The following is a 144,179-nucleotide window of genomic DNA, read 5'->3' as shown; positions in this document are numbered from 1 at the left end:
AGTACACCCTTGAAACGATGATTATTGAAATTTATTAATTCTTTGAATGAACTCTAATAAAAATATAGCATGTTATAATTTTTTCTTAATTAGGTAATTACACAACGAAGGCTCATTGTTTATTTGAATGCATGTTGAAAATGGTCAATGGCATGTGGTTACATGAGGAGACAAAGCTAGCATACATGACACTCATTATGTTTTTCACTCGTGTCAAGCTAGGGAAACCACATCATGCTCTCTTACCCTATATTAGAAACAAAAAAAAATAAGATTCTATACATTGTCGTGGAGTACACTATTCATAAAAAGCGGTTCATTGTCATGGAGCACACTATTCATCTACACTAATGGCATTGCAAGTCTCTAGTAGAAATTCCCTGGATTTGGAGAAGGAATCCGTCCACCGGTCAAGTACATTACCAAACAAGCAACAATGCTATTCCCATAGGCGGAGTTTACCTGAAATTCCTTGTTCACACCTGTGATTGATGCAAACACGATCTTGGGTGTAGAAGGGTTTATGACTGGGATGATAACTTTTTGTGGATCACAAAGACATTATCGAAATCAATCATCATCCATGGGGAACCTAAGAGCGCTTTGCAATCTATCATCTCTAGTGTGCAATCTAATAGTCCTAACACTATGATTCTTGTTGATATGGATGATATACTTGGGACTAGCCATGTGAATGAGATTTCTTAGGAACATACACAGATAGTATCATGATGCAAAACTTGAAGAATAAACTAGAAGACCCATTGATGAAAGAGGCTTGGAGACATTCAAACACACTCACCAAGGTTGCTTTTTGACAGGCATCGTGCCTGTTCTTGGGCATTTTGACCATAAAATACAGCCTTTTGAACGACCATCAAAAAATAAGGTAAATTGTATTATTTCTACTAAACCTGTCATTCTGAAGGATGACCTAGCTCGTGCATACCAAAGCACAAGACCATTGTACCTCTAGACATTCTGAGGAAGTACCACAATCCGACATCATCATTTGGTACATGGGACCCTAAAGAAGAATGCACCCTATCACATGAATCTAAGCAATAGGGGATGTCACGTGTATCACTGGACTTGGAGCCACCTGGACATTCTTTACCAACAAGTGCACACCCCTAAGGCCAGATACAAAGCATATTCACTGTGAGCCCTTGTCCAAGGATTAGTCGTGGATGTACCGCCAAGGGATAGTTAGTGTCATGCACATCCCACACGTTGTCAGTGTGATGCCCATCATGCACACTTGTTGTAACTCTCATGTAAACATGTCACGGCATCTGGGCGGTTATTGGGCATTTGGAAGGGTGCCCACCATCAGCAAGTCTGAGTCAAATGTGCCACCTTGATGTGTGTGAAGAATCGTTGGGAAAGTTATTGGCAACACCAAGATTTGGGGACACTTGGGGGTCATGTCTATTTATACATGCACATCTAGCCATACCAGCGATCTCACCATCGCTTGCATGCTAGAGACTGAAACCAATGTCTGTTGCTTGAAAACTTATGGCAGCATAGGACCCTTGTTTTTTTCTCTATGGCTATTGAGGGCACTTAGATATCCAACACTCAGTGCATTTGTACTATATGGGGAGATATTATTCACACTAGACTCAAAAAGCACCACATGTACAAAATTAAAACACAAAACTTGATATTTATCCAAAATCATGCCTCTCCAAGTTTATCCAGCTTTATCAGACAAAGCTCTACTATTTAATTAAAATTCACACTAAATGTCAAGTTTCTCTAGCTATGATGTCACTATCACATCAGAATGCGATATTTAACATGGTAAAAATAATTATAGGTGATAAAGTTAATTTAAGGGTCAAAATTAAGCTTTTGGAGAGCAAGTCTGAAGGATACAATGTCTTGAGGTAAATATAGCAAATGCATTATAATTTGATGGTTTGAATGATTTAGTCAAGGGTAAAGCAATGCAATTTTTTCCATGATAATTTGGCTTGATAAAAGCACTTTAGCTCATCAATAATGAAGTGTTTTTTACTTGGGAGTTAACTTTGGCTCTTATGATAATAGAAGGTGGCCATGCATATGTTGCTGAAATACCTACTGCTAATGTGTATACCAAGCCTTCAATGCTAAATTGAGTGAGGGTTTTGGGCTAGCCCACTTTCCAAAAGTGTACACACACATGCAGACATACATAGCATTAATGATAACATATGGTAAAAGCATGCATCTGTATACATACATACATGTAAACTTACATTTGTACACACATATATATATATATATGCCTGTCTGTATCTATGAATGTAGGTCAACTAGACATAAACTGGTGCCGTTGCCAAGGTATCAAGATCGCAACAACAGAAGGATAGCCTTTTATAGCATTACCTTCTACATGCATGGCTCTGGTTACTTTCGGATATTTATGCATGCATGCATGTATGTATGTGTGTACATATATCTACATCGATAAGCATGCATATATATGTAAATTTATGTGCTATAATGGTAAGTATAGACATGACATACATGTGTGTGTAACGATGAAGGAAGCATGCAGAGGGTTAGAGAAACACTCACTGGTCTCTGGTGGGATCATTCCAGTCATTCCATCCTTGGGGAACAATGATGTCAGACATGTAGGTGTAGGAGAAGACTGAGAATGCATAAGGCCCCCACGCTCGCCCCAAGAGCAACCTTCCCGAGCCGGTGATGCTGCAGTTCACGAAAGAGAAGCCCGTGTTCTCTTCAGCACTCTGACGCCCATGCGCGGCAATGGCCCCTGTAACCCTATTCTTGTTCTGGGTGGGCATGGCAATGGAGTGCAGCTCACAATCCTGCAATGCAAAAAGACCATGTCACACCACCAGTAGTGTGAAGCCCTTCTGATTTACTATGGTTTCTGAAGAAGATCAATATATACCTGATATAGAGACCGTGCATGCCCGAATATGAAGTCTATGGAGCCCTCTATGTAGCAATCCTTGAAGTAGTGCCGGCCGGCATCATCATACAAGGTGTCTTGGGCACCAAACATCCCACATCCATAGAAAGCAGCCACATCCGCGGACACACGCAATGCCACAGCTTGGGCTCCTATGGCTCCAGGGTTTGGAGGAGGGGCAACATTCTACAATTAAATCAGCATGGTAATTACAGCGAGTGAGGTATAATCACTGGTTTTATCACTAATCAGGGAAATGATTGGGGTGATTAAGACATAAATGGTGCTGAGATTTACCACAAAGCTTATGTTTTTGGCAATGAAATTGGAGGCTTCAATGGCAACAGTGGCACTCCGTCTGGTGCCACCGGCAGACCTTGCTGTGTCATTCCATACTATGTTTGTTATGTCAAACCCTTCCCCTTGCATTTGTATGCAAGTCTTTGTGATGGGAATTGTCACCTTTTCTCTGCACAATAAAAATAGAGTAAAGTCATTAATCCTTGATGAGCATAATTGGGCCAATTAATCCAAATTAGAAGCATGGTTATGTGATCATTTTCTTTCTGCAGAAGGCTTTTACCCGTACATGATAATTAGGCTACTTAATCCAGATTACTGTAGAGTTTGCCTAGGCTTGCCCATACATGATAAGTAGGCTACTTAATCCAGATTACTGTAGAGTTTGCCTAGGTGCCTACTAAGTAATCCCATAAATTACAAATTGGGGGACAATATATCCAATTCTATACTTGAATTTCCAACAAGGAAATGACCCAAATTCTGCATTGCCAAATTCACATGCAAGAATTTTAATTACTTTAACTAATCAACTAATTGCAGTAGAGTCCAAGCTTACATGTAAAAGCCGGCAAAGATATACAGTGTGATTCTGTCTGGATTGTTGTCCGGGACAGCATTCACAGCTGTTTGCACAGTGGTGAAGTTGCCCACAAGCCCAGACGGATCCACAACATATATAATACTGCTGTTCTCATTGCAGCTCTGAGTTGTGAGGTTTTTCAAGTAGACCTTATCTTCATAAGCTGGCAATGCATTGGGCAGCATTATAGTCGGCACAGAATTCGATGACTGGTCGTTAAGGGGGATTAGAGGCCCTAATAATGCATTCAAAAGCCAAACACCAGCGGCGAAATTGCTGATTGGAGCTGACTTAGCTGCTTGAAAGGTGTGAAGAAATGTGATTAAGCTGATGATTAGCATGAAAAGGCATAGTAATGACGTGATTAAGAGTAAAGTACAGCGAGCCATGTGAGAGAGAGAGAGAGAGAGAGAGTGTGTGTGAGAGAGACAGAGAAAGAGAGGGAGAGAGAATAAATGCATTGGAGGAAAAGCTTTTGTATCTTAACGCAAAAGCAGAGTCCAACCAGGTGTGAACAAAATTTAGAACGTACGCCATCTCCTTTGCTTAAAATTTGTATTTTTGGTTTGGTGCAACCTTCTTAGCCACTCCTTAATTAATATGACCAAAATATTGTTTTTCATTAATTAATTAGTGGATGGCGGGCTGTGGGTAAAGTTGATGGAAAAAAAAAAACTAAGCTGTTATCCTTTAAAACTCGCGAAAGGTATAAATTTTTTTTTTTTTCGCTTAACGTCGAGATCGATCTCTGGAAGCTTCGCTCAGCAAGCTTTATAATCTCGTGGTGGGCTGAAGCCCCACGAGAGAGAGAGAGAGAGAGAGAGAGAGAGAGAGAGAGCGAAGGTTGCAGAGAGATAGAGCGAACGAGCAACGTTCTGAGCGAGTTTAAAAAAAGGCAAGTTCAAGCGGGCAAAAGCCCCACGAGAGAGAGAGAGAGAGAGAGAGAGGGAACGTTGGTCCGTCTTTTTTGTGGGTGGTCGTTGTTGTTCCGTCCTTTTTTTTTCCCCGGCCGGTGCTCGCCGGATTTTTTGGTGCTCGCCCTCTTCGCTGGTACCTTAGGCTAAGGTATTAATTAATTAATCAGGCCCATTAGGGCTGATTACTTAATTAATATGTCAAGCCGGTCCTCTTCGCTGGTACCTTAGGCTAAGGTATTAATTAATTAATCAAGCCCATTAGGGCTGATTACTTAATTAATATGTCAAGCCTGAATAGGGGTAGTAATATGATATTTGAATATGGGATCTCACACTTAAAGCCCAATGCCTAAATTGCTACATTAATAGGTGTGTGCACGCTTGCATGTCAACATGAGCATGCGTGTGGGCACGTGTGTGTGTGTGTGTGTGTGTGTGAGAGAGAGAGAGAGAGAGAGAGAGAGAGAACATGTGCGCGCCACACGTATGTGTGTGTGTGAGAGAGAGAGAGAGAACATGTGCGCGCCCGCATGTGTGAGACAAAAGGAGAGAGAGAGAGAATGTCCTGTGTGTGTGTGTGTGTGTGTGTGGGGCTATAACGACATTTACATGAGGTAACTCAAGAAACCATTGCTGGTGTGAAATACTCTATAGAGATGCTATACCATTTCTTTATAACACTACAATAATAAGATGTTTGTGGAAATCTCAAGTTTATATGAGAAGGAAATGTTGATTCAACTATTGAAATACTCTATAGAAATGCTATACCATTTCTTTATAACAACATAATAATAAGATGTTTGTGGAAATCTTAAGTATATATGAGAAGGAAATGTTGATTCAAAGTTTTCAAGCATGATAGAGCTATATATTTTATTGGCATTCCACTAAAAAACACATCAAAAGCATGCACACATGCACAACTCTTTAAAGTAAGGTGAAAATGGAGCTCAATCCACCAATTCGCTAACATTTTGTGCTCTCTATGTAGAGATGCTATACCATTTCTTTATAACAATAGAATAATGAGATGTTTATGGGAATCTCAAGTTTAGACTAGAAGGAAATGTTGATTCAAAGTTTTCAAGTATAGAGCTCTGTATTTTATTGGCACTCCACTAAAAAACACATCAAAAGCATGTATGCATGCACAACTCTTTAAAGTTTTCAAGCATCCTATGTATTTTATTGGCACTCCACTGAAAAACACACCAAAAGAATGCACGCATACACAAATCTTTAAAGTAAGGTGCAAATTGTGCTCAATCCACCAATTCACCAACATTTTGTGTGAATGAAATGATTTACCTTTTTGTTCCAATAGGTGTTTGATAGAACATGTCCATGGAGTTTAGAGATTACTTTTGTGTAGCAAAAAAACATGTGATAGGCATGTGTATGTTTTCAAAATAGCAATTCCATCTATGTTTCAAAACAACCATTCCACTTTTTATCCCCAAGACAAATTCCATCCCCTAACAAGTAGATGCACAAGCATCATTTCTATTTGTTGGAAATTAATCCTCCACTTGCTCTACTTGTAATTACACATGCACTAACTAGCTCTCTTTTGTAATGTCCCCCTTTATAAGGAGTTGCCATGGTTGAGCACCTTGGAAGCCTGACAACGAGACCGAACTAGATGCTAGGTTAAGGATGTCATATGGCTAGAGATAACTTAGATATGTTTAACACAAGAGAGATAGTCGTTAAGGATGTCATATGTCATATGGCTAGAGATAACTTAGATAGGTAATTTGCCACAAGAGAGATAGTGGTTATGGATGTCATATGTCATATGGCGAGAGATAACTTAGAGAGGTTTGACACGAGAGAGAGAGAGAGAGAGAGAGAGAGAGAGAGAGAGAGAGAGAGAGAGAGAGAGAGAGAGAGAGATCAATTAGTATAAAATTGGAAAATAATTAGGTTGGCCCATGCTAAATATGATAGCAATTTTAAGGCTTGTGGCTTAATTCCTCTTTTAAAAAAAATGTTTAGTGCACCTTAAGGTATGCCACATTTATTAACTACTACTCTTTAACAACCCTTAAACTTATATTTTTCCATTCCCTCATTAGGCACTTAGTCAATTAATAAGGGGCCCTTTTATTCATAGATCTTTATGACAAACCATTTATGTAGCCTTGACAAACATAGAGTTTAGTTTGAATGTTTAAAGAGAGCACATCATTTATCATTACGTAGCTTTGACAAACATAGAGTTTAGGTTGAATGCTTAAAGAGAACATATCATTTATTCATCAAATTATCTTCTTGCACCTTCCATGGATACGAAAATAATTCTTTGTATACATTGTGTAAGAATGGTATATTACATTTGATGACATGATGAGTTTTTTTATCACTTTCTATTTTTGAATATGTGATTTCTTCCTAAGTATATGTTAAAAAGGTTTGTGCAAGTAGCAAGCATTAGACAAAATTTACACCAAAATAGCCTTGCCAAGTCTAGGGCGAAATCTAACTTCTGTTGATGCTACTAAAAAACATTCTAACTATCTGTTGATGCTACTAAAAAACATTCTAACTATCTTAAATGTGTCGGATTTAAAAATTTTATATAATCTAGCTTAGTATTTTGATTTTTTAATAGTTTAAGTAATTCTATGAGTATGTTTTGATTATAAGGTTTATTTTCAGTAATGCAATGTTTTTGTTTGGTGTTTTGAAATGCTATTGACTTTGTAGTATGAATTCCTAGTTTTCCTCCTTTCTCTGTGGATAGTTCTCTCTCTTTTCCCTCTATTCTCACATTAATGGTGATAGATGCTCACATTGGAGGCGGCGACATAGATTAGGGTGAGAAAAAAATTCTCTTTGGATAGCTCTCTCTCTTTTCCCTCTATTCTCACATTAATGGTGATAGATGCTCCCATTTGTGGGGTAGAGATTAGGGTGAGAAAAAAGGATTAAAGATGAAGAGTGTGTTGGTTTTCTGGTGCCACAAAGTGAGAACTAAAAAACCATCTTCCTCTTCATTGATCTTTCCTATCACACTACAAGTTCAAAGAAGAATAAAGCTATGGAGGTTAGTATTCCATATTTTTTAATCTTATAGATTCGAATGTTATGTTTATTTGATGGATTTAACAAAATATTTTATTTAATTTTATCAATGTTTTAAGATAAAAATTACTTTTTAAAAGATCAATGGTTTTGATTATTGTAGCTAATTTTGAATCAATGTTGTTATGAATTTCTTATGTATATATCAATGATTTTAATGGAGTTGTGTAGGATACAGAAAGTAAGGAGACATTCACCTTCAACTTGATACTGAGTATGTACCTATGTGTAAGAGAATAGAGGTTACCTAAACACAACAATAAAAAATGCAAAGAGAATAGATATGCATGGAAAAAGAATGTAGATTTATGGGTAGAGGGATCGATATATCCTATTGATCCTCTATCAAAACGGCCTCCTCTATTTTCATAATAAACCTCCTTTATCAAGTAGCATGTCTCTTAGGTTATACAAGAAGGCTTTTCAACAAACCACATTATGTTTACAAAGTAGCCCAAAGTAGGTTGATGAGTAAGGAAGTAATGATAACACAACTCTCAAAATCACTAATTGAGAAAGAGAAGAAATGTGAAAATTTGCAGTGTACAATGCATGCTATGAAAGTACAGAATGCCCAAATAAGTGATAGGGTGAATGGTCTTGAGAAAGAGAATAAGAACTGTATTAAAGGCAAGAGCATGCATTTTCTATTTATAAGCAATTAGACAAAGGATTAAGGAGGGTTATGAAGAAAAAAATTGATTTTTCCTCTCCCAAAACCATATCATGTAGGAAAACCATGAAAATTATTGAATGGTAAAGTTTTGCAGCTCATTGGTGAACCTATGCATCTATGCCATACACATAAATGTAAGTCATAGGTTATATTTAAGCTGATGAAATTCAACAATTTTGTGCTAAAGTGAAATTGTCAAGTTCTATAACATGACAATTCAAGAATACGGCGGTACACTAAAATTTGTATTAAAACTCGACGAATGTGAGATTGTCAAAGAACAGAAGTTAGAGAGAGTAAGCTTGACCCTAATGAATAGAGCCTTAAGTCCAGACATCACAAAAGAGCATTCAAATTATTATATTATTCAATCGAAAAATGAGATATCATGGCTTGCTGCTATCGAAGTCCCAAAAGAAAGACCATGAAACATGAAAGGATTTCTTTAACTTGACAAGTATACCAAATATGGTTGAACATTAGACAAGGGGATAAGTCCTAACATTCGATGAATTTGGTGAATACAATATATAATGGCATCTTGTAGGAGATTTGAAAACTCTAAAGTACATTTTTGGTGTGCCGTGTGGATCTAATCGGATCGAATGTGGAATTTCCATGCTGTATTGAAATCTTAAAAAAGTCAAAGAATGGAAATAAAAATTGGATTGCAAAGATATAAAGGAGGGTGCCACAACTCGTGACCAACTTATAATACACGAGAGAAAAACAATCCACTTGGATTGAAAGTGGAATCCTATTCTAAAGATACCCTTAACAATGATTCACTTTTTCACTTTACATGGCATGGTAAGGATAGAAGATGTTTCGCCAGATATTGGGTTACACAAAGGTCTAGTGGAAATTAAAAAGGATGAAAAGATGTCACGAGTAAGTGGAAACTTACCTTACAAGTCATGATTTAGTGGGACAAAGGTGCCACAAAATGAAAAGGGAGATTTACTAGGGGTGAAGCAGCTAAAGATTTATTGGTGAAGTAGCCAAAGAAAGATAATGCATGGAAAAAGTTGCATATGGTTGTTCCTAACATGAGCAATGGAGGAAAGACTAAGCTAGTAAAGGCAAACATATGGGTTGTAACTCTTTTGCACAAGATGACATTAACAATGGATGATTGACTAAATTTCAAGAACATTGTTAGAAACTTTTACAAATCAATGGTAGAAGCTTGGGGTCATAGTAGTATCACCCACTACATATGTAAAAGTTCTTCCAAATTTGTATCAAACTATATATAAAAGTGCTTTTGTTTTTCTTAAAGTATTAAAGTACTCATGATATAGACCTTACTTTGATGCACATTTTGAAGGCTCATGGACCTTACTTTGCCAAAGAGGGAATCTTAGCCATACGGTCTAGTCACGGCATGGAACAATGTCATTGGGTAAGCCGGATGTGGTTTTCAAAAGGGAATATCACATGGAGGTGGAATACATGATGTTAAATCCAATGAGGCAACTTGTCAGATGTGGTACATAAGAATAGAAATTAGGTATGAGAAAAATATGTTAAAGTGTATTCCTGATGAATCACATGAAGGTCCAAGATATGTTATTAATGATCACCATTTATAAATCAAGTAACAAATTTGGAGATCAAGTAGCATCATAAAAACTAAGTCTTATGGAGCTTATACATCTAAAGGGAATTACATAAAGTTGAAACACTAGTAGTATACTAGTGTTTAGTAAGAAGATGATCTCTTCTTTTTCCTTTGAGCTTACTTGAGGATGTTGATAGCTCTTTAGTAGATGCTGACAGTTCAGTAGAGATGTAGACTTAATCTCACGTTTAAATCTCAAAAACTTCTATTTTGTACATCTTGCTATGAGATCTGCATCCATCTTATTAGTTGATAATAAAGCATGTGCAATGTAATTTAAAAATAAGATGATCTTATAGCCCAAACCCTAGGTGCATACCCAAAAATACTCATAGCTTAAAATTTCTCTATAAGTATAGCTCTATTAGTATTTGAGGGGGCAATAGACCAACCTGGATTCTTGTAAAACTGCCTTAAGTGCTAGTAATGCAATCTCAGGGCTATCGGAGTTTTACAATTAAAAATGGTTCATTTTACCAGTATGATGACCAAGCCCAAAGTCCTTGCCAATTCTTCCTCCTCGGTTTGCACCAACTTCCAAGAAGAAACCCATCAACATCTTTAATCTCTCAAGCTAATAAAACTAATAATTTATTAGATTGGAATTAATTATAAATTTATGAAGATGACCTACTGTGCGATAGAAAGGTTATCCCCAAGGAGCCCCAATGCTTTCTCTTCACATGCTAGAGCACCTTCCTTGCACAAGGTGAAAAGCACCTTCTGTGTGACAGAAATTGATAGCAAAGAATAAGATTGGAAAATACTTGCTAGTTTTCCTCACTGACTAGAGATGAGTTATCCCATAAGTTAGTCGTCTATTTGCATGTTTGGTAGACTCTAGTATGGTTGATCTCCCAAAATTTGTTAGTTCTAGCATCTCTTGAATATCAAAATTTCTTCTTTGGTTGGTAATCCATTTTGAGCGTAATTTGATGCTTCCTTAAATAAGACACTGAGGGCCTTAGATGCACCAACATAATTTTATGTATCTATGTCCAAATAAGAGAAGTTGGTCTTAAAATTCCACCCAATCCTCCTCATCTTTAGTCATTTGTGCAATAACAGCAAGACATTAATCTTCTCTTAAGGAGAACATTATTTGTATATATGACAGCAAGATAAAGTCCTTGTCTCGTCATCATAATACTGAATGATAGTAGGTATGGCAAGTTTATTGATCTTTCTCATTCCTCTCCACAGACATTCTCCTCCTAAATTATTGTGCTTGCTTTGAGTTGTGCAATGTCAAGTCCTTTACTAAGCTTTGCCTCAACTTCAAGCTCCAGAGAGTTCTCTACCTTCTCATCTTCTGATGCATCTCTAATACAACAACATGGTGGAGTCTTTTTGACTATCACTCTTGTCATCTCTTTTAACTTTCAAGTATATGTAGCACATTAGTGCAACATCCTCCAATAGAAATCTGCACTTTTTATCGCCATGTGCAGTATATGTATGTGCACTTTTTGTCTCTATGTGCAGTATATGTATGTGTGGACTTGACATCCTCTGGTAAGGAAATGTATCTTTTTGTGAGTCTAGACCTCTCATTTGTAGTCGACATAAGATCACTAACATGCACAAAATCCTTAGATTCAATAACCAATGAATGACCATATGTAATCCTTTGAAATTCTAAAAAGAGTAGAAGTTCTTATTTTATTAGCTCGACTAGATTAACCTTGGGATTGAATATTTCTCTAATAGCTATAAATCTTTTGTCTACCCTAACTTTGTAAAGGAAACCAAATAACTTCTCTCGCAAACTCTCTTCTTCAATTAACTCTTCAACATCCTTTGATTGCATCATGTGTGAAGCAACACAGTAAACTTGTGTTTAAACAAATGTTATATATTATTAATATCTCTCTGCTATTTAAGGAGGTGCCTCATTGTCCAAAAATAATAATTTCAAAGAACCCATGGCCCTCTCTTTGCATGGTAGAGTACCCATATTATCTTTAAGAGTAGATGACCCAAAGTGTGAAGAGGAGACCTCCAAGGTTCTCTACTGCATTCGGTACCCCTGTGAGTTAAGTGCATCAAACGTACAGATTAAATTGTGACATAGGCAAATAAGACTTTAAAATTTAAAAAGAAAAAACTTTATCCAACAATGAGTGGAATGATTTTTTATGATTTGATCGCCCATAGAGAGTTTGTATGTTTGTAATTTGAGCTTTTGTGAAGCAAAATTTAGTCAAATTAGGCCATGACTCCTGAAAGACTAGCGTGTGTACTATAAATAAAATCCTTGTTCTCACAATTGTGGTATACACTCAGACACACACACACACACATGCATAAGTTTTTAAAAACTCACACAAGTATAAAACATGATACATTCTATGCCTAGTAAACCCAGCTTGTAAAATAAAGAAATTTTTTATAAGTGACACGAGTATAAAACAACTTCTCGGCTCGTTTTCCAAAATTACATAGCCCAACTAGAATAGCAATGAAGCTCTCTTTCTTTCTCAAGATAGATTTTCTTTTTTCAAGCAACGAAGCTCTTTTTTGAAAATGCACAGGATCTTTTTCCAAAACACATGTATTTTCCAAAAAGCATGGGAGATCATTTTCCAAGGGCATTGATTAGCATTTAAATTTCCAAATTCCAATTAAAACAGCTCTCTTTTTGGACAACAAGGCTACTTTTCCAAGGAAAAACACTTATTTCTTAGTTTCAAATAGGTGAACCTATTTAAACCCTTCCAAATTCGGATTTATGCCTTTTTGCATTCTCTAGATTCCCAACAATATTAGCACCATCAATAATAGCAGCTCTATAGGTAACATCAACACCATCAACAATGAACACAACATCTCTGATATTAGCAACTTTGCATTCAAACATCTCATCAAGTAATTTATTTTTTCATTTTTCCACATCTATGACATAAATCTTATATTACTTAAAGTTTTAGGGCATTGAAAGCCCTTGAATTTCCAAGAACCAATGAAGGTACCCCACCTTGCGATATGATGGATTGTAGAGGCCCCGATTATATCCTCATCACACGTGGGGTACCCACTCTACACTTTACTTAAATTCTTTGTTTTATTTCTTAGATGGCAAGAACAAAGAAGAGAGAAAGAAAAGTGGGGGCAAGAATAGGCCTTGTTGGCTAAGGCAGCAATTGTAAACATAGAACATGTAGCTATGAAGGAAAAATCTATAGGTCTTCTGGAAGTATGGAAGGGTCAAATGATTCTCACAAAAAGTTTCAGTACTTAGAGACATCAAAAAAGCATAGAAGTCACTTACAAATGTTATCTTGAAGCTTTCTTTTCAGAGATTATGTAGGAGCATATGTGAAAAATATCAAACCTTACAACCTTCTAGGTGGCAAAGAGAAGCTCTTGATTGTTTGTAAGAGACTTCAAAATATTTTTTATTCAATTTCCTGCAAGATAGTTATATATTATATACACATGCTCATATGGTTATAAAGATAACCTTATAGCCATATCTCAAAGAGAGGATGAAAACCTTGAAAACCAGACATCCTTAATGCCAATAAAAGGGACGAGCGAAATGCCTTGTGTTGAATGCAATCACTATGACCATCCCAATCCTCATTGTGCATACAAGGCACCTATTTTTCTATACCTTGCAAAAAGTGAGGGGGTTAGTTTCAATATACATTGTATGTTCAAAGTACCCCAAACATGGCATGTTCAAGTCTTGTGTAAAGGTAATCCTTTCAGGATGTGCCGTGAGTGTTGGTTGACCTAACAAATCCCATATGCCTATGCTTTTGGCTATACCTATACAAGCAAGAAGCTTACCCCTAAATCCAGAACCAAAAACATCGAGCGCCGATGTCAATTGAAGAGATGTTTCATGAAGATGGGCTTGAAGAATAACAGCTTACACAACTTGATCATTGTTTCCAATCCGAAAACATTCGATCAATATTGTAAAGAAGCAATACGTTCAGATAACAACATGCTAGAAGATTATCATGCTACGAGGAGTTCCTCATCTAAACCAAGTGAAGCAATGGCAAGAGAAAGATCAACACCCATACGTGTGACACAGGACATAAAAACCCAAAAGAAAATTCGATCTCGTTGCTTTGAATAAACATAATGAAAAACTGACAAACCAAAGAAAGTCAGAGAATGAAACAAGTTCTAGTTCATCACTAAGTGAAACAAGTTCTTACTCTTCGCTCAGTGCACCACATAGACCAATCAAGAAACTAGAACCCACCCAACCACCCCAAATGGATAATGATAATCATAGCTATGTGCTTCCTAGAGGGTCTTTTGGGAGGCATCACTTTTCACCTTTTTTGGCTTCTTGCACATACGAGAACGACATGCTTGAATGTGGCTGGGTTATGCGATGCACAACTCTTCATGTTGAGTTTTCCAGAAGGTTCCCTCCATATTGTGATTTCACCGTGTGTTTGCTTCAAAACCCTCTTACCCTTGCCTATTGGTGTAGATTGCTACAAAAAGAGATTTGTTGTGAGTTCCTCAGCAAGATTTCTAGGTGTTTCTCATCACTAATTTTCCTATTAGCGGAATGGCAAGACAGCAATCTAGTGTGGTAGACTAGTCAAAAAAATGCCGTGGGAGACATAAAGACTCCTGCGTCACATGCTTGATGATGAACAATTGATCTCTTCGACTCAAGGCCAGATGGTATCCAACCTAAGGAAATCCTTGACGTTTGGGAGAAGATTCTCAGGAGCAGAGTCCTCAGAGAATTTTTAGTCAAGTGGAAGTTCTTCCCTCTAGAAGACACCACCTGGGAGAAAGAAGAAGAGTCTGAAATACTACGGTCTGGGACCATTCCACGTATCAGAAATCACACCTCAAGGGTCTGTCTAAATAGAGACAATTAATGGCATCCAAATGGAGGGATATGTCAATGGGAGTAAGCTAAAAAAATACTTTGGACCATTAACCCAGGAGATGCTCTTCCAAGAAACCTCTTAAAAAAACAGAAGCAATTAGCAAAAGAAAAGATCCAGCAAGCGCAAGACCAGGCTAAAGCTAGGCAAGCAAAAGCTAAAATACAGAAGGCCCTGATTCATGTCAATATGGCATCCATAACCCTAGTGGGTGCGAAGAGGATCTAAACATTGAACCAGCAAGACTCAAGTTGGGACTCACAAGAAATAAGGGCATTGCAACAAGTGTTGTATTGATAGATACGAGATCGAGCCACAACCTAATCTCATATGAATGATACTTGGATAGCCTTAGGGAGATCAACCTTGGAACACACGGATGCAAAAGTTTGTAGTGTGCACTTAACAACCACAAAGGCCGTTGGGTATTTAAATGTTAACATTTCCATCAGTAATAATCCCTTGGTTGGAAAGGTGTTTGTAATGCCTACAGGTACAATGGAAGAGGAGATGATCTTAGGACGATCCTGGATCTGTTAACAAGTGCAATATCCAATGGAAAGACAGAACAACATCGCTAACCATCGGTGAAAAATTATGTCCATACCATTATGAACCTCGGCAAATCAAGGCAAACAAATCACTGTAGAAGCGGTACTTCAAAAAACAAAATCTACACCCACCATGTTCAAATTGCCTATACAAAGCCCAACATACAAGAGTACATATAAATGGGTACCCAAGATTCACCCAAAGGGTCAACCTGAGAAGAAGGAACCAATGAATGATGAACGTTCTCATGAGAGAACCCAGTTCAAAAGTCAACCATTGACACCACCTACAAAGTGGCAAAAGGTCAAGAACGTGCAGAAGCCTCATGACTGCCGTCAATAATGGATCCGAAAGGAGCTACTGTGCAAGCACAAGGCTAATTTCAAGGCAATACAACAATATGGCTACCCAAAAGAAAATCTATGACAGACGCCACAACAAGTTTGAATCAATATACAAAAGAGGGTAAGAGCTTTCAACATCAACTCCCCAAAAGGACAAACCCCACACCTGCACTTGTATGGAGAAGGAAGCAAATTCAGCAACCTGAGTTGAGAATGACTCAAGCAACAACAATACCCGTAGTAAATACAGAATTGAACAATATGTGTGAAGGAAAACGCAAGGGTGTCCCTAGTATAAGCAATACACAACCAGACACCGCAATAAAAATATTTAATTGGGTGGAAGGAACACTAAAAATCTCCCAATTAGAATTAAAAAGATTTCATCAAAAAATGCCTAGAAGTACCAGAGAAAACCCTTGGTTTCCATGGTAAAATTAAAGTTATAAGAAAAGCAATGCATCATCATGTGCATGCGGGTATGTTTGAGCACAAAAAATTGATTTTACAAACTTCACATGAAAAACAGAAAAATACTTCACGCCATGAAGTACCCAAAATGTTTCATGACGTGAACTATTTTTGGTGTTTCACGCCATGGGAAGAACCCCAAACTGTTTCACGACGTGAACCTTTCTTAGTGTTTCACGTCGTTAAAAAAGTGCAAAGAAGTTCATGCTGTGAAACAGTAAGAACTATGGAACCAATCACAAAATGACACGTGGATTGATCATTTAACGTAGCCGCTATCTGACGGCTATCTGACGGCTACATTATAAAATTGATTTGATTTCTTGATTTCGTCACTTTCACTGGTGATTTCGCATTTTCTCTCATCGATTCCTTGATCCCGACATCGCCTTCTCGACCTTTCAAGGTGGGAGCTATACCTTTCCTTTCCTTCTTTTTGGTTCTTTGTTTTTTGTTATTGTTTCTTTTGAATGTGTATATTTTTTGACGGGTGTTGAAATTGTATCTCTTTTGATTATTATTACCGATTCATAGACTAATCAATAAATGAAAATGTAAAATGCAAATGTAAAAACGTAAGATATCAACCTTCCAAGAAAAATCTGCATGAATACATAAGGTGTAGAAAACAAAAAATCCAGCCTCATTGTCATGAAAAATTGGTAAAGACTGCAACTTCACGGGAGACCTTCACGTCCCCAGGTCTGCAACTTGCTAGCACTCTGGGCACCTGTGGCACTGCTAGCTTGTGTTGGAGGTAGTTGCTCTTGGGACTCAGATTTTGACATAGACATCTGTACAACCATATATTGTTAGTCGAATGACTGGTGGAAGCCACCTTTTTTTGTGTTAATTAGTGTTAATATGTGAGGGAAAGGTTCGTGAGGGCCTTCCCATAGAGTAGAAGGTGTGAATTTGAAGGCGTAAAAGGTTTCTCCATGAAGCAGTAGACGTGAATGTGATGCATGAATGTGAAAGTCTCCCGTGACAAGATTTGGACAGTTTAGCTCCCTTTTTGATCCAGTTTGATCCAGGAGAGAGGAGAGATAAAAATATCTTAATATTTTTGAATTTAAAACTCATTCACATGTGTGAAATAGGCGCCTCCTTGAAGGCTCCCCCTTTCCTTACCAAGGTGTCAAAATTGTATGATTACTCCAAAATATCTCATTTTTTTTAGTAATATCTCATAGTTTTTAACTAATAAACCTTGTATTCAGTCAGCTCTTCATCTTATGTGGGCATTTACTCATTTTTGGGTATTTTCTTTTATTCATTGGATTTATCTCATCCCAACACTTGGATTAATCTTATTGGCCCATAGGAACCTTAATTGGACCATAATCCAAAATTTTCAGAAAATCTTGACCCTTAGGCTAAGGTCTTTTAAATCATTTTTAATTGATTAATGCACCTTGGAAAATTTATTTTGATTTTTTGTTTTAGGGAAATATATTTTTGATATTTATAGAATTTATATATCAAAAAATATCTCAATATTGAATTACCACTCTCTAGAATTTTTTATCTCTCTAGGCAAAAACAAGGAAAATAATATTTTCTTGTATTTAAAAACAGGGAATGATTACAGGGGATTAAAGTAGAGCCTATTCATTATTCAGGCTGAGGATCTTACATTCTCTCCCACTTGAAAAACGCGAGATGTCCCCATCTCGAAAAGTGGAGGTAATCTTTTTTCCTGGCGCTTTCCACACCATACATGAGGACAAGGCCCCCCCGTTTTTAACTCTTTTTGCTTGAGGTTTCTATCAAACCAATGTTTTCTACGCAAACTTTCAACCATGAGTCCGTGTGATGCTATCAATCGGGTTTCATCTAGTTTTTCCAAGTCAATTAGCCTTTCAGCTAATGCATTTTCACTTAGACGTTCTTGTATAGAAATTCTTAAGCTTGAAACTAAGTATTCCATGGGCATAACTGCTTTAACACCATAAGCTAGACGGAAAGGAGTATATCCTATTGCCACCTTATAGGATGTGCGGTAGGCCTAAAGAGCTCCTGTAAGCTTATGCTCCCAATCCGTTCGACTTGCTTCCACAGTTTTCGTCAGGATGGTACACAAAATCTTATTGGTACTTTTTGCTTGACCATTTGCTTGGGGGTAGTTTGGTGACAATTTACGATGGATTACCAAGAATCCTGCAAAAGCAATTGATTAATCACCTCATTAATAAAATGTGAGCTGCGGTCACTCACCAATTCCAATGGGCAGCCGAATCGTGATATGATTTTCTCATATACAAATTTTACAGTTGTTTGCACATCCAATTTCTTTGAAGTTCTGGCCTCTGCCCACTTTGTAAAATAATCAGTGGCTACGATTATGTAGCGGGCTTGTGAGATGGATGAGCCGTTGGACTTATAGGCCCTACAAAATCTATTCCCCATTTCTCAAATTGTTGCCTGACAATTTAGTACTAAAGTCAATGAAATTTACGATCATCGAGGCATATCTTTACACTTTTTTTTAATTACATTGACCACAAAATGTTAGGAACCAAGGAATCAAGTGTCAAGACTGGGGGGAACATCGATCAAAAAAAGTTAGGAACCAAGGAATCAATTGTTGAGCATGTTTTTTTAATTTATAATCACAACAGAACATGACATAAATCCTTGTAGTACAAAGGAGGACCAAGAGTAATAAAGAGGAATCCATCATAATCATTAAATATTCTCGAGGTGGTGTAAGATCCATCAAAATAAGCGATGATCACTCAGAAAGGGCGGTGAGTAGTAGCACTTGTATTGTGAGAAAGAAGAAATACTAAACTACAATTTTCCTAAGCACATTTTAAGTAAATTATTCAAGAAGGGGGGAGACATCAACATTGACTTTGTGGCGCTGGAAGAGAGATGAACAGATGGAATGGAGGTCGAATACATAGGGAGGGGCCCTAGAGGAAGCATGGTAGTAGGATCCTCAATCCCGAGTGTTCCCATAATTAAAATAGAGAGCCGCACTATCAAATAATAAAGAGGACGGAGCTTAGCAAAGACAAAGGAAATTGGGACTTTCGAAGAAGAAAAGGAAGAAACCATGAAAGACCAAGGAAGACCAGAGCAAGCAACAAGAATCTCATAGCCATATGAAGAAATGACAGAAGAAGAGAAGCCATACTACTAGAGCTATGCTTCCAAAAGATCAAACAAGGATGGCCAATGTTACAGGTAGCCTACTCAATCACTACCATACATAAAGCTAACCTACTCAGTACCATACGTACCCTAAAAACTGTAAGATCCCTGTTCCCACCGAGCAATGGATTCAGGATACTGGCAGCAGAAGTAGCACTTCTCGCGCGGGATAGGGGTCCCACATTCGGGGCCTCACCCACGGATATCTGGATAAGAGACTAATCCATCGGTTATTCCAAAACCGAACCCGAAAAAACTTCCTTTACCGGAAAGCACGGGTGATTCCACCAGGAAAACTTTTTACTCTAACGTAGTCAAGATCATTTCTGATCAAGCTGATCCAATTGCATCTTCAAGATACTTGATCAGATCAGGAAGAACTTGCACTTGGATCATTGGGATCAACGCTTTTTTCCCCATTCAAGAGGCACAGCTGTTGATTCCTATCCATAGAACAATTACTGTCCGGGATTTACTTTGTCTATCGTAATAACAAAAGTTGAGTCTCGATTTACGGATCCATCAGTCCAGCCTAACCCCATCCAGTCCCATGGGTTAGCAACCACCACTGTAGTGATGGGATCCAATTAAGAATTTGGTTAGGTTTTGTCCCGGGTACCAAGGAAAAGAGTTCCAAGGCCCCCTAGCCGGAAGTTCATGCAAAAATAAAACTAGTCACACCACTTACACACCCAATATGAAATTTCCTTTTCACAGATTCAACCAGTTTTAAAACAATCCTTTAATAAAACCATAGTATCACTGATCACCATCTTCCAATTTATCCAGTTGATTCTTAATTTTTCCATCATTCCTTCATCAGAGTATCAATGGCATCATTGGCAACTAGGACGCTCACCACCTGTCCACTCAGGGGCCGTTTCCTAGTTCCTAGCCCATAATACTCGGCAATATAATCACTTATCAAGATGGACTCTCGTTGAAGATCAGCAAGATCAACCAACAGATCCATATAAAGAGCCATGGACTCATCCATTGAAGACCAGCAAGGTCAATCAACCAGATCCATGCCCGGTTTCAGAAAACAACTCTTACTCCTTGTTCCAATATCTTCCTCGACGCACGCGTGGGTATCCTGGGCGACCCCGAGCACCGTATGGTCAGCACCCTCTAGGATCCCTCGCAGGTGACCTAGCGCTTCACTCATAGGCCGCTTCCTTGGCCCCTCATCCACCGTACCGGAAGCTCACCATTTTAATCGCACCGAGGCTGGTCAAGACCTCGGCCGACCTTGCTACGCGAGACGTCCTCCATTGACTCTCCGTCTCAGCAGTTGCAACTTTATCAGTTAGGTCTCCACGACCTTAATCACAAGATGGTCAAAATGCTTTCCCAGCATTCTTGACATAAAACAGTCATTTACAAACAGCATTTATAAACAGTCACAAAATACAGTTTCTATATTAACTCTCATTTTTCCACATTATCCCTCATCAATCCACATTGCTTATTCCACATTCCAGTTATATGTGTACTCATCCCATCACATCATTTTCCATCTCATCACTTCAGATTCCTTCCCATCACATATCATATATTCACATCCATACATATATCCACATCCACATGCACATTCACATCCATACATCCACATCTACATCCATACATCTATTTTCACATCCACATCTACATGCACATTCATGCATCCTCATCCATACATCCACATCTACATGCACATTCACATCCATACATCCACATCTATATGCGTACATCCACATCTCTATGCATACATCCTCATCCACATTCACATTCACCTCCATACATCTACATCTACATGCATACATCCACCTCCACATTCACATCCACATCTATACATCTACATCTACATGCATACATCCACCTCCACATTCACATCCACATCTATACATCTACATCTACATGCATCCATCCACATCTCCATTCACATCCACATCTATACATCTACTTCTACATGCATACATCCACATCTATACATCTACTTCTACATGCATACATCCACATCTCCATTCATACATCTACATCCACATTCACACTCACATCCATACATCTACATCTACATGCAAACATCCACATCTCCATGCATAATAAAATTCTTTTAATTAATCTAGGATGATAGTTCCTAGAATATGGTAGGAAATCCTCTTTTCATGCTTTGAATGAAATTATTTTAAGTGTATATTTTTATAAAATTTTGCCATAGCTCCGCTACTATAACTAATAAATCTCAATTATTTTAAAAGATAGGTTATCTTTAAGGGAATGATTAGAATGATCCCTAATTGGATCATTAATCCTTAATGGATAAAAAATAATCATAAACTAAAAGCATAGATAAAAAAAACTATTAATTTATTCTCAAGCATAGATTAATCTTGGATTAAGAAAAAGCTTTATGAAAAGCTTCATTTGGATTGAGAATGGGTCATGAGTATGACCATTTCTTAAGTGAGAGAGAGAAAAAACCATTAGAATTAAACATAAATAAAAATTTATGTAATTCTTTAATATCATTAATTAATTAACTTCAATAGCATTTCAAAAACCATACCAATTAAGCTTCTCAAGCTTGAGAGGGGTTGAGAAGAGAGAATCATTGAGAAATTATAGAAAAGATCAAAATTCACTATACTTACCTTATAATTTGCTTGATTCTTTGTTCACGGTAGAGGCCCCCAACCAATCAATTGGTTTAGTATGTTGATGGAGCCACCAACGGGAATTGAAGAAAGAGAGAAGTGTCAAAAACTAGTGAATTATTAAAGAATTCACAGTTCTTGGCTTAGGTGGAGTAGAGTAACAATGTGTAAACACTATATATTTTTCAACAAGGGAAGGCTTCTATTTATAGGAAAAATTGAGCTCCTAACAAAACAAACTGATTCTAGAATTTTTCAAGTCAGTTTGGTTGAATTTGGACTAGATTTGGACCTAGTTTGGTTACTTTTTGATTCGGTTTGGTTCCATTTTGATTTGGTTTGGTTCAAGAGAGATGAGATAAAAATATCACATTATTTTTGAGTTTAAAACTCATTCAAGCATGTGAAATATGCACCTCCTTTAAAGAACTCCCCTTCCTTACATATGTGTCAAAATGGAATGATTATACCCAAAATATCTCATATTTTTAATATTGCTCATAGTTTTTTACTAATAAACCTTGTACATTTTCAACTCTTCATCTTATGTGAAATATGCACCTCCTTTAAAGAACTCTCCTTCCTTACATATGTGTCAAAATGGAATCATTATACCCAAAATATCTCATATTTTTAATATTGCTCATAGTTTTTTACTAATAAACCTTGTACATTTTCAACTCTTCATCTCATGTGAGCATTTACTCATTTTTGGATACCCAAAATATCTCATATTTTTAATATTGCTCATAGTTTTTTACTAATAAACCTTGTACATTTTCAACTCTTCATCTTATGTGAGCATTTACTCATTTTTGGGTATCTTCTTTTACAAATTGGATTTATCTCCTCCCTACACATGGATTGATGCTATTGGCCCATAGGAACCTTAATAATTGGACCATAATCCAAAAATTTCTGAAAATCTAGACCCTTAGACTAAGGTCCTTTATACCCATTTCCAATTAATTCCAATTGCACATTGAAAAATTCTTTTTGAATTTCTGTTTCAGGGGAACTTATTTTAATAAGATGAGTTATTTTTCTATCCAAAATATTCATAATCTGAATATTCTCTCTCTAGAATAATTTTCTCTCTCTAGGCTAAAACAGTTAGAAACAAGGTCTTTATATTTCTGAAGAGGGATTGATTACAGGGGAAGATACTAGACATCAAAAAGGGGTTGGGGAGGAATCTTACATTCTACCCCACTTAAAAAATGCGAGATGTCCTCATCTCGCAAACTGGGATAATTTCGCAAGATGCATGAATATGAGACTTAGAGAAAAATTTTAATCAAGATTAACCACCAAGAAAAGTCTTAAAGAGAGCAAGATTCAAAATAAGAACAAGATTTCAACTTTATTCATTCTCGGAACTTATACAGTAAAGATAGAAGAACTCTTTACACTTCCATAAGCCCATCCATCATATGGTCACAAAAGCAGCACTCACAAGCTGCGCACGTATAAGGTAACTCATCTATGGGAATAATTCTGTTGGTTATTGCCGCACCTATCTCAGTGGTATGAGGTGATCTAACAAAAGGACCTCTGAGAGACAAGCCAAAAACGGGGTAAAGGCATATCTTCTGATGAGGAAGAAAACACGCCAGTAAGAAGACCCGCTCAGAAAACCCAAGATGTCTTGATCTCATGACGCAGTAGTATCGGGGACCCAAACCTAAGGCTTCAATAACCATGGCCAAGCGGACATTGTTACGAAAGTGCTGCTAACCCCAGGGTGTTACCCTAGTTATGTCTTGATAGGTCCGCCATTTGGTTTGAGCTACAGAAGTTCCCAAGTGAGGGAAGAGTGAGCGCTCATACTGTTCTATAAAATCCTTCTTCACAGATTCACTTGCGTCTTGAAGGTGAGAAATCATCATGGATAAAACTAATTCCTGTTGCCAAGCCATGAAGGAGATTAAGAAGAAGGGAGATCGATAGAAGTAAGATTACTGTGAGCGACAAGTAAAAGTTACTCCCAAACCACAACAAGCTTCAAGTCAGTCTCACGAGGAGTGTGGAGCTAGTCCCAAGAGTCAAACGAAGTCAAAGAGCTTAGAGAGAAATTAGCCAGAACGCACCAAAGAGCGATCCGAGGAGTTAGAGGAGCATAAAAGGAGAGAGAGATCCCAAAAAAAAACAAATTAGAAAGGAGCACTCTACATCACATGATTGAGGCACTGCTTGAGCTGAAAGATTTGATCTTGCAAGAAAACAAGGTCTTGGCAAAGGTAATCAATCACTTGCCACCTCCACAGTGCCTTGACCTCGTGAGACAATGCATTTTCTCTCGATACTCTATCCCCAAAGTCATGAACCCATTGATGCCAAGGAATACTGTTCAATTGTACAAAAACTCGAAGCTTGGAGAAGGGGAGCCATAACTCTGAAAAAGTCAGTTGAGCTCACATGGAGGAGTTCAGCTCAGGGAGGAATTTGTCGAGTCAACATATAAAATGAATCAGGATATCGTGCTGCATAGTGGTGGGAGAAGAAAAACCGAGAGCTCATGCAACACACAAATACACTATTGCAACTAGAAGTTAAAGCCTCAACAGTTGCCCCAAGGACGGTGCAAAGATTGAAATCTTGGGAGAAGCACTCAGAGTGAGTGCCGACCGAAAAGTCAAGCAGAAGTTTGAGGGACCATCTATAAGAATACATCGACCCATGGGGGATGAGTCTTTCTTGTCTTATATTTTATTTTGAAGGGCTAGTTGCCTTTTGCGTTAAAAAATGTGATTGGTTTTCCAATCATGAACCAGTCTTGCTTCTCTCATGTAAGGCCTTCAAGGATCATTGTATATGACCCTCTTCTCTGAAAATCCATCGCCACAAATGTGTGGTGGGGAAACTTAGTCTAAAGGTCTTGATTTTTTCATCTTTCAAGATGCCTAAGGCTTTGGATGTGTTCCCATCGGCACCAAGCTTTGACCACGAGGCTTGTGCCTACTCTAGTGGTGGGGCTCCCAGCAACCCTTGGTGATTATGTTGACGACAGGACCACCATCTAAGATTGTAGCGACCATTATCCCTTGTACACGATGACAAGTAACATAATGTTCATTTTTTTCTTTTAAAATAGTTCCCCACCTTGTTCATGGGCGTTTTTTTCTTTTAAAATAGTTCCCCACCTTGTTCATGGGCGTTTTTTCTATTCTTTGGTTTTGGTTATGGAGGGATGAGCTCAATGGGTACGGCTCATCCTCCTCCTCTTTAGGTTCAAGTTCAACTCTGTGGACTCTTAGGTTCCCATCCAAAGTTAGAAATTTCCTTGCAAAAGAGAACTTATCAGAACTTAGACTTTTAAGGACAAGAAGAATGTGAGGCTTGCTACATCCCACAGGTTGCACTTGTTGTGTTCATAATCACTCTAAGGTGGGCTAGGACCTACCAATGTGTAAGAGATATGCACAGATCCTTCCCTAGGAGGCAGTGCCTCTGAAGGGGACATATTAAATTGTCTCCAATCACCTTAGAGAAAATGTTACCACTATGATGACCCATGAAAGGCCAAATTTCACTTCCCATCTAGCAATGTGGAAATTGGTTGGAATGGCTCCAGAGGTAAAAGCTCTAGAGTTGGTTATGTTTGTGGCCTCTTAAGAATGGTTATGGGTTTATCTAAGGTCTTGGGCAAGCTTTAAGGCTCCTTCACTAGGCCTATAATTGGCTCTGGGATAGGGTTAGGGATATGCTCAGGCAGGGTCGATGGTTTGTACTCAACCACACTTGCTCTAATACTTGCTCTAATACTAGCTAGCCTGCACCTTTCTCACAAGCTCTTGGGATTTCTCTCCTTTTCCAACACAAGATTGGGATACTCTATGAGTTTCTTGGGCATGTTTTTATAATCTAGAGGCTTATTTTACTTGGTAAAAGTGGGTTTATGCAAAAGATCACTAGCTATTTCTACAAGGGAGGCAACCTTAGAGCACTTGTTCTAGCCACTTTCAATAGTTACAACCTTGTCGTGACAAATCATAAATGCATTATTGTTTTTCCATGTCCCTTCTTCGTTTGGACCTTTGGTTCTGGTTCATTAGCCTTTTTAGAAGCTACTCGAGTGTTTGGGGATTGCACCTCATGCTCTTTTGCTACTTGCTTTGAAGTTGAAGCTTGGGCTTTATGCTTATTGGAAGCCTTGACTGTTGCACTCATCTTGGCTTTCGAGCATTGTGATGAAACTATATAAATAATTACTCCTTGTATACTCAACAGGTTATAAGGCTTGTCAAAAGTGGTAATAGTTCTGCCACCACGAGGGAGATTGTCACTCTATTGGGATAATCCCTCTAAGCATTGTTAAATTCGCACGTATAACATGTGCCTCCAGTAGGAATTACATTAGGGTTTGGCACTAGATTTGGAGTGCTAGGAGCACTTGAAGGATTTGGTGTAGGGTCTTTGTGAGGGCACTCCACAATACGGTGTGGGCCTTTGCATTACAAGCATTGCATTGGTGGCCTATATACCATATTGTTGAGATCTCTTGCTCTGTTACACCATGGCTTCAAATAGAGAGACATTGTCTATGGGTGAATCCTGGCTACGATACACATAGGGATCATAATGTTGTTGCTCCTCATATGGGTGTTGTTGTTTATAGTACTTGTAGCTCTCATGTTCCAAGGTTTCGATCCTTATGGGTAGGGTCATCCAAGTACTATTGTCCTAGTGCATAGCTCTTGGAGAGGAACAAGTTGAGGTGGCAATATTGGTGGCACTTGTGGCAGTCTATATATAATCATGTTTACAAAGCTAATTGGTGAATTTGGGGCTTGGAGAGGGCCATTAGTGGCTCCTATTTCCAGATGTTTCAATGTCCCTCCGATCACATCTGCATTCCGTTGGCTCATTTCTTCGCAAAAAGCTCCTTGCTTGAGGCAGTTCTTCCTAGGGAAGCACAGGTGCTAGTCATTGGCTCGAATCAAAGGCTTGGTAGGTTTGAGGAAGTGTGGCTCGGTGTGCAACAATTGACTATATTGTCATTTGAGGAAGTGTTGATTGATGTGCTACAATCAACTAACAATCGCCTATATTATCATTTTCAACAATTAATGCTCCTGAAGCAAGTCTGGAATTGATTTCAGACACGTCTATTTTTCTCAAGCTATGAAAAAATAAAAAAAAATTAGGTCACACGTCTCTACGCCTTTAGACTCACATGTCCACAGCTGGGCTCACATCTTGCAGGCTTACAAATCTAGGCTTATGTGTGGAGGCTCACATGTTCAAGTTCACATCTATAGGCTCACATGTTCAAGTTCACATATGCAAGCTTACGTCTTTTTTGTATGAACTAGGCTCATGTATTTTATTTTTATGAAATAGATCATCCTAGGGTATGGACTTTTATGAACTAAGCCTTTGTTTGAGATTTTTTTTTGGACTGGATGGGGGTGATTAAGGGTCCTAATCCTAGTCAATGGTGTTATATAAATAAATCCCTAGTGTAATACCTGATAGTGATGCCAAATATGTTCAATTAAAGAACTTACCTTAGCGTCGCTGAATTATGTGTTGTTGAGCCTTGTCTTAGAGCCATAGATGTCAGTGCCCTAGCTCATCCCCATCAGCGTCTTCACTCCATTGTCACAAAGTGTTGCCTTTATGATAGGAACAATCATGCAAAGGACTGTTATTCAAAGAAACCTTCCAAACATGCCTAATGGAGGTAAAAAGAGATAGCCTTCGTGATGGTTCTCTTGCAAGGGAATGATTGTGTATCGCTTAGTGTCAAAAATGACTAATGTATAAGTGACTAGTTTTCAAACTAGGCCAGCCAAACTTAAAAATGTTCCACTAGTCTTAAGCAAATATGTACATGGAGTCCTTAGACTTTCCTTATTTTACATTAAGCTCAAGATGAGGCTACCTTATATGTTCCAACGCTATCTTACAAAAGATAACTTCTCTTTTGACTTTGTAAGATGACAAAGTGCCTTACGTAGGTCGGGCAAGTAAAACCATGTTGATCTATAGATTGGCTACACTTGGCAAGGTTTTAGTAGAAGATGGTGATCAAGGGGGATTTTTGCTACATCAAGTTTGAGTGGTTAGTTACGTTTAAAGTTTGCCTGCTAGACAAAAGAGCAATAATCGATGATAAGGCCACAGATATTATGGTGTTTAGGGTTTCTTCATCCATTAATGATACAATTATAGTATCGTTTAGACGTTGTGGTGTGGTGGTTTTATTTTTCTTATATGTCACTCATTGATGGTTATCCGTACTCTGAGAGTTTAATCTGTGTCACAAAATTTATGCCACAAATTTGTTCCAATACTCTTTGAGCTCAACCTATTCTTACATAGTTCCTTCTATGGTGGGGAGGCATATAAAATTTGTAAGCCACGTTTTTAGTTCCAATAACAATTTTAGTTTCAAAACTTCTAACACTCATCTTAGGTCATCCACTTAACATATGCACTGATGGGCATAAGTGCAAGGTGACCTAGGAAACTCCATGTTTCCTCATCAAGACGTGATTATGACTGGCACATATGCCTGCAAACACTAGCCAATTTGTTCTCTGGTCCTTTTATGGGAGCTCAGGCTTAGTTCTCATACTTCACTCCATTTGGTGCAGTAGTTTTATAGTGACCATGACATAATATACACTTCTCAAAAGGTTGTAAAGAGGCATTCAGTCTTAACCATACTTCTCACAATGTTTTCATAACATCAATAGCATCGCCAAAAAATATTTTCCAACCAAAGGCCACTTTAGGTGAGGGGCTTTCAATCGTAACCGTACTTATGTTCTCACATCAATAGCATTGCCAAAAAATATTAGCCACCAAAAGCCACTTTGAACATAGTGGTGTGTTTGCTAATAAGTGTCAGTTGCCTCATGCTCTTTATTCAAGGGTTTGACTTATGGAAGGTTGTTTGCTAGGTAGTGGAGAATCTTCTTCTCACTCCATCCTAAAAGAAAATCAAAACCAAATAAATGAGTGTCTAGTAGATTATCTTTCACTTATCTATTTGTCACTCGTGCAAAAGTGATTTGCATGAACATGCCATAATCCTTTGTGGGCGATGACCAAAAAGTCAAATTTCATCTAAATGGGTAGCTGGCATGTGATGCATCATGGTACGGATAGGTATATCAATATCCTATATTCGGGGGGGTTTCCACCCTCTATTCTTTAGCTCACAGCTAGATCCTCATTCATGGAGCAAGAATGCAAGGGAGGGAGGGTGAACTTGAGCTCCATGCAAGCAAACATAGAGCAAGTGGAGAGAGCTTCCTTGAGAAGAATGCATGAAAGAGGTTCAGCTTAAGCTTCTTGCAAGTAAACATACACACACGAGAGATAGATGGCCGAACTTTCTTCTCTTCTTACTACTCTAACAAACATCAGCACTCCCAAAAGAAAACATAAAGCTACTAATAGATCTGATGTCTACGACACTACCATCTCAATCTAAATTTGTATATCCATGTATATGTACCTGTACTCTAGCCTCATAGAAAAGTCCATAGTGTATTATGGACTTTACCTGAGTATCTTCCTAGCCGCATCCAAGTGTACCTGCCTCGAGGAAAGATTGACTCACCAATCCAATAGCATAGCTCAAATCTGGTTTGGTGATAGTTATGTAAATCAAAATACCTACAATGCGTTGCCTTGCACATAGTAGGATTCTCCAAAAGATCACATGTATATCTGTAGTGAATTTTGTGCTCTGCTCTGATGTCGCACTAACATTGGCTTACAACCTATCATTCTATACTTGGATATCATGTCCAAAGAATATTTCCTTTGCAAAAGCCAAATCCCATTACGTGATCTGATCACCTCTTCTTAAGGAACATCTTTACCTCATGAATGTCAACATCACTGCCTCCTATGACAATCAAGTCATCAATAGTCACGAGATACTCTCCTATAGTGTCTGACCATGCTCTTCAAGTCATACAAGGCTTTACGCAACCTGTAAATAAAATATGGGTGTGTATGGTCCTCATATCCAAGTGATTGCACCATGTACATCTCCTCATGTAAATCACCATGTAAAAATGCATTCTTTACATCTATTTGATATAAGACCATTCCTGATATCCCTTGGCTACCAATCTTGCCTTGTACCTACTCAGAGACCCAACTGAATTATGCTTTACTTTGTAGACCCACTTGCATCCTCCTCAAGGCACTACATCCCATGTCTCATTTGGATCCAATGCGACCATGGCAACTTTCCAATGCTTATATCTAAGTGTCTCATTTTCACTCTGATTTCTTTGTCATCCACCTCGGCCTCTCTGGCTCTCCCTACCTCTAGAGTGGCCTCTTCCACCTGTTTGCATATTAGATTTATGTTGTTGTTACTAACCATGATTTTTGTTTCCAAAATGGCATGCACCATGACCTCTAGATGAAGATATGTCTCTACCTCTACATATGTCCATATAGAAGGCCTGCTCTTGTTGCTGACATCCAAAATATGCTTTACTCATGACATTCATCCCCTTGATTGATGAGAAGGGCTATAAGGTTGTCAAAGTTTGGGAAGTTTTTTGTAGTTCGGATAGATATCCGAAGCTGATCATAGTCTTTGCCGAGTCCATTCAATGTGACCGACACCAAGTCGTCTCGTCATCAACTAAAGCTCCAATAGAGAGACAAGGGTATCTACAAGCCCTTTCACTTTTAGTCAGTAATCACAAATACTCATCTTATTCCTATGCATAGTATGCGGCTATTGCTTTAATTGCATCTTTCTTACCTTCGTACTTGTGCAATACAACACCAAGGTATCCCATGCATATCCCTAGATGTCGATGTATCTTGTATATGACCGATCATAGCATCCGACACGCTAACAAACATGCACAAATCGATTTGCAGGCTTTCTCTATTGAGAAATGACATTTTCTTCCGGAAGCTCAGATCCCTCTCATCACTTGAAACAAATTCCAAATATCATTTTCCCATGAGAAAGTTTTTCATCATGAACTTCCATGCTTGAGTGCAGTTCTTGTCTAGCTTCTCACTTACAATCTAGGATAGTCTGTCAGATATGATTACCTACAACAACTTATTGATATACTTGCATAAACTTCAGCACTTGCAACAAACCTACAATCTCCAACATAGTAACCTCCTACAATACTGTAACATTGCTATACTACAACTTATGTGAACCAATCACATAAACATACATACACCAATAACCTGCAAATCTCATATTCTCTTCATAGATTATCCTATAACGAAATTTTTGCCACAACTCTACGCAGAACCATGATGCTCCTCATTGGGAAATGTAACATTGATCCAATGGTTAGGTATGGCAGGAACATACTCCTTTGAGATGCTAGGCGGATGTCAATCTCAAATCATTTAGGAGACTTTTGATAGTTTTCTTATCAAGAACTCTCATTGCACCCCTCTCCCAACCTGGTCATTGCATGTATCTTGCTGCACCCAAGCATCTATCATCTCTAATAAGATCATTCCACATAATGGACTGCTTGTCAACCTCATCCACTGATAGTAGGGCCCATGTCATAAGAACTTCCTCATACTGCCCCAAGCACTAATAAGTGTTGATACATGTGGGAAAGATGAGGAGTTGTACTCTGGCTCATAGAAGATGAAGCGTTCACTATGTATCCAATCGCCAACCACCACTCTGAGGAACGAATCTGACTTCTTCGAGCTATTTTTACATAGTGGGCTCCCTACTAGTAAGTGGAGAGCTATCTTTGGTGCTGATTCAGATGCACAACACCTTCAGAGACAGTACATCATTGCTTATGGGAGTGCAGAGTAGCACAAAGGATTTCGATATCTATAGCCCAGCTTTTGGGCAGACTGAGGAGAGGTCCAGTTTATGTTACTTGGGGTGCTATTCTTTGGCTGGCCCAGTCTGGCCCACGAATATTCTTTGAGATCAAGGATTCTGATCCTGTCATTTTGGTGCATGGAGGTGTGACCGACAGAGGCGCACTTTAGAATATTCCTGAGTCACAGTATGCACCATCCTTGCAGAGCAAGCACCACTTGGAAGATCATTACTAGCATTGTAGCATAGCAGATTGCAAAAGCCACATGCATAGAGGCTTTGGAGGGCACTGGTATTTATGACGCTCAATGTATATGCAACACATGGACTGATATCATTCACACTCTCTACGTAGGCGAAATGCAACCTACTTATAAGAGAGTGAGATCATGGTGTTTTCTTCTCTTCAACCCCCATGGAACTCTCTTGGCATCCTAATGCCCCAAATTGGTTGAGATCTCCCTGAATTTCCCTTCCGTTTAATAGCTTATAGACGTGATTTTGTACGGTTTCACTCATACTTAATATAAGTCTCTTTCTTGAAGAGAAAACAAGGCAAACTAGGATTTCCAACTGTTTAGTATGACGTATGTGTGTATAGACTCAAAACAGTCTAAAAAGCTAGCTTTTTTGGGGCTCTAGCAGCCAGATGTAATCAAAGTATTTAACCCAAAAGGGAAAAAAAACACATTTTTGATAAAAAGACCTTGTTCTTTGTTCACGCTTTTGTCCACAATTCAACAAAAAAAATAGACTTTTCCATGCCACATGTATATTACTATTACAACACCACTTGAGTGTGCCATTATTAGAGCAGCGTAATGAAATTACTGGCATGGAGATAACAGTTCATATTTTTGCTGAAACTAGTTCCATACCTTAGAATAAATATTAACTTTCGTCCAGACATACAAACCTAAATGTGATATCCCCTTGTTAGCAAAGCCCTATCATAAAACCCCCCAAAAAATAACTTTTCGTCGTGCAGCCTCTCAAGAAGAAATCGAGGTCACGCCATTAGAACTGATACCATTGGCAGAACCATTGCCAAAAGTTTGTTTTGCAATTTTTGTATTGTTTTCAATAAGAAGCTCTTTGTGTTGATAAAACACACCATTGTCTCCATCCACAATTTGTCCATTCCCCCTTAGGAGCCTGCAAACTTAATTTGGTGAGTCTCTAGAAAGGACCATAGCATTAACCTGCCTCCCTTACCCCTGATGAAACCAACAAGGACCACAGTATCTTACCATTTGGTGGTGAGGAGGCCTTCTACTCCAACGGGTCCGCGTGCATGGATCCTGCTTGTACTTATTCCAACCTGTAAACCATCCTCCCATTCAATAAATGTCTAAAACACTGAAGCTCCTAAAATTTTGTTTTCTCATGCAAGTAAACTTAAATCACCCAATGAGACATGACATTTAAGTTTTTAACCACATACCGTTGTAATCCATAGAAAATGTGCATTCATATGTAAAAACAGAAGTCCACATGCATGGAAACACAACAGTATCAAGTTGCAATCAATTTTAAGCCAAGTATTCACCTCAGCTCCAAGCCCAAATCGAGCTCCATCACAAAACCGGGTACTAGCATTATGAAATACAGCAGCACTGTGCATCAATACAAGCTTGTAAGAACTTGAAAAGGCCAACACTTAATATTTTTTTAATATCAGACCAACAGACAACCATCACAGGCATTTTTTATGCATGTTCACTTTGAGCACGTGGTTACCTGTCCAATTGAGACAAGAAAACTTCTGCTGTAGTTGGGTCTTCTGTAACGATGCAATCTGTATGCGCACTGCGACCAGGTAAACATTACACAAAGTTACTAAAGATAGCAGCATGGGACTTCTCATGATTCAACATTTCTCATGTTCCACGATACCTTCCATACTGGTGAATATGATCTATTGCTGCTTGTACATCCTTCACAACTTCAACGGAGCATGCCAATGCACTATATTCATGGTGGAAATCTATTACTCTTGGAATTTTAAAAACCTCTGAAGCTGTTACACCCCCAAATAAACTGACACCTGCAAAACCCACAAGCTTCTTTTACAGTAAACAATAACCATACCATTAAAGAGTATGGAATCAAAGGGTTTTGCCAAACTAGCTTCGCAACATACCCTTCGACTGTAATGTGGAGATAAGCTCTAGAAGTCCGCCCGACTGAATCAAAGCTTCATGCACAAGTAAAGACTCCTGTGTGGGGAAGGGAGTAAAACATCAACCAATCTCCTCATTTATCATATCCTAACTCTATACAATTTTTAAACAACTTGTATCAAAAACATCACCCCTTATATGTAGTTATATATAGGAAGCCTTCCCTCCCATCAACAGGCTCATTTCCTTGAAAACTAGGCTCAGGATCTTGCCCAACAGCCCAATTTACACTCGGCACACTAATATCGAGTTGCACTCACCATTGCATTACATGCAGCCGGGTAGTCCAGCTTTGCATCTAAAACGATTTGCCGGGCTTTCTCCGTGTTTGCGTCCTTGTCCAGAAAAACATGGCAGACACCATCTGATAACATGACACCCAGTAGAAAAGTCAAAAAGGCATCCGTATATATACTCAAATTGAAAACGTATCAAGCTCAAAAGAAACCAGACAAATTAGACTCACAAAACAAAGATTAACTAGCACCATGCAAGTAAGAAAACTATTAGATCTGTATTCGAAAAGGTATTTTACCAAACAGAGTTTTTTACCAGCATGACCAAGAACAGGGATCTTTGTGGATTCTTTGATCTGCGAAACCAGCTTACTACTTCCTCTTGGAATCACCAAATCGATAACATCATCCAACTGCAAGTGTACATCAATTACCATACTGTGACGACGGTAAAATCACATGAGTTCTAAATCACATCAGAGTTATAAACAGTTTCGTAGCCAGCAGCATGGCTTCACCTTAAGGAGATCCGGAATCTCATCCCGGGAAGTTATGAGGCCTATAAGCTCTTTTCCAACTGAATTAGAGATTGCTTCCGTGATAACCTACAGAAGAATACCAGGAAATTCAAATGACTTAAACTTTTCATAAATAATACTGTGTTCTTGGACCTTGTATTACCTTGTGTAGAATTGCATTCGAGCGAGCCGCCTCCTTTCCACCTTTCAACAAAAGGCCATTGCCACTGCGAATTGATAAAGCTGCAATCTGAAAAGTTTTTGAAGGCAAAGCCTCGTAAGATATAGCTAAGACCAGGAATTCTTTACAACGCGCGCACAGAATGTAATATACCTGGACTAAAGCATCAGGTCGCGACTCGAATACGATCAGAAGAACCCCCAAGGGAGATGTTATTTTTTCCAAAATAAGATCTTCTGCGACCTGGAAAAAGAGACGTGATAAATCTTTCCTGAGAAACGACCTATAAACTGAGAAATGAGTAATATTTTTTTGGATCAACAATAATAAAAACTTAAAACCACATGTAAACTCCCAAGTTATAAATAATAAAGCTATATTTGCCAGGCCAACCACGATGTAATTTTCCAGCACAACTGAAACACGAACCTGTGTCCTTTTGAGCATCTTCCCAATTGGCTCTTCCATGTCAGCCAGAGTCCTTATAGACTTTGCCAAGCTTGTCACCTGTGTACTAAAAATTATTAATGAAAATTACTTCACCCAAAAAAAAATCCAGCTAAGTCTTCTGCAGAGCTGACAAATCATGATTTATTTTTTTTGGGTGAGATTCCCTACTTCTACACTCACCCACGCACGCACAGGCTCTCGTCCTACACCCTTACACGATCATGCCCCACCTGCGTGCAGTAAGTGTGACTCAAACCCAGCACATCAGCTGGAGCAGTCCGAGCATATGCAACTAACTCCACTATGTCGCAATAGTCGCAAATCATAATTTTTAGGATTTATATCCTAAAAAAGACTAATTGCAAATGCATAGTTTGGAGAAGCAATTACAATGGTAAAAAGCCTTATCCAGTGGCTTTTTCAAGATTACCTTTCCAGGGTTAATAGTCAGCCTTGCTATCAAGGGCTTCGATATTCCAGCTTCTTGGGCAGCTTGCACATCTAGCTCATTTTCGCACCTTATCATCTCTTCATTAGCCTCTAATGCATCGGCAACATCCAATAGCAACTTTTTTCGCTCCAAAGAAGAAAGCCTCTGTAAGACCCGCAAGGAGTGAAGGTCAGATTTGCGCCATGCACTATAGTTTTACACAATCATGACTTAAAACAGTGCACTCAATTTTTAATAGAATTGAGGCAAAGTGACCTGTAATTGGCGGCTAGCATTCCTTGCGGCAATGGCCATCTCTCGAGCACTCTCTCTTTTCTTTGAGCCCCATAGATGGGCATCCTTATGGAACAATGTTCCTATACGCTCACCAGTCATGACTCTCAATACACCGTCTGCTGTGAACCCACTTTGAAAAGCAATAATTTGAATCAGCTTATTTTTCAAGCATACAACAAAATTCATATGATTCATTATCCATAACCACATGGCATTTTGAACAGGCAGCCTTTAATAGCTCCTTATAAAATAATCCTCTCCTTACAGACATGGGGGTTGGCAGAGAAGAGGAGCATGCAAGAAAAAGCGGAATCAACATCTTCTGCATCCAACTATCACCACTGCTGATGTATGACCATTACAGTAGGATGAAGTAGTGCTGGAACAGAAGGCTTCTAGGATCAAGCGTTCCAATTTCCTTCTTTCATAACAAAAATGTAAGCTCCAGGAGTGGAGAGAATGAGTGAATTAGTGAACAAGGTAACTGTTATGGCCTCTCTTCAAAAATATATAGACAATCGTTGGTTTATACAATTGATGGAGATTTGATTGCAAAGGCAGTAAAAAATTTCTGAATCGGTTGTGGTTTCTTATTTCATGGGCTTGATCTGTAATTGGGCCAAGGATGCTTTGGGAGATCCTCAGCCATTTGTCAAGGCTTTCTCATTGGAGTTTACAGATCTCCGAGACTATGTTTGATCTTATTTGTGGAGACTGGACGCTTCGGGGCCAATGTGCTTGCCTACATCATAACTTGGTATCCTGCTTTCGATCCTTCTTTACCAAATGGAGTGCCTTTGGCATCTTTCTGTTACAAGTCATTGCTTAAATGAAGGGTTGGGGTCCTACTATAGATAAGTCCTCTTAATATCTCCCAAATCTATTGTGTAAATGCCTCAATTGTGTAAATGCCTCAGTAAAATGACGTGCATCTGAGGATTGACACAAGAAAAACTGCCCCAAAAAGCTGCCCCATGCATTACTGCTAGTCTGCCAGGGCATTTAGTCTGCATATGCACTTTTGCAGCATCTCAAAGGTAAGACTTATATTTTTGTAATCCTACCATAGTCAATATTGAAAATCATAACAGAAGTTGTTCCTAAAAGAAATAATCTTCATTTCTGATAATTAATTGAACGATGTGAACAATCAAATAAATCACTGGTTATAAAAAAATTATGAGAAAGAAGCTTCATTCATTCCATTCATAATAATTGGTTACAAGAATTGATAATTGAAATGTACATAAACCTTCATGGATTATCCAATAAGGATGCATTTACATAATCCTTAATTATAATTGTCCAATAATTGACTTCACATTTATTACCCTTCGAGTAAATGTGGCCACCAAGGCTGCCCACACTATACAGGGGCCGGCGGACCATCTACGGACCCCACACCTTCACAGTGGATCAACCCTAGAGGAAACATCCCACATCTACGGACACCACATCTACGGACGCCACACCTTCACAGTGGATCAACCCTAGAGGAACCATCCCAGAGCATTCGGTGGACTATCCAGAAGCGGACACGCACCATCAAAACGGATACATCAAAGGTGCACGCACTGGCATTGAAGGCACCGCACTAACACTCCAACGGGCATCTTCCAAAGATAGAAGATTCCACCAAAGGCCGCCATTCCGATGGCATCTACCATAGATAGAAGATGCCACCGACTCCACCAACTCGACCACGCTTGCAGGAATGCTTTGTTAACCCATTTCTAGGGTTAACAAGAGCTACAAACATTATCTTATATCAAGGAGTCAAGGTAGATACACCAAAAGGTCATATATTCAAGATAAGAAGCAATGGTGTCTAAATCTACAACTTGGATGGGGGCCTGTAATGGTTTGACGGAATACTTATAATGATTCTCGCTTCAAGAGCATGTGGTAGCAAGTTAAGATGAAGTCCCAAGTAATGTACTTCATGGATATATTATGAGAGTAGTCATTGTAATAGCATTAGGCCTCTTATGAGCCTAAAGTGCCTGGCCGGCCACACTTTAAGTGAGTGTGAACACTTATGGCCATGTATATAAGTGAATTTCTCTCATAATACAAGATACTCTCCCATTGTGCAATAGAGTCTTGCTCTTGCTAATCTCTCTCCCTAATGCATACTAGTGTGTGTGTGAGTGAAGTGAGGTGAGAAGAGGGACGAGTACACGTAGTGCAACACCGCGGTGTGACAACGCTCGCGGGAGACACGGTGAAATTGCTTCTCAAGGAGTTATAGAACTTGGAGACCTCAAGGGTTACGAGCACGGTCATTAGAAAGATCCTCACAACAATTGCGGTTCACCAAGTAATCTCTTGTTGGATGTGTTTCAAGGGAGATTAGGATGAGCCATAACATGGTCCCGCTGCCGTGGAGCCATCCCTTGGCTTTTTCCATCGTTTTTCTCTAATCTACGCATTACCCATTGCCCATTGTCTTTATTAATGGTTTTCCATGAAAAAGATGTAGATTTGATAGTGATTTGTGTGTGATTTGTGTGTAGAATAGCTCTCTTTTTTATTTTTGTAAAGAATACTTTTTGTTTAGTTTTAGCTTAAATTGTTGTTTTTGTTGTTGTTAATGTGGTTTTTAATGTTCCTAGGGCTTGCACATAGAGTGTATTAGACTTAGTTTGCATCCATTACATTAAACATCCATTTACATATTAGTTGAGGCACATAGCTTAGCAATCCCTCGCTCTATCCAATGATGTGCTCAATTTTGTGAATTAATTAGTGATTAAGAATTAGTTAGAGTCCTTGATTAGTCTAAAAGTGAAAAAGATTAGTGAAAAGATTAATCTTTGATTAATTTCTAATCACTTTTTTACATAACTCATTAAGGCTAATGAGCATTGAATGAATATATACCCATGAGTTGTCAAATTGTCCATTTTAGGAGTCATTTATGAAGGGTATAAGGAGGTGTCATAAAAAGGTTAACTTTTTTTATTCCCACTTGTCTTTTTGGAAAAATGCCTATATCTCCTTAATATAAAATTCAAAAATATTTCCCTCCAAAACAAGAAAATTCAAATTTCTCTCTAGACTTCAAAAAAAATTAAAAAAATTAAAAAAATTAAAAATCGCATAAGTCACGTGGCTCACACCGTAAACCATTACTGCACACTCACGCCTTAAGGATTCATGTCCTAGGGGTCCGCGTCCACGGTGAACCCTTTTAAGATTTTGTCAAAACCCCCTCATGTCGCATATCGTGGGAAAGCTCTTGGAGAGTAAGTTCTAAATCCACATTCTTTGACAACTTTGGAATTGTTATGCTCAAGATATACCAAAAAGTAGATGGAGAAGAAAAATTTCAAAAGTAATGAAAATTTTCAAAATCTCTAATATGGTCTTTGTTGTCATTTTTTTCTCTTTTTCACTCTCTCTGACTCTCTCTCACCCTCTTCCTCTCAAATAATTATGTCATGAAGCTCTCTCCAACTCTCTTCACCCCTATCTCTCTCTCTTGATGGAGGGTTAGGAAATCCACTTGCCCAATTCGCAAAAAGCGCTCACTAGAAAAAATACCCCGTGAATCAACATTTTTATAAGTTGCAGAGAAATACCATATCTTTTCTTAAAAGCATGTTGCTCACGCCGTGAACCATTTTTGCACTCACATCCTAGGAGTCCGCGCTCCAAAAAAAAAAAACCCACATGAGCCACGAGTCACGATTCACGCCTTAAGCGTCTCACGAATTAAGCATCTCACGGATTAAGGCGTCTCACGAATTAAGGCGTCTCAAAATTAAGGCCTCACGCGAAAAAAAAATTTCAAATTTGATGAAATCCATGAAGCGGGCCCGCTTCACGCCGTAAACTACACCCTACTAATTCACATCGTGAAAGAGGTCTGTCGGCAAAAAAAAGGACTCTGGAAAACAACCCTGTTTGGAGACTTGTATCTTCTAAACCGTGAATCCGATGAGTGCGCTCTAGTGCTCATCTGAAAGCCAACATTGAGCTCTTCAAAATTGATCTTACCGTCCGAGGGCAAAATCGATCGTTTTGGCCTCCGACCAATAGCCTCAAAATTTGACCCGAAAATCGAGACAAAAAACGGTCTTAAAGCACTAAAAATCGCCCAAACAACGTGAAACGATTTCGGACCATATTCGGGCTACTTTTTGAGGGTCTAAACAAAATCACAAAAAACTCACAGACAAAGTTATAGTACTATAGTACTCCAAAAATACTACAACTCTCTCATACAGAGTTTTTTCAAATTCTTTTTGGAACACCTTCAAAAACGTGTTGCAAAACAGGGAAAAAAAAATTCTTGAGACAATGATGGAAAATAGGTTTTAAGACCTCCTCTTCCATTTGGGAAGCTACTAGCATGCACCTTTTCTGGAAAAATATCTCTAAGGTCGTTCACGTGCATGTAGCGCCTAAACTAATTAGGATAAACGGACACTCGTTTGACCCAACGAAGAGTACGCTAGGCTTCTCGAGGTTGTAACATGCTATGAGAAAATATAAAAAGCAAAAAAAAAAAAAAAAAACGTATGCCTGCTCATTAAAGGAGCAATTAGGAACATCAAGACATGCCAACGAGAGAGGGATTGCTAGGGCTCACACATAGACTGACTCCAATGGCTGACATCTTTGAGCCACTGAGATCTATGCCCCAATTGCAGCTTCCAATACCATTTGCCATGCCGACAACAAGCATGTCATCGGGTTTTCCACCCCTTGTCACTTCAATCCCACCGAGCTTTGGTCCTTTACCTAACATTCCCACAAATCCTATAGATACCAACCCTTTGCAACTTCTAGATGCCCACACCTTCGATATATTGACCACTCTAGGAAGGGGGGTTGTCCAAGGACTAAGTAAGTCCCTACCCACAAGCACTCCCACACGGCCTCAGTGACTCATACAAAAACACGGCCGTATAGATTTCAAAAATCATGGGCAAATATGATTGAACAGCTGATCTTGTTCAATTCATTCAAATGTTTGAACAGAGATGTAAAACCTTTGGAAATCCAAACTACCCTACCAAGGTAAATGCGTTGAACCTATGCTTAGTGGGAAAGACTAGTCGATGGTTCATCACATAGATACCGGCGATCAAGGCAAACTTCAGGACCTTGAAAAAAGCCTTTATCCACGGCTTTTCAAGACAAGGTCACCCTTTGCAACTTCTAGATACCCACACCTTCGATATATTGACTACTCTAGGAAGGGGGTTGTCCAAGGACTAAGTGAGTCCCTACCCACAAGCACTCCCACATGGCCTCAGTGACTCATACAAAAACACGGCCGTATAGATTTCAAAAATCATGGGCAAATATGATTGAACAACTAGTCTTGTTCAATTCATTCAAATGTTTGAACAGAGATGTGAAGCCTTTGGAAATCCAAACTACCCTACCAAGGTAAATGTGTTGAACCTATGCTTAGTGGGAAAGACTAGTCGATGGTTCATCATATTGATACCGGCGATCAAGGCAAACTTCAAGACCTTGAAAAAAGCCTTTATCCATGGCTTTTCAAGACAAGGTGATCGGTGGAGTGCAGCGACAAAACTCTTTTCAATTGAGCGGAAACAAAACGAAACCATTCGGGATTTTATCCTTCGGATAAAACTCTTGGACTCACGATGTGACCCATGGGAGAAACTAAATGATGTTCAATTGAAGAGATGTTCAATTGAGCCATGGAAGAAACTAAATGATGTTCAATTGAAGAGATGTTTCGCGATGGGCTTAAAGAATAACCGCTTACACAACTTGATCACTGTATCCAACTCGAAAACATTCGATCAATGTTGTAAAGAAGCAATACGGTTAGATAGCAACATGATGAAAGATTATCATGATACGAGATATTCCTCATCTAAACCAAGTGAAGCAATGGCTAAAGAAAAATTAATCTCGAAATTGTCATTTTCTGAATTCTATGCAACCTTACTTAAAAGCTTACAACCGACATCTCTAAGGGAGGATGAGCTCCCTCAAAACAAAACATTCTTAATGCCTCTCCAAGTGATGAGCGAAATGCATTGTGTTCAGTGCAATCACTACGACCATCCCAATTCTCATTGCGAGTATAAGGCACCCGTTTTTCTGTGGTGCATATATTGCAAAACCTTTGGTCATGACACTACCCAATGTCCCAATTCATCAACAATTACCTCAAAACCTCCATCTCCCGAAATAGTGCAAAGGGTAAAAATTGCTCAGGAAGCAATTAAGCAAACACTTCAATGTTTCTATTGTCATGGACTGCACAAGGTGGTAGACTGCACAATTTGGAATACTTCCATGCTCACGATCACTGACACCTTGCAACCCCTATGTGAACGAAGTGGCATCGAACACATATTCCAAGATTGCCCAAGACGAGTTGCTTCACTACAATCTATCTCACAAAATACAACTCTTAATATCTTAAGTGTACAAAACGGGCAATTGTCCACGGTACCCTTGAATGTGCTTACACGCTTACAAGCCAAGGCACGAGAAACAGTTAAAAAGAATGCAAAAGCAGTACCTCGAAATGGGTAGAGGAACATGCTTTAAAGCAAAAACCAAAAGAGAAAGCTAAACCCAAGAAAAACAAGGAACAATAAACTGTCGACACCAAGGTTGAAATAAAGGACAGGGAAAAAGAGCTTGTGGAGGACATAACCCCAAAAGAGCCAAAAGCTACATATGATACAGAAGCATCCACCTCAGAGACTACCACACAAACCACAACACCCATATGTGCGACACAGAATACAAAAGCCCAAAAGAAAATTCGTTCTCGTCGCATGGGTAAACATAATGAAAACCTGGCAATCCAAAGAAAGTCAGAAGATGAAACAAGTTCTAGTACATCGCTAAGTGAGGATGAAATGAGTTCTAATTCGGCACTAAGTGCACCTCACAAACCAATCAAGAAACTAGAACCCGCTCAACCACCCCAAATTGAAAATCATGATCACATGACATATGTGGAACGTAAAAAGCACGCTCAGGAGAGCATGCTTATCATGGTTGAGTGTCATACAGGATCACCGGTTGTGATTGAACCTCATAATGCCAATCCTAAAAAAACGACTAAACTACAAAACCCGGAGGAGTACCGCTTTTCCCCTAAGTCCTCCAGAAGTGCTCGCTGAAGCTCCCGCCCCTCCCCCCCCCTTGCTCGCGTTGCCTGCACGTCCTTTTCCTTACCCACCCACGCGCCCTTTCCCCCCCCGCCTGCCCTCACTTATGCGCCCCCCCTCCACCTGGCTCTCTTGCGTTGAAGCGCTCGCCCCCATCTGCTCGCCATCGCGCCCCCCTCCCCTCTTCAGCGCCCTGTCCCCCCCTCCGCCAACCCTCTCTTTCCCCCCACCCCTCCTTTCGCACTGCTTCCGCCCCCCCCCTAGGGTTTTTTCTTCGCCGCCTTACACCCCCCCTCCCCTTCTTTCTGGTTTTTCCGCCCCCAGGGGGTTCTTTCCTTTTTTAACCTTCCGCCTTCCCCCTCCGCCCTTTGTGTGCAGCTCTGTTCTTGCAGGTCTCTCCGCATTCGCTCCGCATTCGCTCCGCCTTTGCCATAGCTTCAGACTCTGATGGAGGCTCCTCCCGCCCCACCTCAGAGGGACTCTTCCGCAGCCCCCTCGACCGCCCCTGAGGATACCCCCATCAGGCTTTCTCTTTCGCCAGAAGAGGAAGCGAGCCTCGCCGCAGAGGTGGAACGCCTCCAGGCACATTCCACCATCTGCCGTATAGTCGGCACTCGCCCCAGTAGAGGGGAGATCCGGGATGTTCTCTAGGCCCGCCTTCTTGTAGATGTGGGCAAGACCTGGACGTTCAGCTACTGGGCCGTGGACACTACCAGATCGAGTTCGAGACTGCCCAGAGCGTGGCCCAGGTCCTAGCCATGAGTCCCCTTGACATCAGGGGCGCTCGGGCATTCTTCAGACCTTGGCTGCATGGCTTCGACCTAGCAGCGGCCAAGCAGGGAGAGCGCCTTTTCCATGTTACAGTTTGCTTCCCTAGACTCCGCCGCGAGTACCTTCCGCTCCTTTCGAGGCTAGGAGCACTGGTGGGCTCGGTGCTCGAGACTGGCCCCACTGCAGCTTCAGTGGTGGCTAGAGCAGCTGGGCTACCTTCGGTCAGAGTTTTGGTTCCTGACATCTCCTCCCTTCCGAAGGTCATTCAGCTACCTAGGATAGGGGGGGGGGTGGATTGATCAGAGTGTGGAGTTCTCGGGGCTCCCGAACCAGTGCTTTATTTGCAGACAGGTCGGCCACCTGGCCAAGGCCTACCCTCGCAGGAGACCCCGACCTGCACTGCAGCAGCAGGCCCCTGATGGCCCGCCCACAGATGCGGCTCGGCAGGCAGCCTCCGGGACACCTGCTCAGCCCACAGAGACCTCGGAGTGGTAGCCTGGACAGGGGCGCCGTCGAGGGAGATAGCCCCAGCAGCACGCCCAGAGACCGATGCAGCAGCAGCCATAGTCTCAGCATCACTGGGTTCCCGTGAGGAACAGCTTTGCTCCCCTCCAGGAGGAACCCCAGCGCCGATTGAGGACCAGGAGATGCCAGCACCCCCTCCTTCGCCCCCACCCCCCCCCCCTCCCCCGTCCCCCCCTCCCGCCTCGCTTCCACCTTCGCCTCCTCCCATCCCCGCTCCGGTTTCGGCAGCGGCTCCTTCCCCACCCCCTCCTCCCCCCCCCGCTCGCCTCAGCTCCTCGGGAGGCCTTGGCAGTCCCCTGGCGTTCACCTGCAGTCCGGAGGGCTCTGAGCACCGACCTTGCTCGAGCACCGCAGAGGAGACTTACCATGCCAATTCGGGCTTCACGGATATCCTCTATCCGCAGTCGGCTGAGTCGTCTCGACACTAGACAGCGCTCGGAGGCTTTTGATTACTCCTTCACACGGCTTTTTGGAGCAGAGGGCCCCCATGAGCCAGCACCCATCAGAGTTCATGTAGTGATACCTCCGGCCCGCGGGGAGGAGGCACTTGATTCAGCGGTGGCCTTCTCATTCCCTCTCTGTCGCCCATGCGACCGGGAGTGGACTCTGGAGCTCGCTCTTAGTACTTTGAAGACTCAGGCAGTTGACTTTTCTCACCATGTGAGCGATCTGGAGGTGACAGATGTGATAGGCCGACTATGGGAGTTGGCTCATTTTTTCATTGATCCCGGGAGTGTGGATGCCTCAGGGATTCGACATTTGGTCGTTCGCATAGTGGCAGACTTAGCACGCGACCCTGCATACACGAGGGTGCTCTGTTTGAGCGGGAGGCAGTCGCCATGGGGGACAACCATTGGCGCCTGATCCGAGATTCTTGCAGCAGACCGGGTGGGCAGATTCGTAGCCGCTCGGATGGGGACTATTCTCCATCCAAGCCGCTTGCGAAGGCCCGCCGTACGACTGAGACAGCATCCACCTCAGCAGGTCATCCATGAGGATCATCTCATGGAATGTACAGGGCCTTGGCGGCGCACATTATATACGTTATCGTGGTTGCTTGAGGCAGGAGCTTCAGAGATGCCTGGTTGGGGGCAGTATTGATATTTTGATGATGCAGGAGCACCATTTGGGTGAGAGCAGGATCCGGAGATATGGTTCGGTGATGCCTGGTAGATGGGACACCTTTTGGTCTGCAGGGTTTGGCCCCTTGGGTGGGGGCAAGCCATTGCGGATGTATGGAGGCAGGCCATTGTGGATCGCGGGATCATTGTGCCTGGTAGAGCACAGTATGTCATTCTGAGGACGCATGATGAGCTCTTTGGCGTGCTCAATGTCTATGCGCCCAACCATGCTAGTGCCAGAGCAGAGTTCTGGACCCAAGTTACGGATGCATTGCCAGAGGCCGCACATTGGTGTGTCGGGGGAGACTTCAACATGCTGGCCGATAGGGTGGGAGGTAGTCATGTTACAGTGCACAGTACGGAGCTTGCAGCTTGGGAGCGATTTTGCATGACACTGAGGATCACTGATGCATGGCAGCATGAGGCCTTCTCCCGCTCTTAGGATAGTCTTAGTTTCTCTCGGTCAGATCGCCGGCAGGAAGGGACTAATCTATCACGAATTGATCGCTTTTATGTGGGCGACAGGTTAGGGGAGCGAGGGGGCTCCGTTGGCATTCTCGCTGACACCTCTTTTTCAGACCATGCGCCAGTTATTTTGACACTTGAGGAGAGGACACGGGAGACCAGCTTGCAGTTGAGGATCCCAGAGAGGGTACTTACAGATCCTAGTCTCGCTGAGGACATTGAGAGGATATGGCATGATAGTCAGAGCTCTGACCAGGATGCAGCAGGCCAGTGTGCCCAGGGACTCATCGAGCTCAGCTCTTTTTTGCACGCTGCAGCCTTGACACGGCTGGGAGAGGCTCGCAAGCGGGAGCGTCGGCTGAGACGTAGCCTTGCTTCGCTTCAGCGCCTTCAGGAGCAGCAGCCTACATGTGAGTGGGTGGCGTCCCAGCTGAGCCAGGCACGCCAGGAGGTTAGAGAGGCAGAGGAGCAGAGACATGAGTTTTACTATCGCCGCCAGGCGCCTCAGTGGACGCAGCTTGGTGATAGAGTGACTGGGGAGTTTTTTGAGATTACTGGGCCCCGCCATGCTCGAGCAGGAGTCCGCCAGCTTGGGAGGCCGGACGGATCGGTAGCTACTGAGCCCAAGGAGATCAGAGCCATTGCCACTGGGTTCTATAGAGACCTGCTTTCAGCGGAGCCAGCCACTGAGGCTCGGGATGCTTGCAGACAGATTGTGTGGGCCCATGTGCAAAGGAGGGTCACAGATCGTATGCGTACAGTTCTGGGTGAGCCTCTCTCAGAGGTTGAGCTTGCTGAGGCCTTGAGGGTCCTTCCGCGCCATAGTTGCCCAGGGGAGGACGGATTGACGCCTGCCTTTTTTATGCGCTATTGAGACCTTTTGGGGCCACGCCTCCGCAGGGGCTTTCAGTATGTTTTGGACACTGGGTGATGCCACAGAGCTTTTCAGAGGGCTTGATCTTTCTTATCCGCAAGGGGGAGGGAGTATCAGATGATATTCGGCATTGGAGACCTATTACGATCCTCAATACTGTCTACAAGGTCTTAGCAAAGGCCTTGAGTTTGAGGATCCAGCCCTTCCTGGGGGAGTTGATTCATGCTACCCAGACAGGATTTGTCAAGGAGCGTAGTATCCTTGACAACATTTTCTTCACCTTCTGGGAGGCGACGGCCCGAGCTAGATTTCTTGGTGAGGACTTGGTCGTGATGCTTCTCAATTTTGAGAAGGCATACGATAGAGTCGATTGGGGTTTCTTAGAGGGCACTATGCTTCGCCTGGGCTTTGAGCCAGGTTGGATTCGAGGGGTGGCGGCTCTATATTCCACAGCTCGTAGCCAGGTGCTGATTGCAGGAGGACGGGGGCCGAGTTTTGAGTTGACCAGATCAGTCCGTCAGGGGTGTCCTCTCGCCCCGTTTCTTTTTCTCTTCTTTGCTGAGGCTATGAGCATGTATCTGACGGCAGAGGAGGTTGGTTTGAGAGGACTCCAACTCCCAGTCCAGGGGGAGGACCTGCTCGATGCTGAGTTTGCTGATGACACGGGTTTATTTTTGCATGGCCAGGAGGCCAATCTTCAGCGGGCAGAGCAGTCGCTCCAGGTTTTTAGTGCAGCTTCGGGAGCATTGATCAATTGGCGCAAGACAGTGGCCTTTGGATCAGTAGTGCTCCCACTCCGGCATGGAGCCCAGACTCGGGTTTTAGATGAATTCCTCCTGGCATAGCAGTGCGATATTTGGGATGCCAGATTGGACTAGATTTGTCACCTGAGCAGCAGATTGCCCCGCTCCCTCTGAGCATTCGGAAGAAGCTTTTGTATTGGAGTACAGCTCGGCTATCCTTGGCTGGGAGGGTGGTGGTGGCAAATCAGGTGCTTTTAGCGACCATGTGGTACATTACGTCTTGCTAGCCCTTCTTATTCCTTTCGGAGGAACAAAAGACCATTGAACATCAATCAACATCAAAGCCATCTACAAGCATGTCAATTCTCCCTACACAAGGGTCTTCAACGCGATCACAAGAACACGATCGCTATCAAGAAGGGGGGAATGTTAACCCATTTCTAGAATTAGCAAGAGCTACTACCATTATCTTATATCAAGGAGTCAAGCTAGATACACCAAAAGGTCATACATTCAAGATATGAAGCAATAGTGTCCAAATCTACAGCTTAGACGGGCGTCCGTAATGGTTTGACGGAATACTTATAACGATTCCTACTTCAAGAGCGTGTGGTAGCAAGTTAGAATGAAGTCCCAAGTGATGTACTTCATGGATATATTATGAGAGTAGTCATTGTAATAGCATTAAGCCTCTTATGAGCCTAAAGTGCCTAGCCGGCCACAGTTTAAGAGTGAACACTTTTGGCCATGTATATAAGTGAATTTCTCTCATAATACAAGATACTCTTCCATTGTGTAATAGAGTCTTTCTCTTGCTAATCTCTCTCCCTAATGCATGCTAGTGAGTGTGTGTGGTGAAGTAAGGTGAGAGGAGGGACGAGTACACGTAGTGCAGCGCGGCGGTGTGAACGCTCGTGGGAGACGTGGTGGAATTGCTTCTCAAGGGGTTGTAGAGCTTCGAGACCTCAAGGGTTACGAGCTCGACCATTGGAAAGATCCTCACGACAGTTGCGGTTCACCAAGTAATCTCTTGTTGGATGTGTTTCAAGGGGGGTTAGGGTGAGCCATAACATGCTTATATGGCCCCTCAACTCATCCTAAAGGACATCCTTCATACTATATTCTAGCCTTAGTCTTGGGTGCTATAGTCACTTGTCATCAACTTGAGCCTATGTGTCATCCTACTCACTGTGACCTCTACTGTGTATGCACGAAACGGTGAAGGGCATGTAACAGTGTCTTGGAGTAGTGCAAGTGTTGTACAGTCTTCTTGTCACTCTTGCAATCTTGTCACTTGTGTTGTTTCCCACCTCATTATGTCTATCATACGTACGTTGCGCTGTGAGCATTGAAGACTCCGGGTAGCCAACGTTGGTACACGCCCAATGGGATTCTCTAAACTTGGAGTCCTGTTAACTCACTCTTATCTCTATGTCCTCTATATGCCCAATACATGCTCCCGCGATAGTCCGGTCAGCCCATCCAAGAGTCCTCTCTCAATACGCTGTTATAGTCAGAAGAGGTTCAATTACGTACCACCTAGGGATCCCTTTCCACCTTTCCCTATGGCAGCCAAACTTAGTAATCCCACCCTCGGTAACAATGTTGGAGGCCAAGCCAACCCTCCTGGCACGGAGCCCCTTTCCATGGTGATGGACCGAGTCAATGTCAAGCTTCCAACCTTCAAAGGATCCTCCACTGAAAATGTAGATGACCACATCCGGCGGTTCATCTCTATATGCAACAACCGAGCCTTGAGCAGAAGAAAAACCTTATATTACAACCATAAATCTATGCATCTGCCATGTCCATATGAAGATGATGGTTCCATATTAATAACAACCTAGATTTATAAGTCAGTAGTAACATTTTGGAATTTATTCACCTTTAAGTTTAAGGTAGGACATTGACGGAAGGATTAAAGTGAAGGTGTATCCGTCGTGAAAGATTGAGGTTTATTACTAAGAAATACTCTCTTGCGTAAAATAAAAAGGCTATAGGTAGTGTATTTACTTACTTTAATAGCACTCTCCAGTCACTTTTCTCTGGCCCTCAATACTCTTCAAATACTCGGGTACCCAATATTACATCGGGCAACACTCACAGCTTTCCACCATCATGAAGAGCATCTTTAGTTTTATGATATCATTGTATATACCATCTTTTCTTTGTTTTTCTTTTTTCTTTTTTCCAAGAAAGAGACTTCTATCAAGTATGAAAAAATGCATACAACAATCACGGCTATAAGCCGGAATAGAATAGAATCACTCCAATATGTAAGGTGATCTCAACCACAGAGGAGGATCATGTTGTCATGAAAGAGCCTGCAAACGGAGCTTGACCACACATACAATTCCTCAGCCCTTCTAGATTTACCCCCTGACTCAAAACAAGGTTAACGAGGAAATTATAGAGCCTTTTGTAACACTAGGCGGTACAAACATTTAGGCTGAGAAGCACACGGGAAACACATATATTATTTTTCAGATTTTGGGGGACATCCTGTGCAGAGTATCTTGATTCACACACAGAACAGTGAAATTACAAATTCCGGGGAATTTAGGGTGAAATCCCCCCTTGATGCCGGTGGTGTTGCCTTTTCGGGCGTCTCTTCCAAGCAATTGAAGCTTGGGCTGTCGTTTTAGACTCGAGAGCCAGGGCACAGGACCTGGAATGGCACAATTCTCAAGCAGAAGAGAATTTTCGTCGATGCATAGGTTTCAATTTGATGTAGGAAGGCCATTTTTGAGAAAGCCCCAAAATTGGGTGGTTGAAGCTTCAATTTGAGGATTTTCTCCATGATTGAGAAAAGCCCCAAATTTCTAATATTATGGGTGCATCAGATTTGATGCTAAGGGCTGATTTAAAAAAGAAACCCCCCCAAATTTTAAGCATATGCGGGGCTGTGATTTGAAGATTTTGCCAAAAGACCATTTTAATTGATGCAAGAGCTTCAATTTTCTGATATTTTTTTTTTCGGTGGGCATGAGAAGATGCGGCGGTTGAGACGCCTGATGGAGAGACTATCAGCATGGGCAGCGCTACTCGAAGGCAGCAGTTAGGTGTGGTAGAGAGGTGACTCGGAGTGCTGGCCGGGTTGAGCAAAGAGTGCGAAGCAGTAGGTGGAGCCCAGCAGTGCACAGGTCATTGCAGGCAACAACAGCGGTACTGCAGGTGTAGCTAATGCGTAGTGACGGCGTTGGTGGCTAGGCAAAGTAGTGCAAGGAGGTGTGCCGGCTGGAGAGGACACATGGGTGTAGCACAGGTGTTGCCAGTCAGAGGGATGCCACAGCAGGAAGTACTGGTAGAGCGCTGCTGGTGAACAGACATGGAAGTTGGAGGCGACCAGTGACGAGGGTGGCGCTGCACTGGCTGGCTTTGCTGGGCAGGTACTGGGCGACCTGTGGCTTACAATGGTCAAAGAGGCGGTAGTTCACAGCAATGATGTGCCGTTTGCCTAGCTACGAGCAGTTCGAAGAATGTGGGTGAGGTGTTGACGGGTATGATGATGGCAGTAGCCCTTTGGCTCTGATACCAATTGAAGGAACAACCAGAGCTAGGGTTTTCCAGCAATAGCTATGGTGGGTGAAAGTACATGATTGTAGCCATGATGTAGAGAGAGAGAGAAAGAGAGAGATGGAAGTACACGTGGGCCAAAATGCACTACTCAATGAGGATTAGATTAGATTGATGATGTGAAGCTTTACACCAAGTACAATGCTTTTGTAGGCATGTAGCCTTATCTTCTGACCCAAACAAATCACACATAATAAATACATAAATGACACATGGCACACACTCATCTTATCCAGATAAGATGGTATTCACACACACATAGGCACACTTACACATACATGGGGTGTTCACACCTATACAAACACATATAGATGGTTACACACATACGGACAGGTATACGTGGTGGTCATACACCCAACAAGCCTGGTCTTGGAGGGTTTGGGTCATGCCCTCATCATCCCCCATTGTCCCCGGAACCATGCTTAAGAGGAAGGAGAAAACCACTGCTCCGACATTGGCGGGAGTGGGGCAGGAGTGGTACATACATGACAATGCAAACCTGAAGGGACATACGATCCTCTGAGAAGTCTCTTGCCTCCATTGGAAGGCGACGGAAGAAGGCATAGGCCATTGGGAGCCCTATGAAGAGGGGGGGCACCCCTGGTGAAGATGGGGAAAAGGGTGTGGAGTGCTTGTGGTGAGGACTTTTAGGGCCGGCCAGCCAGCCAAGATGACTTGGCTCACCTAAGCCAAGCCCACAAGGCCGCTCAGCTAGGCTGGCATGGTCATGTAGGCCATGGGCCAGCCAGCATGCACAGGAGGTGGCCATGGGCAAACCGGCATTAGGCACACAGGAGGCAGCCATGGGCAAGCCGGCGTTCTGCGCTCTTGGTGCGTTAGGTGGTGGCTATGTCTACGCCATAGTCACAGGAAACAGCCGTTTCAGTCCCTAGAAACACTTTTCTCCGTTTCAAGACCCCATCCATTTCCATGGCCGTTTCTCATTTCCCAAGTGATATTGTCACACGAAACGGCCATTTCCACCCCTAAACACTCGTTTCCCCATTTCCGTTCCTCTAGCGTTTCCGTTCTCGTTTCTTGTTTCTAGTGACTATGGTTTACGCTTCAGCAGGGCACTCGTGCACGGGCAGGCATCCAAGGCCCAGTTTGTGCTGAGGGGAAAAGATTGGGCATATTTCGCGTAGGTGTGGCGCTCGCACAAGCGAGCTTCAGAGAGTGAAGCAACGGGTAGGTTCAGGGTGCATGTAGGGGGATGGTGCTACGTTGTTGCACCAAGAAAAAGCATGCTGTGTTTTTTTAGAAAAGCACGAAAGGGTGATTTTTTAAACAAAAACGTGGGCAAAGGCTTCAAAAAGCCTAAGTTTGCCTCTTCTTTTAACAAAAAATTAAACGCACACTCTGTTATGTCCCCACAAGCCTAGGGTTAGGGCTAGGGACGTGGGGTAGCCCATCTTAGGGTTAGAGCTTAGCTGGGGTGTGGGGATCTGGAGGGTTCACATGTGGGCTATGGGCGCTAGCAAGATGAGGTCTAGATTGGCTAAGAGGTAATAATTATTAGCCTAGGGCTAATAATGGCTAAAAGCTTATAAAGAAAGCAAGGGCCGATAATAACTAGGTTATTGCTATATAAGTGACCTTGGGGGCATGTTATTGAGGTACCCATGCTGTAGACAAGAGGGCTACCAAGGGTGTGCAAGACCTCATGGAGGTGCAAGGTGGTTGGTTCAACCTAGTGGTATGAGATACTAGCTTGTGGCCATCGGTACGAGGTAGGCTCGCGGCAATTAGACCTCAGCCTTTTGGGGGGGGAGGGGGTTGGTTGAGTCTTGAGGACTCTACGGTTGGGTGATGAGTTGCTAGCCACAATCCATCGTGGTCATGCGATGCGAACGATGTCAAGTCTATGAAACCTCGTTAGGGTTTCGGTTCTAGGTCAGATGATCCTTGGGTGTGGTCCATGGAGACCTTACAATGGTATCAGAGCATGGATTTGACAAGTGTGAGAACCTGAGGCATGGAGGTTTGTACATATAGTACCCTCATGCGGACTGTTTTGGCAAGAAAGCCATGGTTTTTTTTGCATGGATGTGCCGCGGAAGCAAGAAAGGGAGAAATCCCTCATGCTGATGCACAATGATATGAGGGATGGTAAAAAAAGCACCATCATGCAGGTTGCGAATCGCCTCCTAGATGAGTACAAACCATGACATGGTTGGTAGTCTTTTTTGCCCTAATTTGCTGGCAGACAGGGGCCGGCAGAAAAGCAAGTTGTATGTGGTTGTGTGGCACGAGGATAGGGGGCGGATGGTAGCCTGAGGTACATGAAGGGGAAGAGTCGCCATGAGGTAGGCAGGGCTGCCAGGGCAATGGCCCAAGGCCGGTTGGCTATACAGGCCAGCCAAGGGGCCGGCACAGGCCATGCAGCAAGGCCACAAAGCAGAAGGTGCATCCCGTGCAAGGATGCTCTTCTCCTCCAGCTGCCCGCTCTAGGAGGATAAGGCTATCTGAGGGGGGAGGGGGAAACAATCACAGGTGGTCTGTAGTATCAAGTGGGCTCACCGCCAGTCTCAGTGAGAAAGGGACTGTGACGCCAGATCCTCGGAAGGCCTCCACTATGTGCCTAGACTCTAGAGTCTAATGCCCAAGGGCTAATTAAATTGATTACATGTTTGATTTTTGTCAATTAAAGTTAATGTAGCCTTAATAAAAATTGGGGGTTTCTCTGCAGATACATCCCTTCAACAAAATATCTTGCATGAGAGATGCTTTGTGGATTTTGTGACCGTATCGGGCTCATACAAGGGTCTAGGTGCTTGCAAATGGAAGTGCAATTACTGTGGGTTGTAGTCTGGTGGGGCAGCATAGAATGGATGAAGGCCCATTTCGCCGGTCTAGGAGGGAAGGGTGTTGGCTCTTTTCTAGGTGTGTCGGATGCTATCAAGGCATCATTACAAGAGTGGAAGAATGCCAAACTAATAGCCCAAAAATAAAGTTGTTAGCAGAAAAGGAGAGTAATGAAGATGAGGAGGATCAAGAAGTGGATGTCTCTGTCATAGGTAGTACAAATATATCGAAGAAACAAAGGGTTTCATAAGGTATCTTTGCACCATGGGTCCCATCCACATTGCTAATGCCTTGCAAAAAGAGAGTATCAAAGCTAGCCTACAAAGGCAAGCAAAGCAAGAAGCCATGCAAGAGCTAACAAAGCTCTTCATATAGTGTGCTTTGTTTTTCAATATTGTGCACACCCAAAGATGAAGGCCATAAGGGCAATCAATCGCATTGGATGTGAGTGGGAGGGGCCCTCTTATGAGGACTGCCACACATGGGTAGATGCTTGAGGAGGAGTTTCGTGCCATTGTTTGGACTCCATGTGCTGGTCACAGCTTGGATCTCCTCATTGAGAATGTCGCAAAAGATAGGTTGGGTGTCAAACATCTTTGAGACCTCCCGCATGATGGTGAAGTTTGTGACAAAGAGGCCAAAGGTGCTTGCTATATATCGGATCCATAGTGACTTAGAGCTTCTCAAACTTTCACCCACTAGATTTGCATACACATTCATCGTGGTTGAGAGGCTGGTGAGAGTCCACCAGGGACTCTTAACGCACAATGGTTTCCAGGGAGTGGCTGGGTTGGGATGGTCGTGAGAGTCCCTAGGCCGTTACATTAGTGTGTGCCATCATGAGGGACACTTGGTGGCAAGGGATTGAAGCTCTTGTAAAAGCCCTTTAGCCTATTTACAGTGGTCTTTGCATCACCGACATGGAGGGCAGCACTCTCGGACACTTGTACGAGTTCATGGATAGAATTGGTGAGGCTTTGAACTGTTGCAATGTCGTATCACTAGAGAGGTATGTTGCATTATGCATGCACTCTTAGACTCTTAGACTTTTCAATCTTAATCTTAGGTATATGACATATCATGGCTGTTTTTATAGGATCCAGGACATTCGAGCTGTGTGGAACACACGGTGGGATTGGTTTTGTAGACCAATCCATGTAGTTGCTCACATATTGCATTCCTTTGGAGGAATGAGGAGCAACACAATAATGAGAAGCTTGAGGATGGATGGAAGCGATACATCAAGAGATACACAATAGGAGATGTGGACCAATTGAGGCAGCTCGAGGATGAGCTACTTATTTTCCAGAATGGTAGCTTTAAATTTGGCTCAGTGACAGCCAAAATGCGAGAGACACAACTACAACCAATGTTGTAGTGGGAGAAATATGGCATCAACAAGAATGGGAGCTTTAGTGAGGCTCCTTTTAAGATAGTAGAGGGCGGTAGAGGAAGGGTCAAACCACTAGAAGATCGTGGATGGCTTGACTAGGCGAGTTAGTGGAAGGGCCACATCGGCATACATATTGATGAAACGGCGATGATAGCTGGTGTGGTCGACAAAGACTTGGGTTCCTTTTGGGCTGATGGGCGGTGGTAGGCGAAGGATGGCAATGATTTTTATCAAGGTTGGGAGCCAAACCTTTGGAAGAGATGATATGACCTAGGAGTGTGCCCTAGACCACCAAGAAATGACACTTAAAGGGATTGAGGCGTAGCCGGGAGGAGCGACACTTGGCGAAAACTAGAGCTAGCTGAGCAAGATGTTATGAGAAGGCTTCTATCCGGGAGACAAGTTGAGTGCCTGTGAAGTTAGAAAAACAATCTATGAAAGTGCGGAGAAAGCCGAGGAGGTACTCCCTGAAAATATTGGTTGACGATCCGTTGGAAGGTACATTGCCAAAAGGGCGGAGCGTTGCACAGTCAAAAGGACATCTTCTTGTAGGTGTAGGAACCCCATTGGGTGACAAAGGTTGTCTTGGGGCGGTCGTCCGGGTGGGGACTTGGTTGTACCCACTAAATCTGTCCATGAAGCTGTACAGGGCATGTCCGGCAACATCCTCTAAAACCCGATCCATGAATGGGAGTGGAAATCCATCCTTGACGGTTGCTTTGTTGAGGGACTGAAGTCCACAGAGACATGGATCTTGTTGGTCTTTTTCTTGGGGGAAAGCCATTTGGAGTGTTCCATTGGGGAGATGATTTGGGCTTCCTCCATCTTTTCCAGCTTCTCTTTGACTGTCTCTGCATACTTGAAGGAGATAGCACAAGCAGAATCATAAACAATAAACATATGAGAGAGTGCAAAGGAGATTGAGAGAGTTGGACAAGATCACCTTTTATAACAGCAGTAAAGCTTTACAATGGCAATGGCCAGCAAAACTGAGTGTTGAACTATGTGCAAGGGAACTGGATGAAGGAGTGAATAATGGGGAACTCCTTATATAGTGGAGTAGAGACCTGGCCGACTGCCTCTAGGGCTGGGTGACTGGCCCTGGACAAATAATTAGGAGAAAATCCAGTAAAATCTCAGATAAATAGTAAAGCCCCAAAACACTGAGATGCACAATTCTAACATCCCCTCTGCAGCTCATAGTGTGCAAGAGTCGGGAGAAGATAAGTCGATGAAGATGCAACCATGGACCCTTCGGCACTGCGAATACTGGAATCACCTCGGAGAGAGCACCCACCAACCTGTTTCCTTGAAACAAGATGCCACCACGAACAACTAGGAACTTTGCTTGGCCACCACGAATTCCCACACAAGTGTGCAGTGAACTCCAAAAATAGATGATGAGCTGCTGGACACACTGCGCCCATAATCCCCAACAGTGGACAGAACACATCACGTCCCAAAAGCCTCGAACAATGAACTTGGAACAGATCCAGTTCATAATCTCTGCTGTACCAAAGATAACCATGTCCTGCCAGATGTCTAATGCTTGGAACTCCGAATCACGGTCCCCATGCACCAGAAGGTGGAGCTGTAATCAGCCCCTTCTCCCGCCCACAACAAGCCTCTTCTGGCTGGAAGCACATGGGCGAAAATTGCATGTTTACTAGAGAAGCACACCATCTGGGGTCTCGTGAGCTGGAAGCGCCCTGGGAACCCTAGAAGTGGTACTAGAATTTGTATCACTATCCTGTGTCGTGTCTTTGCCTTTTTTTTGAGATGAAGCCTTGCCCTTGAAACACTGAGATGCACAAGTCTAACAATACTTTGGGTTGAGCTTGTAGGCCTGCCCACGAACGGGTGGAGTTCCTTCCTGGAGTGGTATGGTGTGAACACCAATGTCAGGTGGAACACCCTCCCAAGTAGCTTTGGGCTGCCTTGGGACTGCAGCACAAGAGTGCTTGGCTGATATAGATGTATGCACAAGACCAAGGTCTCAAGCACAGATGCTTCTGCACTTTCTACGATTGAATTCTAGAAATAATGAGATGATTTTAGGAAATGGCTGAGGGGCTGCTTATATATGGGATTTGTTGTTGGTCAGTCCATGCAAACTGCTATCGGCCTGTTAAATGTGCTCATGACTTGCTGTATTTAGCATTAAATGCTAACTTTTCACACTTGGGCTCGTATTCAATTGTCCTCTCGTTCCGTGCAGGCAAAGCGCGTTGTATTTATGTGGGAGTGGGACCATGGCATTTTCTTTTCCTCTAGTCCCAAAGGTTGACTGTGATATGTTGTATCACGTCAGGTATGGCAACTGGGATCTTTTGCATCACGTGGTGCCAATGAGTCCAAATCACCATAAGTATGAAGGCCGCTTCATAAGATATCATCTTCACTCCAAAGGGGGGTTTGTTGGGTATTTCGGAGAGACTCTTGTGTCCTATATGTCCGCCACGTATACCTGTCAGTATGTGTGTAACCATCTATATGTGTTTGTATAGGTGTGAACACCCCATGTATAAGTATGCCTATGTGTGTGTGAACACCCTCTTATCTGGATAAGATAAGTGTGTGCCATGTGTCATTTGTGTATTTATTATGTGTGATTTGTTTGGGTCTGAAGAAAAAAAGGCTACATGCATTGTACTTGGTGTAAAGCTTCACATCATCAATCTAATCTAATCCTCATTGTGTCGTACATTTTGGCCCACGTGTACTTCCATCTCTTTCTTTCTCTCTCACTCTCTACATCATGGCTGCAGTCGTGTGCTTTCACCCGCCATAGCTGTTGCTGGAAAACCCTAGCACTGGCTGTTCCTTCAAGGCTGTATACCACTCTCAGATGGTGGACAACATTCGGGTCACAGACAACATCAGTACCTCCTACGAGACTGCCAAGATGGATCTCCTTACTCTTCTTCTAGGGCGGAGGAGGATTCATCTCTTCATTTACTTCCACCTCAACTTCACAGCGGAGCATGGAGTCTACAGAACCTGAAACCGGCCTGACGGGCAGTGAAACAAACACTCGCACATAAAACACTTCAACGTCATTGAGGACCTAGAAAAGGAAAACAAACAGAGGGAGCTAGAGTGCTCCTGCAAACAGTACACGGACACCGATTGGCCCCAAAACGCAGTGGCGCCCCTTGCGGTATTTCTTTAATTGATTATAAGAGCTTTGATTACAATAAGGCTGGAAACTCAGCCGTCATAGTAGAACTCCTGAAGCTTGCAAAGAACCTGCATCATGGCTTCTTGTCCACTCGACATCCACAAACAAGTCCAACCATTGTTCACCTTAAAAGACTCTCACACATTGAGTCCTGCATACAGAAGTCTTCTCCCATGATCAGGACTGCCACAACCATCCATAGCCTCTCACCCTATGAACAGCATCACACCCTGACACATCCAGTGCTTCTGCATCACAACACAGACTCCCAAACTGTCTCTCAAAAGAGAACTCGTATCACAGCACAGCGTACCATACAGTCGACACACCTGTATCAACCCTCTCTCTTCCAAGGGTACTATCCATCTCTGTCATGGATTCCCTGTCCCCTGCCCAATCAGTAGCAAGGCTGTACCAAACATGTGTCCATTCCTGTATCTTCTGCCTGCATGTGACCTATCTCCTGGAGAAACCCAAAAACATGTTTCCTCGAGAAACCTACGACCTGTTTCCACATGAAACCCTTAGGCCTGTTTCCCTTTGAAACTTCTGTTCTGTTTCCATACAGAATCATTCATGGCACCATTCAACAACAGTGCCAACAACGGCATACATCTAGTTACCTGTTCCCTCATGAAACATTTGGAAACATAGAGATGCCTATAACTGTAGGTCCCTCTGTTCCTTTCTAGCAGGAAGAAAACAATCTGCTCCATGAGCACGCAGCCATGCGAGCTTGCTTCACTCCCATGCCAAGAAACACATTCAAGTGACCTGTACTTGCAGCCGGAAATCCAAGTACATAGCTGAATTTGCAGCCAAACAAAAACAGCCCATAAACCGTCCTCAAACTGATCTCAAAACAGTCCCGAGCATTGCTCATGTTCATAGCCACATGCACTGCCACGAAACAGTCCATAAACCCTTTCCAAAACAGTCCCGAACCAAAGCAAAGAGAAGCTGAAAGTTCCATCAATTGAACGCCATCGACATGATGTCTATGCTCATGAAAAACCAGCCCCTGTCCGCCTTTATGTCCAGAGAAACCAGCCCTTGGCCACCTAGGAGAAGAGCACGCAGCCCTGAGCGCCTGCAGTCCAGCCCTCCTCTGCACCAAGCGAGAGAGAGAAAAGAGCATGTGCCGCAGCTTCAGCCCCCCTCCTACTGTTCAGCCCTCAACTTTTGCGCGCACAGAAAAACGCCCAAAAACAGGCCGCCAGTCCCCTGTTTTCTCCCAAAAAGCGAGAGAGAGAGAAAGAAGCGCATCCTCCAAGAGCTAGAGAGAGAGAGAGAGAGAGAGAGAGAGAGAGAGAGAGAGAGAGAGAAGGCATGTGTCTCTGTTCTGTAGCACAGCACAGTAGCCAGCCCTTTACTCTCCCAAAAGCATGCCTGTGGAGCTATTCAGCTGCGCTTCCAACTTCTGTAGCACAGCCCGCCTGCTGCCCTTTTCAAAAAGCCAAAGCTATTCAGCTGCTCAGATCCGCCTGTAGCTGTCTTTCCCAGCAAAAACCAGAACTTCAGCGCTGGCCGCCTGTGTAACCAGCTGAGCAGCCCTCCTAAGCGGAAAGCTCCCCCTCCATCAAAAGATAGGCGCCCCCCTTTTCTGCCCGCCAGCCCCTCTTCTTCAGAAAAGCACACACGTGGCCCCAAAAATAGCATATGGGCCACGTTTTCTTTCATAAAGGGCATTATAAATATTTTAAAGGTTTTTAAAACCTTTTAAGTTAAAATCTCTTTGCCCCCTTCACACTTGGGGTTGTCCACACATGGGTTTCCTTTTTTAACTCCAATCTGATGCCATTCACACTGTCCACCATGTCCCCGTGCACACCTGCATACTGTCCAGAGAAAAACACAGGGTCGTGACATACCCCCCCTCGAAAAATAGCAAGCATCCTCGATTGCACTCAATGGCACAGTAAGGCATCTTATGAGCAAAGACTCCCCATACGACAAAAACAATGGCCGTCCAATGCATCTGGGTGATAAAACCATCATCCTGCACAATAGGCCACACTGTCACATCAAAGTGACAAACCACTCTTGCTTGTTCCTGCAGAACCTGCAACAAAAGTCTAAAACCAAGTGGAAACACGTTAACTGTGTTAGCCAAAAACAAAACCATGCATCATTCTACATATGACACACATATGCATGATACATATATGCATTTGCAAACAATATGCTCCTCAAAATGCTCTACCTACTCTAAAGTAACAGTCTAAGGGCTGCTCGCAAGCCTTACGCCCATGGACATCCCGTAGGACACACGACTGATGGTACAACTTGAGCATATGAAAGCACTCAATGCATCCAAACAATACATCCACTAAGTACTTCCCACATATGTCTCATGGCCATCCCGCAGGAGTCACACCTAGTGGTGCATCCATGAACATAATAAAGCACTTGATGTATCATATCAATATACATGCAGCACACGACACAATCCAGAGTATTACCCAATGTATTCTCAATGGTACCAGGATCCAATGGCACCAAAATACAATAATACCACAAAAACTGTATGCATACATGCACAAATAGAGTTCGATCCATATAGCCATGAACCAAACCAACTCTAGGACTGCTCGCAAGACTTATGCCCTCCATAGAGTTATCCATAGTTGCAGTTATAGTTCAAGGTGTGCACGACTGTGAACCATACTCAACCATCATCTCATGTGTCTAGAACACAAGATCATAGAAGTCCCATAAGCAGATGTACTGTCAGCCTCAGTACCTTCGGGTGAATACAAAGATGTCACCAAGCGACTCCTAGATGACAACTGAGCCTGTCTGTAACAAGGGAGCGGAGGTGCTACCCCCCTCTTGAGCATCAGGCAATGCTCTAGACCTATGCTCTGCTGAACCTGAATGAGCCGTAACAAGAGTCGACTCCAACTCAAAGGCATCAAGATAAAGCTGCAAATCCTGAGGTGAATCTGCTAAGTCACCCTCCTCCATCCACTTCGCATCCATCAGTGAACAGCTCTTGAACTTCACAGGATAGCGACGGGAAACTTTACCCTGTACCTTTCTTTCCTTATGTGCCAGTATCTGCTCGGGAATAAGAACCTCGTCAAGTTCCTCCGCTTCCGTCTGAGCATCATCTGATACATCCTCAGGCACCCAACACCTGCTTACACTCCACCCAAGTGGTAAGCACAAGTCCTCGATGAAGCATAGTAGATCACCACTGCTAAACATAGAAAGAAACTGTCTTCCGAACCCATGAAGCCTCTATGAAGATACGACCGGTGACAAACTGTCGAATGTTTTGCACCATAACACTTCAACTGCTTCTTGTTCTCTTGGCTGACTACTTCTTGTCCTTGGTGTCTTTTCTCCTGAGCTTCATCTTCAGCTCTTGCTCTTCACCTCATATAGGCAAAGACACACAACCCTGCACTGTCTCCTGCACTTCCTTTTCACTTTCCTCATATTGAAGCTTTTGATGTGACAACCACGGGCTCGCCTCCTTGAGAAAGTCGACGATGTCCCGGCAACGGAACCTTGAAACCGGCCTGACGGGCGGTGAAACAAACACTCGCACATAAAACACTTCAATACCATTGAGGACCTAGAAAAGGAAAACAAACAGGGGGAGCTAGAGTGCTCTTGCAAACAGTACACGGACACCGATTGGCCCCAAAACGCAGTGGCGCCCCTTGCGGTATTTCTTTAATTAATTATAAGAGCGTTGATTACAATAAGGCTGGAAACTTCAGCCCCCCTCCTACTGTTCAGCCCTCAACTTTTGCGCGCACAGAAAAACGCCCAAAAAGAGGCCGCCAGTCCCCTGTTTTCTCCCAAAAAGCGAGAGAGAGAGAAAGAAGCGCATCCTCCAAGAGAGAGAGAGAGAGAGAGAGAGAGAGAGAGAGAGAAAGAAAGAAAGAAAGAAAGATTTTATTAACGTCTTCCAAAAGACCGAACTCGGCCTATGAGACAAATCGGAGTACCTGTATGGGGTATCCTCTGTCATCCCAACAAAATGAAAAAAGTACTGAATAAAAAAGCTGAATCTGGGTGTGCAGGGGATGGAGCTCTACTACTAGGAGAATGCAAAGCTATATGCATGGAGTATACAATCATGATATGCAACCTAGCTAGCCCCATCCTGTACCATACTGGGGGTATAAAATGGTATACATCAGTGAAGGGGGTGTCCACAGCTCCCTGAAGAACATGCCTGGGTGTGCTCTGAAGCGAGCCAGTCGCTCCGCACCCTCTCTGTGAAACTGAGCTCTGATCTCTGTCATCTCTCTCTGGTATAGGTGTGGTGTCCGAAAGCCAGGTGTCCTCTGTCTCCTGCGGGCTCTAAGTGTCTCTGCTCTCTGGAGAGTAATTCCCTGCCGTGTAGGGGCTGGGAGGGGTATGGATCTCTGAAAAAATGTAGTAATCTGTGTCTGTCGCCCCCCCTCTGGAGCTGTCTGAGCCTGTAATAATGTCTCTCTGTGGGTGGCGCTGTATGTCTAGAATGTATCTCCCCAGTATGCGCTGGTCTGCTGCCTCAAAGATCTGGCGTAGGGAATGTGGCTCTCTGAATAAAATGGGATATCTCTCTCTGATGGCTGTATATGCTCTGCATCTGCATACATAATGCTCCTCACTCTCCACCTCCTCTCTGCACAATCTGCATACCCTCTCCTCTCGGGGGATCCGTGCTGCTCTGCCAGTCTCAATCTCCAATCGGTGTGATGAAACTCTGAGCTGACCAATAGCCACTCGGGAGCCGTGTGGTAAAAAACCCTCCATGTATCTAGGCCTCTCTATAAATCCATCATCAGTGATACTCATGAAGTGATCTCTGTAGTATAGCATCTTCGGTGGAAGAGGCTGTGTAGGCGATATCCATGTCTCTCGTGTATAGAGCTGCCATAGATCCTGTCTCAATACTCTGTTCCTCTCACTATGAGAGAGACGGATATGTGGTGCATCCCTGTCATACTGGAATGGTGGTAGATGGATCCATGTCTAGGCCATGCTGTGAGAACCAATGTGAAACCTGTGCATACCATGATCCTCTGTCTCCTGCCTCAGCCAACTGTCTAGATGCCTGAAAAGCTCTGTATGATAATCTGTCCTGTGGCATCTCTCTGAATCTGTCTAGCAGGCATATAGTCTGGAATATGGCCTCTACCATCATAGGAGGCGTAGCAAACTCTGCTCGGATAATGTCATGAGGTACTGACGGTTTGCTGCGTATCATGCGTGCCATCATGAGGGCCTGTGGTCTCTCTATCTGTGTCCACCAATGGGTAGCAAGGCCTGGCCCCCATACTGCTGCTCCATACATCAATGCCGGTGTGACTAATGTGTCAAATAGCCACCCCTTCGTCCGGGGCTCCTGAAAATGCACTTGGTGGCACTGTCTCTCTAGCATAGCCAATGCTGCATATCCCCGTGTCAATCTAGCTCTGGCTGCTGAACCCATGGTAAAGCGTGTGGCTGCTGCAGAGAAGGTAACCCCTAGGTACACGTATGATGTCACCACCTCCACCTGGCATCCTGCGAGAGTGAATGTCAGCTGACTCCTGCCCTGTCTCGATGTATGAAAGACCATAACCTTGGTTTTCCCAAGGTTCACAGTAAGACCCCTCTGTGTGCAGAAATCATCGAGTGCATGTAGATGCTACTGTAGACCACCTGGGGACTCAGACACTAATACAATATCATCAGCATAGAGCATAATATGTACTGAGGTACCTGCTAAATCAACTCCATCTCCGCCTCCCCGTGTAATGAAGTCAGCCACCTCATCAATGTATAACCCAAATAGCGTGGGGGAAAGTGGGCATCCTTGCTTCACACCAATGGTGCTAGCAATAGTCTCGGACATACCTCCTGGACATCTGACTCGCCCAAAAACCTGCTCATATAATGCATAGATGCCCCATGTCATATCTGCTCGTATGCCAAGAGACTGCAGGCGCTGAAAGAGCCTCTCTCGTTGTACTGTGTCAAATGCCTTGCGGAAATCCACAAAGCAGCAATAGAGCTTTCTCTTCCTCACTCTGGCCTGATCAATCATACATCTCAAAGTGAATACATGGTCAGTGGTAGAGAAAGCTCTCCTGAAGCCTGCCTGCCCTGATGAGCGTAAACCTGCTCGCTTAGCATATAAGCTAAGCTCTTGCTCCAGCACTGCACCATAGAGTTTGGCCAGCACGTGGCCAACCATAACCGTCCTGTAGTTGCTCGGATCGAGCATATCCCCTGTTTTGTGAATCGGCACAATGGTGTGCATCGTCCACTCCGCAGGCAAACCCTCTGCTAGTGCCCTGTTAAACAGGTGTGCAAGAAAAGGAGCTAAAGAATCTACTGCATATATGAGATGCTCACCCTGCAGGCCCATATGGTCGGCGGCCCGTCCATGCTGTAGGCGGCGGATAGCTTCCTGTACCATCGAGTGGGTAAAGAAGCTAGCTGTGGTGGGTCGAGGCTCCTGTGGCTGAGGTATAGGTGGCTGCTGTGGGGCATGGTATAGACCCTCTGCATATGTGTGCCATGTCTGTGGGTCTGCAATAGGTGTCGGGGTTCAGGGCTCTCTGAAGTGCCGCCATGAGACAGGGCTATCTCTACTCATGAAGAAATGAAAGATCTCTAGCTCCTGTATCTCTGCGAAGGCCCGCCTTTTGCGGCGAGTAAGTCTCCTCATCTCTCTCCTTGACTCCTGCTCTGTGATGGCTCCCAAGGCTCTCTGTATGCGGAGCCGTGAGTATAGGGCTCTGCACTCGTCATCATACCATCTGTTCTGGGGCATAGTCCCAGGTCTCGCAGGCTCTCCTGAGTGTACACGATGTGGGAAGCTCTGTAATGCAGCCGTGTGTAGGAGTGATGCGAGCTGGGCTGTAATGGTATCCATAGATGCCAGGGGATCCATGAGTAGGAGCCCATCCTCTACTCTGCCAGTGTATATGTCTGCCATGTCATGTGTGAAGTAGATGGTAGTGTGTGGCGTCGGTATGTGGGGGGCTGGTGATACTGGTGATCCGGCTAGTGAAAATGCCAAGTATGTATGATCTGCCCCAATAGGACGAGGTGGAATGGAGAATGAGGTGACAAGCTGTGATGCCTCCAAAGACCCCATAATGTAGTCTACCACCGTGCCTCCGGTCCGTGTATGACCCCCATGTGGGAAGCATGTCAGCCCTCCTGATCCCGGCCACTGTAGCATCCCGTTATAAATAACGAGACGATGCCTGGCTCCCAACTCTAGTAAGTGGTCCCCATAATGTCCTCTGTCTGGTCCAATGTCCTCTGATGCCTGACTAGCCCCTATCTCCTCTGGATCCACAGGGTGGAGGATCTCCATGTCATCATAGTCATACACCTCACACTGTCTGCTCTGTGTGTGGGCATTGAAGTCGCCCGTAAGAAATACTTCCCCTAGTGTAGAATAATGCATAATCTCCTCTGACAGACAAGTGTATGGCGAGGCTCCTGTCTCCTCCTCCTGTGGCATGTCCTCTGTAATGACATAGGAGGATCCTGACGGAGAAAAGTAACATAGAGCTATGTATATAACCCTGTCCTGTGAGAGCTGTAAGCTGATCCACATGTATCTGGCCTCTGGATCCTGTGCTACCACTCTCAGTCTCCCCTGTAGCTCCCGTCTGAATAGGACTACTACTCCCCCCGACCCTCTCGAGGTACCCTGGCGTGTGGTCCTCCTGTATGCTGACTCCCACTGGAATCCCTCTACTCGAGGTAGCCCTCTCTCTGGGCTCTGATGTGTCTCTGTCAGAAGTATGATGTCTCTCCCCACCATAACATGCTCCAGTCGTCCAGGCTGCACCCATAGTGAACCATTACAGTTCCATACTGCTATGTGTACCTCTGTCAGTGGCCTGGTCTGTGTCCCATAGGCCCCAAACCGCTAATCCATGGGCCGGCCATCAATGATGACCTGACCATCTCGATAGAAGGCCTTCTTGCCTTCTTTCCTCGCGTGTAAGACTCGTGGCATGCAAGTTCTCCTATGCTCAAGCTGCATCCTCGTGAGATCATCATCCAAGAAAATAGGAGCTCCCTCTAAACCCCGTAGTATGACCCTCTTCCTCATGAAGGTGACCCTCTCCGTCTCTCCTGCAAACTGTAGGATGAGGGCTCGCTTGCGTGTTGAGTCTTTCCCGGCTCTCCATGCTTTGGTGAAGGGGAGAGGGTGCTCTTCCTTGTAGCCGAGCTTCATGCATAGAAGCTGTCCATCTTTCTCGGGAGTGGAGTCGGGTGTCTCGACTATACCTGTGACTCGAATGTTGAGGCGGCGGGCATGCCTCATCTTCTCCTCCTCAATGGTGGTGTGAATGATTTGGTTTTCTTCCCTTTGAGTCTCCTCCCTCACTTCTTTACGGAGAGAGAGAGAGAAGGAAGGCCTGTGTCTCTGTTCTGTAGCACAGCACAGTAGCCAGCCCTTTACTCTCCCAAAAGCATGCCTGTGGAGCTATTCAGCTGCGCTTCCAACTTTTGTAGCACAGCCCGCCTGCTGCCCTTTTCAAAAAGCCAAAGCTATTCAGCTGCTCAGATCCGCCTGTAGCTGTCTTTCCCAGCAAAAACCAGAACTTCAGCGCTGGCCGCCTGTGTAACCAGCTGAGCAGCCCTCCTAAGCGGAAAGCTCCCCCTCCATCAAAAGATAGGCGCCCCCCTTTTCTGCCCGCCAGCCCCTCTTCTTCAGAAAAGCACACACGTGGCCCCAAAAATAGCATATGGGCCACGTTTTCTTTCATAAAGGGCATTATAAATATTTTAAAGGTTTTTAAAACCTTTTAAGTTAAAATCTCTTTGCCCCCTTCACACTTGGGGTTGTCTACACGTGGGTTTCCTTTTTTAGCTCCAATCTGATGCCATTCACACTGTCCACCATGTCCCCGTGCACACCTCCATACTGTCCAGAGAAAAACACAGGGTCGTGACAGAACCCTCCATTGAAAGGAGGTCAAACTAAAGGAGGCCAAATAACAAGCTGGGGGGAGAGTGGATACACCTACCTCTCAGCCCACATTCGTGCATATTTGGAGTGGCTCCGCCCTTGCACCGACTGCCACTACTCCACATTGAAACCCACTCCGAAGATTAGCCGCGCCATGGAGAGCCTGGCCATGCACGTCACCTTGGAATTCAGCCATGAGGGTGGTCTCATGGAATGTTTCTGGGCTGGGAGGTACCTTTGGCAAAAGGCGCACGGCTACCATCACGATGGAGCTTCACAGAGCCCTTGTGGGGGGCACCATTGATGTACTCATGATTCAAGAGCATCAACTCACCGCCAGGGCTGTACTCATTGTTGTGGGAAGATTATCAACAGCACGAACCACACCTACTGTTCCCCTGATGCCGAGCCCCTTGGGAACCAGGGTGGAGTATGTATTTCAGTGGGAGAGTCCGTGGCTTCCTAGGTGGTGGACAGGCACAATTGTCCCCGGGAACGAGCAAAGTGGTTTTTTCTCCAGGTTGGGGAGACCAAACTTGGCCTCCTCAACATCTACACTCCTAACGACGCAATGGACAGCACTAACTTTTGGATTCAGGTGCGCAAAGGTCTACCTCCAGTAGGATGGTTGGTGCAAGGGAGGAAACTTCAACATGCTTAAGGACCCAGAGGACCGCCGTGGTGGCAGCCCAGATATACCATTTCAGGGCCTGAGTGCTCCGCCTGGGAGGAGCTTACTTCCACATCAGAGGCCAGGACACACGGCAGCTCTTGGAATTTGGCCGGATGCCCCACAGCCGCCTTTTCCCGATCTGACCACCAGCTGGGACAGCAGTACCTTGTCTTGCCTGGATCGCTTCTATGTAGATAAGTGGGGATGTGACAGAGGCGGCATGGTGGACATCCTCACCAGGACCACTTTCTCCAACCATTCTTGGCCAACCCCTGGCACCATGCCCACCAGCAATCAGCACGGATCCTGGAACTCCTTCAAGAACCTTGCATGGTCAGGCACATTCAGGAGACTTGGGCCCAGTTATTCCTCCCCCTCTGGGGTGCCGCAGAGACTCTGGACCGCACCCTTCAGGAGGTCAGTCACTTCCTCCAGACGGCATCCCAGGAGCGGCTCAGCACTCTCAGAAAGCGAGAAAGAGGCCTCCACCATGGCCTAGCCTCCCTTCAGCGCCTTCAGGATCAAACCCCGCAGCCTGTGGGTAGGAGCCCAGCTTGAGACAGCCCACACTGCCCTCACATCCCTGGAGGAGCAGAGAGTGGAGTACAGATATCATGCCCGCGCCTCTTTCTGGTCTCAGGCAGGGCCCACTCACGCGGGGGGGGGGGGGGGGGGGGGGGGGGGGGGGGACACTATGATTCGCCTGGGCTTCTCACCAGCTTCGGTTTGAGGCGTCTCTGCCTTATACTCCAACGTCCACAATACAGGGAGGGAGAGGAGATCACTTCACCATTTCGCACTTGGTGCAGCAGGGCTCCCTGCCCGCTAGAGCCCTCTCTCTTCTTCTTCGTAGCAGAGGGCGATGCATTTCCTATCTCAGGCGCAGGATACATAACTCCAAGGTCTTTGCCTCCCTTTGAAATCTCAATCAGAGAGAAAAAGCAACTAGTTTAGTGGTTCAAATATGGAATCCTACTGTTTGGCCTAGCAAATCCTACTCTTTGCTTGACATGTGAGCAGCCTGCCCTTGGTGAACCCATCACCACGCTGCCTGTCCACCTCACGCCTCATGTTGACGACAGCAGCAAGCTGTTGCAGATGTATAGGAGTCACAGAAGTTGAGCCTAGTGCAGGAGAGCTAAGATGCAGCCTTGCTCGAGGGATGGTCCTACCCAACCTTATTGGTTAGATGCAGCTTAAACTTGGGGCTCCTCAATGTGCAATCCCCTTAATGGACATGCAGCCCTCATCTTTTGCTGCGGGATTTGTGGCCCACACTTGAATGACTTTCCTGGTTGTCTTTGTCACAATGGCAGCCTTGGTCTCTACCTAAACTGTTAGAACCTGTCATGAGGGTACTACATTGAATTCTTAGGACACTAAATTCAGTGATCAGTAGCTATTTTGTTGTCATTCTTATAATCCAGTTGCTATCAATGATGAGTTAATTCTCTCGTTTAGTATATAAAAGCTCATTTTAAATCTTGAATGGCCTTTGGCCTCTGTTTCTGAGTTGAAATAGCATGCTTACTTCGTTATGACAACAGGAATCCCAGCACTTGCAGCAGTCCAAGCAGCAAGCACTTTTGCAGTCATGCCACCTCGACCAAGACGAGATTTTTTCTCCAAAAGTTATTGTATCAACATGTTTATCACTCAGTATGTGTGAATAAGCTTCGAGCCAGCTTCATTTGGTGGCCCGCTATAAAGCCCTTCAACATCACTTAGAAGAATGAGAAGGTCTGCTTTCAGCTCTACTGCCAAAAGGCCAGCCAAGCTATCATTGTCCCAAAAAATTCCAGTCAAATCCTGAAAAAAAAAACAAGTCTTTAGTTTGATTGGTGTGAAATACTTGCATATATATACCATTTATTTTTATTTAAAAAATTTAATGAGAGTTTTAAAAAAAGACTAGAAGTATTCTATGTGAAACCTCATATGGGGCTTTCCGTGTGCTGATCGCATCATTCTCATTGAAAACTGGGACAACTCGCAATCCTAGCAAGGTATCCACTGTCTTTGACAGTTGACCCCTAAAGTCTGCATCTGTGAAATCGCGATCAGTGACAAGTATTTGTGATGACTGCACATCTAGCTGGAAAATTGCAAACAAAATAATAATAATAAGAATCACCCGAGAAAAAACGACAAATGGAATCTTAACATGTATAACTAGTACACCAATGCCACCAGCATCCACGCTCATTAATTCAACTAAATCACCTCTGAAAAATATTACTTTTGAAATTATTTTTAGAATACACTAGTGGCTAGGGCTTAATTTTATCGAAAATAATGAGCTAGGTCTTTATTTCATCCAGTTAACGTAAAGTTAGTTCAGCCCACATATTATACATGAAGGGCTGGGCTGTTTTCCTCATATTCAACCTTACACAGGAACTTAGCTCGCTTTCTCCACATGCTTTACCTCCCTTTTTTTGGCCCATTCAGACCTTCCTCTTGCTCCCTTACACCTCTCTCATGCTTCAACTTTTGCTACAGCCATGCTTGCATGGGAATAGCTCCCTATTAAGCAAGTGGTTTTCATTTCTTGTGCCTACTCAACCTTAGATTCACACCTCCATGCCAAAACCCTAGTTTCTACTAAGCCCCGTTACCCTGTAAGAAAACCTCTTGCTAAGTGTTACACGCCTAACTTGGGTTCAACACTAACCAAGAAAGGGTAGCCTAAGTTTCAAGGGATGAGCTCACAAAGGATCAGTTGGCTTAGTCAAGCTAAGAGTTTGATAGAACTCTGAGCAGGAGGCTAAGTCTAGCAAGGATGGGCTCTAAATAGCCTTGGAATAGAACCCTAAGCAGAAGGCTAAGGCTAGCCTTGGGACAAGTCAAAAGCACACTAGAGACTAAAAAGGGCAAAAAGACTTGTCCCAAGGCTCTATATAGCCTTGGGACAAGTCAAAAGCACACTAGAGACTAAAAAGGGCAAAAAGACTAAAGAAAGGGCTGAGTGCTAATGATAGCCACGGTTGGGTCTACCTAGGGCTCAAACTCAAGGGAGGAAGTCCACAAGGGGTCTACCTGGGGTTTAATGCTCAAGGGAGGAAGTCCACAAGCAGAGATGTCTACCAAGAGCATGGATCCTCAAGGTCAGGAGTAGCTCATCATGGTGACAACACCCTCGGGTAACAGGCGAGTGGTATGGGATGCAAGGTCTTACTGCCATAGGAGAGTTGACTCATGGCAGTCTAGACCTCAAGCTCGGGGTTGGTTCTAGAGAGAAACTAGGCTACACCTAGGTGGTGAGCTGCTCGCCAAATTCTGTTGCGGTCAGCACCGGTTTCAAAGGGGGCTATCTTTACTCGAGGGTTCCAAGTTTGTGTGGATTTATGTTAGAACCAAACCAAGGCTTGTAGAACCACCTGAGGTTAGCTTTCCAAATTTAGTAACCCAAAGGAAATCAGCATCTAGCTCAACCCTCAAGCTGGATGTTATGTACCTAATACTAATCCTCCAGATTAGGGTCTAACCCACAGGATTAGTATTAGGTACATAACAATGGAGGTCTAGAGGCGTCTACAAACTTCACTTGCACATGCAATAAGCCCTAACATCCCATGCTATAGTCCCTCCTAAGTTCATGAGTCCACGATGTGTTCCTACAGCTAAATTTAGCACAATAACTCATTTAACCCCCTTTAGATGCCATGATTAAGCTGCCAAAAGATTGTACTGAACAAGAGTCTACTAAGAGAGCTGTGAGCTCCCTGTCACGATTTGCACCTCCCCACAGGCTCCCACTAGCTACTCAGAAGCCAAATAACTAATTTTTCAGCTTGCTTCCCACTTCACAAATGAGCTCCAAATCTCATTCAATCACTCACATCAATGCATCAAATGCTTAGCAACTTATAGGGGTCTAATGAGGTGCTTCAAATCTTCATTAATTTGCTAAATCAAAGATAAACCAAGCTCTCCAACATGACCTAGAACAAGTTTTTGCAGCTAGAAAAGTGGATCTACTACCACCACACACAAAGATGGACTTTCCACATCCTGTGGTAAATGCCTCGACAATGTCACACTGCTCCACATCGCCATGTGTCATCCTGGAGCGTCCACACAGCTTGAGCTTGATATTTCAACACTACTCCTCAAGCTAAAGTCCACCTCATGTACTCCAAGTTCCTTCCATAAAAGCTGGAGCTTCTCAGTACCCAATCGTTTCATGAAAATTTTAACCACTTTCTCATCAATGCCAGCATAAACCAAATCAATCTCACCTCCTAGAACCTTCTCCTTGATTTAATGATAGTGTACCTCTATGAGCTTCAACCTAGCATGAAACACTAGGTTATTGGCAAGCTGTATGCTGCTCATGTTGTCACATGAATGATAACGGCATCTCCCATGGACTGATCCAAATCACCAAGTAGCTTTCCAAGCCAAGCTACCTCACATGCAGCCATAGTATCACACCTCAGTGCTAATAAAGCAACAGACAATTGCTTTTTAGAACTCCAACAAAGTGTTGGACTCCCAAGGGTAAACACATAGCCACAAGTAAATCTCCTATCATAAGAACTGCCAACCCACTCTACTCTACCTCAGTGCTAGATAAAGCAACAGAGGATTGCTTTTTAGAACTCCAAGAAAGTGTTGGACTCCCAAGGGTAAACACATAGCCACAAGTAAATCTCCTATCATAAGAACTGCCAACCCAATTTGCATTTGTAAATCCATATACATCAACCTCCTTGCCAGCCTCATAAAACAAACCATAATGTATGGTTCCCTTTCCATATCACACTATCCATCTCACCACATCCAAGTGAACCTTTGCTAGCCACCACCTGTCTGGCTACGCCATCTGAGGCGTTGCCCCTTTGACTAGTAGCGCTACCTGCCTGCGCCGCCTCAGGCCTGTGTACTAGCGCCACCTACGACAATTGACCTGCTACCATACACCAGCTGCTCTGCTGACCATACCATACAGTATCGGTATGAGCACTCACTGTGGGCTCCATACAGCTCATTTGAGCCGTGCGTTGTGCAGCTGATGGCTATCTAATTGTTTGGTGTTCTGGTCCCTGGAGTCTATCCATACACTCCAATACAACGTTTTGGAGCATTGCTTCTACCCCGAATTGGACATTGAACCTACTATTGAACATCTGATACTTCGTCATCTACATGAGTCTCCAGTGTATCTTGTGTACAACCTTAGATTTGGATTTGGACTTGGACTTGGACTTGGATTTGGATTTGGATATTGGATCTGGTGCTAGCCCAGTGAGAGATTCTTGTGGGTCATAACCGTGGTGTGCTCGGCATCAGAAGACTCGTGCCTCGACATCGACTACGACTTGGATATTCTACATCGCCATATTTGTTTGCTTTTGTTTTCATTGGTTGTATTGATCCTGGCTTGCGAGCCCGTGGAATGTTCCTCAAAAAATTCCTAAAAGGGAGCAGGGCTTGTTCCCCGCTCAGTGTGTTGGGAGCCACTTACTAGAGTTGGGAGCCAGGAATCGTCTCGTTATTTATAACAGGATGCTACAATGGCCGGGATCAGGAGGGCTGACATGCTTCCCACATGGGGGTCATACACGGACCAGAGGCACGGTGGTAGACTACATTATGGGGTCTTTGGAGGCATCACAGCTTGTCACCTCATTCTCCATCCCACCTCGTCCTATTGGGGGGCAGATCATACATACTTGGCATTTTCACTAGCCGGATCACCAATATCACCAGCCCCCCACATACCGACGCCACACTACCATCTACTTCACACATGACATGGCAGACATATACACTGGCAGAGTAGAGGATGGGCTCCTACTCATGGATCCCCTGGCACCTATGGATACTATTACAGCCCAGCTGGCATCACTCCTACACACGGCTGCATTACAGAGCATCCCACATCGTGTCATGGGCCTACAGGGTGAGCATCTCATATATGCAGTAGATTCTTTGGCTCCTTTTCTTGCACACCTGTTTAACAAGGCACTAGCACAGGGTTTGCCTCCTGCGGAGTGGACGATGCACACCATTGTGCCGATCCACAAAACAGGGGATATGCTCGATCCGAGCAACTACAGGGACGGTTATGGTTGGCCACATGTTGGCCAAACTCTATGGTGCAATGTTGGAGCAAGAGCTTAGCTTATATGCTGAGCGAGCAGGTTTACGCTCATCAGGGCAGGCAGGCTTCAGGAGAGCTTTCTCTACCACTGACCATGTATTCACTTTGAGATGTATGATTGATCAGGCCAGAGTGAGAAAGAGAAAGCTCTATTCTGAAGAAGCACACATGATGGACACAATCGACAGAGCATAGATAAGTAGGAGCGAAGTGCAAGAAAAGGGAAAGGTAATCATTTTTATGGTTGTGTCATCGCCGTTGACGTGGTGGCCATCTTAATTGGGGGGGATGCTGTAACATACCCATCTTCACTAATAAAGAAATGTTCATGTAACAGATAAATTTATGAGTTTTTATAGTATAAAAATCAATGATTTTATTATTTGAGTCACTTCTACTTAGAATCTTCAAATTCTGAGCCCAAATTTGAAAGGATAAATTCTAGTAAATTCCCTAAGGCTTCTGAGATGTTCTAAATGATGCACAGGCATATGAATGCATATTATGCAGGATGCAGAGTGCTTTCTGATGCAAACCCTAAGACTTCTACTGACTCTACATGCATGAATGATTCTCTCCAAGTGGGTTAAGGGACTTGACTGACTGACTGACCGGCTAAGGCTGAGGAATGACCTACGTAGCTCGTGCCTGACTTATCCTGGACTGAGGATATACAATGGGGTCACAGCATACGACAAATATCATCCTACTGGGTTCTAATAATATACAAATGTTGCATTGCTGATGATGAGCCAGTTTGTCACCATGCACTGAGCGCAGAGTGCATGTGACATTCCCTCTTGCTTAGCTTGGCAGCAGGTTCATGGCTTCCAAGTAGTCCGCCAACAACTGGGGGCACTCCTGGAAGAACTCCTCGTCTAGCCATACAGCTTCGTGGGTACCTCGATCTCGGAATTTCGTATAGAACTGACGTATTTGTCGACCGGAACCATGCTTCGAACGATGAAGAAGGATCAACTCGAGCTCAATAACTTCTGCTTCGTCTACCACGTGTGGCTGTTGTTCATCTGAAACATCAAACACTTCTGGACCAACATATGGTTTTAGCCAAGAACCATGGAAAACATCATGCATTGTCCAACTGGTAGGCAATTTTAACGTCATGGAGACATCCTTTTTGACTATTGGAAAAGGGCCAAAAGTACGGAATGAAAGCTTGGGACAATGTTTGCCCACTTGTTTCAATCTTTGTTTCATGATGCACTCAGAGACCCAATCCCCTTCCTTGAAGTGGATATCTCGTCTAAACTTACATGCCTGTCTGTGAACTGAATAATGGCCAGGCTCAAAATTGAGGGCCAAACTGGGTTGAGTACCAAACTCTGCGGAATCAACATACTGATCTTCTAAGTCTTTTCCAGAGATGTTGAGAATGGTAGACTCCTGATTGGTCTGGATGCTGGTCTTTCTACTAAGAACATCTGCTACTGGGTTATGCTGACCAGGGATGTACTTAATCATTCCTCCGACCTGGTGGAAGAGCTGACCCTGTCGAGTGTGCTGTGCACTCCACTGGGCACTTGGCACCGTCGGGAGCCACTTAAGTGCTTGGTGGTCTGTGGTGACTGTGAAAATGCGTTCATAAGGAACAGTTTTCAAATGTTTTAAGAACTGACAGCTGTTCTAGCTTGCCCTTGAAAGTCTTGGAAAGACAAGAGAGAAACTTGCTAGGAGGTTCTACTAACTGTGGGATACTGGGTAGGAGATCATCCTTAAAAATGTCTGAATAAGAAAGGAGATCTGCCAACTGAGGGACTCAAGATGATGAGACAGCGGTTATCGATGAGATAGAAGCTGTCTGAGCATAAATCAATGCTCTGGAGATGAGAAATCATAGGAACGCCAAGAATGCTCCTATCTCCCCGAATCATGACAAGCTCAAGAAAACCTTTAGAGATAATAAAGGTGTCCTGCCCCCAATTGGGAATAGGTTCATACTGACGAAACCACTGGATTCCTAAGATCATGTCACATCCCAAAAGAGGAGAAACAATGAAATCTCGCTGGAATGAGGCCTTTTGAACTTGAAAAGAAAACTGTTGTGCCCGTTGAGATATGTGGGTGCGGAGACCAGGTGTAAACCCGTCTACCTCCAACTGATAGGGCACTAAGGTACAGCTCATGTTGGTAGCCAACTAGGGAAAGATGGCGTCCTCAGAACTGCCCATGTCAAAAAGGATTATGAACTATCGGCCCTTGGCAGAGCCATAAGCTCGGATCAGGTTTTTCTGTGTGGTTGTTGCCTCACCCTCCTGCTTAGCATCAAGTACCACGGATGGCATGGGATGCATAGAAGGTAAGATCTGAACCGCATTGGTGGTAGCAGGCAGATTTGGAGGAGCGGGGGATATTGCAGCAACTGTGGCAAAAGGCTCTTTGGAGGCTTGCTCCGCTTGTCTCTTTGGACAATCCTTCTTACCATGCCCAATGATATGACAGAAAAAACATCGGTTTTCTGACTGATACTGTCTTTGCTCCTCTAGAGGAAGATAGCCTCCAGTGATGCCTGCTTGAGCCTTTTCCTCGGGGGTTTTCTTAGGCTTGGATTCCTTACCCCCTGAACTAGAGCTAGGACTGTTGTCTGTCTTAGTGTCTTTAGAGGATGAATTACCCTTCCCCTGTTGGGGTTTGGTACTGAACTGTAATGACTGCTTCGGCTTGCCTCCGTTCATCTTCATTTCTTCATTTTGAGCCAGAGTCAAAGCCCGGTCATATGTACTGGGTTCAAAGTTACGAACTGTGAAATCCATGTCCTCTGCATGAATTGCTCCATCTTGGCCTGCACAGATAACCCTAACTGCTATGCTAAAGTAATAACCTTTCTGAAAAACTGAAGCACTGGGGATCTGTTGTGTCTGAGTCCATAGAACTCATCTTTCAGAGCGGTCATGTACTGAGGCGGGAGAAATCTGGTCTTCAGGTCATGGACAAAGATGTCCCAGTCAAAGGCTGTGACACCTGTGGCCTGGTCTGTATGAATACTAGACCAATGCTGCCACCAAGTGACTGCCTCACCAGTAAGATGGGGAGCCGCTAAATGGACTTTATCTTGTGGGTCAATCTATTGCCCAAAGGGTAAAACTAGGTGGAAAACCATTAGTGGGTTTCCCAAAACCATAAAACCACCTTCCTCTTCACTAATCCTCTTCTTAATCTGTCCGTACGGATTGAAAGAGCAAGCAGAGGAGCATGGAGAGCCATAATCAGAATTGCTAAACCTTTCCTTTGCTCAGTTTCTATAATAGAGGGATGAGAATTGTTCAAGAGTTGTTTTCAAAAAAAATACTTTTAATTTTTATTTACCTTCTCCTCCTCAGTTGATGCGCTGGGCAGAAATCTTAAAGTAATATATATATATATATATATATATATTTTCAATTGATTTTTTCTCTCTCTCTCTCTCTCCTTCCTTCATACCCGGCGGCGAGCGCTGCGAATTCAGGGAGGGGAGGAATTTTCAGGCTGCACAAAAACCCAAGAGGCGTTGAGTTTTTTTTTCTCTTCTCTGTCTTCATCTGGCCGGCGGCGCCGAGGGCTGCGAATTCAGGTTGGAAGGAGGAATTTTCAGACCTCACTTTAGCTAATTGCGCTTAGTGATGCTTAAAAGCTTTGATTATTTCAAAGCTTATATTAGCTAAAAGCTTTATAAACTTAAACTATTTATATTTATTTTTATATTAGATGCCGTGAACTTTTCGTGGGTTGTTTCCTTTTTTGCTCTCCAGCGCTTGGCGTTGGGCATTGGCCAGGTTACAAGTTTTATAGTAAAGCTTTCATAAGCTTTTTAATAAGCTTAATAAATCAAATATTAAAAGCTTTATGAGATAAAGCTTAGTATAAAGCTTTGATATAAGCTTAGTAAAAAAAAAAAAAGGGACCATATCTAAAAATATATCACCTCTTCTCTAAATTTGGGTTAGCTGAGCTAATAGTTTCAGGCTGAGAAATGCTTGAAAAAGCTTTTATTATAAAGCTTTGATAAGTTTTTTTTAAAAAAAAGCTTAAATGAGATTAATAAAATGTTTTACAAAAGAAAATATTTTTTTTGACCATTCCCATCATATTTTATGGAAAAGAATCTCATGTACATATAGTTAGTTTGGATTTCTTCTACAGATTTTTAGAATTTACCTCAAGAGAAATTTTGAGAGTTGTCAAATTCTTGTGAATAATGTTGTTTTCTAAATCCTCATGAAGTACGAATAATATAAACAGCTTGTTAGTGAAGATATCATTAAAATGTTGCTTTAACCTACGGCTAGTTTTCTAATTTTAAAGAGTACATGGATTATTTCTTGAAAAATTATGCATTTGTGTATTAAGCTAACTTGGCAGGACTCACATCTAGCTCGACGTTCCATATGAGATAAGAAACCCTATCTTTTCTCTTGTTTTAAATTTTTCCTATTCCTTTTAATTGTCAAGAAATGGGTGAATATCCGCACCATCGTACTATTCAGGAACAGCTTGACACCGAAGAAGTTAACGCACTCGACACATTAACCAAAAGTGGAGGTATGTGTAAAAAAATTATTTATTGTATACAATTTCTTGTTTGCTTTTGTATCTGTTTTCTGAATATTCTTTTCTTCTAGACCTAGTTAGAAAACTTTAGCTCCTGAAAAGAATTTTAGATACCGTGACCTAACAAGATTAGTAAAAGTTATCTTCAAGATTTAGTTGCCCAAATTCAAGTAAAAATGATTGCTAGACATTTCATAATAGAAGATTAAGACCAATTTGAAGATTCAAGAACCAAGCAAGTTTCTCCAGTCTTTGATTCAAGTTATCAATTGTTTCACCATCGAATTTAGTGATGATGAGAAAAGTAAAGAAATAGCTCTCAAGTGACTAGAAACCAAGCTTAAGTTGTATACCAATCATAATTACGAAGTTTATACCAATTCAAGTAAAGTTTTGTCTAAATTTTCAAGTGTTCTAGTTTAAGATCTATCCAATTACAAGATTCTTTCTAGACCAAGAATTGCTCTAAGTCAAAGATATATTCAACCACAAGATTTAAACCCATTAAGAATAAGATTTATTCAAGAATTGCAATTATGATTAATTAAAGACTAATCTCTCAATTTTTGTCCATTCAAGTATTTTTAATCTAAGCCAAGATTCATTACTAGTATATCAAGTTCTTGCTATCAACTAGGGCGCAAGATGTCTATCATTATTCAAGTTCTGATTTCAAGTTTAAGATTAAGCTTAAGATCAAGATCCCCTTTAGATTTCATTGTTTACAAGATTCAAAAATTCAAGAATTATAAACCTATTCAAAGATTATAATTTTTTAATTTAGTTAGACAATTACAAGATTAAGATCAAGAATAAATCCCCAGAATTCATCAAGTTATTGACAGTAATGTAAGTGATTATTTTTTCAATCTTAAGTTGATAAGAATTTCCATTTCGACCTAATTCATTTTTGGAATAAGACTTGTAGTCTAATTTTGAGGATAGAGAAAAGTTATGTCAGAATGAAAGTTTCAGAGGGAATTAGCTACTCCGTCTCAAACTTCTGTTCTTAAGGTAGTGTCGTGTGGAATTAGATTGGTTTCACATGGCTACACCAGACGTATCTATGTCTTCTATCTTTCACCAGCAAGTGTTTGTATGTGGAAGGTACCTCTGTGGTATGGGACACTTAGATACATTTCACATGCGTTCACTTGTTTGGTTTTATTTTCAGAAATTGTTTAATGTGATGATCTTGTCCTCCACTTGTGCCATGAAGCCCTCCACTCATTGATTACGCAACTGAGGACAGTTGATTCCCAACAGGGGGGACTGTTATGATCCATGTTAATTAAATATCTTTTGACATTCAAAAACCATCCTCAAGAAGATGAAAAATGGATGCTGAGAAATTTTTCCGAGCTTATCCTGAGATCCTTTGTTCTTTTCAAACCCAGCAAACCTGCAATTGAGGACAATTGCAAACTTAAGCAAGAGGGATGTTATGAGAATATATTTTAATTCCTCTTTAAGAATATTATTTTTTCCTCTTGAGTAATTTGGGTACGCCTAGGTTACTCTTGCGTCATGCCGGCTAGGTTAATATCGTGGGTGACACTACTATAAATATTAATACGTGCAGTATATGACGTATGCTTGGGACCGTCTATGATTATTTCAGTTAAGTTTGTATTGGCAGGGTGATCCCTGGAAGTACATACGCCTGGTAGTCATGAGTTGGTTATGGTTTGTGCCTGTTTAATATTTGTGGGATTAATTTAATCATTAATTGGGCTTATATTTTCAGGTAAAGAGGATTACGAGGATTGATAAATAATGTCGAGGAGAATGTTTCTTATGTGCATCACATTTATTTTTACAAGCATAGCTTGTAACCTTAGTAGTTGATTTTTCCATTTTTATACATTGGGAAAAATACATTTATAATGTTGAATTTATTAAAGCCTAAAGGCTTTACCCTAGCTCCAATTTTTAGGACACTCTATTTTTATTGTGGAAGAGTGTCGTGCTCTCTAAAAGCACACTTTGTATATTTTTGGGGGCTATGGCCTATTTTTTATGGAAAGCTAATAATAAAAATACTCTTGTGTGGGGGAAGGCCATGCACAAGGGGGAGGGAAGATTGCACCCAGCATGGTGTTGATGGTGATGTTTTTCTTTCTCTTGCCTTATGTTTTGTTATATGCTTCAATTTTCAATTTAATTCAAGTAGTTGTTTTAATATTGGATATATTTTATGAGTTTTTTATTATTCTCTTCAAGAAAATTAAAGGGTCCCGTTTCAGTGGTATCAGAGCTTTGGTGTAATTTAATTTTCTTTAAGGCGATCAAAAGAGGTGAAAGACACAAAAATGGAGGTGATTTTGGTAATTTTCTTGAATTTAAATTGAAGAAGAACACGTTTAGGGATTTTTGTTTATGTATGGATGAAATAAAGCTTGTTTTTAACCATTGGGTAATCAATCTCCATCAATCTATTGCCCAAAGGGTAAAACTAGGTGGAAAACCATTAGTGGGTTTCCCAAAACCATAAAACCACCTTCCTCTTCACTAATCCTCTTCTTAATCTGTCCGTACGGATTGAAAGAGCAAGCAGAGGAGCATGGAGAGCCATAATCAGAATTGCTAAACCTTTCCTTTGCTCAGTTTCTATAATAGAGGGATGAGAATTGTTTTCAAAAAAATTACTTTTAATTTTTATTTACCTTCTCCTCCTCAGTTGATGCACTGGGCGCAAATCTTAAAGTAATATATATATATATATATAAATATATATATATACATATATATATATTTCCAATTGATTTTTTTTTATCTCTCTCTCCTTCCTTCATACCCGGCGGCGAGCGCTGCGAATTCAGGGAGGGGAGGAATTTTCAGGCTGTGCAAAAACCCAAGAGACGTTGAGTTTTTTTTTCTCTTCTCTGTCTTCATCTGACCGGCGGCGCCGAGGGCTGCGAATTCAGGTTGAAAGGAGGAATTTTCAGACCTCACTTTAGCTAATTGCGCTTAGTGATGCTTAAAAGCTTTGATTATTACAAAGCTTATATTAGCTAAAAGCTTTATAAACTTAAACTATTTATATTTATTTTTATATTAGATGCCGTGAACTTTTCGTAGGCTGTTTCCTTTTTTGCTCTCCAGCGCTTGGCGTTGGGCATTGGCCAGGTTACAAGTTTTATAGTAAAGCTTTCATAAGCTTTTTAATAAGCTTAATAAATCAAATATTAAAAGCTTTATGAGATAAAGCGCAGTATAAAGCTTTGATATAAAATGTTGCTTTAACCTACGGCTAGTTTTCTAATTTTAAAGAGTACATGGATTATTTCTTGAAAAATTATGCATTTGTGTATTTAGCTAACTTGGCAGGACTCACATCTAGCTCGACGTTCCATATGAGATAAGAAACCCTATCTTTTCTCTTGTTTTAAATTTTTCCTATTCCTTTTAATTGTCAAGAAATGGGTGAATATCCGCACCATCGTACTATTCAGGAACAGCTTGACACCGAAGAAGTTAACGCACTCGACACATTAACCAAAGGTGGAGGTATGTGTAAAAAAATTATTTATTGTATACAATTTCTTGTTTACTTTTGTATCTGTTTTCTGAATATTCTTTTCTTCTAGACCTAGTTAGAAAACTTTAGCTCCTGAAAAGAATTTTAGATACCGTGACCTAACTAGAAAGATCGAGACAAGATTAGTAAAAGTTATCTTCAAGATTTAGTTGCCCAAATTCAAGTAAAAATGATTGCTAGACATTTCATAGAAGATTAAGACCAATTTGAAGATTCAAGAACCAAGCAAGTTTCTCCAGTCTTTGATTCAAGTTTGTAGGATCGGAGAACCGGAAGAAGAGTGTGAGAACACTTGTGAGCTGAAAATGTCAATGTACTGAAGTGAGAAAAGAATGAACCAAAATACAAGATATAGGAACCCTAGTACATAGTGTACTAGTAGTGCCACGTGTCCCAAGTGGAACAAACACTGAAAGTACTATAGTCCTAAATGACTATATCTAGCCCTACAAAACACATACCATGGTACATAGGGCATCACTAGAACCACCAAGAGATGGCCTACAAACCCCCCTCCATGGGATGGGCTGAAGTACTCTGGAAACGTCTCAGAATACCTAGTAGTTTCTAGTCATGGTGGCACATGTTCATCCAGAAGGATATAGCCACCTATGAGTGTACAAGGAATGACAGATCATGTAACAAAGGAAACCAAGTGTAAAGCCTGGCGGAAGGCTTGGAACTTGGGACGAGGAAGTGCCTTTGTAAACATATCTGCAATGTTGTCCTCTGTGGGAAGATAGGACAACTCTATGTCTCCTGCTGACAACCGCTCCCGAACATAATGATAGTGAACTTCAATATGCTTGGTACGCGCATGAAACACTGGGTTACGCGCAATGGCCAAAGCACTTTGGCTGTTAGTGTAGACAATAGTGGAGGATGTCTGGCAAATACCAAGATCTGTAAGTAACTGTCGAAGCCAAACACACTCTACTGTAGCAGTGAAAGCTGCCCTGTACTCAGCTTCACAGCTAGATGTGGCAACTGTCGGTTGCTTCTTGCTGAGCCAAGAAATGCATGAATTGCCAAGCAAAAAACAATTGCCAGTATGTGACACTCTGGTGTCCGAACATCCTGCCCAGTCACTATCCGTGTAAGCATGCATGGTAAGTGAACCCTGATCACCATAGAAAAGGGCTAAATCCTGAGTGCCTCTGAGATATCTGAAGACTCTCTTCACTGCTTGCCAATGCTGTGAACTGGGCATGTGCATGAATCTACTGAGCTGAGATACTGCATACTGCAAGTCAGGTCTGGTGTGACATAAATAAATGAGGCATCCAACAGCCTGCTGATAAAGAGTGATATCACCTGGTGGGCTTCCATCATGAGCTGAGAATTTGAAGCCAGGGTCCACTGGAGTAGAGATTGGCTTGCAATCCTCAAACTGGAAACCATCAAGGAGCTGTCCAATATATTTGGACTGAGACATCATGATACCCCCCTCAACATGAGCAAACTGAATGCCCAAATAATAATGGAGCAGTCCCATGTCTGACATGTCAAAAATCTGTTGTAAATCAGCCTTGAAAGCTGAAATTTGCTGAGTATCTGGGCCCGTGATAAGCATATCATCCACATATAAAATCAGCACTAAAAAATCAGATCCACTCCCACGGAAATAAAGAGTGGGCTCTGTGGGACTATTCTGAAAACCAAGGGATAGTAAGTGTGCATGAATTTTGGCATACCATGCCCTGGGTGCCTGCTTCAAACCATAAAGAGCTTTTCTAAGCCGGCATACCTTATTTTCAGAATTGACAACCTCAAAGCCAGGAGGTTGTGTGACATAGACTTCTTCCTGCAAATCCCCATGAAGAAAAGCGGTCTTGATGTCAAGTTGATGCACTTGCCAATGACGATGGGCTGCAATGGCAATGACACACCGAATGGTAGTAATCCTGGAGGTGGGGGCAAATGTCTCCTCAAAGTCAATGCCTTGTTGTTGGGCATACCCTTTTGCAACAAGACGGGCTTTGTATCGATCTATGCTGCCATCAGATTTCCTTTTTAATTTGTAGACCCACCGTGTTCCAATGGCATGCTTGCCAGGGGGGAGATCTACTAATTCCCATGTGTCATTTTTGGCAATAGATTTTAACTCAGCTTTCATTGCATCCATCCACTCTTTGCTGTCAAAAGCATCTTTATGGCACAAAGGCTCTTCATTGCAAGCTGTAGCAAGGAGTGCATACTCAAGAAAGTGACCAAGCTGTCTATTCCCTGATCTGGTCCGGGCAGCAAGGGGCTGATTTTGTTTGCTGTCCCTGATTGTGTCCAGAAGCCATCTGGGAACTTGTTTTTGCTGTCTATTGACAGCTCTTTCTTCAAGGACTGCATCATGAGTAATAGGATCATTTTGGGGTGGAAGAGTAACCTGCAAATCAGCATGAGATGGTGGCTGATTATTGCTGAGTGGGAGGCCTACAGGAGGCTCATGTTGCTGGTCAAAATCCTGATTTGATAATGGTAGAGGAAACCAAGTGTCAAAGGCATCAAACATGTCAATTTCTGGTTTTGCTTTGCAGTCCACAAGAGGAGAGGCTGAATGTTCATTAAAGATCACATCTCTACTGACAAGAATCTTCCAAGTAGTTGGTTGATATAACCGATACCCTCTGCTCTCCTGGCTGTAGCCAATGAATATGCATTTGATTGCCTTGTCATCAAGCTTATGTCTAAGCTGAGATGGTACATGAACATATGCAAGAGACCCAAAAACTCTCATGTGTGAAAGTGAAGGCTTCCTGCCTTTCCATGCTTCATAAGGTGTAACTGTCTGCAATGCCCGTGTAGGTGATCTATTCAGCACATAGTTGGCACACATTACTGCATCAAGCCAAAACTTATTGGGCAAAGACTTGGCCTTAAGCATGCATCTGGCCATCTCCATTGTGGACCTGTTTTTCCTTTCAGAAACAGGATTATGCTGAGGAGTGTAAGGAGTTGTGCATGAATGAATAATACCCCGTGAGGATAGAAATGCATCAAACTCCTTTGACATATACTCACCCCCCCTATCTGTGTTGAGGGTGACAAGCTTGCATCCTGATTCATTCTCAACCATATGCAGCCATCTCTGAAAGCATGAGAAAACTTCAGATTTGACCTTTAAAGGATATACCCAGCAATACCTTGTGAAATCATCAATGAGAGTCATGAAGTACTTGTATCCTCCAATGGCATTTGTCCTCATTGGGCCACAGACATCACTGTGCACTAGCTGCAATGTCCTTTGTGAGAGTTTTGGACAATTCTTTTGAAAAGGAAATCTATGCATCTTACCCAAAAGACAGCCCTCACACACATGTTTGGAAACTGTGTGAGTCTGAGGTATATCATTTGCCATCTGCTGTGAATGGAGATTTGCAAGAGCCCTATAATTGAGATGGCCCATTCTCTCATGCCAAAGATGAGTTTCAGCAAGCTGTGAATCTGAAATAGCCAATGCTTCAATAGAAAGTGCAGCTGAATGATGATCAAGGTGATAAAGCCCCTTTTGCAAAGTGCCAGTGAGAACTATGGCATTGTCATCATGAAGATCATATACTAGGCATCTGTAGCCATCAAAAATGACTCTGAAACCTGAAGTAGCAATTGCTGAAATTGAAATCAAGTTGACTTCAATGCCAGGCACAAAAAGAACATTTGTCAGAGTGACAGGATGGCTGGAAATAGATGTGAGCTGTACATTTCCAACTCCTTTTACAGCATATGAAGCATTATTGGCACATGTAACAGTCCCCCCTCGAGGTGCATCAGCTAGAGAATGAAACAACTGTCTGCAAGATGTGACATGCTTGGAAGCACCACTATCAAAATACCAGGACTGAGCATCATTGGTAGTAAAAAGTGCATCAGCTTTGGATGGATCAAATGAGCAATGGACAGCCCATGCCCAATCATCCTGAAGAGCATGTGCATGTGAAGCATCTGCTGGCTCATGGGATTCAATGGCATGTGAGGCATTAACTGTCAATCCTGCTTTCTTTTTCTCCGAAGCAATGCGCTTCCTGCATTCTGAAATATCATGTCCAGGCTTGCGACAATAGTTGCATCTTTTTTTCTTTCCCTTATCTGCTATATTTGTAGATGCATGAGAGGAATTGCAGCTGCTTGGTGCAGATTTTGGCTTGCCCATAGGCTTGGAAGCCTTGTCCCTTCCTGTCTGCTGTGAAGCAAATGCATGATCAGGGATAATGGCTTGTCTGTTAGCTCTACTTTGCTCTTCCTGCAAAAGCAAAGTAACTAGCTGATCAAAAGAATAGTGGTCTGGATTACCCATGGCCACTAATCGAAGGGTTGTAGCAAACCCTTGATAAGTATCTGGCAGCCCATTCAATGTAGTACTGACAAGCTCTGAATTTGGCACCACCTCATCAATATTGACAAGCTGCTCCATGAGGTCCTGAACCTTGGTCAAATATGCATCCATTGACTCACTTTCATTCATATTTACCTCCTGTAATTGCCTTCTCAAATATGCAACACGAGCTTCATTGCGTATCTGATAGAGAGAGGCCAATTTATCCCAAGCATCCTTTGCTGTCCTGCAGGACCGGATGTGTGGAATAATGAGTCTCTTGCATGATAAAGCAATGCATGAATGTGCATTTGCATCTCTGGCATCCCATCTAGACTGTTCTTGAGTTGGAAGAGGAGCAACAGGAGTGCTAGAGGAAGAGGCATCAGGAGGAGTACCACCTGCAGAAGGACCAGCAGTAGAAACAACTGTAGCATTGGCTGGCCTCAGATCAGCCCCAGAAACAATATTCCACAAATGCTTTGCAACAAGAATATGTTTCATGAGGGCTAATGTGTTCTTAGCCAGATTTTTTTCGTAGCTCGCTGAAGCTCCCGCCTCCACCCTGCATTGCGCGCCCGCCTCTTGGCCCCCCCTCCCTCTGTCGCCTGTTCGCCCCCCACCTCTCCGCCTGTTCGCCCCTCCACCCCCCGCCTGCCATCGCCCCCTTCTTCTCGCCGTTGCGCAGACTCCTGCCTCGCTGCTGCGCCTCCTCCCTCCTCGCCATTTCGTCCCCCCCCTCCTAGCCGCCTCTTCGCCTATTCGCCCCCCCCCCCCCCCCCCCCCCCTCTTCGCCTGTTCGCCCCCCCTCCCCTCTGTCGCCTGTTCGCCCCCCACCTCTCCGCCTATTCGCGCCCGCCTCCCTTCAGCAGCGCCCCGCCTCCCCTCCCTTTCGCTTTGTTGCCGCCCCCCCCTTGGGCTTCTCCTTCGTTTTCGCCCCCTCCCTCCTCTTTCGTGCTGTTTTTCACCCCCAGGGGGTTTTGTTTTTCTTCATTTTCATCCGGTCTTCCGCCTCTTTGTGTGCAGCCCGCTTCTTGCAGGTTTTCCGCTTTCGCCTGAGCTTCAGACTCTAATGGAGACTCCTCCCGCCTCGCCTCAGAGGGACTCATCCACAGCCCCCTCGCCCGCCCCTGAGGACATCCCCATCAGGCTTTCTCTTTCGCCGGAAGAGGAAGCGAGCCTCACCGCAGAGGTGGAACGCCTCCAGGCTCATTCCACCATCTGCCGTATAGTCGGCACTCGCCCCAGCAGAGGGGAGATCAGGGATCTTCTTCAGGCTCGCCTTCTTGCAGATGTGGGCAAGATCCTGGATGTACAGCTCCTGGGCCGGGGCCATTATCAGATCGAGTTCGAGGCCGCCCAGAGCGTTGCCAAGGTCCTTGCCATGAGTCCTCTGGACATCAGGGGTGCTCGGGCTTTCTTCAGACCTTGGCAGCATGGATTTGACCCAGCAGCGGCGGAGCAGGGAGAGCGCCTCTTCCATATTACAGTTTGTTTCCCTGGTCTCCGCCGGGAGTATCTTCCGCTCCTCTCCAGGCTCGGAGCATTGGTGGGCTCGGTACTAGAGACGGGCCCCTCAGCAGCTTCAGTGGTGGCCAGAGCAGCTGGCTACCTTCGGTCAGAGTGTTGGTGTCTGACATTTCCTCCCTTCCTAAGGTCATTCAACTACCTAGGATAGGGGGGGGGTGGATAGATGAGAGAGTGGAGTTCTCGGGGCTCCCGAACCAGTGCTTCATTTGCAGGCAGGTCGGTCATCTGGCCAAGGCCTGCCCTCGCAGGAGACCTCGACCCTCACCACAACAGCAGGCTACTGATGGCCCGCCCACAGATTCGGCTCGGCAGGCTGCCTCAGGGACGCCTGCCCAGGCCACAGAGACCTCGGAGTGGCAGCCTGGAAAGGGGCGCCGCCGAGGGAGACAGCCATAGCAGCACGCCCAGAGACCGCTGCAGCAGCAGCCACAGTCTCAGCCTCACTGGGTTCCCGTGAGGAACAGCTTTGCTCCCCTTCAGGAGGAGACCCCTGCAGCGACCGAGGACCAGGAGATGCCAGCTCCCCCTCCTTCACCCCCCCCACCCCCGTCCCCTCCCACCGCCTCGCTTCCACCTTCGCCTCCTCCCGCCCCCGCTCCGGTTTCGGCAGCGGCTCCCTCTTCACCTCCTTCGCCTCCCCCTCCTCCCCCTCCGCCCGCCTCACCCGCCCGGGAGACCCTGGCAGTTCCCTGGCGCTCACCTGCAGTCCGGAGAGCGCTGAGCACTGACCTCGCTCGAGCATCACAGAGGAGACCTATGCCGATTAGGGCCTCACGGATTTCATCTATCCGCAGTCGGCTGAGTCGCCTTGGCATTAGACAGCGCTCGGAGGCCTTTGATTATACCTTTACACGGCTTTTTGGAGCAGAGGACCCCCATGAGCCAGCACCCATTCGAGTTCATGTAGTGATACCTCCGGCCCGCGGGGAGGAGGCACTAGACTCAGCGGTGGCCTTCTCGTTCCCTCTATGTGGACCTTGTGATCGGGAGTGGACTCTAGAGCTCGCTCTCAGCACTTTGAAGACTCAGGCAGTTGAGTTTTCTCACCACATGAGCGATCTGGAGGTGACAGATGTGATAGGCCGACTTTGGGAGTTGGCTCATTTTTTCTTGGATCCCGGGAGTGTGGATACCTCAGGGATTCGGCATTTGGTCGTGCGCATAGTGGCAGACTTGGCACGCGACCCTGGATATGTGAGTATACACGAGGTTTCTCTGTCAGAGCAGGAGGCAATCGCCATGGGCCACAGCCACTGGCGCCTGATCCGGGATTCTTGCAGTACACCGGGTGGGCAGATTCGCAGCCGTTCGGATGGGGACTACTCTCCATCCAAGCCGCCCGCGAAGGCCCGCCGTACGGCTAAGACAGCATCCACCTCAGCAGGGCATCCATGAGGATCATCTCATGGAATGTACAGGGCCTTGGCGGAGCACACTTTATACGCTATCGAGGTTGCTTGAGGCAGGAGCTTCAGAGATGCCTGGTTGGTGGCAGCATTGACATTTTGATGATGCAGGAGCACCACTTGGGTGAGAGCAGGATCCGGAGATATGGTTCGGTGATGCCTGGTAGATGGGACACTTTTTGGTCTGCAGGGTTTGGTCCTTTGGGTGGACAGGGAGGAGTATGCATGGTTATTGCAGATGTATGGCGGCAGGCCATTGTGGATCGAGGGATCATTGTGCCTGGTAGAGCACAGTATGTCATTCTGAGGATGCATGATGAGCTATTGGGTGTGCTGAACATCTATGCGCCCAATCATGCTAGTGCCAGAGCAGAGTTCTGGACTCAGGTTACAGATGCATTGCCAGAGGCCGCACATTGGTGTGTTGGGGGAGACTTCAACATGCTTGAGGACCCGGCAGATAGGGTGGGAGGCAGTCATGTTACAGTGCACGGCACGGAGCTTGCAGCTTGGGACCGGTTTTGCATGTCACTGAGGATCACTGATGCATGGCAGCATGGGGCTTTCTCCCGGTCTCAGGACAATCTTAGTTTCTCTCGGTCGGATCGCCGGCAGGGAGGGACTAATCTATCACGGATTGATCGCTTTTATGTGGGCGATTGGTTAGGGGAGCGAGAGGGCTCTGTCGGCATTCTCGCTGGCACCTCATTTTCAGATCATGCGCCAGTTATATTGACATTGGAGGAGGGGACACGGGAGCCCAGCTTGCAGTTGAGGATCCCAGAGAGGGTACTTGCAGATCCCAGTCTCGCTGAGGACATTGAGAGGATCTGGCATGATAGTCAGTGCTCTGACCAGGATGCAGCGGGCCAGTGTGCCCAGGGACTCATTGATCTTAGCTCTTTTCTACACGCTGCAGCTTTGACACGACTGGGAGAGATTCACGAGCGGGAGCAACGGCTGAGACGCAGCCTTGCTTCGCTACAGCGCCTTCAGGAGCAGCAGCCTGCATGTGAGTGGGTGGCGTCCCAGCTGAGCCAGGCACGCCAGGAGGTTAGAGAGGTAGAGGAGCAGAGACATGAGTTTTACTATCGTCGTCAGGCCTCTCAGTGGACGCAGCTTGGTGATAGAGTGACAGGGGAGTTTTTTGAGATCACTGGACCCCGTCATGCGCGAGCAGGAGTCCGCCAGCTTGGTAGACCGGATGGATCGGTAGCTACTGAGCTCGGGGAGATCAGAGCCATTGCCACTGCTTTTTATAGTGACCTGCTTTCAGCGGAGCCAGCCTCTGAGGATCGAGATGTTTGCAGACAGACTGTGTGGGCCCATGTGCAAAGGAGGGTCACAGACCATATGCGTACAGTTCTAGGTGCGCCTCTGTCAGAGATTGAGCTTGCCGAGGCCTTGAGGGTCCTGCCGCGACATAGTTGCCCAGGGGAGGACGGACTGACGCCGGCCTTTTTTATGCGCTATTGGGACCTTTTGGGGCCAGGCCTCCGCAGGGGCTTTCAGCATGTTTTGGACACTGGGGTGATGCCGCAGAGCTTTTCAGAGGGCTTGATCTATCTTATCCCCAAGGGGGAGGGAGTATCAAATCAATTGGCGCAAGACAGTGGCCTTTTGGATCAGTAGTGCTCCCACTCCGGCATGGAGCCCGGACCCCGGTTTTAGATGGATTCCTCCAGGCACAGCAGTGCGGTATTTGGGATGCCAGATTGGCCTCGATTTGTCACCTGAGCAGCAGATTGCCCCGCTTCTTCTGAGCATTCGGAAGAAGCTATTGTATTGGAGTACAGCTCGACTATCCTTGGCTGGGAGGGTGGTGGTGGCAAATCAGGTGCTGTTAGCGACCATGTGGTACATTACATCCTGCTGGATTTTCTCGAGCTCTTGCATCAGCCAGGTACAGAGGTTGATCAGGAACTTTCTGTGGTCTGGGCGGGACGGTCAGCCAGCTTGGGCAAAGGTTGCATGGGCAGTTATTACACTTCCGCTGGCTCAGGGCGGTTTGGGCATTATAGATCCAGTCGATCAGAGTAGAGTCTTATTGGGGAAGCTTATTGTTCGGGGGTTGCTTCCAGGCGCTGAGCCTTGGAAAGAGCTCCTCTTGCAGCGACTGTAGGCTCGGGCGCCCCCTGCAGGGGGTACTTGGGCACCAGAGATTCGCTGGATCTTCATAGAGATGAGGAGGACAGGCCTCAGTAGAGGATGGGAGGACAGATTTGCTTTGAGTATCCTGAGAGCTTGGGAGCTGCTGAGACCGGGGCTCTCTCAGCGGCCTCCTTCTTGTGTTGAGGAGCGGGCCAGGCAGCCGCTCATCTGGAGCCCAGCGGTTCGTACGGAGCAGGGTCATATGCTGGGTTCTCGGCCTCGTCTAGCCTGGGGACCTTTAGCGGCAGGCCCAGCTCGTAGTTTTGGAGTCTGGCAGGCTTTCTGCAGTCTACCAAAGGAGATCCAGGTGGAGAGGCTGAGTCACTTCAGAGGGGGGTTGATTATGAGGGATGATATTCAGGAGGCACTTACAGAGGAGTGGTTCACACCTCTCGAGCCAGTGGCCCCACGGTGGATGGGAGCCTTTACACAGTTGGAGATCCTGATTGCTGTCAGAGCTAGCACTGAGGATGGCAGATGCCTCTACTATGAGATTCAGGATGAGGGCAGACTCCAGAGAGTGGAGGTGGAGTCGCCTTTGGTTGCAGAGTGCACCTTTCAGAGGATTCGGGTAGTGGCCGCCGCTTCTCGGAAGTGGCATATTGACCCCGACCCTGCTGATGTGCTCCCGGATTGGCGCATATGGGCATATGCAGCGCGCCCCTTGGCCCGGCTACAGTGGGACCCCGGGGAGTACGAGTGGCATGATCCTTATGCATCCCTTGAGGCCACAGAGATCACCTTTTTCCAGTATACTGTTCGACTGGGACGGCATATTTTGACTGTGAGGAGGACGGTTTCTCCAGCGGCAGTGGGGCATTGGCGATTGCAGGGACTCTCACAGGAGTTCCTGGAGGATTTCTGGGCTCGGCTCTGGGCTAGTCGGCAGGCCCGCAGGATCTCGGCTTTTCAGTGGCTGGTCGCCCACAGGGGCTCAGCAGTTGGCACTTGGCTTGTTTGCAGCGGTCTTCCGGCGGCCTGCGTCCGATGCGGCCACCCTATGGAGACACAAAGACATTGCCTTTGGGACTGCCCTCAGGCACAGCAGATTTGGCTGCGGATACTGCGTATTCTGGCCCCCCTCTCTCCAGAGGGTATGTTTACGTGGGGTGCCGCTGCTTGGTCGACTTCGTCAGGGCCTGCTATGGGCTATGAGATGGAGCAGGGCAGTCAGGCCATCAGATTTATTAGGAGCCAGCCTCGCCTGGTTCCGGCACCGGATTTCTCGTCCGCCAGCTGGACACAGGAGAGGGATTTACGATGGGAGCTCCTCAGCAGCCTCACCATCTGGTTCACCTGGAGGGCCCGGTGCTTTACGGCCTTTGAGGGGAGATTAGAGCCACCAGCAGAGACTGTTCGGGGGATTTGGCAGGAGTTGATCCACACCCTGCGAGGACAGTACGACCGCATCCGGGGAGACTCGGATGAGGCGATCTTACGGCGCCAGGCCTTTCACACCACTTGGCGCTGTGGCCCGTTCTACACCTTACACACGGGATCCCCCCGTTGGCACTACAGGCCACCTGTTTGGCTCTCCCCCCCCCCTATTGTATGATTTAGCCGCTCAGTTCTTTATACTGATGCTTGTATTTTGCAGCACCTAGGGAGAGTCTCCCGGGCTGCCATGATGTATTCACTGCTCTTCTCTCTCTTAGGAGCAGGAGAGATCTTTTGTAGCCCTACGGGCGTTTTTATATAACTAATGAAAGGATCTTTTCTCGGAAAAAAAAAAAGAATATGTTTCATGAGATAAGACCACATCGGATAGTTGGTGCCATCCAACTTATCTTCTTCACGAAGAACTCCAAATAACTCTTGAGTGTTCCCAGCCATAGCAACTGTAATAACCTGAAAAATACCAGAAAACCCAAAAACTGCAAGGCTATCACTGCAACAAGCTGGCTGTCCCAAAAAGACAGCAAATATCTGCAAATTTCTGATCCAAATCAAAGAGCAGATGCAGATGTGACTCAAATATGACTGTGAAAGGCAATGTTTACTGCAAAAAACAGCAAATGTGGCAAAAGCCTGTCTGAAAATTAGGGTTTGACAGGCAGAAACTGTCAAAACTGCAGTAAATTACCGAGAAATTGCAATTTCAGCTGATTTCTTCCCGATTCGAGTGCCAAAAAGAGTCGCCCAACTGAGGAGGAGGTAGGCGACTGTTTTGAGGGGCTGAAGGAGCAGTTTCGAGCTGCCACGAAGCTGAAAATGGGTGGCGGCTGGCTGGAGCAAGCAGCAAATGCCACGATTTGCTGAAGGGGAGCTCAAAACTGCCGGGAGATGCTTCTAGAGGGGTCGCGATTTCTAGGCGCCTGTTCTAGAAGAGATTCCCGGGCTGGAACAGCCACCGAATGCCTGGTGCAGCCACAAATAGTGCTCGAAGTTGCTGAAATCAGCTCCACAAGTAGTCGCCCAGCTGGAAACTGACTGAAAATGAGATTTCCCGCGATGAAAGGGCTCCAAATGGCCAAGGGAGTCGAGAAATCTGAATTTCGAACAGCAGCAAGCAAGAAAACCAGCTGAAATCAGCTCAAATGAGCAATGGTGAGGCTCGGGAAGGCTGAAACTGGCGGGGAGAGGTAGGCAAAGCCTGCTCTGATACCACTGTAGGATCGGAGAACCGGAAGAAGAGAGTGTGAGAACACTTGTGAGCTGAAAATGTCAATGTACTGAAGTGAGAAAAGAATGAACCAAAATACAAGATATAGGAAGCCTAGTACATAGTGTACTAGTAGTGCCACGTGTCCCAAGTGGAACAAACACTGAAAGTACTATAGTCCTAAATGACTATATCTAGCCCTACAAAACACATACCATGGTACATAGGGCATCACTAGAACCACCAAGAGATGGCCTACAAAGTTATCAATTGTTTCACCATCGAATTTAGTGATGATTAGAAAAGTAAAGAAATAGCTCTCAAGTGACTAGAAACCAAGCTTAAGTTGTATACCAATCATAATTACGAAGTTTATACCAATTCAAGTAAAGTTTTGTCTAAATTTTCAAGTGTTCTAGTTTAAGATCTATCCAATTACAAGATTCTTTCTAGACCAAGAATTGCTCTAAGTCAAAGATATATTCAACCACAAGATTTAAACCCATTAAGAATAAGATTTATTCAAGAATTGCAATTATGATTAATTAAAGACTAATCTCTCAATTTTCGTCTATTCAAGTATTTTTAATCTAAGCCAAGATTCATTACTAGTATATCAAGTTCTTGCTATCAACTAGGGCGCAAGATGTCTATCATTATTCAAGTTCTGATTTCAAGTTTAAGATTAAGCTTAAGATCAAGATCCCCTTTAGATTTCATTGTTTACAAGATTCAAAAATTCAAGAATTATAAACCTATTCAAAGATTATAATTTTTGAATTTAGTTAGACAATTACAAGATTAAGATCAAGAATAAATCCCCAGAATTCATCAAGTTATTGACAGTAATGTAAGTGATTATTTTTTCAATCTTAAGTTGATAAGAATTTCCATTTCGACCTAATTCATTTTTGGAATAAGACTTAAGGTAGTGTCGTGTGGAATTAGATTGGTTTCACATGGCTACACCAGACGTATCTATGTCTTCTATCTTTCACCAGCAAGTGTTTGTATGTGGAAGGTACCTCTGTGGTATGGAACACTTAGATACATTTCACATGCGTTCACTTGTTTGGTTTTATTTTCAGAAATTGTTTAATGTGATGATCTTGTCCTCCACTTGTGCCATGAAGCCCTCCACTCATTGATTACGCAACTGAGGACAGTTGATTCCCAACAGGGGGGACTGTTATGATCCATGTTAATTAAATATCTTTTGACATTCAAAAACCATCCTCAAGAAGATGAAAAATGGATGCTGAGAAATTTTTCCGAGCTTATCCTGAGATCCTTCGTTCTTTTCAAACCCAGCAAACCTGCAATTGAGGACAATTGCAAACTTAAGCAAGAGGGATGTTATGAGAATATATTTTAAGTCCTCTTTAAGAATATTATTTTTCCCTCTTGAGTAATTCGGAGACGCCTAGGTTACTCTTGCGTCATGCCGGCTAGGTTAATATCGTGGGTGACACCACTATAAATATTAATACGTGCGGTATATGATGTATGCTTGGGACCGTCTATGATTATTTCAGTTAAGTTTGTATTGGCAGGGTGATCCCTGGAAGTACATACGCCTGGTAGTCATGAGTTGGTTATGGTTTGTGCCTGTTTAATATTTGTGGGATTAATTTAATCATTAATTGGACTTATATTTTCAGGTAAAGAAGATTACGAGGATTGATAAATAATGTCGAGGAGAATGTTTCTTATGTGCATCACATTTATTTTTACAAGCATAGCTTGTAACCTTAGTAGTTGATTTTTCCATTTTTATACATTGGGAAAAATACATTTATAATGTTGAATTTATTAAAGCCTAAAGGCTTTACCCTAGCCCCAATTTTTAGGACACTCTATTTTTATTGTGAAAGAGTGTCGTGCTCTCTAAAAGCACACTTTGTATATTTTTGGGGGCTATGGCCTATTTTTTATGGAAAGCTAATAATAAAAATACTCTTGTGTGGGGGAAGGCCACGCACAAGGGGGGGGAAGATTGCACCCAGCATGGTGTTGATGGTGATGTTTTTCTTTCTCTTGCCTTATGTTTTGTTATATGCTTCAATTTTCAATTTAATTCAAGTAGTTGTTTTAATATTGGATATATTTTATGAGTTTTTTATTATTCTCTTCAAGAAAATTAAAGGGTCCCGTTTCAGTGCTGTGGTCATTAATTTATATAAAAGTTTAAGTTCAACATTGTCTACCTCGGCAGTCGGATCGGGAGGAGTTAAGGGATCGTCCTGCTGGCCCACCGAGGATGACGATGATGATGTTGGAGAACGCGAACGACGCGCTCGCTGTGACTTCTTGGATCCCTCGCACTGATGTTGGTGCCGTTGTTGCATGTCTTCCATTTGTGATCTCATTGATGCCATACCATCGAAAAAGGCCTTTTGCAAGTCTTCCATCTGTTGTTGAAGAGTAGTCATCTGCAAGGCCTCCATCTGAGGATCGGCGGGTGGCACGTTGTCGTGCGAAGTCGACATCTGGAAAACTCAGAGAGAGTACTGTGGTGAAGCAGGAAAGGTCCACCCGAAGTGTAGGATGAAAGGAACAGCTACTGGAGAGGCAGTAAAACAGGAGCCTCGTACTCGAAGTCGGGGTCTTCCACTTCCTCGGGATCGTCCTCGAAAGTTACTGCATCGGCTTCCGCCAAAGAACTGGGCACCGGAGATAATGGAGTATAATCGGGGACGAAGATCTCGCAGTAAAATGTCACAGGAGGGCGCGTGGAGGAGATATTGCGGAGGCCATCCACACTGCACTCTAGAAGAAAGTGTGCCAACTGCGGGTACCATGACAGAAAATACTCGAAATGAGTAAGATGCAGTGGCTCGCAGGTGAGGAAAATAGTCCAAATCGCCCAAGTGTCGAGTTCGGTCACATGCGGGCTGCTGACATGTATGCGGTACACCTGAGAGGCCGGGGATGCTGGGATAGAAGAGGCCGGAAGACTTGGAATCCACCCAGCATCGGCGGGAAGTGGTACTGATTCCGGAGTGAGGGCACGAGGAGAGCTGTGTTCGGGAAGAAGGGCCTCGGGGATCTCGTCGATGTAGCTCAGGTAAGAGATGTGCATGTCGGGTTCCTCCGGAAAGTTGTCCATGAAGCATGCACGTAGAGGGCGAGAGCACACAGAGTATGCAGTGTGGGCAAAGCCAGGAAAACCCACGAACAGCCAGGAGGAAGGGCGCCTAATCGCTGGGAAGAGGGAGGCGAACAAGAACAAGGTGGCATCCTGACAGCCACCGGGGGGGGGGGGGGGGGGCGGGTGGTGGTTTCCGAATCGCCCAGGGCAGCAGTTCACACCGGCGAATTCCCAACGCACGCCCAGCGCACGCCCGGTGAGTTTTCGTGTTGTTTTGTTTTTTTTTGGTAAAAAAAAACCCACGTGGCAATGCACGTATTAAATGGTGTGTATTGTTTTTGAAGGTTGACGCTTCGAAGGCCGTCGCCGAGACTGGATGTGTAAAGGTGACGCTTCGAAGGCCGTCGCCGACTAGGAGGTGCGAAGGTGACGCTTCGAAGGGCTGGATCGCCGACTGAAGGGTGTGTCGCTTCGAACGGTGTGCCACCAGCAATGTGAAGAGGTGGCAGTCGCTGGATGTATCAACGAGGCTCACGACCGGCAGCTGCTCCCAGCAAGCAAGGGCGCACGTTGGTAGCGAACAAGGCGAAGAGAGGGGGGGGCTCCATATTCAGCAGCGAAAAGGGCAGTTCCTGCCATGTTGCAAACGCCGAACACCACCGGTCAGCAGGGAGGGAGGGTAGTCCGGAAATACAGCAGGGGGTCCCTCTCTGCTACACACACAATGCGTGTGTATGGGTGTGAGACCTTTTGTTCTTGTTTACATCACTTTGAGCAAGGATTTACGCCAAGTCCACCATCGCTCTGCTTCTTCCATACAACACCGAGAGGAGAGGTGGATGAGGGAGTGCCGCGGAGAGGGTGAGGGCTTCACAACCCACGGGTAGGAAAAAAATTTGCTCTGATACCACTGTGAGGATTATGTTGTTAATCCTTCATACTGTGTACTAATTACTACTTAAGTAATTAACTTAGAATAAGAACCTTCAGGAGAACACTTGAGATAAGATTGAATTGACTTCTTGTTGTTTTAAACTGAGTACAATAGGTCTCTTATATAGGAGATGAAGAGACACATTTGAAGAGGCATGTCCTTTGACGAAAGGACATGACCTTAGACGAAAGGGTACATCTTTAGGCTAAGGGTACATCTTTAGGCTAAGGGATGTGTCTATTCGATGTATAGGCACAACCATTCATCAAGGGATACAACCATTCGTCGAAGGGATGTGGCTATTCGATGAAGAGGTACATCCTTTGGCGAAGAGTCGCAACCAGTCGAGGGTAGGGGTTCCCTTTTGGCTAGTTACTCTTTGTATCTGCAACAGGAATCACCAATGAAGAGAGAATCTGATACATAAATACGTCACAATCGTGACATAAAAGACTAACAGGAGATGACTTCTAACACAGGATGCATGTGACATCCCCTTCTGCTTAACTTGACGGAAGCTGCATAGCCTCCAAATAGTCCTATCACACACGGAAGCTCTCGGAGTCTTCTTTCAGCCCTAAACACCATCTAGAACATGCAGATGCAAAAAACATCCATGGCAAATCTTGCACATGACAAGTCCATCAATAAAGCAGGATAGTCGTCGAAGAACTCTTTGTCAAGCCATACCGCTTCATGGGTCCCTCGGTCCTGAAACTTGGTGAGGAACTGTCTTTGTCTTCGGCCTGAGCCATGCTTGAAATGGTGCAAAAGGATCTGTTCTCGAACCATCACTTCAGCTTCATCAATGATATCTGGTTCCGCTTCGTCTTTCACTTCCGAAGGGATCGGACCTACATATGGTTTTAACCAACTGACATGGAACACATAGTGCATAGTCCAACTCGGAGGGAGCTTCAACTTCATTAAAACCTCGTTAATCTTTCTCTGGATGGGAAAAGGTCCGAAGCTCCTGAATGACAACCTTGGGCATCGCTTGCCCACCTGTTTCAACCTTTGCTTCATGATCCAAAGATAAACCCAATCACCTTCCGAAAACTTCATATCCCTTCGGTCTTTGTTGCCCTGTCAAGTGTAGGCCTCCTGTGCTTTAGCCAACCTGTCTTTTACTGACTCCAAAATCTCCTCGTAAGACTCCGTCAATCTGTTCGCTTCAGGTACTGAAGACAAGGTTCTGGTCAATAGCGACTGGAATGGTCTTCCAAACGCTACTTCATTATGGAGTCCTGCCAATAGCTAAAGAAAAAGAATCATTCAAAACAGCTTGAAGTAAAGACAAATATGATTCCCACTTACCTTGCTAATCGTGGACATAACACTTCAGCACATCAAATGTCAACTGGTTGTAGATTTCTATCTGGCCATCCGTCTGTGGGTGAAATGCATTGGAAAAATTCAATATAATACCAAAGTTATCAAACAATGTTCTCCAAAAATGACTGTAAACTTGGCATCTCGGTCTGACACTATGGTCCCAGGGATCCTGCCAATCGGGTACCAATGCCGAATGAACAAATGGACAACATCTTCGGCGGTCACATTGGCCTTGCATGGAATAAGCATAACAAATTTGCTAAATCTATCAACTATAGTCAAGCACTGAGTATTACGCTTACCCGGACTGGGAGGCAGATTCGTGACGAAATCCATCGAAATATCTTAGAAAGGTCCCTCAAGAATTGGTAAGGGCTATAACAACCCTATGTTCTTCCCATGAGGAGCTTTCACCTTTTGACAAATATCACATTGTTGCACATATGCAAACACATCTCACCTCATCTTTGGCCAATAATATTGCCGTTCTAACTTCTCCAAAGTTGAATTCATGCCTCGATGACCACCAGTAATGGCATCATGGGCGTCATGGAGGAGAGCTGCCCTGAATGACTTCACGACACACAACCAACCTTTGTAGAAAAGCCAACCATCGCATATCAAAAAGTGGCATGGTCCTGTGGCATCCATTGTCTGTTCCCACTGTGTACCGAATTTCTCGAAATCCGCGTACGTGTGCTTCGTGTCGTCTAGTCCCGTACCAACAAGGTTGAGTCTAGTGGTCTGAATCAAAGTTACCTGTCCCTTCCGGCTCAAAGCATCAGCCACTGGGTTGGCCTTTCCTGGAAAGTACTCAATCATACCACCAAATTACTGGAATATCTGGCTCCAGCGGTGTTGTCGGTCACTCCACTGTGCACTTGGCATTATTTGAATCTAGCGTAATGCCCAATGGTCAATGTGCGAACCTCAAAGTCACGGCCATCAAGGAAATGTTTCCAACGAGACATGTAAACTATTGGATGGCCATTCTGTTGTAATACACCACCAATTGTGATGTTACTCGCATCAGTGATCACTTGGAACAGCTTGTCCCACAAGGCAAGCGCTAGACAAGGCGCTTCTGAAAAAGCCACCTTGAGGTTCTTAAATGCCTCCAACACTCATGGAGTCATTCGAATCCGCTGCCTTTTAGTCTTGACACCCTTTAGCAAATCGGTAAGATCCGCCGAGAGGTCAGAAAACTTGTCTATGTGGGTGGAGGATGCCTAGCATATCTCCACAAAGGATCTGATGTCATAAGCAGTCTGAGGTACTTCCCAATTGACAATCTCGGCCACCTTGGCCGAATCAAGTCGAATGCCTTTTGTACTAATTATATATCCAAGGTAATGAACCTCGAACAAATAAAATTCCAACTTCCTCTCATTGACGTAGAGCTCGTTGCTTTCCGACAACTTTAGGACTTTCTCCACATCAATGTCATGCTGCTCAACAGTAGCTGAAAATACTACTATGTCGTCCAGAAATATGAACACACTTTCCAATCAATTCCCGGAACACCCGCATCATCATGCGGTTGAATGTGGCTGGGGCATTCGTCAAGCCAAAAGGCATGACCACAAATTCATAGTATGCCCATTCCGTACGGAAGGCTGTCTTGGGGATGTCCCCCTCAACAATCCTCACCTGGTGGTACCCTCTCTTCAAATCGAGTTTCGAGAACACCTTAGCCCCATTCAGCCTCTCGAGAATATAGTCTATTCGAGGCATCGAGAATCTACTTTTGATAGTCAGCTTGTTGAGTGCACGATAATCGACACACAATCGAGAAGACCCATCTTTCTTCTTGACAAATAGGATCAGTGTTGCGAATGGTGACACACTGGGGCGGATGAAGCCAGATTGCAACAATTCTTGGAGTTGGCGGTCCAACTCCGATTCCATTGCCTTGGAAAGGTGATATGGAAACTTGCTCGGGGGTTCCGAGCCTGGGAGGAGGTCGATCTTGTGGTCCTCCAGTCTAGATGGGAGAGCTAGGGAGGGAGATTGTCCCGAAGAAAAATCTTCTGGAACTTTTCATGGAGAACAAAATACTTCTCGGAAGCACTGGCCACCATCTAGGCAGTTTGGATGTAAATCATCGCACAATGTGCGCCTTTCTTGATTGCTCATTTAGCCTATAAGTGGCTTATGAGCAGAAAGTTCGGGATTCCTGGCTCACACTTAATGGTCACTGGGGCGTTGGACACATTCCAGCTAATCTAGAAAGTGTGCTTGTCCCACTTGACATCATGAAGGAACTTGTGAAACCACTGAATGCCCAAGATTATGTCTGCTCCTACTAGAGGGGCAACCATAAAATCACGCACAAACTCTATGCCCTAAATGACTAATTTAGCACCTAGAGCTTCATACTTGACGCTCGTCGTCATGCCTGTGCTAAAACCCTCAACTTGCTTGTCCACTGAAGTGGGCTGGCCCATAGGCCCTGTCGGCTACCTGGCCAGGGCCCTTGGGCTGGCCGACAGCCTGCCCAGCCCAAAGATAGGGCAAGTAGGCACAGCATGGGGCCCTCCTGGCCCCTTGGGGTGGTCATAAACCTCCCCATGCCCACTATATGAGCCTTAGGCTTGGCTCTGGGGTAGCCCTATGGGCTGGCCCCTATTCTACATGCAAACCTACATGTCTACACAGCCGTCTGACATCTGGTCGCTCGCAGACCAAACACACAGAGCAATTGACATCATTCCAGAGGGAGACTCACAGCACGGACTGGCACTGCTTCATGTGCAGGACAATGTACACCTCACCTTGGACGCATGTGCAGGAGAATGCACACCTGACCTCGGACGCATGGAGTAGAACCCTAGCTGACTTGTCCTAGACTGGGCTCACATGGGACCAGTTTTCCACTCCAAGTCCTGCACCTTCTTGTTCAGATATGTCCACGTGGCATCTAAGTGCGGGGTGCACGTGACATCTCTCTAGCTTGTTTCTCTCTCTTTTGTTGGGGTAAAGGCATTATGCCCACCCTTATAGTGTGTACAAGCCCATAAGTTATAGTACATAGTACACTTAGTACTTTTAATGTACTAAGTGCACTATGTGTACTAGTGCAATATACATATGTGATAGGGGAGTCACACACTCAACACTTGGTGAGTTGACTTATCCCCACAACTCTCTCTCTCCCTTGTTTCTCTGTGTATGTCTCCCACATGAACCTAACCCTAATTAACTAACTCCCATTCAACTGGTATCAGAGCCAGCCTGCAGCTCTCTACATGTGCAGTTTACTTCTTCTAACATGATGGTGGAACCAGGCGCCTACAGCAGTGTGTGTGTTCGTTGAGATAGCAGGTCGACTAGGGGTTGACGGGCAGAGCTACGCGTAGCAAACCACAAGGCAGCATTCGCAGGCAGGCTGGGCGAGCACGTGGCAAAAGGCAGCTGGGCAGGTTGCCCAGCCAACCAGGCGCAGCCAGGCGGACACGGAGTGCAGCGGCGTACCCAATCGCACGTAGCAAGCGTAAGGCTGTGTAAACGTAGTGCTACCAGGCGAAGGCGTAAAACCGCTCAACAGCAGCGAGCGAACACGTCTACAAGGCGGAGCAGGCTTCCTGCAGTCAAAGACAACGAATCGCCAAGCATTGAGTCGCTGTCTCTGTCCCTCGGTTCCCAAGATCGTTGTCTCTGCCGTGTGTGTGTCTGTCCCCGCTGAGGAGTTTCGATGGTGCGCGATTGACAAGGCGGCCTGGAGGGAGCGCTTCGCCCTCTTCTACAAGCTCGCCAGCATCGTCGATGTCAGAGACAAGCCCGTCTATGGACCTCAGTTGAAGCTTGTCAGGCAAGCAGCAAAATTCTCAGCAGTACGAGCTGTTATTGGAGGGCTGTCGACTCAGCCCTGGTGTGGAGATTCGGAAAGAGTCCTCATGCTAGGAGAAGCCTTGTACGCCTGCACCTGCCCTACTACAACAGTAGTATGCAGCAGCACCTCATCAGAGCAAATTCGACGTCCCCCCCCCTTTCCTGCAAAACAAATTAAGAGGTATTTGCCTTCAATTTTGGGGATTTCTTATCAATTCAATCAATTGAGCAGGTACAGGTGCCGAATTGCTCAATTTTGAGCAAAATTGGCAAAATTGGATGACATTGGTCACAATCAAGATCAATTTGCAAGAAATTGGATGTCGAAATTTGGGGCTTTTGATGTAATTGTGCAATTAAGCATTCATACATGCTGTATGATGTGAAAAATCGCACATTTGGGCAAAATTGCAACAAATTGCAGTGCAAATCAAGGGGCTTTTGTGCCGATTGGATTGATTTGCATGCAGGCAATCGCATTTGATGCTTTGGGCAATGTGTTGATGCCTGACAAGCACTCAATGTGCCTGTAAATCAAGGGGCTTTCATGTATTGGATGTTTATGTGGCCAGGGGGAAGCATCGTGAAGACTCTGGATGCCTTCATGTGCGTTAATGTACCATGTATGATCAGAAATTGATCTTAAATCGAGGGGCTTTTCAAGATTTTATGCTTGTTGAGCTTGGCAAAACAGCAGGCAAGACTTTTATGCCTTGAATCCTCAGAAATCAGCTTGCAGTCAAGGGGCTTTTGCCCAATTTCTGTTCGGAACTGTTGTATGCAGTGTTCGGGACTGTAAAAGTCTGATTTTCACTCATTTGGACAGCCAGGAGAGCATTTGTTGCTACTGTACCTGTTGGTACAGATTTGGCACAGCTTTGTGCAAGTTTTGGCATGGCTGTACACTGATTTGAGTGAGGAAAAGGTTCAATTTCAGCTGCTGTACTTGCCGGTACAGGTTTGGTACATCATTGGTGAGCACTTAGTACTGCTGTACAGTACTTTGGAAGGGCAACAGAGCACATTTAAGGTGCTGTCCTAAATCTGCAGCAACCAGATTTTGGTGATTTCATCACATACAGTGGGAGTAGAGTTGCATTTGTGCTTCCGCAGTGGGAGATAAAACTTCCGGAGAACAACTGTGAGCACTTTGTGTGCTTTTGGTGCAGTGTTTGCACATTTTGCAGGGAGTCAGGCATTGATAGGTTGCATATTGCTATGGCAACCACAGGTGAGAGCTCTTCATTGCTTCACATCAAGAAGCTTGAAGGCTCACATAATTATGATATTTGGCAAACCCAGTGCTATAATGTGTTGCTCCAGAAGAAGCAACACAAGCCTATCAAAGAAAGGGGTGTAAAGCCCGCTTCTCTTACTGCTGAAGAGTGGGAAGATATGGATGAGCTGGCAAGATCTACTATCATGTTATCTGTGTCAGACTCTTTACTTTTCAGCATTCGTGAAGAGAAGACAGCTTGGGGAATGTGGCAGAGATTGCAGGACTTGTATGCCCAGCAAAGTGCCTCAAGCAAAGTGTATTGGTTGAAGAAACTCATAGGTCTTCAGATGAAGGAAGGGGCGTCTATGACAGCCCATCTAAATGAGTTTAATGGTATTGTCAGCCAAGTTATAAATCAAAAGTTGGCAATGGACAATGAGTTCAAAGCCACTTTTCTCTTATGCACTTTGCCAGAGAGTTGAGACACATTCAGGACAGCCACTAGCAATTCGAATGCTATGTTGTCATATGCAGATGTTGAGGGTGCTCTTCTTCAAGAAGAGATGAACAGGAAAAACAACTCTGTTGGAAAGTCCAATGCAATGAATGCACGTGGGAGATCCCAGCAAAGGGGTAAAAGCCAAGAACGGGGAAGGAGCAAGTCTCGCTCCAAAAAGGACTTGGAATGCCATTATTGTGGCAAGAAGGGACACATTAAAAAGCAATGCTACAAGTGGAAAAATGATCAAAAGGAAAAGGGAAAAGGCAAAGATAAAGACAAAGATGAAGCCAAAGATGTAAAGCCAAAGGGCAAAAGTGGAGTCAAGATTGAAGAAATCAATGTGTCACATGCAGGTGACAGTGAGGATGAGGTCCTATTCACGTCTTCACTTGATGCCCGTTCACTTCTTACAGGAGATGGTCATGGTATGCACTCATGGATCATTGATTCAGGTGCCTCCTTTCATGTCACAGGTTGCAGAGACTTGTTTGTCAGGTATACTGCTGGCAATGAAGGAGTAGTTTATTTGGGTGATAACCATGCATGCAAGATTCTTGGCAGAGGTGATGTGAGGCTTGTGTTTTCAGATGGCTCACAGCTTATGCTCCATGATGTCAGGCATGTGCCTGAGATCAAGAAGAATCTGCTTTCTACTGGACAGCTTGATGATGCTGATTATGTTACCACATTTGGTCGTGGAAAGTGAAAGATTAGTAAGGGCTCACTGGTTGTTGCCAGAGACTCTAAGGTGGACACTCTTTACTTTATGCCTGCAGGTGTTTGTCACCATGCTAATGTAAATGCAACCGAGCTGCCGGAAATCTCTATGTGGCATAGCCGGTTGGGACACATGAGTGTCAAAGGAATGGAGCAATTGTCTCGTTTTGGTTACTTGCCTTCTCTAAAGTTTTCAAGTTTTTAGTTTTGTGAGCATTGCATATATGGCAGGCAACTCCAGTGCCCCCACAAGAAAGCTCTTGGACAGAAAGATGCTCAGTTAGAGCTTGTGCATACAGATGTATGTGAGATGCCTCAGCTTTCTTTGGGAGGGGCAAAATATTTTGTCTTTTATTGATGATGCCACACGTAAGGTGTGGGTCTATCCTCTTCGTTTGAAGAGTGATACATTCTCAGTGTTTGAGAAGTTTGTTGCTCTTGTTGAGAATCAAACTGGCAAAACATTGAAGGCTTTGCGTTCCGACAATGGTGGAGAGTATATGTCCAAACAGTTTCAGGACTTTTGTGATGCTAAAGGCATCAAGAGGGAGCTCTCTACTCCTTATGATCCTCCACAAAACGGGACAGCAGAGAGGATGAACAGGACCATTCAGGAGAAGGTCCGTTCTATGTTGTCACATGCTGCGTTACCTCATGGTTTTTGGGCTGAAGCTATTATGACAGCCGTTCACCTTATAAACAGGTCACCTAACACGAGGCTTGGTGGGAAAGTGCCAGAGGAAGTATGGACAGGGAAGCCTCCGTCATACAAGCACTTGAGAGTGTTTGGTTGCGTTGCGTACGTGCACATACCCAGGGAAATGCGCACCAAACTTGATCCTAAGTCTCACAAATGCATATTCCAAGGATATGGTGACAAAAGTGAAATGGGGTATAGACTTTGGGATCCCGTGAATAGAAAGATCATACGCAGCAATGATGTCATTTTTTATGAAACATGCATGTATAAGGAGCCTGCAAGGCAACAGGAGCCTGGCAGAGTCATCTTTGATGATGATGGACATCATGGACAACAACCAAGGGCTGTAAATCAGCCATTACAGCAGCAAAACCAGCCCTTAAATGGTGCTGAAAATGGTCCAAATGGACAGCCAAAGATGGCAGAAGATATCTCTATGGATATAACACAGTTAGAGGAGATACCGGGCATTATTTTTTAGCCTTATGGCATGGAACAGGAGCCACCAATGAATGATATGCAGGGTGGACAGCAACCTGCAAATGATGGTCATTGGGTACGGAGGTCCACTAGACCCTCCAGAGCCCCTGACAGGTTTGTTCCAGGGGTTGACTACTTGATGCTTACTGACTGTGGGGAGCCCTCATGTTATAAGGAGGCTTTACAGAGGGCAGACAAGGCTCTTTGGGAGCGTGCCATGAAGTCAGAGATGGATTCTCTGCACAAAAATGGAACATGGAAGTTGGTGCATTTACCTGCAGGCAAGAAAGTTTTGCCATGCAAATGGGTTTACAGGCTCAAAGTTGCACCAGATGCAAAGCCAAGATACAAAGCTAGGTTAGTGGCTAAGGACTTCAAGCAGGAATATGGTGTGGACTTTGAGGAGATCTTCTCTCCAGTGGTCAAAATGACCACACTTAGAGCTGTGTTAGCTTTGGTTGCACATGATGATCTGGACTTGATTCAGATGGATGTGAAGACTGCTTTTCTTCACGGTGATCTCCATGAGGAGATATATATGCAACAACCAGAGGGTTATGCAGTAAATGGAAAGGAGAAGCTTGTATGCAAGCTAAAAAAGAGTCTTTATGGGCTCAAACAGGCACCAAGGGAATGGTATCATAAATTTGATACATTCATGAAATCCCAGAATTTCAGGAGAAGTGACATAGATCATTGCTTATACACCAAGAAAGCTTTGGATGGCAGTCTATTGATCCTCATCTTGTATGTTGATGATATGTTGAAATCTCGTAAAGAGATGGATGCCTTGAAAAAGAGGCTGCATCAAACCTTTGATATGAAGGATTTGGGTAATGCAAATCACATTTTGGGTATGCGGATACTTCGGGACAGAAATCAGCATGTGTTGTATTTGTCTCAAAAGGAATACATTGGCAAAGTTTTGCAGAGGTTCAATATGGACGGGGGGAAGAAGACTAGTACTCCTTTGCCTCCATATGTGAAACTCAGTGCTATGGACAGCCCACAGTCAGATAGTAACAGGGCTGATATGGCCAAGATTCCGTATGCTTCAGCTTGTGGCAGTCTCATGTCTGCCATGGTTGCTACTAGGCCGGACATTGCATTTGCAGTGGGAGTGGTTTCTAGATACATGGCCAACCCTGGCAAGAAGCATTGGGAAGCAGTGAAAGGTGTCATGAGATACCTGAAGGGCACACAGGATATGTGCATTTGCTTTGGCAAACAGGATGCATTATCGGATTATGCCGGTCATCCAGATAACAGGAAGTCTACTACCGGTTATGTGTTTACATTCACAGGAGGTGCTGTGTCATGGATATCCAGGATGCAGAAGTGCACAGCCTTATCTACTACAGAGGTCGAGTATATTGCAGCCACAGAGGCTTGCAAGGAGGCATTATGGCTATCTCGGTTAGTGGTTGATTTGGGCTTTACAGGGGATATTCCATTGTTGCATTGTGACAGTCAGAGTGCCATCCAGTTGGCAAAGAACCCTGTCTTTCATGCAAAGACGAAGCATGTGGATGTGAAGTATCACTTCATCAGAGAGGTGATAGAGAACAAGCAAATTCAACTTGTTAAGATTCATACGGATGACAACCCGGCTGATCTGTTGACAAAGAGTTTGCCTCCGGAGCGGTTTGCTCATTGCAGACACTTGATGGGCATTGGATGAGGCCAGTTTCAGCCTTGATATGGCCTTGTATACTATCATGTACATGCTGATTTTTCTTTTCCTTCATTTAAGGGCACTTTGCCTTTAAGTGGGAGGTTGTTGGGGTAAAGGCATTATGCCCACCCTTATAGTGTGTACAAGCCCATAAGTTATAGTACATAGTACACTTAGTACTTTTAATGTACTAAGTGCACTATGTGTACTAGTGCAATATACATGTGTGATAGGGGAGTCACACACTCAACACTTGGTGAGTTGACTTATCCCCACAACTCTCTCTCTCCCTTGTTTCTCTGTGTATGTCTCCCACATGAACCTAACCCTAATTAACTAACTCCCATTCATCTTTTGGGCAAAAGCAAGCAAAAGCAAGGCCAAGCCCATATATTCAAGGCAAGCCCGTGTATCTTCTACATATTCAAGAAAGCGACTCTCTCTCTTCCTCTTCATCGCAAGACTCTACGGACAAGGGCATCACCATCATCATCATCCTCCTCATCTGTTGTATGAATCTGTTGGTGACGTCACTCTGTACAAACTGCCACATCATCAGTACGGAGCTGTACTACTACAGAGTATAAACTTGATGTCGAAAACCCTAATTTTCAGCAAAAACCCTAGCTTGGAACAGGTTCTTCTCGTGTGAATTGATTCCAAGTAACACACGCCCCGTTACAGGGTCTATATCATCTCCATGTTTGTCCATGAGCTCCGAGGGCGTCCAGGCTTGTGAGAAAATCTCGGGAAGGTTGTCATCTTCCCATACCCTCATCGGTGGATTCATGGAGCGCAACAGGAGCATGGAGCATGTTGGAGACACTCAGGGACTGGAGACCAACACCGGCCCATTGGTTCCACGTATTTCACATGTCCCAAGGACTTTCCCATCTTGGATAGGTTGGTAAGTACATGTAGTGCACTGTAAGGCCTCAAAGGTTGGATGTGGAACACATGGTGGTAGCTCCACCATGCCGGTCACCTGCCTACTCCATGAGGAGATGAGGGTTGACAGGAGAAAAGTATTCTTCCTGGGCCACTGTTTTAACTTTGCTATTTTCATGTTCGTGTGGAAATCTAGTGGTCCTTTGGGACACCCAATGCTTGTACTAGAAACTCCAGTGTAATATATCATTACCAAAGGGGGGGCCCAGCCGTTCAGGTCCAGTGTGGTGTCTATTTCTCATTATGTTGGTTCTTTGTTGATATGTGAAAGGTTTATAAATTTGTCATCCTGCTTAATTACTTATTTAATAGTTGCCACCACAAAAGGTAAAGCAGTCCATTGGAGGTGAGGAATTTCCCAAAGGCTACACTAAACCCAAACAAATCCTATGAAAGATGTTACATACAAGCTCACTGTGCTATCGCACTCATAATCAACTACCCATGGAGTCCCAAGGGTGGCCTTTTTGTACCTCAGAGGCCACACGACTTTGGAGCCATCCAGGTGGTAGGTATCTCCGGAAATACTGTGATTGGTGCACTAGATGTTGTGCAAGTTGGTGCATCTGTGTGGTTAGAGATAGCCATTGGGCAGGAGGCCAATCGCTCTTGTTCTTTATGGGTGTCACATCTAGTGACTGCCAAGAGGTGTTCCCCACTTGGTTGTCCCAGTCGTCCCGGAACTTGGTTGCCCAGAAATACCACTTTGAGCAGCATGAATTCCGATTTTACCACAGGCATCCAGGGTGCTACACATCCTGTTCTTTTATAAGCTAGCCGTATGGATGAAGTCAATGCAATATTAAATCCAGCACGTGCAGAGACCAAGCCCTATGAAAGCATGTCACTATTTGGAAGATTGCATCAACCTCCAGCAGTGAGACCCAAATTCAGCCAAGATCATCCGGTGAGGCACTGATGGTTTGCTCTTACTGAGCCTAGAAAGCGAAATAATTTGGAGCTTCTCAATCTTAATGAGCCTACTGTGACATGCGAGGTGACCGTCGTAAACACAACCTTAGGCTAACTAAACTGCACTTAATGATGCTTGAGAAAGACAGATAGTGTCAATGCAATGCAATGCAGCTATATTAGATGAATGGGTTACAATGAGATCTACACAGATCTATGATGCTGTCCTAGATGAATATCCTTCTCGGGATGAGAGGAGTAGGCTGAATGCTGATGCTGATGCTGAGGACTGTTCCTTGCTCCAATGCTGAGGTCCACCCTTCGATGCCGGCTTCCCTCTATGTAGGAGATAGAAATGATGACTTATATGCTGAATATGCTGAATGAACTGCTGTCCCACTGTCTTTCCCTTGTCTCCTGGGAAGGAAACGCTGAAGGGATGGCTTTGGAACTGATGCGATGATGATCTGATGCTGAAACGCAGATGTACTGATGGTGTCTGCTGCAAACGCTGATGGACTGATGCTGTCTGCTGCAAACGCTGGGGGACTGGTTCTCTCCTTGTTGCCTGGGAAGGAAACGCTGAGGAGATACTAATGCTGAACTGAACGCTGAGGAGATATGCGCTGAACTGAGATGCGATGCTCTGGACTGAATGGTATGCGCTTCTATTTATATGTGTGCATGGTGCTGGTCGGCCAGCCTTGCTGAATGCTCACGACTGGCAATAACGCCATAAATGCTGGTCGGCTGGTCATAAAGGCTATCGGCTGGTGCAAATACGCTGTCGGCTGATGTAGCTAAATGCCTTACAGTGCTCATGATGACTAAAGTGCTGATGTTGGTGATGAAACACCCCCATATAATGCTCATACTGATTTATGCCTGAATAAATATCCTGATTAATGCTTGATGATGCCATGCCACTTGTACACCTGATGGGTGTGCACGTGACACCTACAAAGCGTAATAATTTGAAGCTTCTCAATCTTAACCCTTTATTGTCTATTGAGATTGAATCCCCAGAAGGATGGTCCATACACAGCTGCGCGATGGACCACGGAGTCAAAAAGTAGGTTCTTTGTTTCAGAGGCCTGGAAATGAGCTTGAAAACATTGCCTCTCAAGACATACCAAGGAACCATAACCCTTACTAGGGCCAATCTCTAGCATTTTAAGTAAAGAGAGGTGTAGGCCTAAAAGGACCAGTCCTGATGTGTGTATGAGTCCACCTTGAGTGGCTTGCTTGTGGAGCATGCCGCAAGACGGCAGCTTCCTTGCTCCCTTTTAAAATGGCAATTATTAGGAAGGATGATACATCTCAGGTGTGTGCACACACGCATGTGTGTTTGCAAATTTATAGCAGCAATGCTTGTCCATATCTCCATCCACCATAAAAATGTGAACTTTATAACACGAGGCAGCGTTATAACTACTCTCTGATCTTTTCTCTTCTTCAACCACATCATCATCTCATATTTAAAAAAGCTTAAATTCAAGTTAATGCATCATCACATATTTAGAAAAACTTAATCTCAATTCAATATTAATGCCTTGCCCTGGACTAGCTTTTCTTTTCTGAAAACATTTATAAATGAATTGTGTTAACCTGAGCTAAAAGACTGTCATAGAGCGCCATGAGCCCACTCTGTCCAACAGCAGCACAAGGCTTTCCATCCAATTCAACTTGAGGTTTTTGAAGGTCTGCAAAACTGTCCAATCCAACCAGATAACTTTTAACACACAAAGTGTCGCGCATGTGTGTTCAGAAAAAGTTTTGAAAAAAAAAAAAGTTGAAGCTACTGTGAGACATTTTAAATTTCCCATATACCTGCTATTCATGAGTCGCTGATACCGCAGCTTTTGCCTGCCAACACCAACCGCTCCAGACGTCACCAGGATGACCTCCACGCCTTTCCCTATCAGTTCTTTCACCTGTTAAACGACTAGCTCGTGAATTAATCCCCACACACTACAGACATATTTGGATACATGCATACATTATAAATACATGGGTTCATGTGAAAGATTAGGGCTTTGTTTCGCATAAGAATCAAGGCATTAGAGGCTCAACATTTCTACTACAAATAGATGTGCACCTGCTCACAGAGAGAACCGAGTCTGCCAACAGCAAGCCTACCATCTGTACGAGTAACCACAGCAGTCCCCACCTGCACAGAAATGTACACTCTTTCAATAACCCTATAGGGCAAAACACATAGGAAGAATGTCATGATTTGATGATGAAAATGTTATGTAACCTCATCGCAAAACATATTGTGATTTTGGCTCAAACTGTATGATGCAATGGCAGAAATAGAGCACCTTCACAATCACTCGCTTGGCATCCTTCAGAAAAGCCCGAGTAGGATCCATGGTGTACACTCAGAGCATCAGATAAAACTCTTATGATTCGTGTTAAGAAGTGTTTAAAATTGTAGTCTTTGCAATTAAAGCAGCTAATTGAGCCTTTGCCCAACTCTTTGCAGAGCAAGTGCGCTCTGGAACAAGAGAAGAAACCCTATTTTTGTTCTGCCCGATTGAACCCTATTCTTCTAGCTTCCTTTCAAAACAGATGTCCTGTTGTTGATCTCTCAAAATTCACAGAATCGTACTCTGAAATTGTCGATAATCGAGCCTCAAAATTGCATAATTGGGATTACGTGGGCATCAAGATAGTAATGCAAAATTTGGCGCGTGATGGATTGGGTGAGCTCATGCACCCAGAGGCTCTGGCACACTGCAAAGCCTCAAAGGGCCCCGGCGAATGAGCCTTTGCAGAAGGAATACAACAAAAGATGCACTCAATGATGTAAATTCCCCCCACCTGTTTCTTTAATTTTTAATTAGCTTGCACCAGGCCTTAAATTTGACTCCCGTTTGGGCGTCCAAGGCCATTTGAAGCGTCATATGAAGCCTCAAAACGCTTCACGAGGAAGCCCAATTATATGTATAAGGCTTCAAAGGACACCCATATAAATGACGTAGGCTTCACAGGGTATATACATATATATATATATATAATATATTATATATATATTATAATATATTATATATATATAATATATATTATATATATTTATATTTATATTTTATATATATATATATATATATATATATATATATATATAATGTGGTCACAAAAAAACAAGCGCACGTCGCAGAGATAAGCCTATATATATATATATATATATATATATAATATATATAATGTGGTCACAAAAAACAAGCGCACGCCGGCGACGGCGGCCGCAAAGATAAGCCTGGACTGGAAAAAAACGCAGGTTTTGAAAGGCTGGACTCTGGAGGCTGGCCGCTGGAGCTTTACGCGCACAGTGCACCGTGGTCCGTGAGGCTAGCCTTGAGGAGCACTTGCCACTGAGCAGTGAGGACTGAGGAGGGCCCCGGCCCCCCACACCAAGGTGGTCTCGAGAAAGCCCACAGAGTCACTGGCACAGAGACAAGGAAGAAGGACTTTGGGAGAAGAAGGAGAGAAACCCGGACGATCCCCTCCAGGCTCCGAGGCTCCGAGTCCCGACCCAACAAGGTAATCAGTCAACAATTTTTCTTTGTTCTCTGCAAGGTCTTGATGGCCCCGGCGGACACCTTACCCGGCCTCCTCTGAGACCTTAGTCGGGGGGGAGGAAGTGGGCATCGAAGTAGGGGGAGGAGGAGGCCCCGGATGAGGGGGAGGAGGGGGCATTGGAGGGGGTGTAATCTGGCTAACCTTCACCTTCCCCTTCTCCTTCCCCTTTCCGTGTTGCTGCTGCCTACTGCTAAGACCACTCACACATTCAGCTACATACATTCTTGACCATTTCGACACTTTCTTTTCGATTTTCTTTCCATGCAGTACGATTTACTTTTTTTTGGTTTCCTGTTCATGCATGCATTCAATGTGACTCAGACATCGGTCCAGACTCCAGCCTCCAGGGCAACCTACTCGCTGGATCCCCCCTTTCGGGTTTGTATTGCTTGCAAAATTTCAAGATACAAGAAAGTTCCCTGTAGGCTGCTGTAGTACTACACTGTACAGGTCTTCTTTTTTTTTCTACAAGAGAAGAGGTTTATCTAAAAACCCCCAAATTTAGTAACTGGCCACATGCCTCAGCATAGGCCCCTAGGGGCCTAGTGACTCTTGATCCCCTTCTCCATCTTTGTTGATAATCATTTCTGCTTTTAGCTTCTCATTGATGCTTTCAACAGTTTTCTCCTCCTCCTTTGAGAGTGTTAGCATATTATTGTTTGCATTTGTCCAAAAGCTTTTTCTTTTTAAGCATCTCCTCATGCTGCACAACTGCTTTGCCCTTTTCGCTGTAACAACTTTCTAATGTGCTTCTGCCAAATCTGTTACTGTCAGTTGAGCATTCTTGTTGCTTCCTTCCTCTAGCTCTACCTATAGCTGTAATAGTTGATCCTGCATGTTGGATTATGTTATGGTTTGCTACTGTTGGCTTGTGTTAGCACCATCATTTATGGACATGGAACAAACCCTAAATTACACGGGCAAATCAAAGAACATATAGCTGGGAGACAAAACGTACAAAGATATACAGAAACCCTAGAAACTCAACAGTAACAAAAGCGCTGCTGACATGTTGGCAGCTTGTGTTGAGGTACTAGGTGATGCTTGTCATCTATGCTGACATGTTGGCAGTTTGTGCTAAGCTGCTAGGTGATGCTACTGTTGTGATTGTCACCTCCTTTGGGTCTTCTCTCAGGAGCGTGCAGTTTGTGCTGAGCTGCTAGGTGATGCTACTGTTGTGATTGTCACCTCCTTTGGGTCTTCTCTCAAGAGCGTGCTGCGCTCACCGCTGGAGCCTGCTGCCTGGGAGTAAAATCGTATTTGCTGGCGTCTTTGCCGAGTGGAAGGGAGGCTCTCAATTTAGCACTGCTCTAGTCGTGTGGAGGTGGTGACTGGCTGCTCATGGCTTTTTGTACTGTTGTTTTTCACATATTCCTCTCTTTGTACAAGTGGTGCACATCCAGGAGATTTCGAAGATGTCACGAGCCAATGTCATTGCTCTTGATGGATTTCAAGCACCATCAATCCCAACAAAGGTATATTGTCGACATATATGATTTTTGTTCTAAATTAGAGTACCTGCTACCATTAATATTTTAGTCTCTTATGCTGATTACTTGTAAATGTTGACTTTTACTAGATGAAGCAAAAAACTTTATTTGATGCTTATGGAAAAGGCAAAGTACAAGAAAAGGGTGCACGAGACACAACCAAATTAATGCAAGAGATTTTTGGATCTTCAAGTTACAGTGAGCATGATGATATTGACATGGAAAGTCCTCACGACACATTGCAAGACGACATGGACATGATTGGTATGCCATCATCTGATAATGATACTTCTAAATCAACAAAGAAAGAAAAGATCCGAAAATTTAGGCCAGAATGGTTGCATAAGTTTAGTTTTCTTAAGCATGTTGTGAGTGGAGATAATGAGTTTATGAAGTGCTTATGGTGTGAACGATATAACCTGAAGGGACCATGGGGAAAGGGAAAAGGTTGTAAAACCATGCAAATGAGTGCGATCCACAAACATAAAAGATCTCCTGAACATAAGTTTGCTGCATTACGTTTTGTTAATGAAGGAGGGGTCAAAATACAAGAGCACATGGCAGTCTTGACATGTAAAGTGAAAAAACAAGTAATCACATGTATGAAGCTAATGTACTTCATAACCAAGGAGGACTTGGTGTGTAAAAAGTATAGAAAGCTTTGTGATCTAGCTTATGCTTTAGATGTGCAAAGTATGCCTGTAAAAAATGATTATTCTGCATACTTGAATGGAATGGCTGGTAAAGAATTTGCTTCTTGTATCTCTGAATATTTGCAAAATGGTCAGCTCATTGAATTCAAGCAGAGTCCTTTTTACTCCTTGATGATTGATGAGACTACAAACAGATCTTTGGAGAAACATTTGATTGTTTACATCTCGTTTTTGTCTTCTCATGGTTTGGGTGTTTGCAAGACACAGTTTGCAAGGTTGATTGTGGTGCCAGATGGGCAAGCTCAAAACGAAGTATGATGCAATCTTGAAGGTTTTGGATGATGTTGGTCTTGATGTGCAGCACATGGTAGGTATCGCAACAGATGGTGACAGCTCAATGCTTGGTTGCCATGATGGTGTAGTTGCAAAACTGAAGAGAGTTGTGCCTCATCTTGTCAGTACGCATTGCATTGCCCATAGAGAGGCATTGGCTATACTTGATGCATCAAAGTCTTTTCCATGCTTATCTTATGTAGACAAAATTGCAAACAAAATCTATTCTTGGATTCATGCGTCTAGTATACGGCACTCGTGTTTTCAAAATTTATTACAGGAGATGAATTTACAGGTTTTGGAGGTGTTGCAAATACACGAGGTTAGATGGCTCTCACAAGGGAGTCTTATGGAGCGTTTGGTGACGCTAATGCCTGCTATTCTTACCTTTTGGAAGCAGGGAGCACCTGCTTGGTATGCAAAATTACGCATATATAAGGTGCTTTTTGTGATTCATATGCTTGCTGATGTATTACAAGACTTGGATACGCTTAACAAGTATTTTCAGGAAGAGGTTGTGGACATAGCTTCGGTGAGTGCATACATTGAGGTGACTTTGAGTTCTCTTAGGTGTAAGTTCTTGGGGCAAGAGTTTGCAAAAGGTACCAAGTTTTTGCAAAAGTTTATGTCTGACACAACAACTGGAACTTGGTGCTATGTAAATGAAAATGGTGAGAAGTACTTACATGAGATGTTATATGTAAGTATTCCAGGTAACGATAAAGATGGCACCCGACTTGATCTTGGAAATGGAAATGTTGAAACTTGCGAACAGCTTGCAAAGGACTTTGTGCAGAAAGTTATTGAATGTGTCAATGATCGTTTTCCTGATGTCTACTTCTTTAATGCAGCAAAATTGTTTTCTCCACAGTTTTATCCAAAAGATGCAAAGCGCTCAAAGACTTCACAGGAGAGAGAGCAAAAAGTGGTAGAATGGTTGGACAGGTTGTTGGGTAAGGTGGGAGGTTATCTTGTAGATGCACAAGGTTGTAAGGAAGAGCTCTTATCATTCTCTGACACACTTTATTATGCATGTGAGGGGATGAACATGAAGGAAGCATGGCAGCTTTTTGCAGCAAATTCTAATTGGCATCGCACTTATCCAAATGTAATGAAATTGTGGTAGTTTATCCTTCTTCTTCCTATGTCCTCGGTCTCATGTGAAAGAGGTTTTTCTAAACAGAATGCTATTAAGACCTCCGTACGCCAGTGCTTGAAAGTGGGGACTCTTGAGATGCTTATGCGCATCTCTCTTATTGGCCCGAAGCAAAGTGAAATAGATTGGGATGCAGTCCATCACATTTGGGAGCTAAGAAAATGTAGAAAAGCTGCCATGGATTTGTAGAGATTGATGGTGGGAAGGTGATATGTGATAACGTGATTGGTATTGAATGTATAATCAATCTTGAAGAGGTATTACATGCTCGTCACTCATGAAAGTATTGATGTTTGGGCTATTTCATTTATGCTCCAATCATGTTGATCTCTAACATTTGTCTTGATTCAAGATGTATTACTAATGGTTTGTGAGTTGCAGGTTGTGATCATAAGAGAAATAAGTTGCATGTTGTGATATAAGCTGCATGTTGTGACATAAGTTGCATGTTGTGACATAAGTTGCAGGTTATGAGCATTATGCTTTTTGATGGGGACAATAAGTTGGTATGTGGTTTTCTAGTAGCTATGTTAACTCGAGCTTTCATGTATACTTTGAAATTTTGGTTATGACATAGTTTCAAAGGAGAGTTTGTGAGTGTGTGCAAGCAGGTGAAGGTGACTATGGAGCAAGAGCTTTGAAAGCTGCTTAGTAGCAGGTATCTATGGCTGGTACTACTAGGTAGTCACCTCAGCAAGTATTAATGGCAGGTACAGATTTGGTATAGCAAGTACAACAAGATGACATTAGCAGAGCAGCAGGTACAGGGCCTGTATGTGCAGGCACAGTGGACAGCACAGCAAGTTCAGTAGTTGTACAGCAGGTACATGTGCTGTACGGGTTCAGAGGTGCTGCTGTACGGAATGGTGCAGAGAGGCACCGCCGCACCAGCAAGTACAGAATCAAAAGCAAAAAGAGAATAGTGGCTGCAGGGCCCTTACACTACTCGTCAGGTTCATCTCTTTCGTATAACTTACTTCATTTGTTTAATGAATCTTTTGTTGCCTTCCCTAACATATACTAGATTTCAGATTGACTTCTCTATTTACATGATGGTAGGACTACCTCACGTGACGAGCAAGTAGATTTTTGATTGCAAGGATGCTGACGAATGACCATTGTTATGCTATATCTCAGAGGTAAGAGCCATAAATGTTTTGATTTAGTTACATGTGAGCGCATACATGATTTTGTGGTGGTCCTTTCTTGAGAAATGCTGGTTTTTAGCTTTAAGCATATTGCGGCTTGTATTTACACACAACTATTACTTTTCAATGGAGTTTGTAATGCTCTTGAAACCCTTTCATATGTGGCATATGACCACACTAGGCATGGTTGAGATGCATGGTAGTTTGACTAAAGTTTGGGGGATTCTCTCGTGGATGGAGCTGTTTATATATATATATCGAGGGATTCTAGGTACTTCTAGACTAGTTGTTTGGTCTGAAAAGCTGCACACACTTTGAGCATAAGCGCGATAGTGCAGTAGAGAAGATACATGTGTGGTAATGTGGGAAGCCCGAGTTTTAAGGCAAAGAGTCATTTGAAGCCCAAGATTTTGACACAAGGTGTCACCAGTACATCGAGGAAGCCCGACATTGGGCTTCAAATTTAAGGCCTGGCTTGCACCCTCGAAATGAGACCGTACAATTTTTGAGATATGTATTTAATGGAAATGAAAAAAAAAACATTTTGGTGCCATAATTATTGTAATTTGTGAAACCTTCTTCATTTGCCAAAAAATAGATCTTTTTAACATTGAGTAATAGAACTTTATGCCTTGATTTTAGCATTGTCCAAATGGTTCATGGTCTTTGGTTGTATTTGGTCATTTGGCCTTCTACAGACGTTAATATAACTCTCTCTCTCTCTCTCTATAGATTTTCATTTCCACCCTATCAAAATCTACTCTTCTAAAGTTCTCTACTTGAGAGTTGTCCTCTTAATAAAGTTTATTCATGAATTTGAATCTATAACTAACACCAATTCTTTGTTGACTTCATTCAAAGTTGCTCTTAATAGCATTAAAAAAGAGAGTTTTAATTCACTACAGATGTAAGATTATAAAAACAACAAAACGTGCATTTAATTGAAAGCTCAGAAGATTTCTTCCATGGGTAAGAAACAAATGTACGTCAAACATGCCTATGTAATGGTATCCACAACAAATAGTTCTTAACGCTTGTTGACTAATATAGCTACATCATCCTTGCTTAATGAGATGTAATTCTCACCCTCATAATAAAAAATTGGACTTCTCAATGTTTCTCAAGATTTCTCAATGTTGTTTCAGAGCAACCCAACCCATATGCTCTCTCTCTCTCTCTCTCTCTCTCTCTCTCTCTCTCTCTCTCCAGTTAGAGTACTCACCATGGAGGACATTGAGGATATCCGCCATCGACCGATGAGAGACATCTTTGGATAGTGATGTATATGATGCTTACCTTTGTTGCTGGAGTTTTCCTCCCCAGATGTTATCCATTAGGAGCTCCTAGTACCTTACTTTTCCTCATAGTTATTGTTTCAGTTTCAGTTAGTTGTTTAGTTGTTTTAGCTTTTCTTACACAGACATTGTATCAGATCCACCAATTGTTGTAACCTTTTTGGTCTCATAGGTCATTTTGGCCTTTTGAGGATGTTAATATATCATTTCATTTCTCTCTCTCTCTCTCTCTCTCTCTCACACACACACGTAGCCCATATGAGTTTCTCTCTCTTACTCTTCCATTGTACATACAAGGGGGGGAGGAGGTGCATACATGATGGAGGCAGAGGAAGGAGAGCAGGGAGGAGGAGGAAGGAGAGCAGGGAGGGAGGAGGTGCATACATGATGGAGGCAGAGGAGGCAAGGGGAAGGGAGGAGATGGAAAGGGAACAAGGAGTGAGGAAATGGGTATACAAGAGGGAGGGGAGAAAATTCTCTAGGTAAGAGGAGAGAGGAGAGAGGCTCGAGTAAATGTGGATTTACGAAAGGTGATACCTCTCATTAACAGACTCATTTTTAAAGATAGGTGACAGAACATAAATTTTTGGATGTGTAATGCATAGGGGGGTGTGTGTGTGTGTGTGTGTGTGAGAGAGAGAGAGAGAGAGAGAGAGAGAGAGAGTGATTTACGAGCATACCACACTAGCCTAATCATGATGCATTAATAGTCATGATCCCCACCCTTTGGAACAACCATTGTTTCTGCAAACAAAAGCCTTAAGGCCCTACTTGACACTACCCCCTCCTTTAACACTAAGGATCGTCTCCACTTTTTTTAGCTGAGAGAGAGAGCCCTATCCTGTCATCCCCTCTCCCAACTTTCGCTCTAAAATAAAGAGGGCATATTAGAATGCGCACATGCACATGCACGCATGTGGGTGCGCACTTGCACACACACACATAGATCTCCTCTCCCAGCTTTTGCTCTGAAATAAAACACAAAGAGGGCATATTAGCATACGCACATGCACATGCAAGGATGCGGGCATGCGTGCACAAAGAGAATCCTTCCACCACGAGAGAGAGAGAGAGAGAGAGAGAGAGAGAGAGAGAGAGAGAGAGAGAGAGAGAGAGAGAGAGAGAGAGAGAGAGAGAGAGAACTAAACCTTGAAAATGCATGAAATATATAAGATTAATTTATACAAATGATTTCTTTTTTTCTGGTCCCCAAGGTATCTCCTAAGCTATTGGAAAAGCACTTTAATGGGAAAAATTAGCTCTTACTAGCTTGATCAAGATATAAGTGCTTGTTTCACCAGATGAAAAAAGTTACATTTCAGGCCACCAAGGTTTAATCTTCTTCCGGCAACAATGACTGCATACTTTCTTAGTTCCCCTGAATCAGGCATTCGCTATGTACGAGCGTCACAGCGGGCATCTCCTCCTGAAGAAGAGTAACTACTGCACGGATCCTTCTCTCTGGTTTACTAAACAAGTATTAGAATGAGTGGTAGGAAAAGAAGTCTATAGCTTCTTGGATGGTTTCTTAGGCTATAACCAGGTACAAATAGATCATGCTGATCACCATAAGACAACATTTATCACCCAATGGGGAACTTATGCCTATAGGGTCATGCCTTTTGGTTTGACCAATGCTCCAACCACATTCGAAAGACTTATGTGTATGGCTTTGAAGGACTACCTAGAGACATTTCTTGAAATATTTATGGATGACCTTGGGGTGCACTCATCTTGGAAGGAGCATTTGAATTGTTTATGCAAAGTTTTCCTAAGGTGAAGACTTTATCAAATCTCTCTCAACCCTGAAAAGTGTCAATTTATGGTCAAACATGGCATAATCCTTGGACATATTGTGTCCAAGAGAGGGATCTCCACCACTGACCTCAACAAGATCCAAGTAATTCTAGAATTACCTCCTCCTAAAAATGCCAAAGGAGTATAAAGGTTTATGGATCAGGTTGGCCATTACCAACAATTTATATTCATGTATGCTGATATAGCCCGACCATTATACAAACTATTAATAGTTTTTGTCTAGATCGATGAATGCCAAGAATCCTATGAAAATTTGAAGAAGGTTGTAAGATTCCTCCCTCCGACTTTTGAGGTTACTTTCATAAAAGAATTTTTTTATTATAAAAGTGTTACTTTCATTAAAATTGAATTTATGCATAAATAGATGCATAAAAGAATTTTTTATTATTATAAAAGCGTTACTTTCATCAAATTTTGATTTTATGCATAGAAAGATGCATAAAGAAATTTATTTTTATTTCAAAAGAGTTATTCTCATCAATTTTGATTTTATGCATAGAAAGATGCATAAAGAAATTTATTTTTATTTCAAAAGAGTTATTCTCATTAAAATTGAATTTATGCATAGAAAGATGCATAAAAGATTTATTTTTATTTCGAAAGTGCTATTCTCCTTAAAATTGAATTTATGCATAAATAGATGCATAAACATATTTTTATAAAAGTGTTATTTCTTACTGAAGTTGTTCTTATGCATAAATAGATGCATAAAGAATCTTTATATCAAAAATAAGAATTCTCTTACATTCTATAAATAGGATGTGAATGAATGTCATAGCATGTGAATCGAGATGTGAATGAATGATAAGGGATGTGAATGGATGTGATGTCATGTGAATCAGGATGTAAATGAATGATATAGGATGTGAATGAATGTGTTATGTCATGTGAATCAGGATGTAAATGAATGATATAGGATGTGAATGAATGTGTTAGCATGTGAATCGGGATTGTGATGTCATGTGAATCAGGATGTAAATGAATGATATAGGATGTGAATGAATGTGTTAGCATGTGAATCGGGATGTGAATGAATGATATAGGATGTGAATGAATGTGATAGCATATGAATCGAGATGTGAATGAATGATATAGGATGTGAATGAATGTGTTAGCATGTGAATCGAGATGTGAATAAATGATATAGGATGTGAATGAATGTGATAGCATGTGAATCGGGATGTGAATGAATGATAAGGGATGTGAATGGATGTGATGTGATGTGAATCGGGATGTGAATGAACGATAAGGGACGTGAATGAATGTGTTAGCATGTGAATCGGGATGTGAATGAATGAGATGTGATGTGAAATGGATGTGATAAGATGCGATGTAAATTGCATAGATGTTAATGTATGTGAAGTGATGAGATGTATGGGTAGATGCAAGTGGATGAGATCTGATGAGGATAAATGAGGAAATAATTGATGAGATAGAAAAAGATGTGATTAGATGAGAATGGGAATACTTATGAAATGAATGTGGATTAGATGAGAATGGGAATACTTATGAAATGAATGTGGATTGATGTGGGGGTTGATGTGTGGATAATGGATGTATGGATGATGTGGATTGATGTGTGGATAATGTGGATTGATAAGGATGTATGTATGGATGATGTGGATTGACGTGTGGATTGATGTGGATGGATGTATGGAAGATGTGGATGGATGTGTGGATAATGTGGATTGACGTGGATGGATGTATGGATGATGTGGATTGACGTGTGGATTGATGTGGATGGATGTATGGAAGATGTGGATAGATGTGTGGATAATGTGGATTGATGTGGATGGATGTATGGATGATGTGGATTGATGTGGATGATGTGGATGAATGACGTGGGTTGATGTGTGGATAATGTGGATTGACGTGAATGGATGTGTGGATGATGTGGATTGATGTGGATGGATGTATGGATGATGTGGATTGACGTGTGGATTGATGTGGATGGATGTATGGAAGATGTGGATTGACGTGTGGATTGATGTGGATGGATGTATGGAAGATGTGGATGGATGTGTGGATTGATGTGGATGGATGGATGTATGGATGATGTGGATTGATGTGGATGGATGGATGTATGGATGATGTGGATTGATATGGATGATGTGGATGATGTGGATTGATGTGGATGATGTGGATAGATGTGGATTGATGTGGATTGATGTGTGGATGATGTGGATAGATGTATGGATGATGTGGATTGATGTGTGGATGATGCAATTGGATGTGATTTGATGTGGGGAATGATGTGATGTAATAGGGATCGATGAAGAAAAAAAATTATGGGAAGATGAAAAAAGATGGGGACTAATGTGAAAGGATGTGGAGTGATGAGAAAAGATGGAAATATTATTGGAACTGTATTTGTATGTGAAATCTATTATTAAATGACTGTTTTATGTCAAGAATGCTGGGGAAGCATTTTGACCGTCTTGTGAATGAGGTCATGGAGACCTATCTGTTAAAGTTGCAACTGCTGTGTGACGGAGAGTCAACGGAGGACGTCTCGCGTAGCAAGGTCGGCCGAGGTCTTGACCAACCTCGGTTTGATTTAAATGGCGAGCTTCCGGTACAGTGGATGAGGGACCAAGGAAGCGGCCTATGAGTGAAGCGCTAGGTGACCTCCTGCTCTGCGAAGGATCCTAAAGGGTGCTGGCCATACGGTGCTCGGGCTCTAGGTCACCGAAGATACCCACACGTACGTCGGGGAAGATATTGGAACAAGGAGTAAGAGTTGTTTTCTGAATTCAGGCATGGATCTGGTTGATTAACCTTGCTGGTCCTCAAACGGATGAGTCCATGGCTCTTTTATATGGATCTGTTGGTTGATCTTGCTGATCTTCAACAGAGACTCCATTTTTGTTAAAGTGAATACTTGCCGGTTACTATGAGCTAGGAACTATCAAAAAGGCCCCTGAGTGGACAGGGGGTGAGCGTTCTGGTTGCCAATGATGCCATAGGTACACCGATGAAGGAATGTTTGGAAATAAGGATTCAACTGGATAATTAGAGGATTATGATCAGTGACACTATGGTTTCATTAAATGATTGTTTTAAAGACTAATGAATATGTGAAAAAGGCAATTTCATATTGGGTGTGTAAGTGGTGTGACTAGTTTTAAGTTTGCATGAATATCCGGCTAGGAGGCCTGGGAACTCTTTTTCCTGGTACCCGAGACAACTTAACCAAATTCTTAATTGGATCCCATCGCTATAGTGGTTGAGCTAACCCATGGGATTGGATGGGGTTAGGCTGGACTGATGGATCCCTAAATTGAGACTCAATTCTGTTCTAGTTCGATAGATGAAGTAAATCCTGGACAAAAATTGTTCTATGGAAAAGAATCAACGGCTGTGCCTCTCAATGAGGAAAAAAGCGTTGGTCTCTATGATCCAAGTATAATCTTTTCCCTGATCAGACTATGGGACTTACAGGTTCGGTCAGATCAATTCAGTTAGTTAAGGCTTTTGACTACGTTAGAGAAAAGTTATCCTGGAGGAATCGCCCATGCTTTCTGGGCAAGGGAAGTGTTTCCGGGTTCGGTTTTGGAAGAACTGATGGATTAGTCTCTTGTCCGGATATTCGTGGGCGAGGCCCCAAGTGTGGGACCCTGCCTCGCACAAGAAGTGCTACTTCCGCTGGCACCACTGAATTCGTTGCGCGATGGGGATAGGGACCTCACAGTTGGTATCAAAGCGAATTGGCTAATGAGGATCAACCGCCCAAGAAGTTAAAAATGTCAAAAATTTATGAAGAAGCAGTAAGAGGTTGTAATTGTGTGATAACATTCATATAATTTGATATTCAAACTGAAATTCGTAAATTGGTAATTGGGTCTTCAGATGGAAGTACCGCAATTGTATGGAATCCCTGACTTGCTTGAGGCCTAGACATGATGGTATTCACCTTATAGTTCCAAGGACCGTGATGACTACCCGTATATACCGAGGGTATAACTGCAGCTCTTTACTGGCAGTATATACGAGCAAATCTAATACTTGAAATGTTAAGCATTAATACTATCCAGACGATGAATTCGAATGTGGTTGATATGATTTTAAATTCTGGTTGAGAACTGATGAGTTGATTTGGATTCTGATTGAAAAATGAAGATTCTTGAATTTTGGTTGAAATGTAATAAACTAAGCAAAACCACAATGAGGATGAATGGGACGAGTCCCTGTGATGATGTTCGTAGCTGGAACGATGTTAATGACTTCAGCAAATCACTATGAGATTAGTGATTGTGCTGGCAGATTGCTATTGTTAACACTTGACCCAGTGGATCAAGTTAAGGGATGTCAAATTAAAAATCTGTATAATTAAAATTTCCATGGACTGTTCAGATAGAAATTTCGGTCTAATGGACCATTATTGTGATAAGGATTGAATGTTACGATATGAGTGAATTATTATCTGATGATGAGTTTTATATAAGGGATCTTTATCCCAGGATTCTGTTGGGTTCACCAAACTATAAGGAACCCCAGAATCAGTTGGATCTTAAGGAAAAGAGTTCTTCTCTAATTTTGCGAGATGAGGACATCTCGCGTTTTTTAAGTGGGGTAGGATGTAAGATTCCTCCCTCCGGCTTTTGAGGTGTGCACATGTAAGAACCTCCCCTTCTGTGATCTTATAATTATTCCCCTCTCTGAAATAAAAGAAAGATCCTGTTTTACTCTGTTTTGGCCTAGAGAGAGAAAATATCTAGAGAGAGATAATTCAAAATTGAGATATTTTTGGATATAAGGTTCCTCTTAGTGTCTAAAATGGTTTCCCCTGAAACAGATATTCAAAAAGAAATTTCCAATGTACAATTGGAATAAATTGAAATCAGGTAAAAAGGACCTTAGCCGCCTAAGGGTCCAGATTTTTTGAAATTTTTGAATTAAGGTTCCTATGGATCAATTAGATTAATCCAAATGTAGGGAGGAGATAAATGGAAGAATAAAAGAAAAACCCCAAAAAATGAGTAAATGCTCACATAAGATGAAGAGTTGACTAAGGACAATGTTATTAGTTAAAAAAGAAGAGATATTTAGAAGAAATGATGCATTTTTGACACCTCAATGTGGGGAATTCCCCTCATGAAGGAGACGCCTATTTCACATGTGTGGTTGAGTTTTAAACTCACAAATAATGAGATATTTTCATCTCTCCTCTCTCTTGCTTTAACTAAATCCAAAAAGTAAGCTAAGCTGACCTAAAAATGGTCAAAAATTGACCAAACTGATCTGGAAAATTCTAGAATCAGTTTGCTTGGTTAGAGGCTCACTTTTTCCTATAAATGAAGCCTCCCCCTTTGTAAATGGTTAATAGTGTTTTATGCACTGTTACTCTACTCCTCCCTAGAGCCAAAAATAGTGAATTCATTTATTCATTTGTTTTTGACCATTTCCTCTTCAAAAGAATTGGTGGCCACTCTTGTTGCAAACAAGAGTAGATCCCTCAAACCATCAAGCCGAAGGAAAGCTCACAAAACTCCTAGTAAGTTAGAAATTCTACTTTTTCTTATTCTATTTTATGGTTTTCTAATTTTTGCTTTCTTTAAAATGAAAATGGATGCTATGCCTTGCTGGAAAGGCTTTCCCCCTTCTCTTCATTATTGAATTCAGCCTTTCTTTATCCTAGATGTATAATCAAATTGATGGAATTAAACTTTTCATATTGTTTACTCTTAATAAAGTGGAAATTGATTAGATTAGAATGATTTAAATCATCTTGGTGGATAATTTCTAATAAATTTTAGAGTGAAAAATTTAAAAAATAGTCAACCATACAAAGGAGGTTATGGCAAAGTTTTCTTAAATTTGGTGAAGTAAGTTTTATCTTTTTATTATTCAAAAAGAGTAATCCCCACCGCTTGTGTATTCTAAAAGTGTTATTTTTATTCTATGCATAGAAAAATGCATATTAGAAATATTTTTATTATAAAAGTGTTATTTTCATTAGAATTAGAATTATTTTTATTATAAAAGTGTTATTTTCATTAGAATTAATTTCTATGCATAGAAAGATGCATATTGGGAATATTTTGATTATAAAAGTGTTACTTTCATCAAAATTGATTTTTATGCATAAATAGATGCATAAAAGATTTTTTTATTATAAAAGTGTTATTTTCATTAGAATTAATTTCTATGCATAGAAAGATGCATATTGGGAATATTTTGATTATAAAAGTGTTACTTTCATCAAAATTGATTTTTATGCATAAATAGATGCATAAAAGAAATTTTTTATTATAAAAGCGTTACTTTCATCAAATTTTGATTTTATGCATAGAAAGATGCATAAAGAAATTTATTTTTATTTCAAAAGAGTTATTCTCATCAATTTTGATTTTATGCATAGAAAGATGCATAAAGAAATTTATTTTTATTTCAAAAGAGTTATTCTCATCAATTTTGATTTTATGCATAGAAAGATGCATAAAAGATTTATTTTTATTTCGAAAGTGTTATTCTCCTTAAAATTGAATTTATGCATAAATAGATGCATAAACGGATTTTTATAAAAGTGTTATTTCCCACTGAAGTTGTTCTTATGCATAAATAGATGCGTAAAGAATCTTTATATAAAAAATAAGAACTCTCTTAGATTCTATAAATAGGATGTGAATGAATGTGATAGCATGTGAATTGGGATGTGAATGAATGATAAGGGATGTGAATGGATGTGATGTCATGTGAATCAGGATGTAAATGAATGATATAGGATGTGAATGAATGTGTTAGCATGTGAATCGGGATGTGAATGAATGATATAGGATGTGAATGAATGTGATAGCATGTGAATCAGGATGTGAATGAATGATATAGGATGTGAATGAATGTGTTAGCATGTGAATCGAGATGTGAATAAATGATATAAGATGTGAATAAATGTGATAGCATGTGAATCAGGATGTGAATGAATGATAAGGGATGTGAATGGATGTGATGTGATGTGAATCGGGATGTGAATGAACGATAAGGGACGTGAATGAATGTGTTAGCATGTGAATCGGGATGTGAATGAATGAGATGTGATGTGAAATGGATGTGATAAGATGCGATGTAAACTGCATAGATGTTAATGTATGTGAAGTGATGAGATGTATGGGTAGATGCAAGTGGATGAGATCTGATGAGGATAAATGAGGAAATAAGTGATGAGATAGAAAAAGATGTGATTAGATGAGAATGGGAATACTTATGAAATGAATGTGGATTGATGTGTGGATAATGTGGATTGACGTGAATGGATGTATGGATGATGTGGATTGATGTGTGGATAATGTGGATTGATAAGGATGGATGTATGGATGATGTGGATTGATGTGGATGGATGTATGGAAGATGTGGATGGATGTGTGGATAATGTGGATTGACGTGGATGGATGTATGGATGATGTGGATTGACGTGTGGATTGATGTGGATGGATGTATGGAAGATGTGGATGGATGTGTGGATAATGTGGATGGATGTATGGATGATGTGGATTGACGTGGATGATGTGGATGGATGTGTGGATGACGTGGGTTGATGTGTGGATAATGTAGATTGATGTGAATGGATGTATGGATGATGTGGATTGATGTGGATGGATGTATGGATGATGTGGATTGATGTGGATGGATGTATGGATGATGTGGATGGATGTGTGGATAATGTGGATTGATGTGGATGGATGTATGGATGATGTGGATTGATGTGGATGGATGTATGGATGATGTGGATTGATGTGTGGATGATGCAATTGGATGTGTGGATGATGCAATTGGATGTGATTGGATGTGTGGATGATGCAATTGGATGTGATTTGATGTGGGAATGATGTAATGTGATAGGGATCGATGAAGAAAATTATGGGAAGATGAGAAAAGATGGGGACTAATGTGAAAGAATGTGGAGTGATGAGAAAAGATGGAAATATTGTTGGAACTGTATTTGTATGTGAAATCTATTTTTAAATGACTGTTTTATGTCAAGAATGCTGGGAAAGCATTTTGACCGTCTTGTGAATGAGGTCGTGGAGACCTATCTGTTAAAGTTGCAACTGTTGACGGAGAGTCAACGGAGGACGTCTCGCGTAGCAAGGTCGGCCGAGGTCTTGACCAGCCTCGGTTTGATTTAAATGGTGAGCTTTCGGTACAGTGGTGGATGAGGGACCAAGGAAGCGGCCTATGAGTGAAGTGCTAGGTGACCTCCTGCCTGCGAAGGATCCTAGAGGGTGCTGACCATACGGTGCTCGGGCTCTAGGTCACCGAAGATACCCACATGTACGTCGGGGAAGATATTGGAACAAGGAGTAAGAGTTGTTTTCTGAATTCAGGCATGGATCTGGTTGATTGACCTTGCTGGTCCTCAACGGATGAGTCCATGGCTCTTTTATATGGATCTATTGGTTGATCTTGGTGATCTTCAACGGAGACTCCATTTTTGTTAAAGTGAATACTTGCCGGTTAGGAACTATCAAAAAGGCCCCTTAGTGGACAGGGGGTGAGCGTTCTAGTTGCCAATGATGCCATAGATACACCGATGAAGGAATGTTTGGAAATAAGGATTCAACTGGATAATTAGAGAATTATGATCAGTGACACTATGGTTTCATTAAATGATTGTTTTAAAGACTGTTGAATCTGTGAAAAAGGCAATTTCATATTGGGTGTATAAGTGGTGTGACTAGTTTTAAGTTTGCATGAATATCCGGCTAGGGGGCCTGGGAACTCTTTTCCCTGGTACCCGGGACAACCTAACCAAATTCTTAATTGGATCCTATCACTACAGTGGGGTTGGGGCGGTTGGCTAACCCATGGGACTGGATGGGGTAGGCTGGACTGATGGATTCCTAAATTGAGACTCAATTCTGTTCTGGTTCAATAGATGAAGTAAATCCCAGACAAAAATTGTTCTATGGAAAAGAATCAACGGCTGTGCCTCTCAATGAGGAAAAAAGCGTTGGCCTCTATGATCCAAGTACAATCTTTTCCCTGATCTAACTATGGGATTTACGGGTTCGGTCAGATCAGTTCAGTTAGTTAAGGCTTTTGACTACATTAGAGAAAAGTTATCCTAGAGGAATCGCCCGTGCTTTCCGGGCAAGGGAAGTTTTTTCAGGTTCGATTTTGGTAGAACCGATGGATTAGTCTCTTGTCCGAATATCCGTGGTGGGGCGAGGCCTTGAGTGTGGGACCTTGCCCCACGCAAGAAGTGCTACTTCTGCTACTAGCACCCTTGAATTCGTTGCGCAGTGGGGATAGGGACCTCACAAAAGTGCTTGCATCATCCCCTATTCTTTCCTTGTTGGTTTGATTTTTCACGTCCACATTGATGCCTTTGCCTATGCTATTGGATGTATACTTGCCCAACCAGGTGTGAGCACAAAATGGATTTCCCTATAAGCTTTTCAAGTAGACAATTAAATGAGGCTAAACAAACTATAAGACCACAAAAAGGGAAGTCTTAGGTATGGTTTATGAAGTTAAGAAGTTTAGACACTATTTGCTATGGCAAACAAATTTGTGTTCTTTATAGACCATCAAGCCCTTCTCTATTTGGTTAACAAACCTTGTACCACTAGAAGGATCACTAGGTGGCTATTGATCCTCATGGAATTCGACTTCTCTAACACACTGAGGAAAGGATCATCACATGTGCTTCTAGATCATCTATTCAGAGTAACCAATGGTGAGCCTCCTATAGGAGTTAACGATGACTTGCCTGATGCGTATCTATTTCAAATAGACATAGTTCCTAATGGAGCTTTGACATTATGAACTTTTTAATGAATGGACTACTAATGAACCCTGAACTGTCTAAAGAACAAGCAAAATGATTGGTTAAGTTGGCAGCACCATATTAGCTAATTGCAAGATAATTATATCGGTTAGAAAAGGATGGAGTTCTTCATAGATGCATGCTAGAGTTTGACTATGTAGCTGTCCTTTTGAGGAAGCTCATAATAGACTAGGCGGTGGACATTTTACCGTAGAAACCATTGCATGAAAAGTGCTTCAATTAGGCCTATGGTGGCCAACCCTGTTTGGTGATGCCTTATAATTTGTCAAGAGGTGTGAAGAATGCCAAAGATTTGCCATTACTTATGGCAAGGATCGTATGCCCTTGATTGTAGTCTACTCTCTACAAGTCTTCCAGAAGTGGGGAATGGACTTTGTTGGACCTATCAATCCAACTGCAAAGTTATCTTGAGCAAGGTACATTATAGTGGCGACATGCTATTGTTCTAAAAGTGGGCAGAGGCTTGAGCCACTATGAAAGCTGATGCTCAAAGTACTGCTAAGTTCTTGTATGAGAATTCATAACAAGATATATTTGTCCCTCCCCATTGGAACTTGTAAGTGATAGAGGAACTCATTTCATCAATGAGGTGATCACTTTTCTCTTGGCTGAGTTCATGATTGTTCATAGGAAATCTTTGCCATACTATTCTCAAGCCAATGGGCAAGCAGAAAGTACTAACAAAGCTCTATGCACCATATTGACCAAAATAGTAAATGAACGAAGAAATGATTGGGAACAAAAGCTTTTGAGTGTTTGGGCCTATAGAATGGCCTATAAGACTGCTACTACTGGAATGGCTCCCTTCCATTTGGTGTATAGGTTTGAGGCTGACATGCCTATGGAATATATTGTTCCCTCTTTAAGAGTGGCAATATCAAAAAAATTTGAGGGCAATGAGATACCCAAAAGGTCGTTCCAACTAGAATGCCTTGATGAGACTAGACTTTGTGTAGCCTATGATTTGTATGTTGAAAAGCTTCAAAGAAAGAAATGGTTTGACAACCACTTGAGCAAAAAAGAATTCAAGGAAGGTGACTTAGTACTAATGTACGCTGTCAATTGAAACAAATAGAAACTCAAGATGTTGGGCATGGGTCCATTTAGAATTTGTGAGCTCACTAATTTTGGCTCGGCCATATTAGAAACCTCACATGGAATACCTTTTTACTCCTATGTAAATGGGAGCAAACTGCTTTATGGACCACTTACAGAAACCGTGCTCACAGCAATCCATGAAGCTAAACAAAGGAAACAAGAGGAGAAAGAGAAACAAAAGCTAGCTCGCTAGAGATCGTGCCAAGAAGACTAAACAATAATCTTAAAGGCTATCAATTCAAACCAACCACATGGCTAGCAAAAATTGGCAAAATGATGATTATACACCACTAGGACAAGTGTACCTTGGATTCCTTGCCACATGAACAAACTGTTTCCTTCACTACGTTTACTTAACATGGGATTTAAGCCTTATGTCTTATGAAACCTAACATAGAATGGGCAAACTGACACTTCAAGATTCGGGTCTAGCCTTGAGTTTGTTGAATGGTTGTGTGTTCAAGTGCCTCGGCTTGTTTAATGTGTCTTATTATATCAACAATGATGTTAACCACATATTGGTTAACACATTCCTATGACAACTATGTCCGCACACTTATGTAATGGGTTCCCGTGCTATATTGTAGATCCTTTCATTTGATGAGGGAAATGCTCTAAAGACGCTCCCAAGTATTGAGCTTCAAAGGACAGACAAGAGGATCTCGGTCAGTCAAACCATAGAAAAAAGCCTTGTAACTATGTTTTGGGTACCCTGGGTCAATTACTCCCGCGCGGCCTGGTGGGAAAAGGCTTGGAACTATAAAAGCCAATTTCTCTTGTTTGTAACTCATTCTCCCATTTGTGCAATAGAAGTGGAGTGTTCTCTCTCTCCCTCTCTCTTGCAACTCTAATCTAGCATGTGTGGTGTGCTTAGGATTAGGGTTAGGATTAGGGTTTAGGAGTGATTAGTGCTAATCACTTATTTCCTCTCTCTCTCTCTCTCTCTCTCTCTCTCTCTCTCTCTCTCTCTCTCTCTTGATTCGGCTAACCAACGCGATCCTCTTTCGCGGAGATCCCACATGATCTTCGCGAGAGGGCTTCCATCACCCATTAGATTGAAGCAATTGCCTCGGTGTGACAACGAGTGTAGGAGGACGGCAATTTGACGAGCGGCTACTACGGTGGAGCTCTTCAGCCATGCTCAAGCTCGCATGCTCAAGCTCGGCGGATAGGAAACTTCCCATGACACGGTTAAGGTAGGCTTTCCTTAACATTTTTGCCACCGCTGTCGGGGAGAGCACCATCCGCTATTTGTCTACGCCATCTTTGATTCGAATCTGACGGAGCCTCCATAGGCTCTTTGGCATATTTTTTATTGTATTTTTATGTTTTGTTTGGTTGTTTTGATGTTTTTGTTAAGATTCATGTATAGTTTTATGTTTACAGTAGGATTATCACTTGTTTGAGTAAAAAAACTTGTGATTTGGGTGATTAGAGAGCCTAATCAAGAGGGTTTTTACTTAAACCTATACTCTTTTTGTAAATTTTTAGCTTAATCTTATTTTTTTGCTTAATTCCTTTTCATAGGTAGGTTAGAATTACTAGATAAAACACTAATCAAACAAAAAAACCATTAACTATCTCTTAAGTTTCACTAATTATCACTAACCTACTGGGCTTAGTGTGATTAGTGGACTTAAAGAGAGAGAAAAACTAAAAAAATGAGCTTAATTGCTTGCAATTAGACTAATTAGAGTGGCATTAGTGTTCTAAACACTTGCCTTGACTCAAATCTATACTTAGTTCACTCCAATTAGGTGCTAATTAGTAAGAATTAGCACTAATTTGGTCTCTTTTATCTAATTTTTTCTCTTTTGAGTGGATTAATTAGTGGCCTAATTAGTGAAATTATTTTGGGATAATAACATCTTTGGATTAGCATAAACATTGCTAATCCACCTATCAAATCCCCATGCTTAAACTCCTCACCAATTAGGAGTAATTTGAGGGCAAAGAAGAGGATTAAGGAGTGATTAACAATGGGATTAAGAGAATTAATCTTTAGTTAATCTAGAGGATCTCTAAATTAGTCTAAATCCACTAAGTTAGAGGTAGTCTCTAACTTTAGCCCCATCTCACCCACCTAGCATTAAAGAGGGGGTCTTAGTTGTCTCTAACTTTAGCCCTATCCCACCCACCTAGCATTAAAGAGGGGGTCTTAGTTGTCTCCCACTTACTTCCCTCCAATTTGAAATTCAAATCTCAAATTCAAATTTTAAAAGTGTGGTGGATGTTCCTTCCTGGCCTTTCCTTCCCAAGTGTCGTGTGGACGTTCCTTCCCAAGTGTTGTGAACGTTCCTTCCCAAGTGCCGTGGACGTTCCTTCCCAAATGCCATGGATGTTCCTTCTCGGCCGTTCCTTCCCAAGTGTTGTGGACGTTCCTTCCCAAGTGTCGTTGGACGTTCCTTCCTACCCACAACTTGACATTCCAAGCTTAGCAGAAGCTCTAGGAAGGGGAGTGTCACAAACATCACATAAAAAACCTACAAACATCACAAACAGTTGCACCCACAAACATCCCATAAAAAACCTATGTGGGAAAAAAATTTGAAACTTCTGCCAAAATTCCACGGAGTTAGTGACCTCGTATTCCACATCGAGGTCTTTAACCAAATCTGTCAAGCATTTAAATTTTCGATGATGCAACCAAATTCCATCTACTTGGACTCAGCCTTGAAGACAAGGCCGTGCAATGGTTCCAATCCTTGGACCCTCAGCACAAAATCGCTTTCAATGCAGTGAGAGACGCCTTCATTCTCGGATTCGCACTACGGCAGACCCAAATGGAGCCTTGTCATCCAAGTGCCTTGATTCGCAGTGTGAAGAGAGGGAAAAATTGAGTGATAAAGAAATTAATGGACCGTTTCCTCTTGGGCTTGCATAATCCAAGGCTTCACGACCACACGTTGGTCAAGTACCTCTCCACCTTTGATTGGGCTTGGAAATGGGCAATCTTTCTTAATGTCAACATGCGAGAAAGCTATTCCACGCAATTGGCCCACTGCGCCAATGCCACCCCATGGTTCATTTGTAACATTACAAAAACAACGCTCTAAGCACTTTGGCCATGGTGACAATTGGGTTAGCATTCGCATGGGCTCTAAGAAGCAATGATCGTGCCGAACTGCCCCTCCTCCCTGTAGCCCAGCAAAAACTCACCAAACGAGAAAAATGGCTAGCCACATATCCCAGTGTCATACTTGAGAAGCAATGTCTTCAAGAGGCCCAAGAACTAGTAGAGCAATACTGGTCTCAACTTGAACCGCCACCCATTTTCGTAACCTTTGACCCTATACCAGAGTGTGCGCCATCTCCCATTGAACCTGAACTTCCACACCATGTCAGGCAGGAGCCCCCACCGCAATTGCTCTAGGCTGAGGAAGATCCGTTCGCCAACATGATGTTGACAAATGATGATTTTTTCCCTCATGTGCCTCCTCATCCTCCTATGCCTATTCCATAAACGGCTAAGCCCAAATCCCATGTTCACATCAAGCAACTCGATGCGAGCACTCATACAAAGTCTGACAGAGACTCACGAGGTCCGCACACCAAATTGTCTGAGGAATTTTATCGTCCTACTCTACAATTACCTCTCGGCCTCCACACCTGTCAAATAAGGTGTTAACAAACATGATCCTCCAATTGAGGACATTAATAAGTGTCATGAAACAACACTATAAAAGTTGTACATTATGAGATATTGGTCACCCAAGGCCTAGTTAAGTAAGTTTTGGGCATCCAAGTGTGAATACGCCCAAGTGTGAATAAGGGCCAAATGTATATAAGGCATTTTATCATAATGAAAAGACACAATCCCCTTTTGGGCGTCCAAGTGTGAATACGTCCAAGTGTGAATACGCCCAAGTGTGAATAAGGGCCAAATGTATATAAGGCATTTTATCATAATGAAAAGACACAATCCCTTTTGTGCTATAGAGAGCTCTTCTTTGTGTCTTGAGAGGGATTGAGAAAGAGAGCATTCTAGCATTGTTCCTCTTCTATGCTTGTATGAGTCATGCTTGTGTGGGAGAGTGAGAGAGAGGATTGCCTTATGTGACGGTGCAAGCGACTCTACGGTGACAACGTGGATGTGGAGCTTGGAGGTTTGGAGCTTAAAAAGTGAGCTTGGAGGCCTCAAGGGACTCAAGTTTGAAGCATTGGTAAGTGTCCTATGACAGTTGTGATCTATTGCTCTCATCCTTTTTTAGGTGAATGCATTGAGTTCCCTCTTGGAGGTGTGGTAGTATTAACATTTTTGGTGCTGTTACCGGGGAAACACCTTTGTTTCTTCCTTCCTCTTGGAGTTTCAGCTCCCATTGCATAAGATTCATGATTGCCCTTGCATTCTAGTAGTGCATTTTGTAGAAAATGAATGGGGATAAGATTTGTGTGGAAGCTATTTTCTCATGTTAATTTTGATATTTGCATCATTGGAAGCATCAACGTGAATGAGCAGGTTGGTGTTATGTTTTCTTCTTTTTCACAAAAATTCATAAAAATAAAAAAAATAAGGAGCCATTGACTGTGCCTTGAACTTGAATTGCACTCCTTAGATGTGGCATAATCATTTTGGGAACCGTTGGATAAGTATTTTGCACCCAAAATCATAACAGACTACGCGAGAAGTTTTCCTTCATGGCGTGAACCCTTTTTTGTTCACGACGTGAACTTTTTCTGCAAACTCACGGTTTAGTCCAATCCAATGCATAGTCGGGCTAAGGCTATGAAGGTCGGTAAAGAAGGGAAGCCTATAATAAGGACGAGGGGTTTTGACCCTAATAGCAAAAAATTTTGAACATGTGAAAGTGCAGAAAAACGTTCATGACATGAACTATTTTCTGACACTTCATGTCATGAACTATTATCTGCAATCTCACGGCCTCAGAAATAGATCGACAGAATCGGATCAAGATTAAATTGGGTCATCAAAATAGCTTATCAAATCATACATACATGCACTTAAGATCTGGAAAGCTCATCCGAGAAGATCTTACACCTGACGATAGTGCATCAAATCACCTAGGATCTTCCTATCAAAAAAGTGTGGGTTCAAGTCATTCAGCAATCACTCACCTGAGTGTCTTAAGGAACCTGACCACCGTTGAAACTAGTAGTGAAGAATCCATGGAATACTTAGTCTTGGAACGACCTTAAAACCTATTTGAGGAAAAGATTTTGTCCCCCTGGGTTTTTGGAAACCAAAATGAACGAATTCTTAGAGCTAAAGAAGGGGAGCAAAACCATCGAGGAATATCACCAGGCCTTCGCTCTTCTACTCAAATATTCACCACCTCTAGATGAAGAGCAACTCATGGCTAGGTTCATTCGGGGAAGGAATGAACCCTTGGACACACTCGTCAAGAATGCCAAGCCAGTGTCCATGGCTGAAGCTGTCAGAATGGCGAAGGACTTTGCCAAAGCCTTCTTTGTGAAAGTCCCGCCAAAGCTAGCTCCCTCATCCTTTAAAAGACTTCACACTGGGAAGTTCTTCCAACTTAGAGACAGCAAGGTCCTAACCAGAATGTGGAGACGGGAAGCTTCATAAATGAAGGAAGACCTTTCCCCCGAAGTACATTCTCAGGAACTCCGGCTCTCTCCAGAATGCAAAAAGGGAAGAGCTTTGAAGCAAGAACAAATGCTTCGGATGTTAGGGATTTGGGCACCAGCTCAAGGATTGCCCATCTCCTTCGTTGGGCCAAGGAAGCCAGGTTCCCCGAGTTCAGAGACCGACTTCTTCATATCAGTCCAATCAGGATCCCCCGTGCCAGAATCAGGGTAACCCAAGAAGAGTGCCATCTCAACCCGCAGCCTCCATGCAAAACAGTCTCCGAACTCCCTCCCAGAATTGGAATAACCAAAGAGAGAGAGTTCCACCTCAGACTGCAGCAACTAGAGCAGTCACCATAGCTGAGGAAGTAGAGGAAGAGAAAGGACAGATCTATGCAGCAATAGAACATCAGGGGAATAACCGTCAATTCTCAGTCCTCCAGACTCCAGCAGAGTACCAAGGTAAGCAATTCAAGCTTTTGATTGATTCAGGCAGTACTCATACTTTTATTTCCCCAGGATGTCTGCGTAAATTAGTCCTAAATCAAAAATCAAGGAAACCTATGCAAGTGGAATTAGCCAGTGGAAAGATTCTTTTCACTCACCTTGAGACTGACCTTATTCAGTTTAGCCTAGATGGGAACGTAATAGAGTGCCAGTTGTTGAGAGTCCTACCCCTAGGCATATATGATGGAATCCTTGGAATGGATTGGCTCCAAAAGAATCAGGCTGACATTCATTATCACAAAGGAACCATCTCTTTCCTTGATCTTCATGGGAATAAAGTTCAAGGAATTGGAATTTTCGGATCCCCAGTGTTACAATTAGTCAAGGCTTCCAAATAATTAAAAGGGCTCAGAAAAAAGCAAGCTGTGTATGTCATTAAAATGAATCCATAGACATAAAATGTAAGGCTAAAGAACCAAAGTGGTTAAGTGAGTATGCAGATGTCTTTCCTGACGAGCTGGGACTGAGATGCCTCCATCTCGTGAAGTAGATCATGAAATCGAATTAACCCCCGGAGCTCCAGCGTGCATACAAAATGTCAGTCCTTGAAGCCATAGAACTTAAGGAATAGTTAAGACAACTGTTAGAGTGTAGGGATTCGTCAGACCCAGTGTCTCACCTTGGGGTGCGCCCGTTCTCTTTCAAAAGAAGAAAGATGGAATGTTAAGACTCTGTACTGACTACAAAGAACTGAATCAATTAACAATTAAGAATAAGTATCCTATCCCTAGGATTGATGAATTTCTGGATCGGTTAAGTGGGACCCAAATGTTCACAATGATAGATCTCAAATCTGGGTACTACCAGATCAGAATCAAGGAGCAGGACATCCCAAAGACAACATTCAATACTCGCTATGGGCATTATGAGTTCACAGTCATGCCATTTGGATTGACTAATGCATGATTTTGTTCTTGTCTTCTTTGATGATATCTTGGTATACTCAAAGAATGCTGCAGACCATGAAGATCATGTGCGCAAGGTTCTAGAAATCCTAAGGAAACACCAACTCTTTGCAAAGAAGAGAAAATGTTCTTTCTCTGTTGACCAGGTGGAATACTTGGGATTCATAGTGTCAAAGGATGGGATTTCTCTTGACCCCGCAAAGATCCAAGCAGTCGTAGAATGGCTAGAACCCAAGTCTGTAAAGGAAGTCAGAGGATTCCTAGGGTTAACTGGATGGTATAGGATCTTTATACCTAGGTATGCTCAGATAGCATCCCCCTTAACTAACCTTCTCAAGAAGAGTACACTTTTTCAGTGGACTGCAATGTGTCAGAGTGCCTTTGACAAGCTAAAGACAGCCTTAGTAACCAATCCTGTCCTTAAATTGCCAGATTTTACCAAACCCTTTGAGGTAGTTACTGATGCCACTGGGTTTGCCTTAGGTGGTGCTCTGATGCAGGAAGGTCATGAAGTGGCCTATGAATCCAGAAAACTAAGAACACATGAGAGGAATTATGCCGTCCACCATGATTTGGAGTTACTCTCAGTAGTGTATGCTCTGAAGTTGTGGAGACATTATCTTTTGGGACAAAGGTTCACCTTGATGACAGATCATCAAAGTTTGAAGTGGAATGGGATCTCAACATGCATCAAAGGAGATGGATGCAAATCGTGCAAGAATTTGATTTTGAAATAACGTATCAACCGGGGAAAGAAAATGTGGTTGCAGATGCGCTCAACAGAAAAGCCTCCTTGCTTGCATAATAACAGTGGTGTCAAATCCATTGATCAATGAAGCAAAGGAGAAAATCTTACAGGACAAATTCTTTGCCCCTATTACTACCCTTCTGATGCAGGAAAGCAAGACTCCTTGCTTGCATAATAACAGTGGTGTCAAATCCATTGATCAATGAAGCAAATGAGAAAATCTTACAGGACAAATTCTTTGCCCCTATTGCTACCCTTCTGATGCAGGAAAGCAAGACTCCTCAGGAAATGAGTCGAGTTTTTGGATACAAACAGGATGAAGGATGCATGTATTATAATAATCGGCTATGTATCCCCAATGATGAGGGAATAAAGGGAAGAATTCTGAGAGAAGCCCATGATAGCCTGATAGTTGGACATCTAGGGTTTATAAAAACCTATGTTTGTGAAGAAAAGCTTCTTCTGGTGGCCAGAACTCAAAAAGGATGTACTTGATCATGTGCGAAAATGCTTGATGTGCCAGAGAGTCAAGGTAGAGAGAGTCAAGATGCCAGGGAAACTACAGCCTCTAGACATTCCACAGATGAAGTGGGAATGCATCAGTATGGACTTTGTCATTGGATTACCTTTTGAGTGCAATCAGATTACAACTCCATTTTTGTGGTAGTTGACAGGCTAACCAAAGTTGCCCATCTGATTCCAGTGAAAGAAACATACATTGCAATGGATGTTGCCAGAGCTTTCCTTAAGGAGATCTTCAGATTACATGGTTTACCCAGGAGGATAGTAAGTGACAGAGATCCCAAATTCACATCGAAATTCTGGACTGCGTTCTTTGAAGCAATAGGAACTTTCTTGGATCTCAGCACAGCCTATCACCCCAAAACAGATGGCCAGACGGAAAGGGTGAATCAGGTAATAGAAGATATCCTTCAGTCATGCTGCGGGCAGGGAACCCAAGAAGTGGTTAAGTCATCTGCATCATCTGGTCGAATTTGCTTACAATGCTTCTTATCATCGAAGCATTGGGATGAGTCCCTTCAAAGCTTTGTATGGACAAGATTGACTTACACCGTTGACTTGGTCTGACCCATTGATCGGAGTTGAAATGTCCAGATAAATGCTTGATGACATGGACCAGCAGATGCAATCAATCTGTAAAGATATAAAGGTAGCCCAAGTTAGACAAAAGCATTATGCAGATAAAAAGAGGCTAGAGAGAGAGTTTGAAGAGTCAGATATGGTCTTCATTCGAGTACGACCAAAAAGAAGTTCCTTATCCTTAGGGAAGTACAAGAAGCTCTCTCCCAGATACTGTGTGCTGTATGCTCTCATAAAGAAAGTGGGCAATCTAGCCTACAAACTTCTTCAGCCTCCCCATCTGAAGGTACATGATGTATTCCATGTCAGTTTGCTTAAGAAGTATGTACCTAGCCCGAGTCACATGCTTGATGTGATGAACAATTGATCTCTTCGACTCAAGGCTGGATGGTACTCCAACTTGAGGAAATCCTTGACGTTCGGGAGAAGATTCTCAGGAGCAGAGTCCTCAGAGAATTCTTAGTAAAGTGGAAGTTCTTCCCTCTAGAAGACGCCACCTGGGAGGAGAAAGAAGAAGAGTTGGCCAAGGATTACCCCCACTTTGCGAGATGAGGACATCTCGCGTTTTTCAAGTGGGAGAGGATGTAAGATTCCTCCTCAGCCTGAATAACAAATAAGCCTCTACTTCAATCCCTTATAATCATTCTATGTTTTTGAATACAAGAAAATATTATTTTTCCTTGTTTGGCCTAGTGAGATAAAAATTTCTAGAGAGTGGTAAATCAATATTGGGATATTTTTGGACAAATAAATTCTACAAATATAAAAAAAAATATTTTCCTAAAATAAAAAATCAAAATAGATTTTCCAAGGTGCAATTGGGATTAATTAAAAATAATTTAGAAGACCTTAGCCTAAGGGTCAAGATTTTCTGAATTTTGGATTAAGGTTCCTATGGACCAAAAAGATTAATCAAAGTGTTAAAATAAGATAAATCCAAAGAATAAAAGAAAATACCCAAAAATGAGTAAATGCCTACATAAGATGAAGAGTTGACTAAGTACTAGATTTATTAGTTAAAAATTATGAAGTATTAATAAAAAAAAAGAGATATTTTGGAGTAATCATTCAAGGAGAAGGGGGCCCTTCAAGGAGGTGCCTATTTCACATGTGTGGATGAGTTTTAAACTAAAAAATAATAGGATATTTTTATCTCTCCTCTCTCCTAGATCAAACCAAATAAAAAAGGGAGCTAAACTGGTCCAAATCTTGTCCAAATTCAGCCAAACTGAAGCTGGAAAATTCTAGAACTCAGTTGGACTCAGTTAGTGGCCTCCCTCACCTATAAATAGACCCTCATTCTTTTGTATTCTCATATGTGAACTAAACTATGCTGATATTACTCTAAGATAAGCTTATTTTCTATTATCCTCTAGAAATCCTCTACAAATTAAAGAGATTGGAGCTTCTCTCTCCCTTCAATCTTCCTTGGAGTCTTCATCAACATACCAAACCAATTGATTGGTTGGGGGCCTCTACTTTGATTAAAGAATCAAGCAATCTAGGAGGTAAAGTGATGGTCTTTTTTTTAAAAAATCTCCAAATGTTTCTCTATTCTCAACCCCTCTCAAGCTTGAGAAGCATTCAATTGAATGGCTTTTTAATACAATTGAAGTTCTTTAATGAATTGCAGTGATAAAACACATAAATTTTCATTTATGCTTAAATTATAATGTTTTTTTTAAAGCATTTCTCTCTCTCTCCTCCAAACAATGGTCATTTCTATGACCTATTCTATATTCAAATGAAGCTTCATGAAGCAATTTTCTAGTAATCCATTTTTATGCTAAAAGAGTAATTCCCATGACAATGGAAATTCATGTATTCCAATGAAGTAAGAGAAAAATTAGGATGCTAAAATAGTGTATATTTTATTTAAAAATTAAAGAAGGATTTTAGTTAAATTTATCTTTTTGCATAGATAAATTTAAATGATGAAAGAGGAATTCCCACCATATTGGAATTCAAATATTTAAATGAGGAAAGTGTAATTTCTAGTGTAAAGGAATTAATGGAGATTTTTATTT

At 43.0% G+C, this 144,179-nt stretch overlaps 3 protein-coding genes across 3 annotated transcripts in view; 1 reads left to right on the top strand and 2 right to left on the bottom strand.

The window, feature by feature from the left end:
* LOC147606255 (putative pectinesterase 8) overlaps positions 1–4,228 on the bottom strand; it is a 5,131-nt gene extending 903 nt beyond the window's left edge. Inside the window, exons 1-4 of the mRNA XM_086792576.1 lie at positions 3,795–4,228; positions 3,233–3,404; positions 2,915–3,121; positions 2,572–2,828 (exon numbers count right to left, since the gene is read on the bottom strand). Of these exons, the coding sequence (XP_086648702.1) occupies positions 2,572–2,828; positions 2,915–3,121; positions 3,233–3,404; positions 3,795–4,207 (1,049 nt within the window). The 5' untranslated portion in view covers positions 4,208–4,228. The remainder of the gene's footprint in view (positions 1–2,571; positions 2,829–2,914; positions 3,122–3,232; positions 3,405–3,794) is intronic.
* Positions 4,229–32,656: 28,428 nt separating this feature from the next.
* LOC147606254 (delta-1-pyrroline-5-carboxylate synthase 1-like) lies at positions 32,657–113,811 on the bottom strand. The gene is given in 22 exon segments (XM_086792454.1): positions 32,657–33,121; positions 33,217–33,287; positions 33,516–33,582; positions 33,707–33,775; positions 33,863–34,013; positions 34,110–34,185; positions 34,410–34,513; positions 34,702–34,798; positions 34,904–34,990; positions 35,067–35,153; positions 35,238–35,327; positions 35,514–35,591; positions 35,965–36,129; positions 36,241–36,391; positions 69,973–70,061; positions 70,063–70,100; positions 70,103–70,250; positions 70,375–70,536; positions 112,584–112,686; positions 112,806–112,909; positions 113,074–113,145; positions 113,300–113,811. Coding segments are annotated over 22 exon segments (2,223 nt in total). The 5' UTR covers positions 113,351–113,811; the 3' UTR covers positions 32,657–32,958.
* Positions 113,812–116,218: 2,407 nt separating this feature from the next.
* LOC147606253 (uncharacterized) lies at positions 116,219–119,112 on the top strand. Its single transcript, XM_086792677.1, has one exon. It carries the CDS (start codon positions 116,996–116,998, stop codon positions 118,160–118,162), a length of 1,167 nt encoding a protein of 388 aa, XP_086648803.1. The 5' UTR covers positions 116,219–116,995; the 3' UTR covers positions 118,163–119,112.
* The last annotated feature ends 25,067 nt before the right edge of the window (positions 119,113–144,179 follow it).

The sequence above is a fragment of the Cibotium barometz genome, chromosome 58 (genome assembly GCF_041138505.1).
Source record: "Cibotium barometz isolate CiBa-2024 chromosome 58, ASM4113850v1, whole genome shotgun sequence".
Lineage (NCBI taxonomy): Eukaryota > Viridiplantae > Streptophyta > Polypodiopsida > Cyatheales > Cibotiaceae > Cibotium > Cibotium barometz.
This window is presented reverse-complemented; position numbering and strand designations above follow the sequence as displayed.

What these genes read in the sequence shown, in the direction of transcription:
- LOC147606253 (XM_086792677.1), top strand. Translation starts at nt 116,996, where the DNA reads ATGGGCAAGCTCAAAACGAAGTATGATGCAATCTTGAAGGTTTTGGAT.